Source organism: Panthera pardus, unplaced genomic scaffold (genome assembly GCF_024362965.1).
Source record: "Panthera pardus isolate Hobbes unplaced genomic scaffold, ASM2436296v1 HiC_scaffold_13, whole genome shotgun sequence".
Lineage (NCBI taxonomy): Eukaryota > Metazoa > Chordata > Mammalia > Carnivora > Felidae > Panthera > Panthera pardus.
In genome coordinates, this window is record NW_026526688.1 from 46133754 (window position 1) to 46277932 (window position 144179).

A 144179-nucleotide genomic window follows, 5' to 3' on the forward strand; every position below is an offset into this window, starting at 1 on the left:
GGGTTGTAGAAACCCGATATTGTGGAAGCCTCAGGAAAGGGCAATCAGTGCACTGACCCAAAGCTGCAGGCAGCAGAACAGAAGGAATGAGGCCCCATCTTCTGCCATCTTGTCTTGGAGTATCATGGGAAATATTTGCTAAGGAGACTCAGCTACCCATATTAAAGCTTGCTAGCCTTTCCATGGGTCCTGACCCTCTTCAGTGTCTATTAGGAGAAGTCTGCGTCATCACAACATTGTCCACGAGCTGAGACTTGTGCTATTCACCGAAATGCAAAGCATCACCTCCTTCTTGGGAAAGTTTCCTAATCTGTGAAGGAAGGAAGCTACCAGCGGAATCTCTCTCCTTGATCAGGTTTCATGCCCTAACAAATGGGTATGATGCACATAGTTTTCTGGGGCCAGGGTGGGAAAGGTGATGGGGGTAATGGGTGTGATATCATTTTTAGACTTTACTTAGAAAATCTATAATCTGGTGCAGCCTTTTATTTTTATTTTTATTTTTTTACACAGATGATATGTGCTTATCTTTTAGAAATTTCAAAGCCCAAGTATGACCTGAAAAGCAACTATGAGAAGGTCTTCACTTATTCCCTAAGGTCCCTTCTCCTGTTTTGCTTACCCAAATGGGCATGACCCACAGCACATGGTACCAGCCTATGTGCATGGAGAAGGCATGTGGTTCGCTTTAATGGTGACCAACAAGGCCTTTTCCTGGCTCAAAGCACAATTTTTTCCTCCCTCTGTTCAGAGGGAAGCAAAAATCTCACCAGTGGTCACCAAACTGTTTTGATAATGTGCTCTACCAATAAAATATTTGAACCACATAGCCCTCATAGTTGTATGACTATTTTATTTTAAGTTATATATACTTACTACTATATTATTATGATGTACATTATAAAATCTGAAAACATAACATTTAAGAAGGTGAAATAAAATGAAATAAAAATTTTAAAATAATTTTTTTAGTAATTTAATTCATAAGACAACACCCACAGTGTTCTCATGAATATATTACTGATGATTTTTATAAACTGGAGAAATGTCGGGGTGCCTGGGTGGCTCAGCCGGTTAAGCGTTTGACTTCAGCTCAAGTCATGATCTCACGGTTCATGGGTTTGAGCCCCATGTCCGGCTCTGTGTTGACAGCTCAGAGCCTGGAGCCTGCTTCAGATTCTGTGTCCCTCTCTCTCTGCCCCTCCCCTGCTCGCGCTCTGTCTCTCTCTCTCTCTCTCTCTCTCTCTCTCTCAAAAATAAATAAACATCAAACAAACAAACAAAAAAACACAAAAAAACTGGAGAAATGTGATCAAATGTAGTAGATGTGATTAAATCATCTTTGACTTTAATTTTTCATAGAGGTGATAAAAAGCTCCTTCTAAAGTTAAAAGTACAGAAGCACCTGGGTGCCTTAGTTGGTTAAGCTGATACGGGCTCAGGTCATGACTTCACAGTTCATGAGATCCAGCCCCTGGTCAGGCTCTGTGCTGACAGCATGGAGTCAACTAGACATACTCTGTCTCCCTCTCATGAACTATGAGACCACGACCTGAGTGGAAACCCGAGGCTTAACTGGCTGAGCCACCCAGGCATCCCAACATTAAAACAAGTTGTTGTTTTTTGGTTTTTTTTTTTTTTTTAAGTTCAAATGGTAACTCTTGGCATTTTTGTCTCATGTATTCTCTGTCTCTAGTTTGTAGGAATTTCACTAAGCGACTTAGGATGACCAGTTTAGTTAACTCTGGGAAATACAATTAATAAATCAACTTACCTGCTTGTATGTAAATTGTGCTAACTCCAACAGCTTAAAACAAATGGCCTAGTGTGACTGCCCCCCCCTCAATTTTACAGCATTCTCTTACTCACCCCCAGGACACCGGGTCTCCCTACGTGAGAAACGTGATAGGGGGGCACAGGTAACATCCCATAAGTTAAATATTCTGAAGATTCATTTTGTGCCTACTTTTAGGCGAAAAGAAATATAAATAGAAGTTTTAATATTTTATTTCAGCATCCCGAGCGATCATCGTATACACCTAGCATTTGCAGACCCCACTTTGGAGGCCCTCGTATGAACTTATTTAACAGAGGACATCAAGTCGGTCTGAATCTCAGTTTTTGACTCTGCTGATAAAAGCAGATAAGATGAATGAGTTTGGGTGAGGGGATGGGGCAATGCAGTAAAGGAGAAGGGGAAGCTTCAGCTACCTCCTGGAGGGTAACAGGATAAACCGTTTTCTGAACATCCATGGCATAGCCGCTTCTTCCCCTACAGCCACTGAGCTTAAGATGAAACAACTAAGCCATTTAATGGCTTCTTCTGTTTCCTCCTTGAAAAAAAGAAAAAAAAAAAAAAAAGAAAAAAAGAAAGAAAGAAAGAAAGAAAGAAAGAAACAAACTCTGAATGAGCCTAGTTAGTAAAGAAAGGTCAAGTGAAACCACTCTGGCACGTTGCATTCTAGGGAGTTTTTTCTCCCCCGCTCCATACTGAGTGGGATAAAGGACCCTGTTGTGACTGCCACACAGTGTGGCTTCTTAACGGAGTCTTCCATCTTCACAGGACCAGATGAGAGAATCACTTAAAAGAGAATACGCTCAAAACCATGCGCAGTTGCAGAACAAATTGTCCAGGCCGCCTAGAAGCGGAGCTCTTGAAACTCCTGCGGCGGCTCTTGCCGCACTGCCCCCTTTCGGGCTCTGGCCAAGGAACCGCTGCGTTCAAAGCAGAGATCCCCGCAATGAAGTGACATCTGACTGTTCATGGCGAACTGTGGAGCCTCTCACTTGACAGCAGTATTTGCAAGCGCGTTTTCTCAACCCCGGGTAAGTGAGAAAACAGCCCGTGAAGCGTCCGGAAGCCTCACGTATAGGTGTGGGATTCCCAAGGTCACAGGATGCCGGCGGAGGCCTGATCACTGAAGACGATTTGGGACGAGTGCTGGATAATAAGGGAAATGTGTGGAGAACTTGGACCTGTTGTTAAGTTGGAAGTCGGATGAACACCAAGGGTCGGGGAGACCTGGAGTACCCACAGCTAAGCGAAGATGGTAATATTTTAGGGACAGAAGCTGAAAATCCAGAACAGGATGACCTCTTACGCAGTAAAGCTCTTTATCTGAAGCTAAGGTCATATTAAATTTTCCGAAGCATGAAATAATCAAGCTGAGGCACGATGGATCTACACCTATTAGTTTCACTGAGGGCTTTGGTATAACGGATTTACACTAACAGATTACTGGGCGATACAAATAACTGTAGTAGAAACTTACCTAAGTAGCAAAATGGAAAGTTAAAGTCTAGGTATCCAATGACCACGTGGAGGACCAGGGCTATCTGGCAAGCATAAAAGATCTCCCATACAGCAGTCGTCAGGCAGTCCTGCATTCCTGGCTTTATCTGGAACTAATTGACCTCAGGCAAATTTTGGCCTTGTTTTACTCATCAGTAATATGAGAGAGCTTGTAACCTTGTCTCTTTATTACTGTAAAGGCACTACAGAAATATGGCAAAAGAAGCAACAGTGTAGAAAGATTTAAAAAGGTATTTTTACCTTACTTTTCTCCGTCACCACGAACCCTCAGTCCATTTTCTCAGGGAAAGCCATTATCGATATATTCTTTGAAGTCTGACCCAACACTTATGCAAATACACATATGTAAATGCTTTAAAAGCAAATGAGGGGCCCCTGGGAGGCTCAGTTGGTTCAGTGTCCACTCTTGATTTTAGCTCAGGTCATGATCTCATGGTTTGTGAGATCGAGCCCTGCATCACAGGCTCTGTGCTGACAGTATGGAGCCTGCTTGGAATTCTCTCTCTCCCTCTCTTTTTTTGCTCCTCCTCTGTCCACTCGTTCTCTGCCTCTCAAAATAAATAAATAAACTTAAAAAAATACATAAATAGGGGCCCCTGGGTGGCTCAGTCAGTTAAGCTTCCAACTTTGGCTCGGGTCATGATTCAACAGTTTATGAGTTCGTGCCCCATATCGGGCTCTGTGCTGACAGCTCAGAGCCTGGAGCCTGCTTGGGATTCTGTGTCTCCCTCTCTCTGCACCTCCCCCTCTCACGCTCTCTCTCTCTCTCTCTCTCTCTCAAAACTAAACGTTAAGAAAATAATAAGTAAATAAATGGAAGCAAATGAAATTATATTACACATACTGTTCATACCTTGCCTCTTTTACATTAAAATATATGTTATGGGCTGAATTGTACCTCCTCAGAATTCATGTTGATGTCATAACTCCTAGTACCTCAGAATGTAACTGTATCTGGAGATAGAATCATTTTTTTGACAGAGAGAGCTTGCAAGCATTTGTGCGAGTGCTAGAGGGGCAGAGGGGGAGGGAAGGGGAAAGAGAATCTTAAGCCTTCTCCAGGTCCCGGGGCAGAGCCTAATGCGGCACTCCATCTCAGGACCACGAGATCATGACTGCAGCCAAAATCAAGAGTCAGACACTTTACCACCTGAACCATCCAAATGCCCCTGGAGAGAGAATCTTTAAAAAGATGATTAGAGCAAAATGAAATCTTGTGGGTGGGCCCTCATCCAATCTGACTGCTGTCCTTATAAGGAAAGGAGATTAGGACTCGGATGAGCACAGACAGAAGATCGTATGAGACACTGGAATAAGACAGCTATGTAAGAGCCAAGGACCACAGCCCTCAGAAGAAACCAATCCTACTGACAGCTTGATCTTGAACATCTCGGCTCCACAACTGTGAGAAAATTAATTTCTATAGATTAAGCCACCTAGTCTGAGGTACCTTGTTATGATAGCCCTAAAAACGAATATAATACATCATAGATATCTTTACATATCAGCACCTATAGACCTACCTTACATATAACGTTCTGATATACTAATTCTATTTTATAGACGTGGTACGATGGCTTTTGCAATTAGGGGAACTAGCGGTTGTAATTTGCCTCTTCTTCTGTAGGAAGAAAACACTACCCTGAACTCCCACATTTTCATACACAATGACAAAGGTAGTACAGGCGTACCTCATGTTACTGCACTTTGCTCTATGACACTTCTCAGATGCTGCTTTTACAAATGGATGGTTTGTGGCAAGTTCATCAATGCCATGGTCCCTTCATGGCTCGGTGTTACATTTTGGTAATTCTTGCAACAGACCAAACGTTTTCATGGTGATTATTATTTTTTGTCATGGTGATATGTGTTTCAAAGTCCTCGTCTGCCACTGTAGTCATGAGACTGTGCCTCAGACACCTTTTACTACATGGAGAATAGTCAGTGAAGGGCACAAACGGCTGTACTTTGAAGCCCATCATTGGATTGGCACCAAAGCCATGACTCTCATGGGTTGCTCCCTGTTGATGACCAAGTGTGGCTGAGCTACTAAGGCAGGTTCATTTCTGGGAGACAAAGCATGCTTTCATTAGGTGACCAGCTCAAAGATAGAACAATGTTTTACCACAAGTTTCTTAGACTGCATGACAGTTTAGGAGTATTGCGTTCAGCCTTCTCTTCTTCTGACCTTCCCTTGGGGTCATTCTTGAATTCTGGTCTGATTGCTTTCCCAGCCCTCCTCTGCTCACTCCCTGTTTCCTTTTACAGGTAGAAACTCCGATAAAACCTTTTCACCTTCAATCCCGTCTTGGCATCCTCTTGGAAGACTCAATATTAGCTAATTTCAACTTCTCTTTCATTTCTGAGTTTCTTCTATTTACTAATTTTCTTTTATTAATGGACCAATTTTATCCATTACCTACTTCACTCGATTATTAAATTTTTGTATTTAATGCTAAATATTTTGAATTTTACATTGTTGAGTACTGAATTTTCTTGTATTCTTAAGGAGTGCTAGAATCCAATCAGAAAGCAACTAAATTATTTATAAAACATCTTGATCAGGGCACCTGGGTGGCTCAGTCGGTTGAGCGTCGACTTTGGCTCAGGTCATGATCTCATGGCTCCTGAGCTTGAGCCCCACGTCAGGCTCTGTGCTGACAGCTCAGAGCCTGGAGCCTGCTTCAGATTCTCTGTCTCCCCCTCTCTCTGACCCTATCCTGCTCACACTCTGTCTCTATCTCTCAAAAATAAATAAACATTAAAAAAAGAAAAGAAAAGAAAACAGCTTGATCTTTTTAAGACTTGTTTTTAATATTTTAGGGAAGTTTTAGAGTAACCTTTCCTTAAGAGTTCAATCTTGTCAGGTATATGTTACTCTTCTAAAGTCTTTACGAGTGCCTCATGTTCTCAATAAAGGCTCTTTAATCTGGCTGATAGTAGTTCCAAAAATTCTTAAGTCTGCATAAGCCCGAGGCATTGCTTTTTTCAATATAGAAATATTTTTAAATGTGCTGAATATAAAGGAGATTAACACTGCAGAGGAAAATAAACTTGAGGGCATGGCAATAGAAACTGTCCAAAATAAGCCCAGAGAGGAAAAAAAGAAACAAACAAACAAAAAATTAGCAGAATCTCAGTGAGAGGCCCCTGAGTGGCTCAGTTGGCTAAGCCTCTGACTTCAGCTCAGGTCATGACCTTGCAGTTCGTGACTTCAAGCCCTGCATTGGGCTTTCTGCTATCAGTGCAGAGCCCACTTCAGATCCTCTGTCTCCTTCTCTCTCTCTGCCCCTCTCCCACTCGTGCATGCTCTCTCTCTCTCTCTCCCAAAAATAAATAATCATTAAGAAAAGAATCTCAGTGAACTGTAGGACCACAGAGTAGTGCAACCTATATGGAGTTGAAGTCTCAGAAGTTCAGGGAACCAAAAAAAATATATCAGAAGAAATAATAGCTAATGTTTTTTCAAATTTGATAATATCTGCACAGATCCAAAATCTCAATAAACCCCAAGCATGATAAACAAAAGAAAATCACACTAATCAAATTACTGAAACCAAGACTAGGAAGAAAATGTTAAAATCAGCCAGAGAAAAGTATATATTACCCACAGTGGAATAATGACTGAAGACTTGACAGAATTATGCAAACCAGAAAGCAATGAAAAGAGTTCTTTAAAGTGCTGAAATAAAATACTTTCGATGCAGAATTCTACACCTAGTGAAAATGTATTTCAAAAATGAAGGTGAGGATAAGACTTTCAGACAAACGCTGATGATTCATCACCATCTGACCTATATCACACCACACTACAGATCTATATTTACTGTGGAAACTTGGATTCGCACCAGAGTTTCTCAAAGTTGGGACTATTGACATTAAAACGAGATAATTCCTTGCGGAGGAGGATGGCATACTCACTGTAGCCTGTCCTCAGCATTTCTGGCCTGTACCCACTAAATGCCAGTAGCAACCCTGTCCCCCCACCAGAACAGCTGTAACTACCAAAAATGTCTATAGATATTGTCACACCTCTAGGAAGTCAAAATCATACCCACTTCCCCGCAAAGAACCACTAATCTACACAAATTAATGAAAGGTACCCAAAGTGGCAATTATGAGAAAAAAATACAGTATTTTGCTTTCATTTTAAAATTCCATTAAAAGCTAATTGGCAGTTTAAAATTTTAAATCTTATAGGATTTTAACATGTAAACATAAAATGTTTGACAATAGTACAAAGAACAGGAAGGAATGGAAGTGTGTTCCTATAAGTTTTTTACATTGTATTTGGAGTAGCATAATATTATTTGAAGATAATGTGTTAAAGTGGTATTCCATAAAACCTAGAGCAAATGCACTAGGTTTAACATTGAAATGTGTTAAAGAGGTAAAACCTAGAGCAAATACTAAAATATCTCTGATGTATAAATAATATTATATGCTTATAGTATGTAAATAAGCCACAATTGATACAAATAGACAATAGAAACAAGCCCACAAGTGATCCATATATTTTAGTTATCCAACATAGATTTTAAAATAGCTGTTATACACATGTTCAAGAAAATAGTTTATAAGGTGAAACACAAGAGAACTGGAATATAACCTAAAACTGACGTATAATAGCTGAAATTAAAAATGCATACTGGAAAAGAACAGTGAAATAAAACATGATTCAACATAAATAACCAGAATGAAACATGAAAAGAAAAACAATTATGTAAAATACAGAATTAATATGAAAGACATGTGGGATATACACACATATGTAAGTGAAATTGTACAAGGGAAGGAGAAAGAGGGTAGTACAGATGAAATATGAAAAGAGATAATGATCAGGAACTTTCAAAATCTGACAGACATTACATGATAAATACAAGAAGTTTTATGAATATTAAGAAGATACATTTATAAATTATATTAGAAAATATATATTAGGGGGCACCTGGGTGGCTCAGTCGATTAAGGGTCTGACTTCAGCTCAGGTCATGATCTCGCGGTCCGTGAGTTCGAGCCCCGCATCGGGCTCTGTGCTGACAGCTCAGAGCCTGGAGCCTGTTTCGGATTCTGTGTCTCCCTCTCTCTGACCCTCCCCCGTTCACGCTCTGTCTCTCTCTGTCTCAAAAATAAATAAACATTAAAAAAAAATTTAAAAAAAAGAAAACATATATTAGAAAATATATTCTGTATATTAGAAAATTCCTATGAAATGAAACCTTACCAAATATTGTAGAAGAACAATGTGAAAATCTGAATTATCTGAAACCTATGAAAAACTGCCATTTCCCATGTAGAAAATTCCAGGCCTAGACTGCTTTAGTACTGAAAACTTACAAATGTTTGAAATAGTATATAAAAAAAAATAAACTACTTATACATAAATACAATAAAAAATACGCCAGACTCTTTAACATAAAAATTAAAAATATGCAATTGAAATAAATTTTAAGACATAAATGAATGGAGGAAAATACCATGTTCATGGATAAGAAAACTCAGTATGGTAAAGATCTGAATTCAACCCAATTTGACATATAGATTTAATACAATTATATCAGCATCCTGATGATTTTTAATGTGAATTAATATGCTAATTTTAAAGTGTGTATGATAATACAATGGTCCAAAAATAACCAAAACAATTTTAAAGACCAAAGTTAGAAGACTTCCTTAAATCTTATTAAAACTATTAATTAGGGATGTCTGGGTGGCTCAGTTAAGCGTTTGACTTCAGCTCAGGTCATAATCTCACAGTTCATGAGTTCAAGCCCCGCGTCGGGCTCTGTACTGACAGCTCAGAGCCTGGAGCCTGCTTCAGATTCTGTGTCTCCATCTCTCTCTTCTTTCTCCTACTCCTCTCTGTCTCTCTCAAAAATAAGTAAACATTAAAAAAACCTGTTAATTAAAAAAGCATGTTTGGGGCACCTGGGTGGCTCAGTCGGTTAAGCATCTGACTTCAGCTCAGGTCATGATCTCACAGTCCGTGAGTTCAAGCCCCCCCCCGTCGGGCCCTGTGCTGACAGCTCAGAGCCCGGAGCCTGCTTCAGATTCTGTGTCTCGCTCTCTCTCTCTCTCTGCCCCTCGCCCGCTCATGCTCTGTCTCTCCCTGTCTCAAAAATAAAGTAAAAAAAAACAAAACAAAACAAACAAAAAAACCCCCAACTTTTAAAAAAAGCATGTTTAATTATAAAATACTGGAACTTTTTTATTGAAGCAGCAAATGAAACAATAAGACACGCTGTCACCATTTCTAGTCAATATTATACTGGAAGTCTTTAGCCACAGCAAAAGGATAAGAAAAATATGGTATGATATTGATAAAATTTTAGTTAAACAGATTAAGGGAATAGAATGAAAGCCTAGAACAAACCCACATATACATTGTCACTTAATTTGTGAACAGTTTGACATTGAAGTGTGTCGGACAAAGAATAATATTATCAATAAAAGATATTAGATTAATTAGATAATTATGGGAATAATTTAATCTTGACACTCCACTCCCGTTCAGGTTAGAGGACAGATCTAAGTTTAAAAGCTAAAACAATAAAGCTTCTACAAAATAACAAAGAACATTACCCTCATGGCCTTGGGGTAGGCAAAAGCTTTTCAACAGGACAGAACAGAACCGCACGTAAAGCACAAATTTGAGGACTTAAATTGATTAAACTAGGGAAATCTTGTTCATCAAAAGAAAGACCACGCAGAGAGTAAAAAGACAAGCTTCAAATAAGGGAATGTAATAGAGACATAAACACACACATACATAATAAAACTAGGATTTTTATAATATTTATTAAATTTACTCTTTATGGTGCTTAGGCCTGATTAAGAAGACCTGATTCCCGTGAACATTATCTGCCAAATGACTTATGTTTATGTATCTATCTTTTATATAAAGAATGAATTACATATCTAGCTTTCTTTTTCCTTACTGATAGATTGTTGTTCCAACACTATTTTTTTTTTTAACAATCCCATCTCTTTTTCTTACTATGTTGAAATATCACTGTTACCATATATTCTCTTACCATATACTCCTATGTTTTAAAGACTTTTTATGGACTTTTTTCTTGGTAATTACATGTCTAGTCATTTACTGCTCTACAACCCTACAAGTTCAAGTCACACTGAAGTAAGCAATCCAGTTACATTTCGGGTCTTATTTTTATGTTCTCCATTAGGATATGCCTCTATATTTGCTTTTAAATGGGAGATTTTGTGATCATGGATTTGTAGACAAACTTTCACAAGTAGTAAAACACTTGAGATTTTTCTCAAAACTTAGCTTCCCCAGAAAATGAGTTTTAAAACTTTTCCAAACATATACCCTAATCTCTCCATGAATAATCTGATCTCAGGGAACCCCCCCCCCCCCCCCAGACTTGTTCAGCCATTTTGAGTTCAGGCACATATAAAGATATATGAATAGCTCTTTAGACATAATGATATGTAGCATCCATTCAATCAACGGTTAACTCTTAACAGTAGAAAGGGGGAGTGAGGTCGGGGGTGTAAGATGCTTTTCATTGCACTCGGTAGAAAAATATATAACAAAACATTCCAGTAAAGCTCACCTGACCTTCCTATTGAATCACAGAATGAACAGACATAAATCAGGGCTGACAAGGTTGAGTCTCTCTCCTCAGAGTTTTGGAAATAATAATATATCATCCTATAACAATATAACATTTATCCTCCCCCCACTTCTCTCTCATCTTGTTGGCAAAAGGTCCCTCTATTCAAAAACAAATGTTCATTATACCAGATGAATGTAATTCTTATGCCAGAAAAAGGGTATCAGATTCATATTAAAGGGAAGATTGTTTTATACAAGGACTTGCCAGAAAAAGACTTGGAAATGAATTATGTTGAAGCTCCCTGTGCTCCTTTAATGAAAATTCTAGTATGTAGCCAGATGTTTTATTGGAGAAGGGAATCAAGAGAAACATAGATTGTCCTGCCACTCATCTGAATACTGAAGCTGAAATTAGAGCGATTCACAAATGCACATAATTGCCAGAATATTTATCTTTTCCAAAAAAAAAAAAAAAAGGAGAAAAGAACTTCCCCTCCCCACCCCACACCCCCACCGCCAACATTTTCTTTCTCCCTCTGTAAAATAAAAACCAGATCTTTTTTTGTGAAAATTTGGGAGACATGTCCCTGTGTCGCAAACAACTAATTCTACTATCATATTTGCAGCCTGAGGGAAAGCCTGGGTCTGATCATTGTATGTACTCCTGAATAATGTGAAAGCAAATTTCCTGACCTCTAGGGTTTTCTTGCAGCAAAGAATGAACACAGGAGAAGCTAAGGTAAAGCCACCCAAAAGCCGATTAGAATCTTCCAATAGCCACAGAACGCATGTTCTTTTATTATTTATTTATTTGTTTAGCAGGTATTTATTGACTTTGTCCATTATGTGCTGGGTACTGTTTGGAGTGCTGAGAATACAGCAATAAACAAAATACATAAATTTTCTCTCCTATTGGAGCTTATATTCTGGGGGTTGGAGGAGACAAAAAAATTAACAAATAATTAAATAAACATTTAATATTTTACATGGTAATAAACATTAAGAATCAAATGAAACAGTTAAGGGAAGTGCCTAGGGGAAAGTCTTCCTATTTTATATAATGTGGACAATAAAACTCTTATTAATAAAGTGGCATTGGCGTAAAGATTACACATATGTGAGAGATAAGCCCGGATGATTTTTAAAACATGCCAATAACAACAAAATATGGCAACAAATTCTTGATACTCTTTCCTTAAACAGGTGGAGCTGAATTTCCCTGCTCTTGAGCGTAGGCTGGACTCAGTGATTCATAGAACACAACCTGCTATAAACAGCCTTGCCAAATGGCCTGTGTCGGGAGAGGCCGAAGCCTCCTGTCACCAAGATCTGGAAGCAGACCCTTCGTTCCCAGTCACATCTTCAGAGGCTACATCCTGGCCAACAGCTTGACTACAACCTCACAAGAGACCCTGAGAGAGAACCTACTCCTGGGTTTCTGATCTTCTGAAACTGTGTGAAATAATAAATCCTCAGAAACTGTGTGAGATTGATTGTTCTAAGCCACTAAGTTGTGGGGTAGGAGATAACTAATTCACGAGCCATGGGGGTATCTGGAGTAAGAGCGACCCAGGAAGAAGAGTAACAAGAGCGAAGGTCTCATGGAGGGAGCCCGGGGTGTTTGAGTAGAGCTGACACAAAAGTCAGTTGAGAGAGGGGTGCCTGGGTGGCTCAGTGAATTAAGCATCCGACTTTGGCTCAGGTCGTGGTTTCACGGTTCCTGAGTTCAACTCCCATGTTGGGCTCAGAGCTGACAGCTCAGAGCCTGGATCCTGCTTGGGATCCTGTGTCTCCCTCTCTCTCTGCCCTTCCCCCGCTCGAGCTCTGTCTCTCTCTTTCTCAAAAACAAACACTAAAAAAAAAAAAAAATTAAAAACAGAGTAAATTGAGAGAAAGCACAAGGAGGTGGTGCCTCAAAGGTAACAATGGATTAGAACACTTCAGAGTCTTATGAGATATTGTGAATTAAACTATAAAAGGAAGTGTGCTGGAAAGATTGGAGGCAGCAGTTAGAGAATGGATGATTGAAACTGAAGTTATGGAGGGAGGGCTACAGGTATTGGTCAAGGATGTCATGCGGGAAGACCGGAGACAAAATTATTAGCAAAGAGGTAAAAAGGTTGAAGAAGACAAAATCAAGTGTGAGGGTCTTCTTATCAAGACTGCACTTTGTTTCTCCCCTACATACCTGCTTACATGTGCACAACATTAGCCATGAGGAGAATCAGGCGAAATGCTCAATGGCTCATCTCAATTCTAACACCATCGTTTTTAGCAAAACAACCCCAAATGTATTATTTTGTTGGGAAGCGGAATCTGGATTTCAAAGATGATTGAAATTTAGTAAACTTTCTAATTCGTAGAGAAGTAAATTGCAAAATCACTCCTAAATTAATACCTCCAGCTCCCTATCACTCTCATCTATTTTATTCAGTGTAAATTGATTTTACTATCGTGTCTCTGTTCCAGACAGATTTATCAAATTTAAACTCTCAAAATCTGGTAATTTGTCATTCAAATGTCTTTGTACATATTTCTCATTTAAAGTGTGGCTAATTTTGTTAGGTGTAAATTGGAATTTATTGCTTCAAGGGATATTTGAGAAAAACATTGACTCCCTCAGTCTACAGGAGGGGTCCTCTTCCATTGCCTTTTCCTCCTGGGTTGAATTTAGTACAAACAGAATTAGTGGGATCATAATGACAAAATACTCAAGTTTTTTTTTATGTGTATTTATTTATTTTCAGAGAGATAGAGAACCTGTGCCCACATACAAGCAGGGGAGGGGCAGAGAGAGAGGGAGGAGAGAGAGAATCCTAAGCAGGCCCAGCACTGCCAGCACAGAGCCCAATGCAGGGCTCAAATTCATGAACCGTAAGATCGTGACCTGAGCCTAGATCAAGAGTTGGACACTTAAGACCGACTGAGCTACCCAAGGGGCCTCAACAAAAGACTCAAGTTAATAAACAATGGTCACAAGCTGAAAAAACTGACTTCAGAAAGACTTCGCACATTTAAGATAAGTTGGTAATAAATCTCTTTTTTCTGTCACTTCAATCTTCTCTTCAATGAAGCATGTTTTCTACTTTCTAAGATGGATTTCTAATACGGATTTGACTACCTCACAGCATCAGTATTATTTTATAGAGATATCATGAGCACAGTAATGTCAGGCCGTGAAAAACATTTAATACTATTTAATTTTATTAAGCTGTATATAGCTTGTCAGACATTTGGGAGTTCTTGGGTCGTCATTTTATTTTCAATCTTTTGACGTTTTGAAAACCTTGGTTTAGAATTATTTTCTTCACAGGCAGTTATTTCCTCCTCTTCCTCCTCCAGCACTCAGTGAGGCACAGAATGCAAAGTCATTTAAATCTTTGAGTTTTCGAGACTCTATACTTAAAAATTATGGGTTTAAAGTTTTTCCTAAAAGTAGGACTAATTAAGAGAATGTCAATAATTTTTTGTAAATGTTTTCAGCAGATGGCTAGGAACAATTGCAAAATAAAATTTCACAGTACTTAATTACCTGTGATTATAAAATTGGGCAGAAGACTCACATTTTCCACACTGGTGTGTGTATAGTGTGTATCTTATAGGAAGAAATGTTGGGGGGAACAATAATTGTTTTCTTAAGGATAAGCCTCGCCACAAAAGGAATGTAGTAATGTAGCTGGAAATGTTCAAAGTTCATATTCTACCCAACACCATTCGACCTAAATAAGTCAGTTAAGCAAATGTCGAAGAGTAATTTTCTCTGAACTAGAGGACGATTAACAAACAGAATATGCCATCAGCATTAAATTTCCAGAAACACCGTTCAAAGTAATTTGAAGGTTGGCCAATGATTACATTTTTCTTTCTCATTTGTACTCAAGAGGATAATTTTTAATTAAAATAATATGCAGAGGCCAATTTAGCTTGACACATAGTAGATGAAAATAAAAGTTTGCCAGGTTGTTTATACTTGTTCAGTTTGGTTGGATTGTTTTGCTCCTTCTCACTTTTTCATGAAATCATAGCTACAGATTTACTGTGTTTACAGTGTGAAGTGTGAAAGAGAAAAATGAAAGTTGTTTTTGATTTTTGCTTTGTTTTGTTTACCTGGGTTTTTATACCCCTGAGGAATTTTATTGTATTCACATAAATTGACATAAGAGTTGCAAATCCTTCTGCTTGTGCCTAAAACCAGCTTGGGGGTTTTATCTGGAAAACAAAGCCAAATGCTCCCCTTGTCCCACAAACTGTGAAGTTCTGTTCCCATCAAATGCTTATTTACTCATCAAACGTTTACTGAAACCGGCTGATATTTATCAGCCAATCTTCTAGGCATTAGGGGTTAATTAGTGGATCAAATAGACAAAAATCCCTGCCCTTTCCAGTTCCAGAAAAAACAAACTACAAACAAATTGAATTGTGACTTGAATAGAATGTCAGAAAGTGGTAAGGAGTGTGTGTGGGGGGGGTGGGGACTGAAAAGGAAGGGGGAGAAACCAGAAGGAAAAATGCAATATTAAATAACAGGTTAATAACAGAATAATAACCTGTTAGAATTACATCGGCTCCTATGTTTTAGAAATGTCCTTTCAGTCTAATTTTTGTCAAAATCAATTTGGGCTTATCAAAAGACACAATGTTCACAAACAAATTTTCCACATGGCCAGAAATTTTCTATTCAGTTTTCATGATGGGGCCTTTCTTGGCTCTCGAGGTTGTGTAAGAACTCAGGGCTTTATTCTGGGTTCTCCTGGCTTTTGCTCCCCATTGGTCACCGTGAGCATACTCAATCTCGAACCTGACAGTTGCTGGAAGACACTCAGCTTACGGGCTATTGCCAGCTCTCACTCCTAAATGTTCTATGCAGCCATTCCACTCTGAATAATTGCCTTTCTGTTCTTGGGACCTGCCTCAAACTTGTCCATTTCCTTAAGGATGGTTTTTCTTAGCTTCTAATTTTTGGCCACTCTTCCAAAATCTCTCACCTCTCAGTAGTTCCTATCCAACCTACACTCAGGGAAGCTCTAGATACTTTCCAGAAGAAATGACATGGAAGGAGATGTTGCAACAACAAATATAGTCCTTCTCCTCTCCCCCAACTCACTCTTGACACTCATAAGTAAAAGGACACAGGTGTTTCCTAATGAATTAGCCTTCTGTGGATTAATTCAAAGTGAGGACCCTACACAGCCCTAGGGTGGGACAATGTCTACTCTTCTAAGTCTCTTTTGATTATCAGAGAAACTGAGAGGCAGATGGGGCAAGGAAGTATTAGCTCTTTTTATAGATGTGAAGATGAGGCCAGTAGATAGCGGGTAAGGTGGGAGATGAAGCCAGAATTTCAATCTAGGTTTTGAAGGTTTATAGTCCAAGCTCTTCATCATTGCACAAGGAGATAAAGAAATACTTGATCATGCAAACAGACCCCTTAGTCCACATCGCTTAGACAGTTTTTGTTAATTTGTACATTTGCCTTTTTCTCCCTCAAGACCTAAGTTATTTCTTAACTTTTCCTAGGTCCCCATGACAACACCTATAAATAAGTATCACTAACTTTTCTTAATAGTACGCAATAGTAACCCCTCCCTTGCTCCAAAGAACTTTCACACATACATAACACCTCCTTCTTCCATGACCTTTATTTTTCCACACACACTATGCTTCTTCTTCATGTAAATGAAGTATATTTTGTTCCTGCAAAGAAAAGATAGATTAATGCTTATATTCCTTTGCACCACTGTTCTATGGACTTCAGCAAAAATAGGTTCTTTGATAAAGTATGGTTGGAAAATATTTGGTGAAGCAAATTTCATCAGGTTCTTTTATTATAAGGCTTCTCAGTAGGTTCTCTATGTTAATATACATAAGTGTCTCCAAGAGGGGAAAAGTACATGAAGAATTTTCCGAAGTTTCTTTCAATAGAACACTTTTTCTGGAAGAATACAAATCAACATCATGTAAGACGTTAGCTTTCAAAGAAGACAGTTTGGAAGATGGTATCCTGAACCCAAGATTCCTTGCCATTGCTTAATATTGGACAGCTGCCTTTTACACGGATCATGTAATTATGGACGAACCAAATGTAGGGACCATACATATTTAGAGACATTAAGCTGGGTTTTGGGACCTAACAGTGTGACAGATTAAATTTTCTAAACACACTGTATATTTAAAAGAACTGAATGTATGGATAGATTATCTTTAAAATACATTAAGTTGACACAAAAGAAGAAATTCACAGAACTCTAGGAGGTAAGCCAATGCCAACATGGGGTTTGAGATGAATTATTTCTAGCAACCCTCTAGAGACCTTCAAGCTTCTTTTGATGACTTTATGGCTTCCAATGAAGGTAGGTAATTCAATAGAAAATTCATGAATAAAGCTGGAAAAGCAAAGAATTCTACCCTGAATAAAAGGAAAATAAACCCTCTTGAAGAAAAAGACAGCAAGGTAAGTTGCCCATTTGGATTCTGGCACCAGATAGAGAGATAAAAAAATATGCCCTGAGAATTCATATTTATATGCTAGGCCTCCTGCAGGATTGTAGTTGAAATTATATTAGCATTATGGTTTTAAAAACTTCAAATACAAATTAAAGTGGTCTCCAGTTGGTAGTGATTATAGATGTCCAGCAGAAACAAATGCAAATTCATATTGAAGGAACTCCAAGTCAATTCAGGTTTCAAAAAAGGGCATTTTATCACCAAAAATCATAGAACAGTTCAGGATAAAAGCACCAGGAGTAGGATCCAGCAGAAATAAGGGACTACATACACAGAATGACAGATACTTCAGATGTTGGATTTAGACAGAAAATTGGAAAAACTACATTTAACATCTTAATTAATTAATCTTACATAATAATACATTAAGAAATAAAACTGCTATCATAGAAACATAATTGAATTTTAAACCTCAATGGATGGCTTAAACAGCTGAGGTGATGCAGCTGAAGATAAATGTTCTGGAAAAGAAGTCGGACATCCAGACACATCCAACAGCTTGAACATATAAAGGGAGGATAAAAGACTAGGAGAATAGCATCAGAAGAGCTAAAATAATACTAATTACAGTTTACAGGAAGATAAAAAAATAGAGAAAAAGGAATATCCAAAGACAAAATGGCAGAAAATTTCCAGACATTTTGAAAGACATGAGCATTTACATCTAGGAGTCTGGCATATTCCAAGCCAGACAAAGAAAAAGAAATCAAGACCTTGACATTAATGTTAAAACTGCAAATGCCAAAGAAAAACAGAAAATCTTAAAAAATGGCTAGAGATAAAAGACCAGTTATCAACAAATAAGTGACAATTAGTCCAAAGGCTGAAAGGGAGCTGAAGACAGTTGGAGTATCTTTCATGTGCTGGGAGAAATGAAAGTTAATGTATAATCTTATACCAAGTAACACACCTTTCAAGAGGAAGCATGAAATAATAATTATGAAAAAAAATTACCAAAGTTATATTTTGTAAGGTAAAGTTAAAAAGTTAAGTAGATGAATCCAGATGGAAGTCTGTACTAAATAAATGATGAGCAAAGGTAATGATAAATATTTAAACACACTCAACATGTATGGACTGTATTATAATAATACTGCCTACTTCATGTGTAGTGAGGAAGAGGTTGTAAATAAAAGACCAGAAAATATAATCTTATACATTAAATATGAACATTAAAATAGGGTAACTGGTAAAGAATTGATAAAGAATGCCTAGAAGTAGAGGAAAATTCGGTGAGTTGAAGAGAGGAAATCCGAAGGGAAAGAAAAGAAGGAAAGAAATACAAAAGCAGGAAATAAACACAATTGCTTAATAAGATTAGTAGAAATAAATCCAAATGTATCAGTGGATTATAGTGGTAAAGTCATCTATTAAAGACCATTGGAGACCTACCTGTAGTCAAGAAGGTTGCATAATATTGCCTATCAGAAGGATGAGATAATATACCATGGTGAACCACAAGATATGCCAGGAGGACTTAGAAGAAAGTTATAAGATTTGGTCATGTTGAGTGATAGGAGGAGGATTTAAGGATTTGATTTGCTCTAAACCAAATATTGTTATGAAGTAGACAAATTCTTTGGAAGGGTATCTTAATTTCATCTAAGAGGCAGGAGAAATGAAAAGGGCGCTAAATTTGTAATTAGTACAAAAGCATCAGTTACTAGTATTAATCAGACAAGGTACTTATTTGGTTCTTTTTTTTTATAATATTTTTTATTGCTAAGAAAGTTCTTATTTGTGTTTTCTCCATCATGATCACAGACCTGTGAGACCATCATAACTTAGTTATGAATGCTGGCTGAGCTCCTAGAAATACCAGGAGTTATCTCTTATTGTCAGGCCTGCCTGTGGGTATAAATGACTGCTTTTCTCATTTTTTTCAATAGTAACTGTAAATGGACTAAATTTACCAGGTAAAAGACAAAGATTATTAAACTAGCCTAAAGTAATCCAATTTTAAGTTGTTTATAGGAGAATTAAAACATATTGGCACAAATGATTAAAAGTCAAATGACAAAAAATAAATACCAAGCAAATATAAGCCAAAAAAAAGATTAGAAAGTTACATTAATATTTGTCAAATATACTTCAAGCCCAAAACCATTATACCATTGTTAAAGAAAAGCAACCTATAATACAGTAACACAAGGATCAATTCATCACAAGAACATCATAGTTCTAAGTATTTATTTAGTGAATATCATAGCTTCAAAATATGTAAAAGAAAAATTGACAGGTAAAGAAAAAATATAAAAATCCACAATTTCATGGTGGGAAATTTTAAAATAAATGTTTCATTATGGAAATTTTTAAACATTTACCAAATTGAACAGAATAGTTTTATAAACCACCTTGTGTCCATCTTTTTGTTGAAGTTTACTGCTTATTTGAATCTCCTTTTTGGGGAAATATGTGTTTATATCCTTTGTTAATTATCCATTTTGTTTTTTATGGTGTCCATAATACTAATTTCCCCCATTGCACTGTTTGAATAGAATTAAGTTTATCCAAGGGGATTAGCAGAAGACGATTAGGGTAATCCCATCCCTCTTGAGGCAATAATTGATTTCAGGTAACACAGATTTAAACCAGTCTTACTTTGCAGTCTCTTATGCAGAGATGATTGATTCATGAGTGTTCCAGTCAGTGCAAAGCTCAGTTTATTTTTGAGAGAGAGACAGAGTGCATGCAGGGGAGGAGCAGAGAGAGAGGGAGACACAGAATCCGAAGCAGGCTCCAGGCTCTGAGCTGTCTGCACAGAGCCCGACATGGCGCTCGAACTCATGAACTGAGAGATCATGACCTGAGCTGAAGTCAGACTCCTAACCAACTGAACCACCCAGGTGCCCCAAAAACTGTGTTTTTTAAAAAATTAGTCTGGATACATTAATGCTAATCCAATTATATATGTTATACATGTGAAAATGTGTTTTTAAAGTTTCCCAGTTAGCCTTTCACTAAGTTTATGAAAACTTTCTTTTTTTCTTTACACAAAGAGGATCAAATCCATGATTTATGGGGCACAAAGTTATGCAATTTCCAAAGTCCTCTTTCTTGTTTAAAAATTTTTGAATAATGCTTATATTTGAGAGAGCCAGAGAGCAAGCAGGGAGGGGCAGAGAGAGAGAGAGAGAGGGAGACACAGAATCTGAAGCAGGCTTCAGTCTGAGTCTTGAGTCTGTCAGAGCCTGATGCGGGGCTCGAACTCATAAACTGCAAGATCATAACCTGAGCTGAAGTCAGACACTTAACCAACTGAGCCACCCAGGAGCCCCAGAGGCCTCTTTCAAATTAAAATGCAATTATAAAAACAATTTTAAATACGAAATTAAACATTTTAATGAGAAATGAAATCACAATAAACCACAAATATGAAAGCAATGGTAAATATCATAAGTGTCACAAATCCTTGATGATTTTGTCATGTATCAAAGATTTTGTAGCATTTTCTATAGAGAAGATAGAAAAGTTAATTTCATCTTATCTGTAGCTTGGTTGATAAACATTTTCATTTTATTATTGAAAATTGAGATACATAAAACCTGAGACTTCGCTCACAAACTCACTGTTCGGAGTACAGTTACAAACAGGGCTTTATCAGCACCAGAATTCTGATAAATTTTACTTCACTAAATTCCCAAGGAAGTGTTTTAGAAAGTGTGATGTGTTTGTAATTATCATGCTGCATAATAAGTATATTTCTGACCAAAGAGAACTTCCATTTTGAAAACCAAATCCTCTGTCAATTCTGTGTTTGTTTGGTACGTGGAAAAAATTTCCACAGGCTGGCTCCTGGCTCTTTAATTTCAATAATGTTTTGTTTCCATGCACAGAAGTTATTGCAAATCACCTAAATATAAGCTTCTATATGTATGTTAATGTACATATCCTCCATTCAAGTCTTCTTTAGCCAGACCCCAAAGGTGACCCTGGCTAATCTACTACCTCCCGACATGGAGGCAAATGTAACAGGAAAAGTCCCAGCACCAGGTAGAAGGTGCTATAAATGAGGGGTTGGGAAACTTTTTTCTGGAAAGAATCAGATACTAAATGTTGTAGGGGTTGAGGACCATAAGGCCTGTGTCACAGCTATTCAACCCTGTCATTAGAGCACCAAAGCATCCGCAGCCAATAGGAAACAGGATGAGTGTGGTCATGTTCTGATAAAACTTTATTTATAAAAACAGACAGTGGGCTGGATTTGCCCATCCCTGATCTAAACCAACTGAAGGAACACATCATGCCAGTGTACATTTCACAAAAATATATGACCATTTGAGCGTAGTTAAGCCCCCCTGAGGCCCTCCAGGGAGTGCAAGTCAGTATACTACTAAAGTTTAATAATCATTAGCATCAAAGGAAACCTTCCTTTGATCACAGTATTTGGTTCTTACCCTTTATGATTTTTGCTTCCTATGGCTGTTTAAGGTATTTGCTACACAGAGGCATAAAGAGAGCTTCCTATCTTTTCTTCCAGAAGCTTAGAATTATCTTCTTTTTGTGTTTATGTCCCCAGTCTCCATGGAATTTGTTGTTTTGAATGGTGTGATCTAGGGATCTATCTTTTTTTATAACATCTTGAGTTTTCCCAGAAAAATATATTGAATAATTTATCTCCCCATGATTTGAAGTGCTGCTTCTATTATATTGAATATTGAACTATGTTTTTGTAGGGGCCCTGGGCAAACTGCCATAAGATGGGCCACTTTGGCATAAAGATTATTTTGAGTTAAAAGTAATTAAAACCAAAATAATAATAATAATAATAATAATTTAATTAAAACCCAGTAGATACAGGAGAAACTCTCTGCCTCCCCTGCAACTGTCCAAATTTACATTGTAAAGGAGAGCTTATAACAGAAAGAGAACCCTTAACTAGATTCCCCTTTACCTAAGGAATTTACCTGAATAATAGGACAACCTTGTTTTTCTGAACATCCCTCACCTTCGTGCTAACGAACTTTCTCCCCTTCATATCTTCAGGCTCCTCCCCTCTCCTTAGCTCATAGAAGCTTCATGATGCCTCAGTGTCTTTGGAATTTCCTGCCTGTGTGGATTCCCTATACATATGCTATTAGATTCGATTTTCTCCTGTTAATATGTCTTATGGCAATTTAATTCTAAGTCCAGGCAGATGGACCACAGGGCAGAGGGAGCTCTTCCTCCCTGACAGTTTTTTTTTTCTTCCTTTTATTAAGGTCTCTTAATTCTTTGAGCAAATTTAATATTTTCTCCATAAGGAATAAAAGCCTAATACATTTATGTTAAGGTAATTTCAAGATACTGTAGCTTCAGTGAATAGAATCCTTTGTTTCTTGCAACAATTTTGAATTAGTTGTTGCAGGAGTATACAAAGCTATTGTCTTTTGTATGGTGATTATGTATCAGACCACATCTTAGCACTAATATTTGTCAGTTCATTCTTTTGAAGTTTCAAGGTGGATGATTATGTTGGCTGTAATAAATTTTAACCCACTTCGGCCTACATTTTAATGTTCTTATTTGTTTTAGTATCCAGGTTATGTTAGCTTATAAAATGAGTTGGAGAGCAATCCATCTCTTTGTATTTTCTGGAACAATTGTAAAACTTCTATTATCCATTCCTCTGTTCTTTGAAGTTATTACACAGAATACATCTGTAAATTATGAATGTCTGGTGCCTTTTGAGGGGTAGGTGTTTCAGTACCACTTAAATTTACCTTAAAGATATGATCCAAGAATAAAAAGATTGACTACAGGAATTATTAATAGTATAGTCTCATATTCTTATATATCTGCTGTCTCTGCATGTAGCCACATTTCCATTCTTGTTCCTATTTATTTACATTCTTTTTGTTTCCCTGTTTTCCTTGGGAATACTTGCCAGGAATTTGTTTATTAGTCTTTGTATATATATATTTCTATTGATACACTCACGTTTGTTTAATTTTTGTTTTTTTAATTTTCCTCTGTATTTGTGTTTAATACGTTTTTCAAATGAAAAGATGATTATTTATTCACCCTTTTCATTAAAAAATTGAATGATATCCATTTCCTTCTGAGTATTACTTTGTTTTCATTCTACAAATTTGGTACCCTTTGCCCACTTTTAAGAGTTTGTTAATTTCCATTTTCTACTTACTGTTCAATTCTTGAATTATATAAAATAGGATTCTAAAATATTGGAAAATACGGAATTCTGGAGCTATCCCTTATGGATATTTCTAATTATATTTCATTAGACATCTCTGATGTTTGGTCTATGTGATACCAATATTTGTTGAGACTCCCTTTCTTCCTAATATGTGCTCAGATTTTTCAAGTATTCAAGTATTCAAAACCATCAAAAGGTGGTAGAGACTCTTGTCCTCATTCCCTGAGTAATGAGTATGTAGCACATATTGACTCTCTCCCCCGATGAGCCACTGGTGCATATAACATGAGTGAGAAATAATCTTTCATTTTTTAAATCCTGAGGTTTGGGGATTACTTGTTAGTATAATGCACCATCAATCAGCTTGGGCCAATTTATGCTGTCATAACAAGTAACTCCAAAATTGTGGTGGCTTATAGCAACAATGGCTTGCTGTTTGCTTCTGTGTTATAACCCGGAGATCTGGCTTTGGATTTCCATGGATGAAAGACCAGTTCCTCTGAGACATTGTTCATGGTATGGCAAAGGGAAAAACAGATACAATAGCACATATGATGCCTCTTAAAGCTTGTGCCCAGAAGTAGCACATGTCTTTTACACTAACATTGCTTTGGCCAGAATACATCATATAGCCAAGCTTGGTATCAATGAAATAGAAAGGATTATACTTTCATTAGGATTGGCCTAAAAAGGAAGAGTGAAGGAAGGCAGAGAACATTTTGTCAATAATCAACCCTAACATATGCAGTCACCTAGTCTATCCCATCCGATATACCTCATTTTCTATTTCTGTTTGATATGTCAGTTTTTGAAAGAAGTCTATTAAAGTCTTACAGTTTGATTGTGGGACTATTTCTTCTTGTCATTTTATTACTTTGCCTTTATACATTTCACAGCAATGTTGCAAAAAGCCTACTTGCTTCATGACTATTATCTTTTTCATGGATTGTATTTATAATTAGGAAATATCTTTGTCTCTTTTTAATGTTTTCACCTTAAATTTTATTTTCTTCGATAATATTATTGCACAAGCTTAATTTTTCTTATTTTTACCAGGCTATATTATAAAGAAATTATAGGCAAGATTCTGAAGCTGGAATTTGTCTCTGTTTTGGTTTAAAACCTAGGTCTGCTGCTTAATATCCATGTGAAATTGAGCCAAGCAACTAACCTCTCTGTGCCTCAATTCTCTTGTCTGTAAAATACAAATAAATAGTAGGTCTACTTTCTGGCATTGTTGTGAGGATTGGAATTATGTTTGGCATGAATCTATATGAGTATTTACATAGCTTATCATAATTTTTATTATTTCTTGTTATTTTATTGAAAATAAGTAAACAGTGGAATGATAGGGTTTGCTTTTTTTCATTAGTCTAAAACTTTTAGTAGACTAATTTAGCCTAGTTATAATTATTGTGATTGCTAATATTTTTGGACTAATTCTTGTTTTCTTTTCTTAGCCTTTATTTACCATGCTTTTCTTCCTTTTCCTCCCTCTGTCTTTTGATGAGTGTATTCAATTTATTTTATTCCACTGTTTTTCTACATTGGTTTAAAAGTTATTTTATTTCTAGCCTTCTAAAAATTATTTTTAATATAACACAATTGTTTACGTCGACATTTCTCTAGTAACATTTCTTTCCATCGATATCTCTATTCCACCTCTAGTCCCTGCCACACTTTCAATGTTGATGGAATTTATAATCTTTGTTCTAGATTGTAAGAGTAAAATATTTCTTAGAGTGGCTGGTGGCTCAATCAGTTGAGCTTCTAGACTCCTGATTTCAGCTCAAGTCATGATCCCAGAGTCATGGGATTGGGCTCCATGCTGAGTGTGGAGACTGCTGAGGATTGTATCTCTCTTCCTCTGCCCCTCTTCCCAGCTCATGTTCTCTCTCAAAATAAATAAATAAATAAATAAATAAATAAATAAATAAAAGCAAAACATTTCTTTAAACAAATATCATTTTATTAAGACTGTAAAATTTATGTATCTCTATTCTTACTATTGCTTTTTGCATGCTGTCCTGTCTAGTTTGGAATTATTATTATTATTGTTTTTATTAATTTTTTTAGACTATGCTACTCTCAGATTTTTGAATGAAACTATCCTAAAAACACTCACATGCTTATTAGTTGCTGATTCTTCTCCAATCCAGTTCTACCTCTATCCAATTGCAGTTTTGTTTGCTCTGAAATTCCCTGTCTAGTTTTTGAGAATGAATATGTATTCACTTAAACAATTTTAACCATAATTTAAAAAGTTCGATAACAGAGACAACTTCTGATGTCTTCCATTTGCTCCATTTTCCATTTATGTACTCCATTTTGAAATCACCATTATACCTAAGACTATTTTAAGAGTACATGATGACCAATGATACATGAATTTGAAGGCTACCAATCATTGACTGAGACACATCAATTATAAATATATTTAATTTTATTTAATTCATGAGCTACCAAATCTATTTCAAAACTTTTACTATGGTATTTTCTGAATGCTAGTAGTATCAACAGATTAGGTGCATAGAACTCCCAAATTTTATGAATCTTTAACAATTAATCAAGTCATAGAAATGATGACAAATAAATTTATTTTAAGTTTTTAACTTTCTTCTTACAAATACTTTAATAATATTCATTTATTTTCCTTATCTGTAGCAATCTAAGAAGATGTGAAGCCATTTAGAAATGAAAGAAATATTAGTTATGATAAATTCAAGTGACAGTGGAATGGTATGCAGGCAAAACACCTCTCATCTAAACTCCTGCCTTCCTTGATCTAATAGAAATTTACCCTGGCCAGATTCATCTGTCTCAGGTCCAGATTCTATTATACCAAAACACTTGCTTGTTCCCACATGCAGTCTGGATTTGTCTCACATTACTCAACATGACAATCAATATTATGGCCCCACTTATCTTTCCAGTTGGAATTCAAGCAAATTGATGTGAATGCTTCCCTGATATTGTCCACACAGTCCTGTGTTCACATCTTAGCTAATGCTATTAAGGATTCCAGGCATGGGTTTTTCTAACATTTCTGATAAAGTCTTAGAAATGATTTAGAGTACTATTACAAGAAGACATATTCAGTGACGCTTTTTGGATTTCCCAAACTGTTAAATTTTCCGGTTTTTCAATTCCAAGATGATCTTGTTTCTTTGATGATATGTATTAATTTACATTTAATGATATAATTTTGTGTGATTGTATTTTCTATACTTCACACACACACACACACACACACACTCTCTCTCTCTCACACACACACACACGCACACACACACACACACACACCACTTTCATGTCACACATTCCTTAGAAACCTAAAGAATGCCTAACTCAGCTTTGGTAGCCCCTCATGGGATTAACATAGCATGCTGCTCTTTTATAAAACTCTTAGTACATTTACAACTTGAATTGAATTGGATCATATTTCTTACTTGTACATCTACTAGATACATCTAAAAATTGTCTACTGGATTAAAATAACTGGCAGGCCATTGTTTCTTTTTATTTAAAATGTTTAAAAAGCCTGGATGTTAACAGTTTTAGCCTGTGCTAGGCTACCTTTAGCCAAATCTACAGATGCTTCCATTGGGATTTGAGTCACCATCTTCTAAATAATGACCTCAACATCAACCCCCTGAAATTAACCTCTACCTAAAAATATATAATGAGTATAAAGCATCAGAAGGATCTCATTGCAAGAATTTATCTTTGGTAAAGGGAGAAATGTGTTGGGAGGAAGGTCCCACAGAAATGCTTTAATTTGTTGATGAGTGCTTAATACAATTTATAATCTCTGAACAGTTGGTAAAACCCGTTTATTTCGCTGCTTAGCCATTTCAACGAGTGTTCAGGGAAAAGAAATTCTCCATTCAATTCTAAAGTTGTATTCAAATTCAGGCCTGATTTTTCAAGATGATTCTATGCTAAACTGTTAAGCCTTGCCTTCTTACTGTTTGTGATGTCTCAATCTCCCCGTGGGAGGCCCAAGTGAGAAGATAACCAATTTATACCTGGGCAGGACTACATAGATAGAGATTGTTATATCCAAGAGAAATTTAGACATGGACTAATTCTGTTCTCTGAGTTTTGCTTTTGTCATTTCTAAAATGAGGAATTGAAAGTATAAAAATCATGAAAAGCATGTATTAAGAAACTTTGAGATTCACAGAGAAATTTCTAACAAGTGACCTATCTTGGGTTGATTGCAAAGCAAACAAATATTTCTCAAAAATAATTGTACAAGCTGGATATCCCCCAAGGTCTTACAAGATGTCGCATATTTCAACGGCTCTAGTCCTTGCTTGAAAATGAGGGACATCCAGCCCTCTTTCAAATTTCATTCAGTTATTTCTGGAGGTTCCTTAAAATACCAGACAGGAGTTCTTTTTTAACATTTTATTTATTTTTGAGACAGAGAGAGACAGAGCATGAACAGGGGGAGGGTCAGAGAGAGAGGGAGACACAGAATCTGAAACAGGCTCCAGGCTCTGAGCTGTCAGCACACAGCCTGACGCGGGGCTCAAACTCACAGACTGCGAGATCATGACCTGAGCCGAAGTCAGACGCTTAACCGACTGAGCCACCCAGGTGCCCCAAGACAGTTCTTAAGCTGGCCTTTCTTCAGCGTTGATCCAGCCCTGCACGGGGATCTCTTGTTGATGTGTCCTCCATTGAAGCCTCTTAAAGGGCACCTCCCACTCCCATCACATTCATTGTCCACCAGGACAGAACTATATCAACCCAAAGGATGCTGTCTCCCCAGCTCATAGATCCAAAAATGTTTGAAATGCTACCTCAAATCCTCAAAGCACGGTAGTGATACTCTATTCCAAAAGAAGTATAAAGCATCTCCTCTTCTCCATTCTGTCAACAGGACTCATTAAGAATAAAGCAGTACAGGGATGCCTGGGTGGTTCAGTTGGTGGACCCTCCAACTTTGGCTCAGATCTCACGGTTCAAGAGTTCCAGTCCTGCATCGGACTCTGTGCTGACAGCTCAGAGCCTGGAGCTTGCTTCTAATTCTGTGTGTCCCTCTTTCTCTCTGCCCCTCCTCTGCTTGTGCTCTCTCTCTCAAAAATAAAAACATTTTAAAACAGTTTTTAAAGAATAAAGAAGTACAATGAGATACCACCTCACACCTGTCAGAATGGCTAAAATTAACAATTCGGGAAATAACATATGTTGATGAGGATGCAGAGAAAGGGCAACCCTTTTGCACTGTTGGTGGGAATGCAACTGGTGCAGCCACCCTGGAGAACAATATGGAGGTTCCTAAAGAATTAAAAATAGAGCTATGCACTACTAGAACATATGTATGCACCTACGACCCACTAATTGCACTACTGGGCATTTATCCAAAGGACACAAAAAACTGATTCAAAGGGGCAGGCACATGCACCCCAACGTTTATAGCAGCACTATCAACAATGGCCAAATTATGGAAAGAGCCCAAATGTCCATCGACTTATAAATGGATAAAGAAGACGTGGTGTGTGTGTGTGTGTGTGTGTGTGTGTGTGTGTGTATGGGGCCTCCCACAGGGGGGTTGAGACATCACAAACAGTAAGAAGGCAAGGCTTAACAGTTTAGCTTAGAATCATCTTGAAAAATCAGGCCTGAATTTGAATACAACTTTAGAATTGAATGGAGAATTTCTTTTCCCTGAACACTCGTTGAAATGGCTAAGCAGTGAAATAAACGGGTTTTACCAACTGTTTGGAGATTATAAATTGTATTAAGCACTCATCAACAAATTAAAGCATTTCTGTGGGACCTTCCTCCCAACACATTTCTCCCTTTACCAAAGATAAATTCTTGCAATGAGATCCTTCTGATACTTTATACTATATACATACTATATATACATATATATATATACACATACACACACACACATACTATATATATACATATACATACTATATATATACATACTATATGTACATATATAATATATAATATAATATATATACATATATAATATGTATGTATAATATGTAAAATGTGTATGTATAATATACATACATATATATACTATATATATATAAAGGAATATTACTCAGCAATCATATTACTAAAGGAATCAGCAATAATATATATAAAGGAATATTACTCAGCAATCATGTATATAATATATATATACATATATAATATGTATGTATAATATATATAATATGTATAATATGTATGTATAATATACATACATATATATACTACATATATATAAAGGAATATTACTCAGCAATCAAAAAGAATGAAATCTTGCCATTTGCAACAATGTGGATGGAACTAGAGTGTATTATGCTAAGTGAAGTAAGTCAGAGAAAGACAAATATATGATTTCACTCATATGTGGCATTTAAGGGACAAAACATGATCATAGGAGAAGGGAAGGAAAAATAAGACAAAACAGAGAGGGAGGCAAACCGTAAGAAACTCTTAAATACATAGAACAAACTGAAGGTTGCTGGTGGGGTATTAGGTGGGGGGATGGGCTAAATGGATGATGGGCAGTAAGGAGGGCACTTGTTGGGAGGAGCACTGGGTATTATATGCAAGTGACGAATCATTAAATTCTACTCTGAAACCATTATTACACTACATGTTAACTAACCTGGATCTAAATTTAAAAAAAGAATAAAGCGGGACTATTTATCAGCTGAAGTAGCAGGATAACCAACAAAAAATAAATAATAACTAACACAGACATTTAACACATTCCTCAGCAGGAAGTTGGGTGCTTCCTGTTCTTTAGCTCTTCCTTAGAGGCAGTGTCTCCTCTTTGGGTCCCAAGAGCACAAAGCTTCACATTATCATAGAATATCCACCAGGAAGAATCACAAACGACTTTAAAATGAGCAAAAAAGAGTCCTACATGTCCTGGTTAGTGCACTCTTCTTCATTATACTCTATCTCAGGGAGAAAGAAAGGAGGATGAGGCTGGTCTTTCCTCAGATACATTTCTCTTTTTATGAGGGAAATATTCACCAGAATTAGGTCAAAATGTTATCCCTAACTTTAAGAAAGAGTGCAAAAGTATCTGGTATTTTCTGGGGCATCTGGGTAGCTCAGTTGGTTAAGCATCCAACTTCAAGCTTAGGTCATGATCTCACAGCTCATGAGTTTAAACCCCATGTTGGGCTCTGTGCTGACAGCTCAGAGCCTGGAGCCTGCTTTGAATTCTCTGTCTTTGTCTCTCTCTCTCTGCTTCTACCCCACTCACACTCTGAAAAATAAATTAACATAAAAAAAGTATCTGGTATTTTCTAAATTCCATACTTGGAGGCTAGAAAGCAAGATGGCAGATGAGTGTGGCTTGTGCTTGCCCAGCTCACTGCGTTTTTTTAGAAAACCTGCTTGAGTGTCTGCCTGGGACCCGTCTCTCCAGAAGTCACAGACCATGTCTTTGGAGCTTAATGTCTTAGAAAAAATGTCTCAATTATTTTTTAATGTTTATTTATTTTTGAGAGACAGATAGACAGACAGATCATGAGCGTGGGAAGGGCAGAGAGAGAGGGAAGCACAGAATCTGAACAGGCTCTGAGCTGTCAGCACAGAGCCGACAGAGGGCTTGAACCCATGAACTGTGAAATCAGGACCTGAGCACAAGTCAGTGGTTCAACTGACTGAGCCACCCAGACGTCCCCTTAGAAAAAATGTCTCAGATGGAACTCATGCTGTTCTATAAATACTCTTCCCTGTTAGGTATGTGTGCTTTCCCCTGATTTTCTTCCTGGCTCTAGTCCTGTAAATAGGCTCCTGGTAAATTAGCCACCTTAGTTTATCATGAGCCTTAGCCACCTTAGTTTATCATGGTCTTGCCTGAAAAGTGGTAATGAATACAAATTGAACTCAAGGTTTGAGTCCTGATACCCAATAAGAGCAAAATCTTCTACTTGGACACAGCTCAATTATTTGTCAAAAATAGTAGTTAAAAGGAAATTGATAACCTGGAATTTGCTTCCAATCCTAATAGATTGACAATGGCTAGCACGGAAAGAAAAATTTGGCAGGGGGGGTGGGGGGGTGGGGAAGAACTACAATATAGAACACCTAGTTTCTGGTGTCAAATTTGCTCAACTAGAATTTAACCTCTATGGGTCTCAGTTTTCTCGTCTGTAAAATAAGTGTTGAATTACATAAAAAACTGAATTTACAGCTAGCTCAACATGACATGATTCCGTAAAATTTAATTCTTTCCTGGACCATACATCCTTTAAAACAGAGTGGAATAAAGCTGACCATTAAGCTAAACAAGAAGTGGGGAAAAGCTGCCAAACATAAGGTTATTATATTTTTCTTGGCAAATGTTCCACAATCTACCCAAACTAAAATTATGATATATCAAGGCATAATAGAGAGAACACTGAGAAAGGTCGTTGCCACTAACTAGATATACGACATTGGTAAGTTACTTATCTTGTCTGAGCCTCCAGTCCAGAGGGGTTAGACTTAATGCCTAAGGTTTCTGCTAGCTCTAAAATATTATGATATAGGATATATTTCTTTATTACTCTCATGCCTCCACACGACTCTCAACAAGGACTTAATGTTCAAAATAACTCTTCTCTCCCCTGCAATTTAAAGAGGTAAACAAAGTTTGTGATGATAAAACCAAAGCCAAGAAGATCAAAAGACACAAAATTCAATGTACTGTATTTGCTTTTATCAGAGTGCCTCCTCAAAGATCTAGATGATTGATCAAAAAACTAAATTACCAGTTCGCTGTTTCTTATGTATCATCTTGAGCAATTACAAAAGTATTTTTAAAAATAAATAAAATTTATTTTTCCTAATAATATCAGAGAAAAACTAATATATATATATGTGTGTGTGTATATATATATATATATATATATATATATATGTCTTCCTACATAAAAAATACACATTAAGTAAAGCAATATATAATTGTAATGTTGATAAAATAGAGCCAGACTCCAAAGACTTGTATGCTTTCATTTACATAATGTTCAAAAATAGGCAAAAGTAATTTCTTTTCTTTTTAATTTTTTTAATGTTTATTTATTGTTGAGAGAGAGAGTGAGTCGGGGAGGGGCAAAGAGAGAGAGAGACACACAGAATTCAAAGCAGGCTCCAGGCTCTGGGCTGTCAGCACAGAGCCCAATGCAAGGCTCTAACTCACAAACCATATGATCATGTCCTGAGCCGGAGTCAGATGCTTAACTGACTGAGCCACCCAGGCGCCCCAGTAACTTCTGATGTTGGAAATCAGAAGAGTGGTAACTGAAGGGGCATAAGAACAGAGGTGTCTGTGATGCTACAGATGGTCTACCTTTTTGATCCAGATGCTGGTTACATAATTATCCTCCTTTCATGGAAATAACATAAAGCTACACACCTATGATCAGTGTTCTCTTGTGGGTGCTCATTATAATTCAATAAAAAATATTTAATATGGGTAAGTATTATATTGATCTATTTAAGATTCATAGAGTGAACTAAAGTATTCTTTTTTATCATTTTAATAATGCAATCATAAATTGTTCAATCATTTATCATTAACCCAGAGGGGATAGATGATTCATTTCCCAATAATTTTTTTCTTAAAAAATACTGGGATATAATTGTAACTCTTTTGATGGAAAGACTAATCAATTATTAAACGGCACCTTTGACAAATGACCAGAAATCATAAAAGGCGGTATCTGACTACAAAAAGTCACCATGTATCCAACTGTAGATGCTGGCCCCTAAATCATATCCTAGGGCCAATCAAATATATGCTGTTAGGTTAAAGGGAAAATTATGTTTTAAACATACACACAGAGTAAATTTCATTTTTCCTAATTAAAATTATTTCTTAAAAAAAAAAAGGGGGTGCCTGGGTGGCTCAGTCGGTTACGTGTCCGACTTTGGCTCAGGTCATGAGCTCCCGGTCCGTGAGTTTGAGCCCCGCGTCGGGCTCTGTGCTGACAGCTCAGAGCCTGGAGCCTGTTTCAGATTCTGTGTCTCCCTCTCTCTCTGACCCTCCCCTGTTCATGCTGTGTCTCTCTCTGTCTCAAAAATAAATAAACGTTAAAAAAATTTAAAAAAATAAATAAAATTATTTCTTATGAAACAGACAGGAAAAATATATTTTGTAAGCAATAATAAAAGAAATACTGTGATAAATTACATAAAAATACTTAAGATGGTTGTCTGAGTTATGGGATTGTGGATTTTCTTTATAAGTTTTTTCATTTTCCAACTTCTCTGTCTTAAACATGTACTCTATATTCCTAAAAAATAATGTTATGTCAACTAATTTAAATTAACAAAGAATAATTCTGAAGGAAGAGGTTTCTTTTTATTAGAAAGTCTCCTTATGATAGACAGATGTAGGTAAGCTACTGAGACCAGTTTAGTTTTCAAAGTGAAAATGACATATCATTGATGCTTGTCTTTTCCTTGTGTGGCTGTGGAATATTAACTGAACATGTGGCACCATAATATAAGTAACACCGTGTAGTTTTTTGGTGCTCACTATTTTTGTCCAGTCTCAGAGGGTCACACCAAGAACCTTTGCAGAATCATAGAAACTACTTACCAGTCTGAGGCACTGATGAAGAATCCACACTCTTGGTCTACTTGGTACAACTCACTTATTTTGATGGCACCTGACAATCCTTTCCTCCTCTCTGTAGTGCTGGTTTGCTAGAGAAGTAGAGATGCCTTATCCTCGAGTCAGTTTAGAGGAGTCCCAGATGCTAATAACACTTGGAATTAAACTGACCCACCTGTGATTGCTGTGAAATATTTTACCGTGTAGGGGTGCCTGGGGGGCTCAGTCTGTCAAGCTTCATCTTTCGATTTCGGCTCAGGTCATGATCTCATGTTCATGATCTCACAGTTGTGAGATCCAACTCCATTCCACATTGAGCTCTGTGCTGGGTATGGAGCCTGCTTAAGATTCACTTTCTCCCTCTCTCTCTGTGCCTCCATGCTCATGTTCTCTCTCTCTCTCTCTCTCAAACATAAACAGACAAATACATAAAAACATTTTACCATGTGGTAAAATATTCCAATATCTAAACAGAGATGGATTATTTAAATTATTTATGAAAAACTATGGATTAGGGGCGCCTGGGTGGCTCAGTCGGTTAAGCGGACGACTTCGGCTCAGGTCATGATCTCGCGGTCCGTGAGTTCGAGCCCCGCATCAGGCCCTGTGCTGACAGCTCGGAGCCTGGAGCCTACTTCTGATTCTGTGTCTCCCTCTCTCTGCCCCTCCCCCCCCCCCTTCATGCTCTGTCTCTCTCTGTCTCAAAAATAAATAAACGTTAAAAAAAACACACTATGGATTACTAGTGTTGCCCTTTTGGCATTCCTTCTCCCTCCCCTCCAACTTTTCCATTCCTTCCCTCACCTTTAAGCTCTGCATGTTGCTTGTAGATTACAAGTCTATGATAAGTCAGCCCCTTGGTCAACATGAACAAGAGTCAAGGGTAGTAGCTAATGTTATCCCCAGGAAAGTTTGTGCTGGAAACAAACCACAAATAAAAGTACTAATTCGAATAATTATGGCCATTATGATTATAATGTCACAGCATGGTCTTGTAGTATGCTAAGTATCCAGAGCTGTCACATTTGCAAATAGCATAATTACACATATTAAGATTCAGAATTCTTTTACTCACTATGGAAAATAGGCCATTTCTTTATACTTTGCAAATAAGCACATCCATATACATTCAGAATATTATGGTAGCAAAGAAGCCTAACTAATATACAAAATGAAAGAATGTGGGCAGGAAAAGAAGAGTGAAAGTTTTATTAAAAATAATAAAATTTATTTTATTAAAAATAATAAAAATTCACTGAAGATCTCAAGAAAGTACCCATCTGTATATAAGACTAAGTTACTTCTCTTATGTCAAGGAAATTATAGTCATGAAAATGATATTAATTATGATAATGCAAGTAGGTACTCTTCTGATTACTTGCAATTGCCAAGTTCTTTAACCCCCTTAAAAGCCGTATGCATTAGCTACTATTGTTTCTCTGGTACTGTAGGTGAAAAACTGAAGTACTCAGAGATTCAGTAATCTGCCCAAGGTCACACAGATAGTGGAAGAACTGAGATTCAAATTCAGGCAGTCTGGCTCCCAAGGCTGTGCTCTTAGCTATCAGTCAACAAGCCCTAAACTAGTGACCTTTTATTTGTGCTGTGAACCCATTCAAACTCAGGAAGTAAGAGAACAGGAAGTAAGAGTCCTTTGCATCATATTCAGAGAAAAGAATTTGTCACCATCCATCTATTTTTTCAATCTTGGAAGATTTCCCTGTTTATGTTTATGACACCCAAATAGCTCATACAGAGAGGGTTGACATTACATAACTATGGAGTCGATGTCAATTTGCCAAGAGTAACACTTTCTTCACAAACAAAAGTCCACAAACTACCGTCCAAGGTTAGGCAGCAAGAACTGTCTGAAGACCTAAAGTTTTGAGCTGTGAGTATGAATGAAGAGTTTAAGTTGCTCCGTGCCACATCTCTTGGTGGTTGGCATTCAGTCACCAACAGTTTGTGCAGCAATAGTTCAAATTAAAATTAAACCTTTTTTCCTGATTGATGTTAGATGTTTGAGTAAGTATCTATTCTGAGCCTTGACAACTGGTTATTTAAAACATGACCATGTTTCTCCTGTTCCAGGAGAGAAGAAAAGTGATACGATGAAAATATTTCAGAACCAGTGTTTCTTCGATTTAAATGTGCCTACGAATCATCTAGGGGTCTTGATAATGCTCAGAGATTCTGATTTAGTAGGTATGGATGATTGCAGATAGGATCACATTTCTCCATTCCTCCTTGTGTCTGTATGCTTTACAATGTGACTTTGCAGCCCCTTCAGCAGTGGATAGACTATTTTCCTCCTACCTGAATCTGGATTGGCTTGTGACTTGCTTTCCACCAATAGAATGTAAAGAGATTATATTATGCCAGTTCTATGGCTAGACCATTTCCTTTCTTGGAACCTTGCAACTACCATGGAACAAACCCAAGTTAGCCAGCTGGAGGATACGAGATCACATGGAAGAAAACTCAGGTACCCCAGATGACAGCCAACCAACCTCTAGTAGCCGAGGTGTCTGGCTCACCTGTGGCTTACTGTAGTAGATGCATGAGGGAACCCAGCCACGACCAGAAGAATCTCCCAGTCGACATATATAACCGTGAACAATTATAAATGATTGTGGTTTTGTTTAAGTATTTATTTATTTATTTATTTATTTATTTATTTATTTATTTATTTTGAGAGAGGGAGTGAGGGCGTGCAATTGGGAGAGGGGCAGAGAGAGTGAGGGAAAGAGAGAGAATCCCCAGCAGGCTCCATACCGTCAGCACAGAGTCCTGCATAGGGCACGAACCCAAGAACTGGGAGATCATAACTTGAGCTGAAACCAACAATCTAATGCTTAACCAACTGAGCCACCCAGGAGCCCCTAAATGATTGTTGTTTTAAGCCACTGTGTCTTGTGGTAGTTTGTTACACAGTGATAGTAAACTGGTTGGATAGATCCAAGGTGGAGCCTCATAATCTCCATTTTTAACAATATCCCTTGGGGATGTTGCTGTTGCTAATTTGTGTATCCCACTGGGTAGCACAGATTTGGGATGGAGTGGAAAATTATAGCACATGCACCAAATCTGGCCTATGTAGTCTAAGCTAAGAATGTTCTTTACAGTTTAAAAGGATTGTGGAAAAGAAGATTGAAGGAGGAGGAGAAACAGAAGAGAAGAAGAGGAAGTGATAAGAGTATGTAGCCTTCACATCCTGAAATATTTACTATCTGGCACTTTAGAGAAAATGTTCACCAAACTCTGTTGTAGGATATACTAAGAGTCTTCTACACTACATGATATGTCAACTATTTAATCTTTAGATGAACTCTCGGTTGTGCATGTAACTTTTTTTTTCTTAGTTTTTTTTAATGTTTATTTTTGAGAGGGAGAGAGAGTGTGTGTGTAAGTGGGAGAGGGCAGAGAGAAAGAGGGAGACACAGAATCTGAAGCAGGCTCCAGGCTCTGAGCTGTCAACACAGAGCCCGATGCAGGGCTCAAACCCACGAACTGTGAGATCATGACCTGAGCTGAAGTTGGACATCTAACCGACTAAGCCACACAGGCACCCCTGGGTTGTGCATGTAAGTTTTATGTCCTAAACTTCTAAATATAGCAGATGTTCAATACATATCTGACGTGTTGTTGGATGAATGAATGAATGAATGAATGCAGTCATTTCCCTGGACTGATATTCTGGGCAGTCATCCTTATTATCAACCCTCCTCCCATAATGATAGGAAAATGAAGCAAATGTCTACCTGGAACAATTGTGACATAGGTTCTCCTTCAATGATGCCTCTGTGCTAAGGCTACAATCTCCCTTTATATCCTACATGATAGGAATTGGACGGAATAGTGCCCTAGGTCTTTGTTAAATAGGACTTCCTAATAGATTTTAGCATCTCCTTGAAAGTCTCTGAGCAATCCCACTCTCCTATTACAAAGTGTGGCTAGGCTGTTAGAGTGAGGCCAGAGGTGAAGTCCAGGTCTAAAGTCAAGTCAGGAGTGCGGTGAGGTGGAGGGAGAGTCCCAGTTCTACCTATAGAAACTGATAAAGAGAATGAGGCAAGAGGTGGTCCTGGTGAATTTCATATTTAACTGAAATATATACGATTGTATGTGTGTACACACATACATGCATTGCAGGAATTTCAGTTCCCTAAGCAATCGTACTGCACAATACTCTATGGGAGGTGTGCAAACCTAAATTTAGTATTGGTAAGGGCTTTAAATTCTCTCTCCTTTCAATTTCCTTTGCATAATCACATCTGATAGAAACCATACAATTACATCGGTATGTTAGGTCTGGGAGCCTATAACTCTGACTTGACATTTAGAGAATATTCTCGTAAAAACTAGGGGACTAAAATTACAGCTGCGGAAAGAGGGAAGGTTAGGTTTAGGAAAAGGAGATCTTTCTCTTAGAAGAGCTTCCGACACAGAATATATTCAATAAACACCCGCTGCTGTCACTGTATCACAGCTCCTCTTATCCGCCTTCTCTTAGGCATGACCTATGGGGATACGTGCAAATCTGCGTGAGCCTTGAGAAAATGCACTTTTAATTGCATTATTGGCCTTTTATTTGGCCATCGTTACTGGTTTGAATCCTGACTGTCACTGTCATGGGTGTCGTTAGCCCTGACTGGGAATGCACACAGGGCTGTGCAGGCTGGGCGCTGACACCAGCCATTTAGCGCATCTTCAGCTGTTGGATGTGTAACAACTACCCTCTCTTGCCCCGAGTTCTCCTTATTAAAACAGATGCATCAAAACGCTAGAGGAAATTGTAGCTAAATCCACCTGTTTAATTGGCGTGGGTGATCTGTGACTCGTTAATATCACTAACGTTCGAAACTCCCGTAGTTCTTTTTGTGGAGAAATATTACCTTGTTCAGGAAAAGTACCCAGCGTGAAATTCATTAGCGAGCACGCGTGTCTGGGGAGCAGGAATGAGGGAAAGTGGTCAGGAGGAAGGGCTCACTAGTTCCCATGGAAACAAACCTAACAACCTGCCTGGCTTGTTTGGTTCTATAATTTTAAGGAATTTCATTCTTAAGTGGGCTCCAAAATTCCCTGGGAGGGAGGTCTAGAGCTAATTTATGAACATTATGGGCTTTTCTATTTCTCCAAAGATCAAAGCTAGCTTAGCAGAGCAGAAATTAAGTATTTGGTGAAGCACTGGGGGTAAAATATGAATCCATCATTCCATTGGGAGCAAAAATTTCTTATTGTATGAAAAGATGGAGTGGAGATTGGAATGAGATACTGAACTTTAAAAATCCTGTATCAGCTCACTTTTCCATATTCCCAGTCTGGTGCCTTCACACTATCCACTTTCCTCCCGCTCTTTCAGAGTTAACAGGCATCGTCCACATTGACAGCATATGATTGAGCTGAAAACTGCCACTGGTTATTGTCTCCGGCCATTTTCCTCCAATTGAGCAAATCTTTTGCGTTCTTTTATTTTTTTCTTCAAAATTTTGCCTTATCATCATCATCATATATTTAATACACGAACCTTGTAAAAATATCCAACGACCGCAGAGCTGTAAGTAAATGTTCCATTCTCCTGCCTTCTGTCATTATCCCTCTCCTTAGACTCAGCCATTTTCAGCAGCTTAATGTGTATCCTTTCAAAGCTTTTTTTCATTTGCTCTCACACACATATGCTACACATGCACATATAGATAATTTACACATGCTCACGCACATACATGCGCACACGCAGAATGAAGTGGATATGTTTAAAACACAACTGGAATCCTCTACAATTTACTCCTTTCAACAATACATTGGGGATATATCCCCAGGTCCACACAAACAGAGCCACTGAATTCTTTCCTGGTATTATCAGCAGTCCACTTTGTGCTTTAAAATTAGATTTCTCTTCAATTTTATAAAGGTTGCATACACACTGTAAAATAACTGCAAAAAGTAATTAAAGGCATGAAATGAAAGGTAGATATATCTGTTCATACCTCTTACCTTAATTCCATGCTCCAAATTCTAATGTCAGTCATTATATATTATAAATACACACACATTACATATATATATGTGTGTGTATATACATATATATATATATATATATATATATATATATATGCATTCTTGCCATCTGGCCTACCAGTTTTTGTTCGTTCTGTAGTTATTTCTTCATTTTTGGGGCTTTTTAAAATTTACAATCTGTTCAGTGACTATGATCATGTCTGTAAGTAGAAACATATACTATTAACCAAATAGTGTGATTGAACTAAAAGAAAATTACATGTACTCCGTTGTCATTCAACTTTATGATTCAAAGGAGAATCTTTAAAGTGTGAAAGACCAAATGGATCCTCTTTAAATTTCAGCTGAAGTCCATTCATTTATACTGGCAGAGGCAGGACATAGAGTGGTTAAGGGTATAGCTCTGGAGCTGGGCAGCCCTTGGCTCTGGCATTCACTAGCTTAGAGAACTTGAAGGAGTTACTTAAGGTTTCTGTGCCATACATGGTGAGAACATCAGCACCTATCTTGTTGCTTGATTTTGAGATTGAATGAATTTATGTATTCGATGCATTAGTTTATCCTGATTATCACCGCTTTGGGGCCATCTTACCACTGCTTCTCACATCTGATACCACCTTCCTTCTTGAATTCCTTGGACTTGAGCTTGTTGCCAATATTTTCACTGTTATGAATAACGAATTTTTGTGAATTTCGGGGAGAAAGCAATTTTGCTTTCAGAGTAGGTTAGTATTCTGGCTGGGTAGAGAATTTTAGAATCAAATTTTTCTTTTTCTTTTTTTTTTTTTTTTTACTAAAATTTTTTAAGACTTTATTCCATTTCTTTCCTATCATTGAGTGCTCTGAGAAAAAGTATATGCTGTCCAATTCCCTTTCCTTTGTAAATAATTTATCTTAAATGCATTTTCCCCTGGATAGTCAGTACTTTCAAATAGTTTTAGTTGTAATTAATTTTTTAAATTAGTTTTGTGATGTGCATTTCCAAGCAAATCAGGAATTGTTCTTTCCCACGTTGGCTCATTTAAAAAAATTTTAAATATTTATTTATTTATAAGAGAGAGACGGAGCACGACCAGGGGAGGGGCAGAGAGAGAGGGAGACACAGAATCTGAAGCAGGCTCCAGACTCTGAGCTGTCAGCACAGAGACCAACATAGGGCTCAAACCCACAAACTGCGAGATCATTACCTGAGCCAAAGTCTGAAGCTCAACGGACTGAGCCACCCAGGTGCCCCAGCATTGGCTCATTTTATATTGATGAATATATGGAGAGGAGAATTTTTTGTGAGTTCAATATTCAGAAAGTTTTGTAGTTTTGTACTTAATAAGATGGTTATAATATTTTTCTGGAACAATTTCAGGATTATTCAGAAACTATTGCAAATATAACATTGTAAAAGAATGCCTCCCTTATAAATTATTAAAATCCATTTCAGTTATTAATTCCTGTTTGACCAGAAGTTGGATTCTAGTTTTCATTTCATGAAGTCATCAGCTTCATGGAACCCTGGAAACCTGGCTCAGCTCCTGGTACAGGCTGGGAAGTGTGGGCTCACAGTGGGGGGGCTTGACCCCATGAGTCTATTTCATGCAGTATCATTAGTCAGGAGAACCTGGTACAGTCCTTTTCAGAGGATATGATTTTTCTGATGTTTCTTCCAAGAGATTCAATTTCTGACCTCTAACATATAGCATGGGACTTTGGACAAGTATGAAAGAAAAGCTGGCACCATCTACTGATAAGGTTGAAAAATTCTGGTTAATTTATTACAGTAACTAACAATATGGAACTAAGAGAGAATGAAATTAGTATAGTATATAGTATAACAACGATTTCAACATTACATACTATAATGTTTATCCTGATAGTAAAAACACATGGACAGTAATGGCATTGAGGCACCCTTAGTCCTTCCATCAACCCTGAGGTCCATCAACCTGGAACATTAGTGTGTAATTCCTACAGAAAAAAAAAAAAGGCATTCTCCTGCATAACCACAGTACAACTATCAAATTGGCAGTTAGCATTAATACATTACTACCAACTCATTTAAGTTTTGCCAAAAAAATGGATTAAGTTTAAAATTGTGCATTTGTTCTAGTACGGATGATGTTAACATTGAGCACTTGATAAAGGCATTTTCTGCCAGATTCACTATGTTTTTCAAAGAATATGTATTTTGAAGGGAGGTACGTTGACAATATATAAATACTTTACTCTTCGTAAAATTTTCAAATTATTCATGTAAAAAACATTTATCATGAATTCATGGTTTTCTATTGTAATCAATGTGTTTACCTATTGTAGTTATTATTTATTTTTATGCTTAAACTGTCCTCATTTGACCAATAAGAGCCTCTTCAAGCTGATTTCTCTGGCCTTTTGGCCTGTTCCAATTTTTATGAGCACTCGTACGCTTTCTGGCACAAGATGTTCCAGGCTTACAGGTTCCCTGTACAAACCCTGGAGTCGGCCAATTTTCCAGGGAACACTAGTTCTATTTATAGGAGAAGAGCACTTAAATAACAGCACCCAGGTGCTAGGTGTTCTTGTTGCTACGTGCAGTTACGTGTATATGCATATATGTTAGAAGTGCCGTATGGTGTATACACACCCGTTTTCACCTGTCTTTATTACTACTATACCTATATATACATTGATGCCATGAGTTCATACCCATACTTCTCATTTCTACTTAATATCATAGGTTCGTTCTAGTTTTTTTTTTCCCTTTCCAGATTAGTAACTCCTTTCTTCCACTATGCACAACCTGCCTCCCATTATCCTTAATGTATTTGATGTATCTCCTTACACGTAAACGATCTCCAGTGGCCACAGCCACCTTCCCTGCTTCCCAAGATGGCCGCTTCACTCCTCCTGAGCTCCGGCTACTCTTGTAGGCCACTGTCAAGGTCCCCTCGTCCAGGAATCCTTCTCATGCTGTTTAGGCGTGTTTGGCGCTGCCTCCTCCCCGTGTGAGCTCTCTCCTGCCTCTCTCATCTGACACTCAATCCCTCCAGATCACCTCACCCTCTATGGCCCCACATTCCACCCAGGCTTCGTCACAGAGTCACCATCCCCCTTGGCCATCACCTTCCTCACCTCCTCATTTTCCTTGGGCTCCAGACATCCCGTATTCTCTGTCCCTTCCGTGGGGATATTCTTACCCTGCTAGGGTCCTACACCTTGTTCTGGGCTACCCTTTACGACAGACACCCTCCACTCCACACACAGACTCTGACACCCCCTCTGGCCCACCACACCTACCCGCATGCTGATACCTCCCTGACTCAGAGTAAATGGCTTTGAGATAGAATTGTTCATGGAAAGAAGACATGATAGGTGGAATAACGGCCCCTCAAGGATGTCCAGGTCCTAATCCCTGGAATATGTGAACATGTTTCCACATGTCACAAAAGAGACCTTACAGATACAATTAAGATTAAGATCTCTGAGATGGGAGAGTGGCTCAGATTATCCTGTGGGTCCAATCTAAGCACAAGAGTACTTAAAATCAGGGAGCCTTTCTCAGTGGAGATGATAGCCCTGAAGAGTGGAACTATAGACGAGTCGGTAGAGAGATGAAACACGGCTGGTTTAGGGAAGGTTTGGAAGAGGGAAGAAAGGACCACAAGCCAAGGAATGTGGATGGCCTCTAAAGGTGGAAAAGTCAAGGAAACAGATTCTTCTCTAAAGCCTCCAGAAAGGAATGCAGAAACCTGTGAGAACGATGTTGGACTTCAATCCTTCAGAACCGTAAGATAATCAATTCATGCTGCTTTAAGCCACTAAGTTTCCATTACTTCGTTGCCGTAGCAATCCGAAGCTAATGCACAAGGGGAAGAGAGGAGAGAGGACAGGAAGACTAAATTGACTTTTTTCTTTTATTGTGGTGAAATATACAGAACACAAAATTTAGCATTTTAACTGTTTTTAAGTGTATACTCCAGTGGTATTAGGTATATTGATACTGTTGTGCAATCATAATTACAGCTCTTCTCCAGAATGCTTTCATCATCTCAAACTGAAACTCTGTACCCATTAAACAAAACCTCCCCATTCCTTCATCCCTCCAGCCCCTGGCAACTATTCTATTTTCTGCCTCTGTGAATTTGATTACTTTAGGAAACTCAGATTAGTGGAATCACACAGTATCTGTCCTGTGCTGTCTGGCTTATTGTACTTTACATGATGTTTTCTAGGTCCATCCACATAATAGCATATAATACAATTTTATTCCTTTTGTGGCCGAATAGCATTCTGTTGTACGGAGAGACCACACTTTGTTTTTCCATTCATCTGTTAATGGACATTTGGGTTATTTTCACCTTTTATTCACATTATTGTGGACAGTTCTGCTATGGGCATGGTTCACAAACCTTTTTCTGAGTCTCTGCTTTCAGTTATTTTGGGCATATACCCACGAGTGCAATTACTGGATTATATGGTAATTCTATTTGTTTTTTGAGGAAACACCATACTGTTTTCCACAGCCACTGCACCATAGATTTACTTTCGATTCTATCAAGTAAATTGTAGATGAGTCAATAAAGCAAAGCCTAGAAGGCTTTATAAAAATAGCAACTATGTACCATCGGATCCAAGTTTGCATCACCTTTTGGTAAATTTCTCCCTGGGATTTGATTCTGTATTCCTAAACACTATGCTTATGCTACAATTTCTTGGTGTTTTAAGTTTATATATTATTCATCAAGTTCCTTGCATGGAAAACGTGAAATTTTCCTCTCACAGTTTCCCCATACGGTATACACGCGTAGACACAATGTTCCCATGATCCCGATGTAGAGTTTTCACCAGTTACTCTTAACTCTAAATTCAGTATTTTTATTAATATAGGCTATTTAATTATTATCCACAGCTAAGGCAAACAGTATTATGCAATCATATTTCCCTTACTGTGGAACTTTTTCTCCACCCCATTCAGTACTTGCCTCATCTTTTGGCTTGCTTAGTTATGCACATATCTACCACCATTGGATCTTATAAAGACTTGCAAACTTTCTGGCAATTTTAGCAAACACAACAGAATGCCCACTAGTTTCATTGCGGGGTGGGGGGGGGGGGGGTCTACCCATCTACCTCCTCACCCTCTGAAGGTTAACCCTGTTCATCTGATCTCTTTCCTACATCCTAGGCTTCATCTTTCTTGGCTTACTTTTCTATTATAGCCTAGGAAAATCTCCAGTTGTTCCTATAAAAGAATGCGTGAGAGGTCGATTTTTTTTAACAACTTAAATATTTTTAAATATCTGTATTTTCCCATTACATTTAAATTACTTTTTTGTTTGTTTGTTTGTTTGGTTTTTTACTAGGTGTCATTTCAAAGACACTTCTTCACTGTCTTTCAGCTTGTGATGTTGCTGGTGGGAAGTCAAATGACATACAAATTCTGGCTTTTCTCTTTTTAAATTGGAACTGTTTATTCTCTGTGTGTGTGTGCAGGTTTGTGCCTGTGTGTTTGTACTATTTTTTGTGGGATTTTTAATTCTGAGATACATTACTGGATTTTTTTTTCCTTTGATAACTTCCCCTAATCATTTTCTCTCTTTTCTGTACTGAAACTCTTACTATTTGATTATAGACTTCATAGATTAAAACCCTAATTTTCTTAATGTGTCCTATTTTGTATGTTTGGGAGACTTTAAGAGCTTCATTTTCCAGGGCACCTGGTAGCTCAGTCAGTTAAGCTTCTGACTTTGGCTCATGTCATGATCTCATGGGTCATGTGTTCAAGCCCCTTGTCAGGCTCTGTGCTGACAGCTCAGAGCCTGGAGCCTGCTTTGGATTCTCTCCCTCTCTCTCTGCCCCTCCCACGTTTGAGCTCTGCCTCCTTCTCTCAAAAATAAATAAACATTAAAAAAAGAAAAAGAGCTTCATTTTCCAATGGTTCTAGTGCAGTTGTCATTTCTGCTATTATAACTTTAATTTCAAGAGTTTTAAGAATTTTTTTAAGCACGTGCCATTTTTTGTTCCAAGAATGCATTTTCTTTTCAAAAAATTTTACAAGATATTAATGGTGTCTGTTTGTATTTATTACTATTGCTACTACTAGAAGCAGAAATAATGTCATTTTCTTTTGTTCCCTTCACTACTCCCACTGCGACATGAAGTTTCTGCATTATCCTACTTGTGATATCAGTCACTGCTCATATCCCTGCTTCTGGTGTTTTCTCTTTGGCCTATTCACCCTGTGCTCTTTAACCTTTACTGTCCTTTTAGAGGGTTTTAGGAGGAAGTAGAGATAAGAACATACTTCCAATTCACTCTTTTTAACTTGAAGACAGAAACCATGGTAACTTGTACTCTTATTCCTGAAATTTACAGGACTCATGTAGTCCATTTTGCAGTTATGAAGTTTCACCAGTATGTATCTATTCATAAATAAGTGCCTTTACATCTGGTGGAGGGTTGCCAGGAAGGGACTTTTAATCTGAATTTCTTTTCTTTCTTCAGTTCAAGAAAAAGTTTCCTGCATTCTTGCATTTTCATAATTTTTTCTTCTTTTCACTGTGTCTACCCTCTCCTATAGTTCTCGTTAGATGAACGATTAATGTCTTGGCTATATCTTGTATATTTGTTTACACTTCTGTAATATTTTCTGCTTTTTTTCCCCTAACCCTGAAAGCTTTCCTAAATTTATCTTTCATATCATTAACTTGATCTTTAAGTATGTCCATTTTATTGTGGATAGATATTTGTATTTCTTATTTGAAATTTGGACTTGCCTTAAATTCCTCTGTTAACAAAAGAAATATATTCTCATTGTGAAGAAGTTGGAAAACATACTGAAAATATACACATTAAAATAAATATAATCTGTAACTCACATTTTAGAGTTAGCATTTTGTTAAGAATTTTTGATAAGAATTTTAATTAATGTAAGCACTCATGCATTTTATTTACTTTTACAAAATAGAATTACACAAGCTAGTCTTTTTAACCTTATTTTTCACTTAGCAATGTAACATTGTCATTCTTTCTCATAAGTAAATGCATTGTTGTTTATTTTGCAATTTTTAGTAGCTATATATCATATTTTTGCTTAAGTGCACCATAATGTATTTTTCTTTTCCTATTAATAGGCATTAACATTGCTTTAATTTTTTCTTTATCACTAACATGTGATAATACATATACTCATAAATAATTTTTCAGGGCTTCCCAAATGCTCTCCCTAAAATCTTTTGATAAATATTGCCAGATCACCCTCCAGAAAGGTTAGACCAATTTACATTCTTATCTACAGTGCCTTTTTCTCCATATCCTTTTTGATTTCTTCAATCAGTTGGGGGTGAGGGGTGTGAGCAATTCATTCTTGTTTCAATTTGAATTTTTATAACTGTGAGCATTAGCATTCTTTTCAAATATTTATAAGTCATTTTTATTGCTTCTATTGTGAATTACCTCTTCATGTTCTTCATGTTATTTGCTCATTTTTCATCCAATTTTCTTAATTAAATTCTTCAATTACTAAACCTAGACATTTTCTTTGCAGCTAATGAAACAATGCATATGCAAATATGTATAAATTATAAAGTTCTTCCTCTCTCCTCACATGCTACCCATTCCTCTCCCAAGCCAGGGCGTTACCTTCCACAGCCTCTGTCATACCGCGTGCACGTAAAGCTTGCATAGAGATGTTTGTCCTCACCAAACGTGACTCTTCAACTTGCTTCGTTTTTAGTTAGGAAAAATAAAGCATACAGAGCGGTCCAAAGTAGTAAACTAAACACCATTTAACTACTTCCCATCATTTACAGATACTAACATTTGTGTTTTCCTGTTTTAAAGAAACAATGTTGAAGATCCAGTTGGTAGCTGAGTCAATCCTATGACTAGCCCTACGACCCAGCTGCTGCCATGGCCCTGGTGAGACCCCCTCCTGGTTACCTTCTTACACTTTACATACATGTCAAAAGCTAATTAAAAACACACATAACACCTCTCCTACCAATATACATACCCATGAAAGATGTTGGGTTGTTCTGGGGTTTTTAAATACATTATTTGCCAAATTGTATTTTGACTTAACAGTTTTACTTGTTTTTTATTATTTTATTTTTATTATTTTTTTTTTGAAAGACAGCAAGAGTGCAAGCTGGGGAGACGGGCAGAGGAAGAAAGAATCTTAAGCAGTTTCCATGAACAGCGTGGAGCCCAACACGGAGCTCAGTCTCACATCAGTAGGATCGTGACCTGGACAGGAATCAAGAGCTGGACACAACCGATTGAGCCACCCGGCGCCCCTCAACATTTTTATTTTTGAGATCTGTGTACAGATCCAGACAGACCCGTACTCCCGCTCACTTTAGCCTGTATTAATGGCTCCATATAGTATTTGATTATATGAATGTAACAAATGTATTTATTCACCTACTGATGGAAATTGCTAGCAGATCTCAGTACTATTAAAACAAACTAGCAGTGAGAATCTTTGTACATGTCTTTCTGTACATACATGAAAATATTTTATAGAATATGTTTCTAGAGGTGAAATGCTGGGCCATTGCATGTGGCATCTATTATTTTACTAGTGCCACATAAACCTCAGAAGCAGGTCTTTTCTTTTTTCTAACCAGCTCTGGTTTCCTTGTATTCTTGCCAAATTTGGCATCATCATAGTTAATTTCTATAAGCTGGGCAGAAAGTGATACTGATAATATTTATTTGCTTTGTCTAATTAAAAAGTTGAATAGTTTTTCATGTTTACTGCACCTTGCTTTTATCACCTAGCATTATAAAATAATAATAACTAAGCACATGCTAATTTAAATACCTAGTATAAGATTTATTTAATAGAATTTGGACTGATTGAAACATCCATCCTCAAACATATTTTCTGCTACATCCTTATCAGAACTGGGTATTAAACTTCTTCTTAATAGTTACTAATTTGATGATTAAAACTTTATTCTGCATTTTTTTTAGTGTGTGTATTAGTGACGTGGAACGTATTTTATATATTTACTAGCCATTTTAATTCTATCTTCTGTGAATTGCCTAACATGTTATTTTTCTACCTTTCCATGGGCTGTTTGTCTTCCTCTGGTAAGATTATAGGGATTCCTCTTATTATTAATTCTTAGCCACTTAATGTAGTGAAAATTGTTCATGTTATTTTTCTGTTTATTCTGAATATGTGCCCTTCCCATTCCAAAAATATGATGGATTGGATGTTAAATTTGTCTATATTTTTATTTATACTGGCTGTATCTCCAGTGTGTCATAGAAATGTGTTTTCTACCCCAAATTATTCAAGTAGAATATTTCTTTCACAGATATACCTTATTTAAAATTACAGTAATTGATAGAGCTAGAATTTGTCTTATTATGATATGAGGTAGAGGCTTAGATTTATTTCTTTCCATATGGCTAGATGGTTATTACAATAATATTTATTAAATAGAGAAATAATTTCCATTATTTTAGCATTTCATGGAAATGTCACTTATAACACCTGTTAAGTTCCCACATATGTACACACACACACACACACACACACACACACAAGGATGTATTTCTGGAAAATCTCTCCATTTTGATGCCAATATTCTATTAGAATTTTTTATGGACAATGGCTTTATTGTTGTTGTTTTAAATAAAGTAAGGACTTTTCCTCTTGTTATATTTTGCACTGTGTTGGGCTATTCTCAAATAGTCATTTGAGAATTTATTGCTGAAATATATATTTAATTTTCAAGGACTCTTTTGCATTTTCTAATTACTCCTTTTTTCAAGTAGAAAATGTTATGTCCTTTGTTTCTTGAAAATGTTTCATGCCTTCCTGAGAAAATAAACCAAGACTTGTATATTTTCTTCTGTTGTCTGATTCAGCTTTCCCCTGGAATAAGTCTTGGATTTTCTCTTTCAAATGTCTGGTTAGCTTGTGCTGTGCATTTTTCTTTATAAATGAAGAATTATATCCATTAGTTAGGAATTGGCATGAGTTTCTTTTTCAAATCTATATACATTCTCAGGTTCTCCCTTAATTAGGAAGGCTGAATTGGGATAGGTAGGTTTCTCAATAAGTACACAGTAGACAAAAGGCAGATCTGGTTGGGTCACACAAAATTACCAAATTAAGTTAGTCCTGACTCCAGAGGCAATGAGTATCCTGTACTGCAAGCCTGGACATATATCTGTCTCCTCAGGTAAGGGAAATAAAAGCAAAAATAAACCATTGGCACTACACCAAAATAAAAAGCTTTGCTCAGCAAAGGAAACCGTCAACAAAAAAACACGACAACCTACTGAATGGGAGAAGATATTTGCAAATGATATATCCAATAAGAGGTTGATGCCCCAAAATACATAAAGAACTTCTACACATCAACACCAAAAAACCCAAATACAATAAAACCTTGGATTGTGAGGAACTTGTTCTGTGAGTGTTCCACAAGACAAACAAACATTTCTAACAAATTTTAACTTGATAAACGAGCGATGTCTTGCAATACAAGTAGTAAGTAACATCAAACATCACACCATCACAACTGAGCCAATGGTTCTTGAAATTCTCTACAAGCATGGATTACAAGCTGGATTACAAGCATGTTTCTGGAATGAGTTATGCTCACAAACCAACGTTTTACAGTAATCAATTAAAAATGGGCAGAGGGACCTGAATAGACATTTTTCCAAAGAGTGCGATACAGATGGCCAACAGACACATGAAAAGATGCTCAACATCACTCATCATCAGGCAAATGCGAATCAAAATCACAATAAAATATCATCTTACAACTGTCAGATTAGTTAGAACCAAAAAAAAACAAGAAATAACAAATGTTGGTAGGAATGTGGAGAAAAAGAAACACTCGTGCACTGTTGGTGGGAATGCAAATTGGTGTAGCCACTGTAGAAAACAGTATAGGGGTTCCTTAAAACTTTCAAGATAGAATCACCACATGATCCAATATTTCCATTACTGGGTATTTACACAGAGAAAATGAAAATACTAATTCAAAAAGATGCATGCACCCCTTTTTATTACAGTGTTATTTATACTAGCTAAGATATGGAAACCACCCAGAAGTCCATCCATAGATAAATGGGTAAAGAAGATGTGGTATGTATGTGTATGTGTATACACATACATATACATATATATGTATATATATATATATATATGTGTGTGTGTTATGTAATATGTATAATATAAACATAAATATAATATATAATAATATATAATGGAATATTAGTCATAAAAATGAATGAGATCTTTCCATCTGCAACAACATAAATGGATCTAGAAAGTATAATGACAAGTGGAATAACTCAGAGAAAGACAAATGCCATATGATTTCACTCATGAGTGGAATTTAAGATACAAAATAAGTGAACAAAGAAAACAAGAGACAAACAAAGAAACAGACTCTCAAACATAGAGAGCAAACTGGTGGTTGCTGGAGGGGGTGGGGGGGGGATGGGTGCAACAGGTGAAGAGGATGAAGAGTACATGTATCATGAGCTGAGGAATGTATAGAAAGGTTGAATCACTATATTGTACACCTGAAACTAAAACTCACTAAATTAAGATCATCCTTCCTTGGGGGGCAGTGAGCAGCATCCTGTGCTATAAGACCGGGCATAGCTATCATGTCTTTTTCTGTCTCTACTTTTCCAGTGTGAGAATTGGAAACAGTTCGACCTCTCTCCCATTGCCCTCACCAGGGGCCCATCACAAGGATAACTGACACTTTTTTAGAAAGGAAGATAAAAGCAGCGACTAAAATGACTCTGGGAACAGAGGTGGAGCCTCACTCTTCTAGCAGACTGAATATAACTCTGTAGTGTATTCACCTATTTTTCTCTTGTACTTTGTACGGGATAACTCAAGATGTTGAAGATATGGGTTTTCCCTGTCCTTTTCCCCATCACTGATCTGATATTTCAGAATTAGATTTCCTTTTTCTTTTAAAGTTTGTTGATTCATTTGGAGAGAGTGAGAAAAAGAGAGAGAGTGCATGGAGAGAGGGACAGAAAGAGAAGGAGAGAGAGAATCCCAAGCAGTCTCTATGCTGTCAGTGCAGAGCATGACTTGAGACTCAATCTCATGAACCATAAGATCATGACCTGAGCCAAGATCAAGAGTTGGATGCTTAACTGACTGAGCCACCCAGATGCCCCAGATTTTCAATTCTTTATCAAACCAGTCGAGTCCAAGTTTTTATATATAGCCTTTTTTTTTTTTTTAATTTTCTAAAATAAGCTGGAACCCACAAGCATAAGCTGGAGCCTATAAGAAAGAACTAAAACCTGAGTCAGTTTCTGTTGTCTTTGTGGTGAATATCCTGCGGCAACCAGACCTCCTCCTAAGGGAGCTTCAAACCTCTCAAGAATCTCTCTGTGGCTCACTCTAACAAGAAACATAAAGGGAAGAGAATTTGGGGAAATGTAGTTCAGCTTAGCCAGGCTGACGCATCACCAAGCCACCACAAATAGAGACAGATAGATAGATGAAGTCACTGCCACTGGAATCAGAAGTCCTTTTCGTTCCTATGGAAGGATCCAAGATGTATGTTAGATTGAGGAAAGGATTTTGATGAAATAATATATATGTCTGTTTCTTAGGTGAGGTTCTCTCAAAAGCAGACCCTGGATGAATGAAGCAAAGATTCATTTGCAGGTAATGTGTTGAAGAATTGCCTGCTAGGAGAAAACAAACAGGAATGGAGTGAGGAGTGGGATCAGAAACCCAAAGAGGCCAAGCCAGAGTGCCGTCTGATTGGCCGAGAGGTGGGCGGAACTTTGCAGCATAACATGACACCTCAGAATTATTTGTCCTGTACAGAGGCAAAGGCTTTGTTTGGGCTTTCGTACATACTATGGAACAAAGAGGGGACGGGACACATTCCCACAGCCTCTTCTCCATTCATGAACAGCGCCTAGGTGTCTCAGGTGAGCAATTATCAGCACAGCACGCAGAACCTGGGAGATGGGGTCTAAAGAGCCAGTAAAATGATCCAAGAGTATCTAGCCAGGACACTACTCCAGACATTCAATTTCATGTAAATTAACATTTTCCCATTTGACTCCAAAGCCAGCATCCAGTTTTCTCTCTACAGTTCTTCTGTAGAAGTTTATGTTAATGAATGCAAGAAAATCTAATACCTTTCGCTTCAACAAGACCAGCACTTTATATATATATATAAAAAAAAATACCAACATAGTCACAGACACATGTATAACAGATTTCCTTGAATCTTTTAGCATTTAAAAAATAGTCTGCTTGCTTTCCTATTTTTTTTTAAAAGGTCAGTTTCTTGAAGGCATAAAAATACTTTGAGCAGTTTTGATTAATACTGTACCATGCTTTATGCCTTATAGAGTGCTAGTCCATTTAGTTGTCCATGGCAAATTAATTTACGATGAAGTAGTGAAAAAATGCTGATGCTAAAGATAATAGTATATTTTAGATCATGTAACCAGTGCCGAGTTATAAAAGGAATTTCCTGTAATGTTTCAATAGACTAAGCATACCTAAACTTTGACCAGTTTTTAAAAATTCCAATTATTAAGATGAGACATGAGAGGAAGCTGGAAAATACCTGAAGATTGCAAAAGAGGTAACAAAGCCCCTGCAGTATAGTTTCCAGGAAACCAAAGAAGTCATGAGATCCTTGAAATTAGGTCCTAGAAAATTTACCAAGCTTAGCCCTCAGCAAAATTCATCCAAAAAATTGGTTTGCAAATGAAGAAAGAATTGGGTGTTTATCATATTGACTTCTTAGGAATAAGTTTTTTGATACTAACACCATCTATTCTATAAGAATGATCATCTAGCAGAGTTTGTCCCAGAGCCTGCAAATGTTTTACTTTAAAAACATTAAATCCATGGTGGTGTCGAGTGTTAGGGGATAGACATGGCTTCTGCAGGCAAAGCCATCCTATGTGTAGGAATGGTGGAAGTCGGAGAGGTGTGAGTTTTAACACCATGAGCTTGCTCGGTGCCTAAAATCCCTACCACCAAAGTTACCTATTTGGGCTTACATTAAGCCTTAGCAGATAAATACTGTCTTTTATTAAAATACAAATGTGTGTATTTTGGAATTTCAACACATAGACACATTAAGCCCCCAGAGAAGAATGAAACCCATAGCAGAAAGCACTTTGATGGGAGCAGGGGAGTGAGAAAATCTAGAAGCTAAAGAACCAGCAGAAATGGTTTAGCACTTAACCTGAAGAGAGGGGATCTGAGAGCAAAGGTGGACATGTTGAGGACTACAGGCTTTAGAGGCAGTCAGTCTGGGCTAACATCCTTCCTCTCTCACTGACCTAATTAATTAAATCTCTTTTAGCCTCAGTATTCCGATCTTGACAAGGGTGTAGTAATGCATCCTGTCAAGATCACTGTAAAAATTAAATAAGATACTGTGGAAAATGCTTAACATAGTGTCGTGTTGAGCCCTTACTATGCCGTAATGAGTAATACACAATGTTCGCTGTCAGGGGCCTTCATCCACCCCTTCACAAGCATCACTGGTTTCTACTGCCAAGGGTAACAGTTTTTTCCACTGCGTGTAGGTTTCCTGTGATCTCTGCAGACTGGGCTGGCCTGAGCTCATCTCCAGAGAAGAAAATATGTCATATGTAAGTGACATAATGTCCATATGGACAGACTTGGGGATTAGGAATGGACAGTTGGAAAGACATTTTTAAATATGAATTTCATCAGAGGGAGAGCAGGAAAGATGGAAAGAGAGAATTACTTTCACAACATTTTACTCTGCGTTGGGCACTGCAGTAGGCACTTTACATATGTTATTGCATTAGACTTTTATCACAGCCTTGTAGTCTACGTACTATTACCTTCGTCTTACAGGTCAAAAAATTAAGGCTCTGAGTTGCTAAACTTCTAGACGGCAGACCCAGAAAAATAACTATGAAAATACACACCAGTGAAACAAATGCAAATATGAAGCAGCTTTTCAAAGAAAGCATTCAGAGATGCCCAGCAAATGTTGCTGTGACTTTCTTTGCATAAGCAATTCTGAGTCCTTTGGAGTTTACAGAAAAAGGAACATAAGCTCGTTGCCAGATCCCTGAGTTGCTGGAGTCTGACACTGCAAGATGATAAAGGGAGATTGGCACTTGCTTAGAAAGTTGCATATGTAACTTTCCCCCTGCTGATTCTGATAGGAAGTACCTTCCTGAGAGGGGTGCTTGCTATGGTTACTCTACTGAGCATTCAGCATCGCTGCCGATGATAACAAGTTATATTGCTCACGATGGATGGGAAGAAAAGGTGAGCATACATTAGCTGGGATATAGGACACTTCACTCTGAGCAAGTCTTGTATGGGCCCACAGCAAGAAGAATCATCAGGAAGGAACTAAAATTTCATATACTGAACCTTTTTTAATCGTATCCTAAGAGTGTTTGGATACATTTCCTAAGAAAGCTATGTAGCCCTCAAAAGTCTTATGAGCTCTATTTGAAAAGTCCTTTGAAAATGATACTGAGAGAATAAAATTGAGCTTCCCAACTGCTGAGGGACCTGATCATTTTTTCCTAGCTGTAAGGAGACGGATGCATGAGAAATGAGGTGACCGCATGAGAACAGCCTGTAGGAATTTGGTGATGTTGGATGTCATTGCTTTGGGGAGAGCAATCACTATTGCTGACGGAAAAGCTGATGCTTCTGTTGCCCCTGGGAATTTTGTGCATCAGAAAACCCTCTGAACAACCCACTTCTGGGCACATTAAACATAATTCAGATTCATTTATTTATTCAATTATAATTGATCAAGCAGTTTTTCATTCATTGGACTGTAGTACCTAGAAGCTGGGCTGACCTTCAAATGGCCTGTCATCAAACAAGGGTGAGGGGCTTCTGGGTGGCTCTGGATGTTGGCTCAGGTCATGATCTCATGGCCGGTGAGTTCAAGCTCTGCTTGGGATTTTCTCCCTCCCTTTCTTTCTCTCTCTCTCTCTCAAAATAAACTTTAAAAAAATAAGCAGGTATTATGAGAACAAATAGCAATGTAATGTTAAGAAAAAGTATTGGAAATTAGAAATAAGACAAAAAGGTGGGTGGCGTTACCACTGGGACATTTCGATGTTGCACTGGAATGTCGTTTAACGAAGACTGTATGTAGTTTTCTATAGGAATGTACGTCTGCTTGACTTTGCTATTTACTACTGGGTGGTCAAACTCTACGAGGTTACATGTTAACTTGTAGGTTTCCGTGTGGAAGAGTTTTCTGAAGTGTGATTGCTCCGTAGGGTCCTGACCAATTTTGTCTCCAGCTCAGCAAACTTATTTCAAAACTAGCCTTTCCTGGTGGGCCACAAATATCCTGTTTCTGGAAATGCTCTTTGAACTACCTTTGCAACTTCTCAGTTTCCTCATTACTGAAGGAATTGAATACAATCTTATTTTTTTTATTTATTTTTTATTTTTTTTTACGTTTATTTATTTTTGAGACAGAGAGAGACAGAGCATGAACGGGGGGGGGGGGGGCAGAGAGAGAGGGAGACACAGAATCGGAAGCAGGCTCCGAGCCATCAGCCCAGAGCCCGATGCGGGGCTCGAACTCACGGACCGCGAGATCGTGACCTGAGCTGAAGTCGGAAGCTCAACCAACTGAGCCACCCAGGCGCCCCTGAATACAATCTTTGATTCATGCTCAGTCTTTATTGGTATGAGAGTCATGTTTTTAACTTCTGTACACGAATTATTTGGCAGCAATAGGAAACACTTCTGGGAGGATGGGTGTATTAGTCAGCTCAAGCTGCTATAACAAAACTGGGGCTGAGACAATAAACATTTGTTTATCACAGTTCTGCACACTAGTGAGTCCAAGATCAAGGTGCCAGCATAGTTGCTTTCTAGTGATGGCTCCCCTCCTGGCTTGCAAATGGCTGTCTTCTCATTATAGCCTCACACTGCAGAGACAGACAGCTCAGATTTGTCTTCTCCTCCCTATGGGTACTAATTCCTTCACAGGGAGCCCACCCTCATGACTTTGTGTAAACCTGATTGCCTCCCAAAGGCTGTGCCTTCAAATATCATCACAATGGGGGTTAAGGCTCCAACAGAGAAATTTGGGGAGGCACACAAACATTCAGTGCATAAAAATGGACTGGGATTTATCAGATAAGATTTGCAGGATACAGTTATGCAGGATGTGGCAGCTGATAAAAACTGACACGGTGGGAGGGGAGGGGAGAGGGCGGTGCCTGGGTGGCTCAGTCGGTTGTGTCCAACTCTTGATTTCTACTCAGGTCATGATTTCATGGTTTATGAGATTGAACCCTGCATCAGGCTCAGTAGTGACAGCTCAGAGCCTGCTTGGGATTCTCTCTCTCTCTGTCCCTTTCCTGCTCACATGCTCTCTTTCTCTCCTCTCTCTCTCTCTCTCTCAAAATAAATAAAACAAAACATTAAACACACACACACACACACACACACACACACACACACACACACACAATATAGGGATGGCATAATGCAGTTGAAAGAGTTTTGGAGTCAGGCAGATGTGAATTTGAATCCTGTGTTTGGGACTTACTAGCTGTTAGTGCAACTGCTCAGTGTTTTAATTTCCTTATTAGTGAAATAGAGCCCATAACAGTGACAATATCAGAGGGATCTGTGATCATTATAGAATAACATTGAAACACCTCTGCAGTACCTGGTATGCAATGTTTACTGCTTGCTCCCTTCACAGACATTAATTGCTACTACTCTGGGAATTCCCAAAGAAATCAAAACTGGAAGCTTAGTTCCACATTCTCAGTTCCTGGATCTCTCATCCTTGATATTCTGGATGGTAAGAATTAATAATCTCTTCTTTACAAATGATATAAAATTTTCCATTAAAGCTTGTCATAGATATGGCAGTCCAGAAACTTGGAACTGACAGCTAAAGAGACTCTGAATTTCATCTCTGGTTTCTATGTTCAGGAAAGAAAGGCCTAAGGAAAAGGACTACATGAATAGATTTCCATCTCATTAACTCAAGCTCCATTCAGTATTTGTGACAATTCTGATAAAGATTAGCATTGTGTGGGGTGCCTGAGTGGCTCAGTTGGTCAAGTGTCCAACTCTTGATTTCTATTCAGTTCATGATCTCCTGGTTCATGAGATTGAGCCCTGCATCAGGCTCTGTGCTGATGGCTCAGAGCCTAGAGCCTGCTTCAGATTCTGTGTCTCCCTCTCTCTCTTCCCCTCCCCTGCTTGTACTCTGTCTCTCTCTCTCTCAAAAATAAACATTAAAAACAAAAGAAGATCAGCATTGTGTTTACCTTTGCTCAGCAAAACCTACTTCAAAGATTAACAATGCAGTGGAAATTTTAGGACGAATTCTTAACATATTTAAGAAATTAAACCCTATTTATGCACCTACTTTAATTGCATTTAAAATATACACCAAATTATGTGTAAAAACAAAATTTTTTTATCTAGTCTTTAAAGCTGGTCCCCAAGGGTTATTTACTAAGCTATACTTCATCACTTTCAAGTATATGAAATCAGATAAGTAAACTTGGTATAAATGAATATTGCTAAAAGTAGTCTATAGTTTAGAGTTTTTTACTAATTTAAATCAAACTCCCCTATTAGTCCAAATTGGCTTTCAGTGTAATTACAGTTTTATGCCATCTTATAATACACATTAACACCCATTCCATGGCACAGTCTGAGGATAAATATGTAATTTATTTACAATGACAATACAGAATGGATGTTTTGAGAGTCTTTAAAGGAGTGTGGTAGGGATGTAAGATTATTACAGGTGGCTTCAGTAAATTTGCTTTTGAAAATCCAGTTCTCTTGAGCTCCTTTTACTGTCTGCTTCTCCCACACATCTTTACATCTCCTCTTAGAGGCGATAATCACAGCACTTATTATTACCCTTTACTGCTTAGCCTTATTCCCTCTTAAAATATGCTTCCAGATGCCACCATTAGTGTCGCTGGCTGGGGGGAGGAGGAGGGATTTCTTGGTCCCTAGTTTTTGGTATAAATTAAAAAAAATAACTAAAATTTATCAAGATTTAGAACATCGTCGGCATTGTTTTAAGACCTTGATGTAACTTAACTTATTTAATCCTCTCAACCCCATACAGTTATCATTATCATTACCTACGTTTTATAGATAAAGCAACAGAGCATTTAAAAAAGTCGCTCTGGGTCACATTAATGGTAAAGATGGAGTCAGGCTTTGAACTCAGGAAGTCTGGCTTAACAGGCTGCTCATTTACCTAATACCCTCATTTTTCTGCCTCACATGAAACATCTGTGTTTCCCAGATAGAACTCTGTGGTAACCAATTATGACACTTTTCTTTAGAAAGGGGAGTGTGATGGTTCATGTGATGTGTCGACTTGACTGGGCCACAAGGTACCCAGATATTTTGTTAACCATTATTCTGGGTGTGCCTGTGAGGCTGTTTCTGGATGCAATTAAAATTTGAACTGATAGAGGCACCTGGGTGGCTCGGTGGGTTAAGTGTCTGACTTTGGCTCAGGTTCTTGAGTTCGAGCCCCACATCGGGCTCTCTGCTGTCAGTGCTGAGCAGGCTTCGGATCCTCTGTCCCCCTCTCTCTCTGCCCCTCCCCTGTTCACATGCATTCTCTCTCTCTCTCTCTCTCTCATCTACGTCTTCCATCTGTCTCTACACCTTTATATATCTTTGTATCTATCCTATTGGTTCTGTTTTTTTTTTTTTTTTTTTTTTGAGAACCTCACTAATATAGGGACACAGGACACATGAGATTTCTCCCAACAAGTTTTACATTTTCCCAAATATGCTGCATTAGCATATGAAACATCTTACCAAGATATTGGGTATGTTCATAATTGTAAACAACTTGTGAATTATTCCTAGTCTATAAAATGACCATAAGATATGGTATCTCTGTATACAGGTATTGTAGCAATTTTATACATTTAATGATTTTATTAAAGGCATAATAATGAAGAGAAAGGAACTGATCTTAGGATTAGAAAATTGTTTCTGTGAGAGACCTATCAGTTAAGTCTGCTGACTGACTCAGGGTATATAAATATAATATAAATACCTATTGCATAAGGCCCTACTATTAATGGAGTAATGGGTCACATTTCACTTTTGCAGCTGCTGAGAAATAATTTTCAGGCTTTTATTTTCTATGTTTATATAAAATCAATCCACATTTTTATTTGTCTCCTGTCCACAATTTCATGCATACATATATGAGTATGAATGTATGAGTGTATGTGAACATTTATTACACAGCGCTTAGTGTCTTTTTAAAAAGGTTTTCCAGGCTTAATCATGTCTTGTCATATCTATCACTTAGGTAAATGACAACTAATATAGCAAAGTATAAAAAATGTGAATAGCAGAGCCTGCCAGACATGGGTTTGAATCTTACTTCTACGGATCAGCTACAAGATCTTAGTTTGGCTATTTCAATTTTATTAGTAATCAGGGAAATGAAAATGTCACAACAAGCAACCTTGTTTTATTTGCCAGGCTGACAAGGAATTTTAAATTTGGCAATACCTGTTATTGGCAAAGTTGTAGAACAATGCAAAATAAAAACAGAACTGCTGTGGACTGTTTGTTGGAAAACAATTTGAACCAACAGTTTTACTGCTAGATATATATCTGGGGTAACATCTTGCACTTGTATGCCAGAAGCTGTCTTAGTAGCCTTGTTCATAACAGCAAAAAATTAGAAACAGACCAAATGTTCACAAGCAAGAAGATGGGCGAAGAAATTGTCCTCTATCCATGTGATAAGATATTAGCTAGTATACACGTGAGGATCTATATAAGCATGTATGAATCTCAATACGTAAATCCCAAGAATAAAAGATGAGTGCAAAGAGCAAGTCCCAGAATAATACATGCCTTTTAATATTATTTATATAAATTTTAAAAACTTGAAAAACTAAAAAAACATATCTTTTAAGGGTGTGTTCATGCATAGTTTATATACTTACTATACTTGATAGTATACTATATACTTGATACATATATATATATTTCTATATATATATATTCTATATATATATTCTATATATATATATATTTCTATATATTATGCCCAGTAATTATATATTTTATGCGTAATACATATTTTATGTACATAAAATGTGTATATTATGTATGGTGAAAAACTTTGGGACAGTAGTTATATTCGGGAGTGGGAAGTAAAAGGCTTTAGTGTTGTTGGCAAGGTTTAATTTTTAGTCTGGGTGTTACATTGGTTTTCATTATTTATATCCTAATGTGTTTACATTCTTTTTCGTACATGAACATTTCGATAGTTTTTTGTAAAACTAGCGTTGATAAAATAAAAATTATATCTTTAAGTCAATCAGGTTATTAGTATGAGTTTACTTTCAGCTCCGGCATCCCAAGTGCCATGCACTCAATCTTCAAGACCTTTTGGAGAATCTTGGTCTGTTCTTCAATTTTCAACAATGTGTTTTTTTGTGAAAGAGTTTCAAGCGTTAGGGGAGTTTGCGAGAACTAATATCCAACTTGGAAGGATATCCCAACAACAAAATGTATCTTTGTTTCTGTTCTGCAGTCTATGAAACATTACTTAGCCTCAGTGACCATGAAAGAGATTTTCTTAGCAAGGATAGAATTCTAGATGAGTTCTCTTACATTGTAGAGGTAGGAAACTATTTTATGTAGGGTCAAGGATAAAGAATAAAAAGTCATATGCACTAATCACTTAATTTCTACCACTTAAATGGACTGGACTGTGTATTATGAAATATTAATGTGTTTTTAAAAATGCAAAATAGAGGCTTATTAAATAAATGCTTTAAAATATACCTCTAGACTGTGGCTAATAAAGAGATAAAAGAGGGAGAAAAAGAACGGTAATTGGGAGAAAACGAATTGGGAAGGAGAAGAAAATAGTGTGCACAGGAAGATGTTAAATGTGAAAACAGTGTTGGAAAGACAAAGGAATAAAGAGAATATGTATCTAGGACACATTCACAAACAAACATACAATATATGTAATCATGAAATAATGTATCTATCTCCTGGTTTATTCGGGCCTACTTTGAACATTCTGAAAAGTCATTACAATGCAACCAAACGAATTCTTTGTAAATATCAAGTACCACCCCAGTCAGTATCTCCGTCCACCCCCACCCCTCCTCATGGTTTTGCACCTGATTCTTCAGTTTTTCTTCGGTGCTTCAATTCAGCTTGTTCCCTTCTGGGCTTCTTTTCAAAGGTTATAGAAGTAACCTTGGTTCACATTCCTATTAGTATTTATTCATGTTCATGGAACACTCTTCAAAGTTTGTCTTTTTTTTTCCCCTCTATTTAAATAAAAGACCTCCCCCCACCTTGTGGTCTGCAGGGTTTCATGAATATTAATCTTGGATAGGCTGTTGTTGTGTTCAGCCTTTTGTAGACTTGTAAAGAGAAATAAAACTGTAATTAATCTCTTCGTTGATCTCAAGATTTGAAACTAAACAAGTAAAGCAGGCCAGCTGGCCTTGAAGGAGTGGCCAAGCACAGAGGAACGCTTGGGGGTGGGTACCCACTTCTGCTCTTTAGAACCCCTAGCACGTGACAAATACACTTGTTTTAGCACATTGGAAACGGATCTGCAAATGAGTAAAGTTGAAATAAGTCAGTCGCTTTCTCCACGGAGTTTGCAGCAGGTTAGTTAACGATGTCAGCCACCCATCATTCGAGGCAGGGGAGAGAGATTCCAGTGCACAACTGTAGCGTCCTATTAGGATGTCATCATCAAGCCCAGCAGGAATTTTATTGTTTGGATAAGGCTCAGTGCTATGCTGTGCAGCCTAATAAACCCTAGGGTCCAACTCAATGACTTTTACTCCGAGTTGCTCTTTGTTTAACATAAAAACTCAGTCACCGGAATATGGTTTTGCAGTTTGTGACTTTCCAGACCTTTAAGTTAAACACATTTTACCAACCCCACGCATCCAGCAAAAGGGAGGTCAGGTGTCGGTCTTTGAGATGGTCTGTTCCTGTAGCCTAAAAGAGGGAGCAGTAGGTCTGGAGAGGTATAGTGAGAGGGCTCCAAGCTGTGCTTGAGGGCAGAGCTGGAAAACAGACCCACATCAGCTGGTTCTGGTCCACTGGCCACACTGCAGGCTACCTTGGGAAATGTTTCTCCTCTTTTGTCTGTCAAGTGCCCTTGTTTCAAAGTCAGTAGCTGAGAAAGGCACCGTGGACTCAAAGTGGGGCTGAGAGGGAAAAGCAGGGAAGCTGTGTTTTTGGCTCCATGAGAATAAGCTTCTGGAAGGCACCTCCAGCTTCTCTAAAGGCAAAGAACATTCAGCTGGAGCCCCAGGGGGGCATCTTTACTAATTAGCATGCCGCTTCCTCCTCAAAGTAAAGGTTAAGTGCTTGAACTTCATGTATCACTTCTAAGCCAAACCCATTATGCTGCACTTCAGGGAAAGAGGCAGTATGCCCGACCTCCAATTCAATGGGTGGAGAGGGAACAAAGCATTCAACTTTCCAAAATAAGTTAACAAGACATAATGGAAGGTGTCTTTCAGGGAGATAGTCACCTGAATTGGGGACAGGTGGACTGAATGTCACCCACACAGGTAAACACATTTTGAGCACATGTTTTATGTCCGGTCCTTGTTATCTGCCAGAAACATAGAGGCAAAAAAAAAAAAAAAAAAAAAAATACAACCTCTGCTTTGAAGGGATTTACAGTCCAATGGGAATAAAAGCCTCCTAAAATTACATCACTATATAATAAGGTAAGTCAGAATGATAGAGGTGTGAGAAGGGCATAAAGCAGGTGTACTTAGTGGCATAGGGTTTAGGAAAGGCCTCTTGAAGGAAATGGTGTGTAAGCGGAGTCCGGCAGGACAGTAGGCAGGTAATGAAAGGTCTGGAAGGCATTCCACACAGAGGGAGAGCATCAGCAAAGACACAGGGGTGAACTATGATGGAGAGTAAGACCTTTGAGGAATTTTGCAAGACCCACCTATCAAGTGTGAGGTCTGAGGTCTTTAGAACCAGGCTGGGAAACCTCCCTGGGGCCCAGGGAGGGGTGGAGATTTTATTTTGAAGGACGCAAGGTGGCATCTTTAGGGTCTCAATAGAACAAGGGCCAGCTTAATTTGCAGTGCACGTGGAACATTCTGCCACATGGTTCAGAGCTCTTATCAAAGAGACGACAAAAAGGCGGGGAGGGGCATTTGAAGTCGATTGCAAACTCGAGTGTCAAAGCTGATGTCTCCCTGAGCAAGGGCCATCACGGGCAAGATGGAGCAGGGGAGGGCACAGACACTGAGATTTGGGGACAAATTGGTACGGAGGGGTGAAAGACTTAGAGAAAGTTGAGATGATTTTAATTAGTTCAGGGGCAGATTTTGTGTGTGCCATTTGGGGGAAGAGAGCAAACAAGCCTTCATTTTACACAGGGTGGCTGCATTCAACGAAGCCAGAGGGCAAGTATATGAGTGCTGTGATCCGGAAGTTCAGTGTATAGGGAGGGGACGTGCATGCTCACTCACCAAACAAGTGCACTGCATTGGTTCAAGCCATGGTCTCTCAGCTCTATCTACATCCTCTGTGTTCTGCTTCATGGAGCTGGCCGGCACCTGTGTGCTTCTCCTTTGTCAGCTGGGTCCCTCTAAGGGGGACCAGAGAGAAACAAAGGCAGGCACACGGAGAGAGGAACCACAGCCTGGTCCCTTCCTCATTTCTTGCTGTTTCTGTCAGCAGGAATAGGTTCACTTCAGCAACGGCCCTTCACTCTGGCCGTGGCATTGGCTCCAGCCACCAGCTTTTTTCCTGGCATATCCAAAAGCCTCATTGTACCTCCTGAAAGGCACAAGCACCAGCCAGACGGCACCTTCTCCCCAAAGGGCTGAGTTCCAGCTCTGCCGTGATGCTGCGGCATTTTAATAAATTAGCAGGGGCCCCTCCTCAGTGGCCTGGGCTCCTGTTCTGCGGTGCTACTCCAAGCTTAGAGGTTCCGAGAACCCTAGCTTGTCTTTGGAACTCAGCCCCAAGGTCATCTTCCTCATGCAGGGACAATCTGTTTCTACACAGCGTTCTCCTTTGGCTTTGTCAGTTCAGATTAGCCAATTCCTTATGTTAAGTTCTCTTTACTGTGATCCTCAGAGTACTTTCTACACTCCTGACTGGACCCTGACTCATTCAGGCTTAAGTTGAAGGATTAAATTTTTTTATCGAGTTGTGTTTGAAATGAGTCTTCAGATACAATTAGGTAAATCCAGTAAATTCTTCGTTTTATGTCTAAAACTCAAGGAATAGAACGTAGGAGAACCTGTGATATTCATCTAAAACTCTTAATTCATTCGTGGTAGTTAAAATGCTAGGGAATATATAAGATTATACTCAGAATTCCAAGAAAGGAAATACTCTCTCTCCTGGATTCTATGGTACTACCCAGCATTCCTCAGAATCAAACACCCTCGAGGATCATGTGTGTATGTATGTGTATATGTGTGTGTGTGTGCGCATGTGTGCGTGTGTGCATGTGTGTTCATGTGCGTGTGTGCATGTGTGTGTGTTCCATTAATGCCTTGCACAATGTTTGGCACAAAGTAAGAGCTTAATATTTTTTGGGTGAATGGAAGAAAGAAAAGAGCAAAGAAAGAAGAAAGCTGAATAAGAGAATCTTCAGGTTGACAGGTATAGTAGAGGCTACAATATGTATTCTCCCCATATTATTGAGTAGAAGAATCATGATTTTATTTGAGTTATTAATGAGTCTATTTCCCAGATCCCTGCAGCTAATAGGGTCGTGTGACTAAATTATGACAAATGACAGAAATTTTAATTAAGACCTGTAGGAAAGATTCCTAAAGGAAACTGGTTCCACTAGGGCCACACTTCATTTATTTAGTTAGTTAGCTAGTTAGTTAGTTATTTTAGTTATTTTTGCTTTTTCTCTTTCTTGATTTTCAGGAGTCTGTGTTTCTCTTGGTTGAAGCTGGCATCAGGCCTCCAGCTGGCTACTTGTCTCTCGACTTCTTTAAATGAAAGAAATAAACTCTCTAATTTCACCAATGTTTTTATTTTATACAGTCCAATATAATACAAGGCCATATAAATGGGTCTTAAAGATTACCTAGAAGAGGTGTTCGAAGACCCTGTTTGATCTTTCTTCCCATTGGTCATCCCATGTTTGCTGGCAGGATATCTTCCTGAGGAAATTAGTCCAGTTTTGTATACTTCTATTATAACTTCATAGAATAAGAGAAAATACTTCCACTTGTTGCTCCTGGATCTACGTTATTGAGTATCATCAAAAATACCCATTTCTGAGGTGCCTGGGTGGCTCAGCTGGTTAAGTGTCCAACTCTTGATTTTGGCTAAGGTATGACCTCATGGTTCATGAGATCGAGCCCCACATCAGGCTCCATGCTGACAGCTCAGAGCCTGCTTGGGATTCTCTTGCTCCCTCCTATTCTCTTCTCCCCATCTTTCTCACTCTCTCCCTCTCAAAATAAATAAACATTTAAAAACACATATCCATTTCTTCTTCTCTAGAAAAGTATTTGGACTTCAAAGGACTGTGATAATGCCCTCCCAACTTCTTTCTTCTGTTTTGCAATTAGATGTGGTATAAAATTCCCATCTTAACTTAGTTTCTAAGTGATGGCCAAATGAAGGAACTCCTACGTATTGTTTCCCAATATTTTTTTTCCTCATAAGACTCTTACTGCTAAGGATCCTGTGACTATAGAAGTGTTAGTAAAATGTCATAAATAGTGATGCTGTATGCACATTCTCTTCTGCTCCATTGGAGAGCCAAGGGGGACAGTACCAGGGGAGAAAGAAGGAAGACCCTGGATATTGCATTTTCCTAGCAAACATTGTCATTAAGGATGCTTACATGTAACAATTAAAGGGTTAAATGTTTTAAGCCATGCTGTCCATTGAGAGGCAGTGTAGCGTGATGGCTAAGAGTGGACTCTGAGCCAGACTGCCCAAGTTCAAACCCCAGCCCTGCTTCTGACAAAGCCTTGCCAAAGTCAGCCTCTTCATCTGAAAGGAGAAACCTAATAGTAACTCTTTCATGAAGTAACTGTGAGTGTAGATGTACGTTCCGCGCGTAAATTCCTAGGTTAAGCCTTAGAGGCGCCTCCCCTCTGTCTCATCAAAGTTTCACCAAGACAGCATAGTAGTTACTCCACAAATGTGTTCTATTTTTATTCCCACTTGCTGGTGGAATTTGATACATTGGCCAAGTCCATGTTCTATGTTGCTCTGGGAATCTTGACAGACTGTCAGATTCGCTGCCTAAATCTGAGAATAGAAAATGTTTGTTTCTCTCTTCTTGGGATGGTCTTCCCCTTTCCTTCTCAGTAAAGTCGTACTAATATGTTAAGATTCAGCCTAAGCATCACACACTTAATTGTTGACTGTACCTTCCCCTGAAATAGCAAGATCCCCAAGGGCAAGGATCACTCTTATTCATTTTTAACCACCTTAGCATCCCTCTATTGGCAATTGCTACATGTTTGTCGAATGGTAATGAATCCAGTCATGAAAATAATAGTTGTTTAAAAATAACTACTTTCTGTCTTCTCCTTCTTTGTTTTTCTTAAGGACCAGAATTTTTATTTTTTATTTTTTTGCACTCGCACATTCAATTTCAGACAGGTAACTCTCTTTTCAAAGTAACTAACATTTTCTTATTTCTTACTATGTAGCAGACTCTGTGCTACATGTTTTAGATATATTATTTCATTTAATCCTCGCAAAAATCCAATGAAGTGGATTTGTGCCCCATTTGACAAATGAAGAAACTAACTTCCCTAAGTTTATATGGCTAATAAACTGTGGTTTGAGTTCTTTCTATCCTAGTTCTATACTTTAAGTCAGGACGCTACTCAAGTGCTGTTTGAACCTTAATTTGAATTACACAAATCACTGGGGGGTGTCATTAAATCCAGGTTCCGATTCATTAGGTCTGAGATGGTCCCCAATTCCTGCATTTCTAACACACTCCCGGGCAAGCTGACACGGCACAGAGACCCTCCAGATGTGTCTCAGCTGCTCTGGTTTATGGGCCTGCTTGACTCAGTCTGTGAATTGCCGCACTGCTCAGCGGGAGACCTGAGGGAGATGCCCTTTTCTGCGGTCCCCACATCAATGTTTCATGCCTGATACCCGATCTCATCTTCTCCATCACCCTCTGTCTTTCATCTGCCGTATCTGTGTGTGTCCTGACTCTTGACCCCACTGTCCAGTTTCTCACTCCTCATCCCGCTTCAACATCTAGCACTAACCTTGCCTGTGATTCACAGCTCGCTTTTGCACTTCAGCCGAGAGACCTTCTTTAGCTGTTGGCTTTCTGAATTTAAAGTTGCTAAGAAATATCTTCAGCAACATGGAAGATGTAAGCTCTCCTGGACCCCCTTCTAGCTCCAAACACATAGTAATCCTGGATGAAAGAAAATCAGAAATATATATAGCCAGGTTTGAAAGACGGTAAAATTACTTTCTTTCGCGGTAATCGAGAATTCGTAACCAAAGCAGTTATTGTACAAGCTGACTCAGTGGTAGTCCGGAAGGTAATAGATTTAGATATAGGTGTGCACACTTCAGGGGGCTATGATTTAACATCCATCCAGACACCATAGCTGTAACCTTGGAGACTGCATGAGACAGACAGAGCTAAGAACGATGCACCCAGAGAAGTCTCCGGAAGACTTGCTCTTCCAGGAATAGAGAGTAGAAAAACACCCACTGCCAATGGAAAGCAGCAGGAAAACATATCTTCCAGGGTCTTTCAGAAGGGAGAAAAATCTCTTGCGAGAATCAAAATCCCAAGTCTTCACCATGTTCAGATGTGAAACTTTAATTTATATCACACACGCTACCTGTATCCCATTTTGATGAATTAACATAGAAACTGAATTCAGAACAGCAAATTACCTGAGACCTCCAGGAAAAGCACAGCCAATACTCTTCTATTTATAAATTTCCCAATGACATTGTCCACATATCCCTCAACTCTCACCACACACACATACATACAAACAAACTGAGCTCATAATAAAACATTGCAAATCTCAAGACTCCACCATGGACAGGTGTGACACCCGAATTCCATACCTCACATGCCACGAGCATCCCAGAATGTAAACTAACATATAAACTGAACTGAGAGTAGTCTTTCCCCAGTGCCCAAAGTAGAATAGAGGCCACGGCTCTCTATTCAGAAACCATAACAGCCTATGGTGCAGAGACATGGTGGGTGTACAGGTGCGTGTGCACAAACACGCACACACACCACGAACAAGCAAAAAGACTTCCACTGAAAACGAGTTTGCAGTAAGACATTACAAATCTCAAGACTTACATGAGACTTAAGGTGAATTAATACATGAACTGAACTCAGGGAAGCGATTTCCCCAATGTTCTGCAGTAGAAGCTCATGACACAGCATTCTATTTGGAAATTTCCTAAACTCACAGTGCATAAATCTCTCGAAGAAAAATCAACTCCCACTGAATATAAGCTCATAATAAGAAAGTGTAAATCCTTTAGGAAAAGATCTACGTTGTATGTGACACAATACGCTAAAATGACAAGGTGTAATAGAACAACCTAAGAGAGGCTATACATTTATTTAAAGGTATTAAGGAACAAAAAGGAAAAGAAAAATCACAGGGAGAGAAAGGATACCGTGAAAAATTGGTAGGAAGACTCTTAAAAGAAGTAAATCAAACTAATGAAAGAAAAAGTACAATCACTAAAAGTAATAACTCAATGGATGGATGAAGAAAGGAGATTTGATAGAGAATTAGTGAACCAGAAGGCAAAAAGTGACAAATTGCTGGTAGCTCAGCCTAGAGCAAGAAATTAATGAAAATATAAAAGCATGAGTAAGAGACACAAAAGATAGTATGAAAAGTTTTAACGTATGTATTTTTTATTTTTCAGAATTCTTTTTAAAAAGGAAGAATGAAGGAAGTGCAATATTTAAAAGATTATTGCAATTTTTCTAGAATGGAAGGTACACATGTTTTCTGAGATTGGAGAAGCCCACCAAATTCTAAGCTCCTAACCAAAACTGTCTGTAAAACGACAAGGAAAATGAAAGTGGCCATAAAAACAACCAGAAGGAGAAGACTGATTATTTACTTACAAAAGACAAGTCAATTTGACTGACAGCCAACAGCACAGCAGAGATGAGACAATAATGAAATGGTTCCTTCAATGTGTTGAAAGGCAGGATCCTGCACCTCAAATTCGATATCCAGCTCAATTACCATTTAATAAAGGCAAATTTCAAATCGTTTTTTTCCCAATAAAATGAAGAATTTCCATAAAACAAAGAATTTCAATAAGCCAAAGATTTTCAATAAAACAAAGAATTTTCCTTTGCAGACTTCCACTGAATGATCTTCTAAAGGATGTGCTCAATAAAAAGAAAATTAAGCCCTGAAGGAAAGATTAGCTCTAACCGATAATGGCATGATCGAAATTAAAGTCTTCTTATATCCCTTTGTGGTCCAGGTGGAATATAGAGACCATAGTTAAATTTATACACTGCTAAGTCAAATGTGCATTTTAAGGTTAGGAGGACAGAGAATCATTTTCAATGTGGAGAAAGGAGGTAGAGGTGTGTTACTTTTCTATGGATGCCATAATACATTGCCACAAATGGATAGCTTAAAACAATGGAAATTGATTTCCTCACAGTTCTGGAGGCTGGACGCTTAAGATGTTTCACTGGGGTAAATTAGTTTCACAAGGCCAAAGTCCTCTGGAGGTCCCGGGGGAGAATCTGCTCCTTGCCTCTTCCAGTTTCCAGTGACGGCTGGCATCCCTTGGCTTGTAGCCACATCATTCCAATTTCTGCTTCCATCTTCACATCATCTTTTCCATGTGTGCCTGTCCAATCTCACTTGGTTTCTCTCTTTTGAGGCTACTGGTGATGGAATATAGGACCTACTTAGATCTTCCAGAATGATCTCCTCACCTCAAGATCCTTCACTTGATCACATCTGCAAAGGCCCTTTTTCCAACAAGATAATATTTACAGGTTCCAGGGATTCATATGTGGATATAGATTTGCAGCTACTATTCATCCCACTGCAACAGGAATAGTAAAATCAGTCTATCCAAACATAACAGAGAAAAGAGAGATGATACGAATAATATGGCCCCAAATCATTTTCTATCCACTTCGGCTGTTATTGACCATTTTATTTCCTCAACTTATCCTTTTACTGTGAAGCTAGATTAGAGTAATAGAAAGCATTACAATAAGAGTCATCAAACTGTGGCCAGTGGACCACATCCAGCTCCCCATCTATTTTTGTAATAAAGTTTTATTAAAACCCAGTCATGTAAATTCTTTACATATTATCTCTGGATGACTTTGTCCTATAATAGCAGGGTTGAGTGATTGTAAAAGGGACCATATGGCCTGTAAAGCCAAAAATATATACTATCTGGTCATTTCCAGGAAAGTGTGCCACACCTTGAATTAAATGATCCACTCCAAGTGGAAATAGGAAGGAAGAGAATTAGATGGATTAATTGACTGACTGTGTGCATGTGTGATGCACAGTTTGAATTAAGATTGTCATTGTTACTCTGACACTTTCAATGGAATTAAAGTTCTCTCAGAGAATTGACAAGTGAAGAAAAAAAGTTTTGCTTCCTTGGATTTGGAAATTTGGATTCAGGATTTTCTTCAACTCTGCAGAATATTCTTAGAAGAAAGATTTGCAATTAGATGCTAAGCACATTGGACTAGAGGGATAAGGAGCTGTAAATACTGCCAAAAATTTTATGAAAACTGTATGCAGCCCGTATTTTACTCCTAATGGGATGCACATTTTGGCCTCATTTTTACTTCTATTGTAAGCTGCCTCAAATCACTTTGGTGGAAGTGGATGTGGTATAAATAAATAACCATACATGGACAGCATGAAAGAAAGAAAAAGTGTGGAGCAGAAAAAAAATAAATCTCAAAAGTAGCTGTATTTTAAGCGGAAGGTCAGGCGTTGCATTAGGTAGTATTTATAGGATATTTTGTGGAGTGCCTTAAAATGCCATGAAAATGTCACTGATGGTCGCAGCTCTTGAAAACAATAGTGTCAGAATAGCTAACTTAGTTATTCCACTGCTTGGCTTTCACTTCTTTGTAAGCAACAGGAATACCTCTTCCTCAAGGCTCCATGTCAAACGCAGAGATCACATGCTCTCCCACCCAGGGTTCCGCTGACAGCTTTCCCTGACATGCTATCCTAACAGGAGGAATATACCTGGACTCTGAATTCACAGCGAGCATGGCTAAATATTTAGGAATCTGATGTTTTAGGTTTCTTTTGTCCTTTTCCTGCCAAGCACAGAAAAGGAAAGATAGAAATTTCTGCTTTGTGAAAAAGCCTCCGCATTATTTACACTGATACTTGTCGGAGCCGCCTTGAAAGTAAACTGGAGAAATTATCACCCTCCCTGGTCTGAGACAGACTTCTTCTTAAAGAGAACTGACAAGAATAACAGGATCCTACCACTCTTCCCTCCATCTTTAGTTCATTATGCTTAGTTTTTCAAGTCTCCCAGGATGTAGCAACAGGGGAGAGTTGACTCTAGACTCACCAAAGAACATCAGAAAACACACTAACCAAGCGAACCTAAGTTTATTTGGTCCACTGCGGTAAGTGGGGATACAACCTTGGTAGGAACTTTATGGTGGAGTTCAGGGGAAGATATTTAAAGGGTTTTGCCATTTGGGCAGATCTTTCAAGGCAGAGAGCCAATTGTATTCAAACAAGGTCTTTTTGCATGGTGCCTTAAGATCCGTGGACTCCATGAGGGGATGGTCTTAAAGCCAATCTTGATAAAGAAGTTCTTTGTTTGCTAAGTGAGCTATTTGCCCAAGGGAACAAGGTGTTCATCCTGATAGGAGAACTATTTACCCAGAAGAGCAAACTGTTTGTTCCCATAAATTGATTTGCAGAAATTCCCTGAAGCAAACAGTGGAGTTTCCCCATGCTTTATAGCCTTATCTTCCTAGGCAAGAGTTAAGTCAGGTTGACAAAGGTGGTTTCCTCTTAGGTCTATAGTTATCTGGATTCAGGACAGTTTCCATTCCTAAAGGTTTTACCCTAAAACATAATGTAGATTTGCAGGCTAAGGTCATTCCCCTTTCTTCACTATTGGGAGTTGAAACTTACTTTTTATATCTCCAAATATATTTTCCTGAATACAAGTGTCTGAAGATTACTACTCTTTGGGAAGCTTTGTTAACATCTGCTCATTTGGTCACATTCAGGTATATGCCTAAGTCTGTTTACTGTCTACACTTGTCCAGCCTTCAGTACGACTGAAGTTCTCAGAAAGAATTGATAATTGAAGGAAAAATACTTGACCTCTTTGGGATTGGAAATAGGGACTCGGGATTTTTCACTTCTGTGCTCGGTTGGCTTTCTTTCTTAAACGCAACAATCGGTTAGTTGCCCAGCACATTGGATTAGAAGGAGAAACAGTAGGAAAAGCTGACAAAGGCATGCCTACCAAGCTGCATCTTTCCCCCAACTCCTACACCAGGTGCCCAGTTTCAAGGGATGGGGGAACAGCTGGCGGAAACTTGGACAAATGAGCGTGTTTTTAGAACTTGATTCGGCACATGGAGGCCTGATGTTTTGTGTGGCCTTGTTGTGGTCCTTCTGTACAGACAGGGTCATCTATGCAATGCAAGAGTTGGTCCTAAAATTGAAAGGGCGGGCCTACGCCGGCCGACTCCATCTTGTTCTGTGTCCTTCACCTTGACCACACCTCCTCCCCTTGAGTAACACCCCCCTCACCTGCCTAACAGGACTCGGACCCTTCCCCAGCCAATCGGCTGAGGCCATAGCCATTACCTCACCAACTGCCCCTAGGCCCCAATAAAACCTTTGTCCTTTTGAAACTCGCTCTCTCTCCTGTATCTCACCGCTACGTCGGTGCAGGTAGGGGATTGAGCTCGAGCTAGCTCGAATAACGGCTCTTTTGCTTTTACATCGGACTCGGCTCCCTGGCGGTCTTTGGGGATCACGAATTCTGGGCATAAAAACTGTAAAAACTGTTGTGGAAGCCTTCTTGTCCAAACGCTGCCTCTCAATGTCCTTTCACCCAAGATGCAGCTCATCAGACTTTCCTTGGGACCCTCATTTTTCAGGGGAAGGACAAAAGCTTCAGAGCTTCTTTAGGCTCCTGGGGACATTGTGGGGCTGTCCTGCTTTTAGCCACACCTGGAGCTGCCTTGTTCTCTTCCAAGCTTGATTCTGGCACCTTCTTTCACTCTTACTGTATTCCCCCTGCCTTTTCCTATGGATTCTCATTTAAAAAAAAACAAAACAAAACAAAAAACAGTTAGCCAGAGACTGTTCCTCTCGCCTGCAAGCAAAGTACCTTCTCAACTTACGTTGCCTTCAGGAATGGAGGTTGACCCCTTGATTTCAGCCAGGAATGCCGTGACCTGCACTGGTTAATTGCAACAGAACACACGTATCCTTGGTCAGTTATGGCCAGCTTCCTACACAAAGCTCTATGAAAACAGGCACACTTACAGGAAAAATATTTTCTCCTAAATTGAATACTATATCTGGCTATATCAAGGGCCAATTACTTCTTCCTCTCATATGATAAACCAAGTCTGCAAAGAGACCATTTCAAAGGGCAGTGAGTCACTGTCAATTGTGGCTCAAAGCGAGCCATCCAGAAACCAGCTCCTTTCTGAAGTTTATGTTTCTGTGTGTGTGTGTGTGTGTGTGTGTGAGAGAGAGAGAGAGAGAGACAGAGAGACAGAGAGACAGAGAGACAGAGACACAGACAGAAAGAGAGAGAAACAGAGAGAGGTGTGTGCATACACATACACAGACATACACGGACAGTCGGATGGACAGACAACAACCTGTAATGGAAGCACAGAGGTAAGCTGAACAAACCGGTAGTGCTTGTTTGGTTCATTACATTTTTTCCCCCAAGGAAGTGCTGTTTCCTTTTACTTTTATTTGTATCTGGATTGGTTTTAAAATCTCCTGTCTTTCTTATCTGGTCACTCATTGGTAGCAAGGATCAAATGGCAATCTGAATGGCACCCAGGTTAAGATTTCCCAAGAGCCTCGTATCTTTTGATTACCCATTTAGAGGGCAGTGGTCTTTGTGGCCAGGACAAGTCTATTTGTGTCCAGAGGCCTTATCTACACTCACCTTCCTCCTAGATTTTTAATCAAGTGAAGTCTTGTTAATATGAATAGCAGAAGCTATTTTGAAGAGAAAGAGGAATCCCAAAAGATTAACTGTGGAAAGGGTTCCCATTTTTTCTTTGTCATAATGATGGTTTTGATAAATAGATGTGGACTAGTGATTAATATATATTTATATGCAGCATTACAATATGTTATATACACGTACATATATAGTCAACTAAAAATCCAGCTCCCACTTTGTGCCTCGTGACATCCTCATGAGACAGGTGTTCATATTGTTGACATTAACCCCAATTTAGAAATAAATAAACCCGGGGCACCCGGGTGGCTCTGACGGTTAAGCGTCCGACTTCGGCTCAAGTCACGATCTCACAGTTTGTGGGTTCGAGCTCTGCATCTGGCTCTGTGCTGACAGCTCAGAGCCTGGAGCCTGCTTCAGATTCTGTGTCTCCCTCTCTCTCTGCCCCTCCCCCACCCGCACTCTGTCTCTCTCAAAAATAAACAAAACGTTAAAAAGAAAGAAAGAAAGAAAGAAAGAAAGAAAGAAAGAAAGAAAGAAAGAAAGAAAGAAAGACACCTGATGTCTCCGGAGGAGTTTAAGTGATTTGCTTCGGTCACAAGCTAGCACAGGACTCTTGTTGCCTGAAGGATGTCCGTGAGCCAGCAACATCAGCATTACCTGGGAGGATGTTAGAAATGCAGATTCCCGGGCCCCACCCAGAGCTGCTGAACCAAAGTGTTTATTTTTACAAGACCCCAGATTATTTCTTTTCATGCCAAAATTTAAGGAGTACTGCTCCAGATCAAACCTCTGTTATATGTCATGGAAGCTTTAGTGTTTTTATCACTAGCCCCCTCTTTCTTCCTCAAAGCCTCCCTCCAGGATCACGTCCTAGGAGTCTAGCAATTGAGGTAAAGAATCACGAAGTCTGGGACCTGAGTTGCTCCTCAGCTTTTCTTCAGTCTGAGAAGTTATTGTCACCACTGGAAAACAAAAGTAAGCAGCTACAAGAGAACAGAAAGCGAGAACGAAGAGAGTGTGCTCAGTAGATTATTTCCTATTCCTTCTGATTTAAAGAGCTGCCTCAAAAAGCATAAACCATTAGGACTAAATTTTGAGGAGACCGAGGAGAGCTACAAATGGAGTCATTTTGCTGTCTGTTGTGAATGTAATCTACTAGGTAGATAGACGTGATTTTGTTTCATTTGTCTCAGGTCTACAGTACGCTCTCTCTGTTGTGGAATTTGCACAATGAAAAATGGCATGGTTTAAGAATGTGCAAAATTATATCTCTCACTGGGACATCTAGGCTGGCAGCACCATATATTTAGGCCGGGCCTCCACAAAGATGTAAAGCAGCAAAGACCACTGCCCCTGAACTCTGGAGACTGAATTCCTTCCTGTCCAGGGCCAGTCCAGCCACTTGTTCCTACTGAACATCAGAAGGTCAGAAAGTTCACCTGTTGTCCCAAGGCCAATGGGGGTTGGGGAACAGAATGCTGTGTCAGTTTCTCTTGGTCTGATAACACTTAGGATTGGAAATTCACTCATGTCTGATCCCTGATCTGATTGATGAAACTCAGAGGTCTGTAATGGATTTAAGGTTTGAAAATCTATGTCTCCCTACCTAAGCCAAACAATATCTGCCTGCTAAGTCTTTTGGGTTTCCCAAATTTTACTCTATTTCCAGACATTTCATTCTTCCAATAGCTTTCCCTTGCCTGGCGCATATTTTTTCATTTTACATCAAAGGGTATTTTTTGTGGCTGGCTGTTTTTGTTTTATTCTGAAGAGTTAAAAGGCACAGTGGTCAAATAGGATGTGAATAAGATGAATGGCTTGAAACTGGGTCAAGGCACATGTTTCCTTAGTAGATATCCTAAAATCTACTTCCCATATGGAAATAAGATCTAGTTAACAAATACAGACATTTCCAAAATTCTTCCTATAAGTTTTTCTAGAAGCTTTACCTTATTTGGACATATTAAAATGATGCTGGGGAGGGCACATCTGGTTCTGAGCATTATCTCTAGTGAAAATATAGATGTAACAGGCTAGAGGCCAGCAGAGAAAGACTTTGTCACTGGATGTGATCATTAAGTCAAACACCTGCAAATTGGGGGGCTGGGAAGGAACCTTTTTTTTTTTTTTTTTTTAGCTTTTTATTTGAATGTAGTCAATGTACAATGTTACATTAGTTATAGAGTATGCCACATGGTGACTCCACAGGTCTATGCATTATGTTCTGCTTACCACAAGCGAAGCTACTATCTGTCACCATGTAACACTATTACAATACCATTGACTACATTCCCCATACTGTTCCTTTCACCCTATGGCTTACTCTTTGAGTCACTGGAAGCCTGTACCTCTCACTACCTTTCCCTTATTTTGCCCATCCCCCATCCCCTTCCGTCTGGCAACCACCAATTTATTCTCTGTATTTATAGGTCTGATTCTGCGTTTTGTTTATTCACTTTAAAATTTTTTTTATTTATTTAATCTTTTTGATGCTTATTTTTGAGAGAGAGAGAGAGAGAGAGAGAGAGGCAGAGAGGGAGCAGGGGAGGGGCAGAGAGAGAGCGAGACCTAGAATCCGAAGCAGGCCGCAGGCTCCAAGCTGTTAGCACAGAGCCCAACGCAGGGCTTGAATCCACGAACTGCAAGATCATGACCTGAACCAAAGTCGGATACTTAACCGACTGAGCCACCCAGGCACCCCGTTTTACTTTTTCAGATTCATCTCTGCGGGCTTGCTATCCCCTGTCCATTTGTCGAGTGTCACGTTATTGGCTACAGGGTACTCTTTCAGCTGCCCGATATTTACCGAGCAGCCTAATAGGCAAGAGACTCTGCTGGCCCCCGGGTGAAGAGAAAGCAAGGCAGACAAGAGTCCTATTCTCTCGACCCCCGTCTTCTAGTGTTGTTGGTTATCGTGATGGCAGCCCAGGTAGGTCCCTGGAGGAAGAATCCGAATGATGTTTTCCTATGGAAAGGGATGTGGGCTACACGAATTTCTGTGAATATATTTATGGGAGCTGGTTGAGCCATCTGTTCCCTGATCTCGAAGTTCCCGCCATGCATCATAATGTCAAAGAGTGTCAAGAGATGCTGCAAGCCAGACAGCCTCGGTCTTCCCTTTTCCTCTGGTGATCAAATGGGTGTCACGACTACTGAAGGAGTCCCCGTTCTAGAAGCAGATTTCATCAGGTTATTAAAGCTGAGGTTCATAGAAACAAAACATAAAGGAGTGCTGAATGACCAGCTTCTGGAGCTCATGTTTTGCCCACCAAATTGATTCTCCCCAGGTATCCACTTTAAGTGGAATGGGTTCTCACATTTTCTCTGCCTTCCTTGGCATACGCTCTACGAGCAGGCAACCGCAATGGCTGTCATCTGTCAGCAGTTATTACCTACCATTAAAGCTAAAGGGAACGTTAATGAAAAATATTACGGCATGCTTTGTAAAATTCACAAGCCGTTTTAATATTACCCCCTGCCAAGCTGAATATAGCGGTTTGCCTAACCACAAAATTTTACCTCGCACATCTTCTCCCCTGCCTTCCTTTCCGGATCCTCAGCATCCATCCAACTTGCAATAAGAAAGGCTACATTTAATTACTTAATGCAGAATTCAGTCACATTTTACCAGAGGTTATTCTGCAAGAGTCTTTTGTGTTTTGTCTTTCTGGGTTCTCAAAAGAGTGTGCGTTGAAGGTTGCAGACCATTCTCCCAGAGTCGATAGCTTTATGCGGACTCGGAAGCCTCGCTGCACTGTCTCACGAAGCGGTAGAAAAGCCGAAACAATGCTCTTCAATAAATAGGCTTTGTCTGTCCATGCTGGCAGCTGCTGCTTCAGAAAGAGTGCACGGGCAATACGCTACTGTGTATTCCCCACAGGCACGCAACACTCCTGCACACAGCTTCCAAATCTGTCATCTTTCTATTCTGCTCTGGCCAAATTCCTAGTCTCCTTGGCTGGGGACGTAAGACATAAGCTTCTTTTCCAGTCTCTGGGGCCCATGTTCATTCTAGCCTTGAAGAATGTTCACTTTCAATGGGGGGAGGCTGTGGGATTAATTTCCCATGGCGTGAGAAGTGAATTGCATCTCAATGCCCATGAGGTATGTGCCAGTCAGCAGTTCTAAATGCAAAAAAATATAGGTTGAGCCACGATGTTTTAATCAATAAGTTGTAGGCTCAGATCTTTCTGAGATCTTGGTCATCTTGCTGTCTCCCCACTGTGACTATCTTCAAAATGATCCCAACAATCATGATACTGACAAGAGCAAGAGACCCAGTGGTGTTCAGTGGCCTTTGTGGTTACACACACTTAGTGTCTGAGCTGGGGTTAGAGGGCATGCTTTCTGCTCTCCATTTAGCCAACCTCATTGGAGTTGTTCAGAAGACTTTGGAGAGAACGGAAACTTTGAGCTAGATCTTGAGGGTAAATATCTATGTGATAGGAGAAGGAAAATCTGAGAAAGATACAACCACACGCATGAAAGCAGACATGTGCTAAAAGATGGCTTTCCAAGAATCTCAAGGAATCCAGGAGGGTAAATAAAGCAGGAAGTGCATGACAGAGGGGGGCCATGAAAAAATCCACAGAAGTTCTTGATGCCAGAGATGGAGGAGGGCCCGATAGTCAGAGGCCACTAAGGAGTTTCTGTACATCTCATGAGTGATAGGGAGTTGTTGACTGGCGTGATTAGACGGAAGTTTAGATAGATCATCTGCAGTTCTGCTCACACAAAAACAAATGTCCTGGATATTGGAAGTTAAAAAAAAATCAAACACAGGGAGCCGCTCTGACCACACACTGAGTTGATTTCAGCTCAGGTCATGATCTCACGGTTCGTGGGATTGAGCTCTGTTGTCAGGCTCTCCACTGACAGCATGGAGCCTCCTGGGATTCACTCTCTCCCTCTCTCTCTGCCTCTCTCTCAAAATAAATGAATAAATTAAAAAAAAAAGAATAATTCTTTAGAAATGTAAATTCAGACTGTGCCATGTGATTCGGCATTTGTAATAAGCATTGAGATAAAGTCTAGGAGGGAGCAGGTTTAAAGAGTAGTTGAATAGACTCTTCATGGGATATATAGAACAAAACTACTTGGTTAAAAGGACCACGGGGAAAACTCTGGATGGAGGGGGGAAATAACTGACTGGCACACTAGATACTGAATCAATGGAATCACAGCTTTGGGGAGTTACCCCCCATCAAGGTTCAAGGAACCCACTTAGTCTTATCAGATGGCTTGAGCAAATATTTTTTTTGTTCCAGCCAGAGTTATATGTCACAAGCAACTGAAACTGATACCAGCTGATCTAAGCAAGAAACGAGTATTTTGAACAGATATCAAGTATCTCACAGGTTTGATTGGAATTCCACAGCAGTGGGCCCTGAAAAATGAATAGGAGTGAAGTGAGAGTATTTGGCCACACCACAGCCAAGGTAACTGCAGATACAGTCCCCTGGGGAGATGCCGCCTCAGTGGCTGAACACAAGACTGTGGCTCACATCCCTGATGACATCATTGCTGCCTCGGCAGGAGGGTTATTTCCAGCCCTGGATCCAGATTCAAAACCAGACCCAGTGGGACTGACATGCTGAGATCAGGCCACAGGCTCAAACATGGAAAGGGGTTCATATACGAGGTAACCCCCAAAGAAGTTATACCCACTAGAATCTTTTGTTATTATTTTCATTGCTGTTGGTGCACACGTTCTTACGTTTTTATTACTGATAAAGTCTCTGGATGTGTTCTAAGCTCCTGAAGTCGTCTTCTAAATAAATAACCTAGTTACAGTCTGTATGGCAGCATTGGACACACCACTTGCCCCTCCAAGATTCTTGTCTCTCCTTGACCGGAGCGTTTACTCATAGGGCGTCAGAGTTCTTTCAAGTGTGCTTTCTGTTTGTTTGTTTTTTGTCACTGAGATACAATGTACATAACATAACATTTTATATTCGTCCTTTGAACTCTACAGTTCAGTGGTTTTTGGCATACTCACAGTGCTGTAGAACCATCACCACTATCTCCTTCTAGAATATTTTCATGACACCGGAAAGAAACTTCCTATTCTCAGTCACTCTCTATTCTCCTTCCACATGAGCCCTGACAACCACTGATCTACTTTGTCTCTGTGGACTGCCTAGTGAATATTTCATATGAACGCTATAATTAAGTATTTGTTAGTCAAGGGCCAGTCCCAAAGACAGACCTTTCTTGGAAAGGTGAATTGTTTGAACAAACACGGGCAGGAAAATTGAACCTTTTTCTTACGTGCCCCACCCGCCTCTGCAAGCCCTTGGCATAGGCTATCTTACAGCAGAGCTATCATTTTTTTTTTTGCATCTATATTTGATATGGTATTTATATATGTCTATTCTGACATATATACAGATACAGATACAGATATACAGATACAGATACAGCAATAGTGTCAGCATGAATATGCCTACCATTTGGAGGAGTCACCATGGAGTAGTGATAGACTTAACAAAACAAATAATCCATCCTCTAAAACCATTACATACATTTTTATATTTTTATACTAATTTGATTACCCACTTCTTTCATTTACCGTTATTTGTACCTCTTGGTAAAACTTGTGCGGAGCTACTCAGAATAACAATTAAGTTGATGGCTCCTTAGATCCCACTCTTTCTCAGGCCATCCATTTTTCGTTGGCATTACATCCTGAGGAAGCTTTACTGCAATCTCTCAATACATTTGATCATCAATATCAGTACTGTCATGTGACTCATGTACACAGGTCATTGCATCTTTTTTTTTAAGTTTATTTATTTTGAGAAAAAGAGAGAGAGAAAACAAGGAAGGGGCAGAGAGAGAAGGAGGGACAGAATCCCAAGCAGGGTCCCCACTGTCAGAATTGGACAGTAGAATTGGAGAAGAAGAGCCCAGAGGAGTCAGAGAAGAGCCCAATGTGGGGCTCAGATTCACAAACCATAAGATCATGAGCTGAGCTGAAGTCAAGAGTTGAACGCTAAACTGATCGAGCCACCCAGGCACCCCTGAGGTCATTGCATCTTACCAAAATTGCCAGTGTGACACCATTACCACAATAGGGTCATGATACAATTCTGGCTTAATACAGAACAAATCAGTAGGAATTACGGAGGTAGCTGACCTCTCTTCCCAAGAGTCAGCCTTTGCCCAATGTACCAGATATTACTATGTGTAAACATTGCTGTAATTGGCACTCAATTCAGTTATTTCTGGGTTCCAGGTCAGTTGGGGACAAATCCAGTCACTCTGTGTCAGTTAACAGGCTTGTGCTGAGACTGGTATCAATTGTGTGCTATTACAGAACAGGGCTCACTTCCCTCCTAGGAGCAGGACACAAGCGCCCCTCAGAATTGTTTCTATTCCTGCTAATCATAGCACAGAACGTGTCTTATTCTGATTTCAGCTTGGAGTGAATGTAGTCATAGTGTATCTGTGCAAACTGCAAATGCTCTCAGAGATTTTCCATAGGTATGAAGGTCCACGGGGGTCCTATAGGTATGTCCTCTGGGCCTCAGCAGCCAAGTAGAGGAGTCATTGTCTCAAGGCTCCCTTGCCCTCCATCTTTATCAACACAATCAAGAGGTGCTGTTGAGTCAGGATACAATCCCTTTCCTTACACTGGGGCCTAACAGTATCCAGCATCATGCTTTGAGTCTGCCTGACCCACTTCACTAAAGCTTCATCAGATTTCCAGGCTTATCCCCATCCTTTGCTTCCTCCTAGAAGAGAATTTACTCCAAGCAGTTAATAATTCTTTTCCTCTGAATGCCACTCTTCATTAAAAGCAAATTCAGCTTGCCCCATGATGCGTAGATTGGCAACTAACTCTCATTTTTGAATTTTTTACAATTTTTATTTACTTTGAGAGAGAGAGAGACAGCGTGCATTCACAAACAGGGGAAGGGCAGAGAGAGAGGAGAGATAGAATCCCAAGGAGGCTCTGTGCTGCCAGCTCAGAGCCCGTTGCAGTGCTCGAACTCAAAGACCGTGAGATCGCAACCCGGGCCGAAGTCAAGAATCGGACGCTTGGGGCGCCTGGGTGGCTCAGTCGGTTGAGCGGTTGACTTCGGCTCAGGTCACGATCTCGCGTTCCGTGAGTTCGAGCCCCGCATCCGGCTCTGTGCTGACAGCTCAGAGCCTGGAGCCTGTTTCAGATTCTGTGTCTCCCTCTCTCTCTGCGCCTCCCCTGTTCATGCTCTATCTCTCGCTGTCTCAAAAATAAATAAACGTTAAAAAAAAAAAAAAATTAAAAAAAAAAAAAAGAATTGGACGCTTAACCAACTGAGTCACCCAGGAGCCGCATGGCACTTAACTCTCTTAAAGCTATTCTCGGTCTTGTGGTCCAGTGTCATTTAATCTTTCATGGTTGTTGTCACCGTGACATATTAATGGTCTGAGCAGTTAGGATATATGTTCTAAACCCAAAAATGCTGAGTTTCCCACCTTGGGGGTAGATGGGGGGTAGTCACAACTTGACGAAATTTCATCTGAGTATGCCAGTAGACCGCCTATAGGCTTTCTCATCCCAGTTTGGGGAGTCTTACCTCGGGAATTCATATCTACTATGTGAAGCCCGCTGTTTCATTCCCAGCAGCAACCCATTATTCCTTTCTCTTCTGGCTAATAGCTTTTCATTTACAAAAACAAGCATGCTATGTATTTGTTGACAGCATAGTCATGCGTGCAGCTGCTGTTTCCGTTATAAGGAGGGACCTTCCTAAGCATTTGATCCCCAAGGTTTACACGTACAGTTATCTGATGGCCAATGGGGAGTAGTTCCTGGAAATTCCCTCCCAAGTGATGTCCTTTGTAGTATATGCAACCTGAAAAATGAGACAAAGATACTGGCACATTACTAGCGTTCCATTCATTCATTAATAATTGGGCCAACGCATCACCGTGTCAAACAACCAAAATGTCTCCCAAAGCAATGCCACTCGGGTCTGCAGGCTTCTGTTCAATGTTGTCAGCTGCCAGAAGCAGGAGTATCCTGGAAAACGTACGGCTTCACCCTTCTGAGCATCGTAAATAATTGTGCTGAGAGACAGCCTCACTAACTCTGAGCCTCTCTTTAGGCCCCAAAGTAATACTGGATTTCCCTCTTTGTGTAACCCATATATTCATTTCTTTACCTTCAGCTACTACTTCTCCTTCTCATTCTCCATTTGTCATTTATTTTAACACAAACTTCCCCACATTTGAAAGGAATATATATTCAGTCACTGTGCTAGTCCACATTGCTGACAGCAACACGAGCCTAATAGTATCTCCTCACCCACTCCTATTATAAGGCAGGGTTACGTAGGTACAGAACCAGCGAGCTCTCTCAATCACTAGAATAAATTTACATTCATGGTCAACCCCAGTGTTGCCAGATGGCACAGTTAATACCACCAGGCCCTTGGAAATCTTGGCATAAGGGTTTAAATGGATGCTTCAAGTTTCTTGCTTAGGACTCATCCCCGTTTTGGTCTCCAGTGGTTGCAGCCCTGAGCCTAGGACCGCCATAAGAGAAAGGTAAAAAATGAGAGGGAATGTGGGGAAAAACTCTACAGTTGCACACAGCCTCTTCTCCCTAACCTCTTCCCTACATCAACCAGAAAATGAGAGGAATCTGTTGAGTAGGAACATTTCCTCAGCACCCCTCATGTTGAGTGTGAGCCCACACTGAGGAAAGCATGTAAGCTGGACCCTCGTACTTTTATCTCCTCTCATTTTGGCAAGAAATGTTTCAATTACCCATTCTGATCCTCTGTAAAACCACTTATTCTGAGAATGGTGTGCAACATAATATGTAAATTTGATATGTTACCCCATTTGTCCATTTTTGGACACTGTGGGCTATAAAGCCTGTTTCCTGGTTTGAAGAAATGTAACCCGGCAGTCCAAATTGATACAGTACCCTTAGTTCCAGTCTCTTTTTATTGTTATTTTTTTTTAGCATTTTGAGCATTTGTGTGATGGACTGAATTATATACACCCCCCAAATTCATATATTGAATCCCTAATGCCCTAACTATATTTTGTGAAAGGACCTTTGAGGAAATAATGAAAGCACAATGAGGTCATATGGCATCTAATCTGATAGGACTGGTATCCTTATGAGACAAAACAAAAGATCTCGCTCTCTCTCTCTCTGCATGCACAAAGAGAAAAGGCCATGTGAGGGGACAATAAGAAGGCAGCTTTCTGAAAGCAAAAATTAAAGTTTCACCAGAAACTAGGCCCGCTGGCACCTTCTTCTTATACTTCCAGCATCCAGAACTGAGAAAACTGCATGTGGTTAAAGCTAGTTAGTCTGAGGCATTTTGTTAGGTCAGCCGGAGCTCACTAAGAACATTTGCATCTATGCAAATCTGTGCAAAGTCTAGTCCAGAGCAAATGTCTATTTACTGTGGGAACCTGTTTATGGACTCCTAGTGTTATTGGTAGTGGTCCGGTGACAGCTATGTGCCAACTATGTGGAGGGCTTTTGCCCTGGGGAATCTGCCCCACAGTCATCTTCCGTTTCTGTCTCTCTTGATGGTATTTAGGCCTTAGAAGGTGCAGGAGGCATATATCAGTGATCAGCCCATCTCAATATTGCTGAAGCTCCCCCATTTCCACGCACTTCATGGCCCCATGTGGCCACCTGAAGTGAGCGCAGCAGGATGCCCACTTACTGGTCCCAATATCCTTGGGAAGAAGGGGGTTCTTCTGATGACCATCCATATGTTCTACTTTAGGGTGTCTTTCATATTCCCAAAGTGGTTTACATCAGGACTGCGCCTGTATAGGTATAGCTTAATAATTAGTTTCCCATTGCCTATCTGGTGGATGATATGGCCCGACATGGGCCATCACCATAAATCTGCACACACACAAGCATTAGGACTTTGATTGTTCAATTCTCCCATCACTGCAAAGAAAAAAAACATACAATTTAGACCATTAAGTTGGTTTATTCTTGCCTTCTTCAATCAGAATTTTGCCACCAGCCTGTTGTAGTGTGGCAGCCTTTCGAACAGGGTGCTGTCTGGGCACATTGGAACTGCCATCTACAAACCAAGTCGTTTTTTATTGGTCAATTAAGAGTTGTTGCTAGGGCACAGCCCATGTGATAATGGGATCTGGAAGTTCCAGATGCCAGTCAATCCTAGAGGGAAAAAAACTGCCTACCCATGAATACTCTTGAGTACCATCTTGAATTCCTTCAGTAGCATATTCCTCTATAAGCCATTTACATTTTATTATGCTGCCCTTCTTGGAGCTGCCTCCCTTATTGGAGTGTTTTTTGGACATTACCCAAAGAATTATGCGTATTTTGGGTTTCAAGATTATTTTATGGCCTTCAGTCATATGGGCAGTTTTAATTGCTGCTCAGTAACGAACCATTGTCTCTCAAATGGCACATACCCTGCTGCCACATGTGAAAATTTCCAGGTCCAAGATCCCAGTGGTCACTGCTGGGCAGAACGCACTTCTGCCATAAGCCCTGACCCACAAAAGGGCAAGTTGCAGATTCTTCCAAAAGCATCTGAGTGTGGACAACAAGGGCCCACAGGAATTAGCTGAGCCACCACTTCTTGCGATGCTGATTCAGCCTGCTGTTGTCTAGTCCCCCGTTCAAATAACGATCTCCTTTCAGGTAATTTAACGGACAAGAAGTTGCAACATTCCCACATAGCCTCCCAAATCCAAACAACCTGCCCAAGGGCTGTGCTTCTTGCTGAGTTCCAGGGGTTGGCAATGACAACAGTTCATTTCTAGTTGCCTGCAGAGCTCTTGTCATGGATGGCTCCTGACCAGGTTGTTCTAATGGTTTCACCGCTTCAGCCGGCCCTTCTACCTTTGCTAAGGTTTTCAACCAGCCTCTGTTTGTCTTGTGGCCTTCACTTCATTTGAGTCTGTTCTCACCTTTTTTTTTTTTTTTCAGTCTTTGATATTAGGATGCCATCAAAACGTAGTGTTTCATCACAGCGGGGACCTGCATGAAGTTTAAATTCCTTCGAAACCAAATGATGAAAGAAACTGGTGAATTCCAACAGCCCTCTCGCAATATAAGATAATAAAATGTAAATCAGGATCCTTTCCCCCTGGAGGAAAACGATGGCTGATCTTTTCTGAGGTGAGGATTGAAAAAATAGCATTTGTAAGACCAGTCACTGAGTCCCAGTCTCTTGGATTTGGGTAGTTTTTGCTCCTGATGCTCCAGACAGACTTCATTCAAGCGTTGATAATGTGCTTCTAGTTTCCATGAGCCACCTGCCGTTTTCATGGGCCACATAGTGCAATTGTACTGAAACTTTGTTGGTACTGGCACATCAGTTCCTAACACGCCCTTAATTAAAGTGGTAATCCCTTCTGCCCACAAGTTATGCAATACCGTTTCAAATTAGCAACCTGTGTAGACTCCGGAAATTCTATAGCTTCCCATTTAGCGTGTCTAATTAATACTGACAAAGGTATTGTAATATCAGGTAGAGAAAGTGTTCACCACGCAGACATAGTATCCATCCAGTAATACGTTCAGGTAAGTCAGACGCATCCACTTTGTAGAAATTCTGTTCTAAGATTCCAGTTTTCAGCCAAACGTTTACCTAAATCCCACCGACCTTTACCTTCCTATAACCTCATGGTCTAATTATAGTCCACGGTAAGATGTCACCAATGGTTTTGGAATCACACTTACCAGAGTTTTGTGTCAAGGAGCTCCAAAAAGGTTTCTTCTCTACCCCTTGGCCACTTTATCCATATATGTGCATATGACTTTGGCTCCCTAGCCAGGAGTTGTGCCAATAGACTTTGGTCTCTTCATCAATCTCCATATTGATTAATTTACCAGACCACTGACACTGGCAATCAGAGGTTAGGTTTGTCATTGTCATTTTGTCATCCAGCTTTGTACATTCCCCCAGAATAGGATAAATAGAGTAGATTTCATCAGGGATCAGTTTGGGGAGACCATCAGGGGTTCCCATAAGTCCATGCAACCTCTGACAGTATTACATTAAGACTTTTGTGGAGCATCTGGGTGGCTCAGTCAGTTAAGCGTCCAACTTCGGCTCTGGTCATGATCTCATGGTTCGTGTGTTTGAGCCCCATGCCGGGCTCTGTGGTGACAGCTCAGAGACTGGAGCCTGCTTCAGTTTCTGTGTCTCCCTCTTTCTCTGCCCCACCCCCACTCACACTCTGTCTCTCTCTCTCTCTCAAAAATAAACACTAAAAAAAAAAAGACCTTTGCATTGACTCCACTGATATTCACATTATATATAACATTCCTTAATTACAAGTTAAAATCTTTTCACTGCCCTGACCAAATCCCTTGATACCTCTTTGTTTTTCCCCATTCTCTTGTGAATTACTCTAATTTTCAAAGCATCTGTAATACCCAGAAGGAAAAGCTGAGATACGGCTTCAAGGATCACTGACTGGTTTTTCAGCAGAAAGGTATAATGAGATACCCATGTGAAAGGGGTGCCTTAATGATACCATTTACAATGACCTTAGTAAGAGGCATATTAGGTGGATGAGCATTACAATCCAGCATGGCTTATATATGAAAAATATCAGCCACTTGATTTGGGGAGTTCCTCGTGACATTAAAAGAACAGAAGGATATGTCCCTTTACAGGGTAAATAAATTGCATTAGCTTGGATTCAGTCCACCAAAGTAGCTGTCACTTAAGGAAAATCAGTTGTATGTTTGGATCATGAACAGTCATCTGTGATGATCAATAGTAAGCTGTCTTACCTGTATTAATCAGTCCAAAACTGCTCTTCAATTCTGCTGCACTGAAAACACTGAAGACTGCTCCCAAGTTAGTCACTCTCACCATCCATTTTGGTAACCTTCAGGAGCTGGTGATATGAATTCACAAAATAAGACAACTCCACCACACTCTACCCTTTGGTTTTGTGCTCCCACCACCTAGACTTCCTTTTTCAGTGATCAGATTATGGAAGTGTGGTCTGTCATTCCAGAATAATTTTTCTGTTTGGTAGTGGCCCTGAGGCTGGTGGTTATAGCTTAGACAGGCTACAATCTGAGCCTGAAACTGTGCCAGGATTCACCCAAACACTCTTCCTTACTTTAATTTTAACTATTACAGATGAAAATAAGCAAGGCGTTGTATACTGAGCATCGTTTTCATTATTTTCCCTTCCCTTATGTATGTGGTGAAAAGTTCTTGGAAGTCGGATCTATCATTTTAAATTCCACTGGTAACTTTTACTCATGTAACTGATTACCATGCAGCAGCTGTCTCGTACCATGGGTAACTCAGTAGTCATTAGACCTAAGGGTGTGTCACCTGTCATACCATTGTTTCTCATTTTCCCCAGTAGTACTTTCCCCGTGGTTTAGTAAGTCAGTCATGCTACTGAATCCCACCTGTGATACCAGTGGTGCTAGAGTCCCCAAGACCACCCTCATGCTCAGTAATTTTCTAGAAGGACTCACAAGATTCAGAGCTGTTGTACTCGCAGTTAGAATTTATTACAGTATTCAATACAGAATCAAATCCTCCAAGGAAAAAAGTCTAGGAGAAACCTGGCAAAAGCTCCTAGGTGTCTTTTTGCAGTGGTCACACAGACATGAGTAATCTTCCCGGCAATAATGTGAAGTGTTACCCATGTGTGAGAAGTATTGCCACCCAGTAAAGCTCACTGGAGCTGTGATGCCCACTGTTTGTATTGGCGGTCATGGCGGTCATTTATGTTTGCACACATCCACCTGCATGACTGACCTCAGCTACTCAGATTCCAGATCCCTAAGCCAAAATAGGCGTTCATCATAAATCACATTTGTTAGTATAAACTATCTCATCACACTGATACAACATGGCCCAAAGCTTCAGACATAGAAATACATTCTTATCAGGCAGAATATTCCAAGAGCCAAAGCTTGCCTCCTAGGAGTTGACAAAGGACTAGTCCTGAAGACAGACTTCTTTGGGGAACATGCAGGGTATGGCAATCTAAGCCCATGTTGATAGCCCTGTACTATACACCTTCAATTCCTAGTTTTTAGACATTTTTTTAAATAATGAAATGGTGTTGGGTTTTGTGAAATGTTTTTTTCTTTGCATCAAATGAGAGGATAATGTACTTTTCCTCCCTCTATTATATTAATATGGTGGATTATATTCATTAATTTTCATATGTTGAGACATGTTGCATTCTTCAGATAAATCCCATTTGTCATGGTGTATTTCTTTAATATGATGGTGGATTTGTTTTTAGTATTTTGTTGAAGTTTTGGGATGTATATTGATCAGGCATATAGGTTTGTAGCTTTTTTTTTTAATGTTTATTTGTTTTTGAGAGAGAGAAAGAAAGAAAGAAAGAAAGAAAGAAAGAAAGAAAGAAGAGAGAATCTGAAATAGGCTCCAGCCTCTGAGCTATCAGCACAGAGCCCAACGCAGGGCTTAAACTCAGGAATGGTGAGATCATGACCTAGGCCAAAGCTGGATGCTTAACCATCTGAGCCACCCAGGCACCCCTAGGACTGTAGCTTTCTTATAATGTTTGTGTATGGCTTCAGTATCAGGTTAATATTGGTCTCATAGAAAGAGTTAGGAAGTATTCCCTCCTCTTTAATTTTTTGGAAGAATTTGAGAAGTACTAGTGTTAATTCTTTTTAAAGATTTGTTAGTACCAGTAAGCCATCTGGCCCTGGGATGTTCTTTGTTTGACATTTTTTTGATCATTGAATAAATCTTTTTCCTTCTTATAAGTTTCCTTGTTATATTTTCTATTTCTTCTTGAGTCAGTTTTGGTTATTTGTGCTTTTCTAAGAATTTAACACTTTCTTTCTTTTTTTTTTTAATACCATTGTTTAAGTATACTATTAAAATTATTTTTATTTGTGTAATATCCTTACTTTTATTCCCAATTTTAGTAATTTGAGTCTTTTCTCTTTTTCTTTGGTCATTGTATTTAGAGGTTTGTCAATTCTGTTGATCTCAAAAACAATAACAAAAACAAAAACATCCACAACTTTTGTTTTATTTATTCTTCGTAATTCTTCTACTCTCTATTTCAGTTATTTCCATTCTAATCTTTCTTATTTCTTTGCTTTGGTAAATTTCAGTTTTGTAATTTTTGTAATTTCTTCTTCTCGTAATTTTTTTTCTTCTTCTTCTTGTAATTTCTTTTTCTTTTTGTAATTTCTTTTTGTAATTTTCTTTTTGTAATTTCAGTAAGTTAAAATTTAGATTATTAATTTGTGGCCTTTTTCTTTTTTAATATAGTTGTTTATAGCTATAAATTTCCCCCCAAGCATTAATTTTTCTACATTCTCAAAGTTTCGGTATGTTCTATTTTTGTTTTCCTTTATTTCAAAGTATTTTCTAATTTTTCTTGTCGTTTCTTCTTTGATTCATTGGTTATTTAAAATTGAATTGCTTAATTTCCACATACTTGTGAATTTTAGATTTCCTTCAGCTATGGATTTATAATTTCATTCCATTGGGGTCAGAGAGAATATTTTGCATGATTTTAAACTTTTAAACTTATTGAGACCTATTTTGTGAGTAATATAAAATCTATACACTGAAAACTATGGAAAGCTTATGAAAGAAATTGAATAAGACACCAAAAAAAAAAAAATGGAAAAAGATTCCATGCTCCTGGATAGGAAGAACAAATATTGTTAAAATGTCAATACTACCCAAAGAAATCTACATATTCAATGCAATACCTATCAAAATAACACTAGCATTCTTCACAGAGCTAGAACAAATAATCCTAAAATTTGTATGGAACCAGAAAAGACCCCAAATAGCCAAAGCAATCTTGAAAAAGAAAGCCAAAGCAGGAGGCATCACAATCCAGAACTTCAAGCTATACTACAAAGCTGTAATCATGAAGACAGTATGGTTATGGCACAAGAACAGACACTCAACTCAATGGAACAGAATAGAGAACCCAGAAATGGACCCACAAATGTATGGCCAACTAATATTTGACAAAACAGGAAAGAATATCCAATGGAATAAAGACAGTCTCTTTAGCAAGTGGTGCCGGGAAAACTGGACAGTGACATGCAGAAGAATGAACCTGGACCACTTTCTTACACCATACATAAAAATAAACTCAAAATGGATGAAAGAACTCAATGTAAGACAGGAAGCCATCAAAATCCTCCAGGAGAAAGCAAGCAAAAACCTCTTTGATCTTGGCCACAGCAACTTCTTAGTCAACATGTCTCTAGGGGCAAGGGAAACAAAAACAAAAATGAATTACTGGGACCTCATCAAAATAAAAAGCTTCTGCACAGCAAAGGAAACAATCAGCAAAACTAAAAGTCAAGTGACAGAATGGGAGAAGATATTTGCAAATGATATATCAGATAAAGGGTTAGTATTCAAGATCTATAAAGAACTTATCAAACTCAACACCCATGAAACAAATAATCCAGTGAAGAAATGAGCAAAAGACATGAATAGACACTTCTCCAAAGAAGACATCCAGATGGCCAACCAACACATAAGAAAATGCTCAACATCACTCATCATCAGGGAAATCCAAATCAAAACCACAATGATTTGTCACACCTGTCAGAATGGCTAACATTAACAACTCAGGCAACAACAGATGTTGGCGAGGATGCGGAGAAAGAGGATCTCTTTTGCATTGTTGGTGGGAATGCAAACTGGTGCCGCCACTCTGGAAAACAGTATGGAGGTTCCTCAAAAAACTAAAAATATAACTACTCTACGACCCAGCAATTGCACTACTAGACTTTTATCCACAGGATACAGGTGTGCTGTTTTGAAGGGACACATGCACCCCCATGTTTATAGCAGCAATATCAACAATAGCCAAAGTATGGAAAGAGCCCAAATGTCCATCGATGGATGAATGGATAAAGAAGATGTGGTATACACACACACACACACACACACACACACACACACACACACACAATGGAGTATTACGTGACAATCAAAAAGAATGAAATCTTGCTATTTGCAACTACGTGTATGGAACTGTAAGATATTATGCTAAGTGAAATTAGTCAGAGAAAGACAAAAATCATATGACTTCACTCATATGAGGACTTTAAGAGACACAATGAACATAAGGGAAGGGAAACAAAAATAATATAAAAACAGGGAGGGGACAAAACAGAAGAGACTCATAAATATGGAGAACAAACTGAGGGTTACTGGAGGGGTTTGGGAGGGGAGATGGGCTAAATAGGTAAGGGGCATTAATGAATCTACTCCTGAAATCATTGTTGCACTATATGCTAGCTAATTTGGATGTAAATTTTAAAAACTAAAATTAAAAAAATAAATAAATAAAATTGAATTGCTTAATTTCCACATGTGAATTTTAGATTTCCTTCAGCTATGGATTTCTAATTTCATTCCATTGGGGTCAGAGAGACTATTTTGCATGATTTTAAACTTTTAAACTTATTGAGACTTATTTTGTGGAGTAATATATAGTTTATGATGGGGAATGCTCCATATGCACTCAAGAAAAATATGTATCTTTTATTGTTAAGGTAAGTATTATACATATATCTGTTGGCTCTAAATGGTTAAGAGTGTTATTCTAGTCTTCAATTTCCCTGCTTATCTCCTGTGTAGTTGCTCTGTTCATTAATGAAAGTGGGGTATTGAAGTTTCCACCTGCTGTTGTTGGACTACCTATTTCTCCCTCAATTGTGTCATTAATCAAATCACAGATTTTGGGGCTTTGTTGTTAGGTACATACACATTTATAATTGTTATATCTTCATAGTTGATTGTCCTTTTAATCAATATATATGTAAAGACAAAAAATATAGATGAATATTTATTGTTTATGAGGGTGTCTTTTAAATAATATAAGCAAAAAGAGGGGTTACATCCCCAAAACATTAATTCTAACATTTATTTTTATATATACTATTACTTTCCTGTTGCTCTTCATTTCTTTGTGTAGATTAAAGTCACTGTCATGTGTTCTTTCATTTCAGCCTAAAATGTTTTTTTTTTTAAGTATCTCATGTAGAACAAGTCAACCAACAACAAATTGTTAGTTTTTGTTCATCTGCAAGTACTTTAATTTTCGTTCATTTTTGCAGGATTTCTTTACCAGATACAGAATTCTAGGAGAGGGGACCAGGGTAAATTAAATGCCACAAAGTTCTCTAACAGAGACTCAGCTGTTTTTTTTTCTTGATGAAAGATTTCTCTGGTTGTTTCAAACTTCTGGCTAGTTTACAGAGTTTTTAAAAAGTTGATTATGACAGTTTTGCCAATATATTTGTTGCTTTTGTGGAAGGAGAGACTCTTAGAGTTTCCTACTCCACCATTTTTGCTAATGTCACCTTTTTTTCTTTTTTCTGCTGTGAGAGACATTTCTCGAAAGGGTAAATGATTCTTTGAATTTCATTTAAAAGTTACCTTCCACCTGTGTTATCATGGAAGCTAATCAAGACTGAGCTAAGTGGAGTTTGGGCAACATGGGACTTGTAGGATACAGAAGGGTGCTGAAACGTAATATGCGGTTGGCAGATCTGATCTGTTGACAGAACCCACGCCAGGTAAAGGTAGTGAATCCAGCAGCCCACACAGAACAGTGTCAGAGATCATACTGAACTTGGATATCGTTCATCCAAACATGGGTTCCAGTAATTGCAATATAAATGGCACTCCAAGGCAGTGAAAAATTCCAGATGGTGGATAATAAGATTGATCTGGTTTACTTGGAAGTCATATACAGGCAACTAAATAATGATGTCAGAAGCTGGCAGGATATGAAGCAAAATAAAATTTAGAGTGAAAAATAGGTCCACTTAAGTTTAAGACTAGGCCATGAAAAATATAAGAATAATATTGCTTTAGTTTATTCGTTTACTTTTCAATCATCTTATTTATCAATCATCAATTAATTGAATAAAAACTATTTACCAAGCCTGTGTTAAGTCCTGCTCTAGGTATTATGGATATTATAATAAATACAATAACTATAACCATATATTAACAAAGCTTTCCATCTGATTAGGAAAGAATATTTGAAACAAATACACATAATAATATAAAATTATAAATTGTAAAAAATATAAAAGAACAAGATATTATAAGAAAGAATTATGGGTGGACCAAATTTGTCTAAGGAATGGAAAATGCTTAGGGAAGAAGAAACTAGTATTTTAAAAATGAGGGAAGTTTAGCCAGGTAAAAAGTAGAAGAAGATTCCAATCGGAAGGAATAGTATGCACTATTCTTATGTAGTTGGTGCTTCGTGGTGTGGAGATATACTTAATGGCTTATAAGACTGGGAAGAAATTGTAGCTGATGGTAAATGCTCTTGTCTTAGCTAAGTAAATCATGTCAGTAAATAAATAGAAGCCAAATTTGGGTAACTAATTAATATTGTGTATTAGGAAAGATATGCCATGACCCAAAGTCTTAAGGAACACTTAGGGATTGTTCTTTTATTTATTTATTTATTTATTTATTTATTTATATTTTAATTTTTTAATAATTTATTGTCAAGTTAGCTAACATACAGTGTATACAGTATAGTCTTGGCTTTGGGGGAAGATTCCCGTGATTCATCACTTACATACAACACCCACTGCTCATCCCAACAAGTGCCCTCCTCCATGCTTATCACCCATTTTTCCCACCCCCACCATCTCCACACCCATCAACCCTCAGTTTGTTCTCTGTATTTAAGAGTCTCTTATGGTTTGCCTCCCTCTCTGTTTGTAACTTATTTTTCCTTGCCTTCCTCTATGGTCTTTTGTTTAGTTCCCCAAATTCCACATATGAGCGAAAACATATGATATCTGTCTTTTTCTGACTGACTTACTTCACTAAGCATAATACCTTCCTGTTCCATCCATGTTGTTGCAAATGGCAAGATTTCATTCTTTTTCATCACTGGGTAATATATATATATATATATATATATATATATATATATACCACACCTTATTTATCCATTCATCGGTTGGGATCATTTTTAATACCTATGCTATGAAATCTCCTTGTTGGCAAAGCCTTAGTGTCCTTAGCATCACTTAGTAACCCTTTGGTTCATTCCTGCAAATTATTCTTAGAAACCATGATCACTCTTCTCACTGTCTCCATTGATTCTCATTTCCTTCATGACTCTTAACAAATGTGTCCTGTATTTTCACTAAGAAAACTTGATCCATCTGGCATGAACCATCTCAAACACACATAAGCTCCTTTTACAAACTTACATCACATTTCAACATTTTTCCTCTTTATTCAAAATTCAAAGTGTAAATTCGTTCTCTTTCAATTCAGGACTACCTCTTCCACCATCACTTTTAATGACATCCCCTCTTTTTATCTAGGAACTATGATAGATCAGTTAATCCCTCATCTTATACATGCTATACTCTCATTTTCCTCTGACTCTTTCTTTTCAGCCTGAGAAATTATCACCAAACCCTTCTATTTAAAAAATGTCTACATTGGTCCTGTCTCATCATCTGCCCTGTCTCTCTCCTCCCTTTCCTAGTCAAATTTCATTGACTTATTCTGATTATGAAAATATATAAATCTATGTTCAATGTGTAGCATAAAAACACAAAAAAGGTCACAAAGAACAATATTAAATTACCTACAAATTCTTTCTTCACTTACACTTTTATCCAAGGTTTACAAAATAGTAGACATTTGCAGTCGTATCTGTGTTTCCAAAACAGTATCTTATTCACCATCTGGTAAATATCTACTAGGTGCTCAGTCTATAAAGAGTCAAGGTAAAATATTGTTGCTGTTTTCTAATCTTTTTCTGGTCTTTCTGCATCTTGAAATTGAAATGGCTAACGTCAACCTCAATGTCCATTCTAAAGGGGCCCATCATGGTTCAAGGGAAGGAAAATAATGTTGAGGAGATCTAGTTAGTGGCACAGGCAGCAATAAAGTTCTAAGGACTACTCATGAAAGTCTTTTACCTAAATTGTGAAGTCTATAGGGGTTGTCCTTTGACTACCTTCCTTTACCTTTTGATGTGTTTCCACCAATATAGCTCCAGTCCCTCCCCAGAATCTGGACTTTTATGCAGTGCCGACTTTATCTCCCTAAGCTGAGAGTATGACACTGCTAACATGTATGTTCCATGATCCAGTCCCTCAGCACTCTTTAAATGAACTTAGAAGCATTTACCAAAGATAAAGAGCAATACAGTGAATGTTTCTTACAGTGTTTAATGTGATGTCTTCATCAGATACCATAACAATCTAGCTCAATAATTAGTTCATGTCTTTGGAAGCTCCCTACACACACACGCTTTCTCTCTCTCTCTCTCTCTCACACACACACACACACATTCACACCACACAAATTCTAATGAGGGAAAATTTTATCTGGAAATTTCTTGTCGATGACATTCTTATAAGATGGATTTCTGTCATATGTCTTGAGGCAACTAGTTAATAATTAAAAAGAAATGGAGCATTTTAAAATCTGCTCTTAAATATCACTCTATTGCCAAAAGCAGCATTTAATGTGGACTGAGAAAATTTGGACCATCTCAGTAAGGGTTTGCGAGTAGGTACAATCAATCCCAGATCCCTCCCGTCACCTGAATATAGCTCCAATTGCCATATTCACTAAACTTCTGCCGTCTCCTCACTTAACTAGGGCAGCAGTGGGTGTACAGGGATGTAGGCACTACAGGAATGCCCACTCTTGTAAAGATGTTTATCCTACCTCTTTTCCAAGAGCCAGTGGAAAAGTCATTTCTGAACTGGCTACGGAATAAGTCAAGTCCAGGTAGCCAGTCCAAAGGGAGGAATGTCTTTCAGATGAACGATGGATCCATAAAGTGAAGGAAAAAAAATTCAGGGCAAGTGCCTCTTAGAGTTGGGATCATTGCCAGCAAATTCTGTAGTAGGCAGCAGGAGCTCAGCCAGTACATTGGGGTCTGGACCAGACTCTAGTTGTAAAGGGGTGACTGATAAGAATATGGCAGGTCCTCAGACCGAAGGCAGCTGAGGCAATAGGAAAATCAGGAGTGTGTGCCATGGACAGAAAAAGCTACTGAACAGATAGATGTGTCCCAAATGCCCCATACAATAAAACCCCATTAAACCAGCAAATATTTATTGACCCTATAGAGTAGACTGGGGGTAAAAGAAGGGTCATATGGAATCCTCACCCTTTGGATGATATTAGCCAATTGGGAAGGGCAAGATATAAAGAGCCAAAAAGGTTAAATAAAAATGCAAATTCTCATTTACTAAGGCAAAGTGCTAAGCTATATTAAAAACTAGGACATTATTAAATGGTTTGGTTTGGAAGCAAAATGAAATGTTTGAACCTTTAATGTCTTTGTTACAATTATTACTAACATTAACTAGGAGAAACGATCAATTGATTATGAAAGTGCTTTCGGTTTATGTTCCTGGGTAACATGCCGTGTACTCTGTAGCATTTTTTTAAAAAATCAGGTATCTTGGAATGCCTGTGACAACACTTCCTACTTCCTCCTGCTTCGCATGATTACTTGTTTTCAGAGCATTTCTGACGTAGGTCACAGAGAGAACATCTTATCTACCTGCCCGTTTCCCCAGGGCTGGCAGCACACACGTGGCACCCGAGCTTTGGCAGCTTGGCTTAGGGAGGACGTTCCCCGCCAAGTTTATTTCAAGGCCCACTCTGGTTGTGTCTCCGTGACAACACCCCAGTCTGGGGGCCACTCCATCACGTATGCAGTTGGTATATTTCCAGAATGCTCAGCGACTTATGTGAATGGCTCCCTCACTTGTTTGACCGCAACGACCTCGTGTAAGCTTAGATACAGTCCTTCTTTCTGAGGTAAGTGGGTTTGTACCATATCATGTCAATAGCTTAGTTTTGTTCCACAGTGGACTAGTTCTATCAGTTGGGCACACACCCCTTATGTGGGAATTAAATAGCCACTATCCTAACGGACAGCTTAGGAAATAAGGTTTTGCTTCTTCTTTACTTTCATTCTTCTTCCTTTCCTCAAGTTTCTAGAAAGAAATGGAGCTAAGAGCCACGTAACTACTTATTAATGTGTCAGGTTCTCAGTTATACAAGTAAACTGTACTGAACACACAAGGGCAATGCATATGGAGGAAGCACCTAATTTCCTTCCCATTTTCTTCTCTTATATACTTATGATAAAATATCCTGTTTTGTGAATATTGCATTTTAATGAATTTTAATATGCAGAATCTTTTTAGAGTTTTTTTAAATCATTCTTTTAATTACTGAGATCAGCTTGAAGCGAAGGACTTGAAAAGCTTTGCCAAAAAGGAAAAAATAGTATTCTAGAAAAAGTCAAAGTAAAGTGTTTCGACTTTATTTTTCTTCTGTTAAACTCATGGTAGTATTATGCTAGCAATTATCATCTTTCAAGTCAAAACTTTAAGAATCACTAAATATCAGCTAATCAACGGCATTGTGCCATTAAGAAAGATTCAAAACCCAAGTGTAGGAGGAAAAACATTTCAAGTGGTTCTGATAAGCTTCCAAAGATCAGTTCTTATTTGAAAACTTGGATGGAATCAGAGTAGAACAGAATGTCATCATTAACCACGGCCATTTCTTCACCTAAATCATTTTTCTAGTATTGAACTTGAATAAAACTAATTCAGTTTGAAGAGGTCACTTTCTGATCTCTTCAATAAGATATTCACAGGTCTGTATGAAACTCTCTTAAGATCAAACTTGGGAGTTTAAATTCCCAAATACTAAACTCAGGGTCAGGAAACATATTTTTTTAAGGTTTATTTATTTTTGAGAGAGAGAGCAAGAGCAGGGGAGGGGCGGGGGAGGGGGGTTGCAGAGGATCCAAAGCAGGCTCCGTGCTGACAGCAGTGAGCCTCATGCGGGGCTCGAACTCACGAACCATGAGATCATGACCTGAGCTGAAGTCGGATGCTCAACCACTCAGGTGCCCCAGAAAGCATATTTTTTAAAACGGTATTTGTCATCTAGTTAAAATGGCTAGGCAATGGGGCTCCTGTATCAGTAGAGTGCTGTCTTCATTGACATACATTCCATTATGTAAGAACATGTTTACGTTGGGACCAGTTAACTCATCGGCAAATTTTTGTCAATCACTCCTAATAGAGAACAGTTCCCTGAAGATGTACTATTCACTTTGTCCTTGAAGTGGGAAAACAAATGAGAATCCAGAGATGCATAATTGATTGTTTTATTATTAAGTTTAAGGAAAAATACTTTGAGTCATACTCTCATAACATTTATGTAATTTTCTGACTTCATGACAGGTTCCCTGAAAGGGAAATGCTCAGGATAATAGATCATCAGCCCTCTCTTGTTTTACATCATTGTGAGTGACTTTCTTTTGTTAATGTTTATTTATTTTGAAAGAGAGAGAGAGAGAGAGAGAGAGAGCCAGAGGGAGGAGAGGTACAGAGCGAGGGGAGAGAGAATCCCAAGGAGGCCCTGCACTGTTAGCACAGAGCCCGATGCGGGGTTTGACCTCACGGTCGAACGCATAACCGACTGACCCACCCAGGCACTCCTCATTGTCACTAACTTGTACCCCCTTCTCCTCCACTGCCCTAAGTTGTGTATTTGGAAGTTATTTTGAGTATTGCTTCAATCAAAATTATCAGTACGTGCTTTCAGTGGTTTTTATAATTTAACAATAATTTCCTTTTAAAAAAAAAATAACATTTAGCATTAAAAGACGTATTCAAACTCTGCCACAAACTAGCCATGTGACCTTATAAAAGTCACTCAACTTCCATGGGCTTCATCATCCTCAGGTGGGTAACCATGACAACAATGGAGGAAATCTGTGCCTCAGAGAAGTGACACCCAGGAGGAGATTTGGAAGTGCAAATGGTGGTAATGTAGGACAGAGCTGTGGGAAAACCTGGATGAGGGGAAATCCAGAGGCTTTTGGAACAGACAGAAGGGTTAGGACTTTGCAGATCCCTTCATGTGTAACTTCCATCCCTGGGAGTTCCAAGTGTGGAGTTCCAAGTATGTAGCAGCTGTGTAAACAAAATCCTAAAGAAACACACTGAGTCAGGATTCAGGCAGTTTTGAAAAGTCCAGGAAAAGCCAGGGACTAAGAGGTCCCAGCAAGGACATTGCTGCTTTAGATGTCACTCTGGTCTTTACCTACAGGATAGAAAGCAGGGGAAATTTGGAAGGAGAATGGGAAACCACCATAGCAGCCTGACCTGGGGGTGATGGGGAGGCACAAAACTCAGTTCTAGGACTCAGCACACAAAACATCACAGGGAGGGGGCCCGTCTTTGATTCTCACCGAGTAACCCTGATATCGAGAGCACTGGGGTTGGTAGCGGTGGATAGAATCATTATTTAGGAGATCAGGAAGCAGAAACCGGGTTGTCAGGTGAGATTTAATAAATGGGAGAGGTGTCTGTGAGTGACAGGGGTTTCGTCCTCCAGATGAGGATGGCCTAGGAAACGGGAATTAAATACAAACATCAAAGTCTGGATGTCCAGTGTAGCGAGGCAGTCACCTCCATTTTATAAACATTTGCTGCTTGATGATCTGTTTGGGGCCAGGCACTGTGAACATAGAAATGAAGACAGGGACGGTAGATTTAGGCTCAAATTGCAGTCCATTTGAGAATTAGCCAACAAGTACACAGAAGAATTCAGAGTGAAAGTCACTGGAGGTACTGCCCTCTCTACGTGATCCTGAGCTCACAGCGAGGAATCATAATAACCGTCTTATCCAGGACTGTATGCAAACAGGAGAAAAAGATAGAGAGACAGTGTTATTATGGTCACCAAAGCTTGTGTTTCTGGAACTTAACTAGTTTATAAATCAATTGTACCGTGAAGCAATTTCTTGTGGCTTCTCTGGCATTCATTGCTTCTTCCCTCTTCCTCAAAGCTCTTTCTTTGTTGTTGTTGTTGTTGTTGTTGTTGTTGTTGTTGTTATTGTTGTTGTTGTTGGTGGTGGTGATGCACAAGGTCATAAGGAATCCGGCTCTCCTGCCAGTTCCATGGATAAGGACGAAACAGTAACCTAGGCTAAGCCATTCACAGCTCCACCCACTTGGCTACTGTGACTGGTTCATGGTGGCAGGTGATCTAAGCTGGTCGAGTTAGTATGAACTAAAGGATTTCACCGAGAAGATGGAGAGGAACGTACTCTTTTCCTCCTGAATGTAAATGTGGAGGCATGCAACTCCAGAGGTGCTAGCAGCCATCCTGTGAGCACAAGAAGAATGCCAATGTGAAAACGGAAGGGACTCTGGGGAGAAACGCTGAAAATTGGAAACAGGAAAACCATGTGGTGTCCAGACCCTCCCTGGGAATGGCCAGCTAGATGAGCCTCTGCTGGCTCCCCCCCACCCCCCACATACACACTTCTCTTTCTCTTTCCTTAAGCAAATTTGGATTGAGCTTCCTTTTGTTTGAAACCAAAGACACTTTTAATGATGAAACAGCTCTTCTCTTTAACCTGAGCCCCAGGATCCCTGGTCTGCCATTAACTAGCCGTGGCACTTGAGATTTCTCTGTAGAATATGGTTTCCTTATACCTAATGCATGGAGATTGGATCTACTTACGATCATGTTCAGATCTAAATATCGGTGATATCCACGAACACGACCTCAAACTCATATCAAAGTGTAACTAATTCTAGATCGTACTCTGAGAGTGAGATTTGGTGGGAGAAAGAAGTGACCCCTGAAAGCCAAGGGAGAATGAAGTGGAACACAGAGTGTCCAGAATACACTTTGCTGGCTTTATTTAGAGTTTCAGTCAGTTCGTGACGACCTTTGGGTGTTTCTTTCACCTTTGGTTAGGAAATTCCTCAATAATGAATAAAAAATATGTCCACGGGGATGTGAAATTGCTTATCTAAAGGTGAGAGCACAGAAATCGTGGAGAAAATCTGACTGAGCTATAAAACAAAGAGAAAATCTCTGCTAGAAGAGTGAAGGCAAATTTGGAAATTAAGGAACACCAAAATGAAGGCAGACCTCTTCAAACCTGGGGTGGTATCTTCGACGTATCCACAGCGTTCTACGGAACTAGCACAGCATTGTGTCTGTGCACATTAATATCAATTCCCTGAGAATTATTTTCAGAAAGTATTGCATTTGCTTTCTCATCTTCTTCCCCAAACCATTCCATCCAGAAGAATCCCTGGAAATTCCTAAAATTCAGGACTGATAATCTAACTGTATTGTTATCTCAATGGAAATTTGTAACATGACAAAATAGCATGTAATAAAGTTACATTTGCAGAGAAACTGGGTGGCTCCAGCATCCTACTCTTGGTTTTAGCTCAAGTCATGATTTCATGGTCCGTGGCTTCGAGTCCCATATGGCGTGCTGAACTGGCATTGTGGAGCCTGCTTGGGATTCTCTCTCTCTCTCTCTCTCTCTCTCTCTCTCCCTCCTTCCCTCTCTGCCCCTTTCCTGCTCTCTCTCGCTCTCTCTCTCAAATTAAATAAATATGGAAAGTAATTACATTTGCATTTTACATAAGACCAAAATGTGTCATCATCTAAAATCGAATCTTTGGTTGGCACCTCACCCCCATGAATAAAGTTTTCGTATTTGTTCTGGGGTCATCATCCTCCATAATCTGAGTGAACCCTAATAACTGTAGCCCTTCCCAAAACCAGAGGGGAGTGCCCTCTGTGCTACCATCTTTCCTGTCCCCTGGTTATCTTGGTCTTCAAGACACCCGTATACCCCTCTACAGTGTAGGGAACGATAATTGCTTCTCTTTTGCAATGTCACCTCTCCTTTCTTCCACCCATGATGATTGGAGTCATCACAGTTTTTTCTTCCTATAGCTCTTCCTGGACTTGCCAGAGAATTATTACTAAGTCTCGTTAGGCATCCTTTTCCTTCGTGGCTTTTTAGTTCCCATAGACCTAGACCATTCCCCTATATTTAACGACCCCCCTCCCCCAGATGGTTAAAACATGGCACTGTTATTCTCTGATGTCAATTAAAAAGACACCTGTTTGTTATATAATCAGGGGAATCTTACCCCACAAACTGCTAACCTCAATGTGTCTCTTGGAGGCTGAGTTAGTTTAATGTATTATTGCGCTACAATTGTAACTAAAATCATAACCATAAGTTGCTTTACCTTTAATTTTTATGAGCCAGATAAATTCAGTTTAAGCTTATCACGGCCTTAGCCCCTAAATCTATATTTGGAATATAAATACCTTGATAACATGGCAAGTATTTAGACACACAGCTTTATGAACTATAGTGGAAGCTTGGTAGATGACCAATTCTATTATAATGATGATTAAACTTCAGACTTCAAATAGCAATCACCATTCAATTCACTTGGACACACGTTTATTGAGCACCTCCTGTGTGCTAAGCACAGGGCTGAGTCCTATGAGAGAAACAATGACTAATAAGCTCTAGTCCTTGCCTTCCAGAAGTTTATACAATAGATCTGACAGTCTGCTATCAGTTTACCATCTGAAAAAAAAAAACAAAAAAACTAACAAGATGCTGGCTGAATAGAATAAAGACCACGACAGAGACATAAGCAGTGTGCTTTGGGTACATGGAGAAAGGGGTGGTTAATTCTTTGAGGGGAAATTGGCACTGGCTTCCCAAGGGCATTGGAGAATAATTTGTAAGGAAGAAAGGACAGAGCAGGCCAACCAACCGAACACGAGCAGAAGCTGTCTGTTGGAAATCCTTACTTCCCATTGTTGTTTTTGCCGATGCTAATGGCAATAACAATCTATCAGGACAATAAACTCTAAGTACACACAATTTTATTTCCTCTCGGGACCTACTCCATCATGAGATGGCACAGATCATGGCGAGAGAATGAAATCACTAAAATAAATTTATGGCATCTCATCAGTCTTTAAGTTTCAACGTGTCAAAGATATTTTGTTTACTGTATATGAATGGGGATTTTGTGGAGCTATGAATCGTATTGCCCAACCACCGCCCTCAAGTCAAGCCAACGCCGTGTGTCAATAGAGCTTAACATCGTACACAGCCTGCCTACCTCAACAATGACCTTCGGCCACTTCCCCATACAAATTTATAAACCTCCATGCTCTTCACCTTCATGCCGTGGTTTTTCATGACTGTCTTTGTCTGTGTTGTCCCTCTTACAGGAATACATGCTTCTTTTCCTCTACCCTCTGCATGGCTAGCTACTATTCATCAGAGCTGAAGAATCACCCCTTTGGGACACTTTCAATGATACCCCCTTCTGGAATAAGCACACTAAGAGACATCTGCCCAGATTATTAGGGTACCGTAGAGTAGAGTGGCTTTTGTAACAAGTAATATATTGGTATTTATCTCCCACTAGGCCACGTGATTCTCGAAGATTAGACACATGTGTTATTTTTATTTATTTTTATTTGTCATTTAGTCCTTACCCAGAAATAGTAAGCGCATGGCATATTTGGCCTGCTTCTCTCTTTCCTCACGCACCACAGAGCTCAAAAGCCCACCACCACACAATTTTCTACTGTGCCTTTTGTCAAAAACATTCTCATCCCAATTCCCCAGGGCAGATACTGCCAGTCACTCTAGAGTTGGCACACAAATCCATGTGGCACTCTTGCCTTTAGTAGGCTCTAAATCCTCCTCTTAATAATGAACACATCCAAGACTGCCTCCTATTTTCCTAATATCATACCTGGAGCTTGCGAAATAGGTGCTTACTTTGCCCAAGCCATTCGGCTAGGTTATTTATGGACGTCGCCTGATGTAATTCTCACGACAATATATTTGCACTAATAACCAATTTCTTTATTTTCCACATATGTGAGAACAGACACGCAGGAGTTCAGACACTAGTCTAAGGCCACGCTAGTAAGCCTGGATTAGAAATCACAGCTACAAAGTTTCTATTATGCAAGACGAATTGATTCTAGAGATCTACTGTACTGCGTAGCACCTATAGCTGCTAATACTACCTTGTACACTTAAAATTTGAAAAGAGGGCAGATTTTATGTTAAGTGTTCTTATCACACATGCACAGACACTAATAAAGGGAAGAAGAAATAAAGGGTTTCAGGAGACAACTTTTGAAGGTGATGACTATGTTATGGCCTTAGACTCTGGTGATGGTTTCAAGGATATACTCTACCTCCAAACGCATCAAGCTACATACATCGAACAGAGACAGCTTTTTCTATGGCAAGCCTACCTCAATAAAGTGGATTAAAGACTGAACAAACCACAGCTATTTGACTTCCAGGTCTAGGTTTTTTTCCACTGCCTGCAAGAAACTTGCATTTGTTTTGCTGTTTTCTACAAAACTATCCCTTGTAGCCACTCATACTCAGAGAACTCCAACTCAGGCTTCTGCAGTGGCCACCTCCTTTCTCTTAACTGACTGATTCTCTGCCCCCAAGCTACAGTAAAGAGATGGGTAGATGTGTTCTGTGTCAGTGAAGTGAGGAGGATAGTGGAGCTGGCCACAAAGAGAACGTGGATGCAAGTTGACTGAATACAAATTCCAGGGTCGTCATAACTCTATGTGGAATTGGTGTTTTCGTAACCTTTTTCCAATCATGTTTTCTGCACTGTTCCTTATCGTTGCCCTGTGGAAGTCTGAAATGATAGCTGCTTTTCTTTCTCCTGCCACACACACAGACTGATTTGTTATTGCTGGGTTGTTCTTGAGTTCTGGACTGTTGTTGATTTGTTTATATTTTTTCTCTATCTTGGAAAAAGGAGCTGCAAAGCACTGCCTTTCAAAGACAAAAGGTGCTAGGCAGAGGGGAAAATCACACATATCTGGAGGATTCCATGGACTTTGTAAACAGATCGGTATCCAAAACTTTATTTTTAATCCAATCAAATTTGGATTCGATTTAATCCAATCCAATCCAAATTAATCCAACCACCCTGAATGGTGCCTCTGCCTTCAAAGGAATTTAGTTGCATTTTTCCATCAGAAGCACACCATTTTGAAGCATAACATGGGCATGTCTTTAGAATTTAGTCCCTAGGAGTAGAAAAGTATCATGGCAAGTGACAAAACGTGTCACTTTCTAGTTGCTGTTTCCTCTTTTATTCTCAGTGCATGATCTCCTCTGCGGGGCTTGGGCTTTGAACAGACTTCAGTTCTGAATCATCTTCGTTGCTTCTTTCATTTTTTCAAATCTGAGATTATATTAATATCCACAACTCTCCCAGTAAAAACTCTGCTGAAATAACCTCTGGAGAATTAACCGCGAAGTTAGGAACTGGAGTTCAGAGTGAAGATCTGCGAAACTCTGTTCCCTCCCTTCCTTTCCCCATTGGAATAGCCAAGATTGTCATCTGGGAGAGTCTAACTTCTTTATAAAGCTGATCCTGATTAACCCGAGTCACTTATGAACTTATGCCTTGCTGCGGAAAATCAGGAAAACTCATTCTAGTCCCCTGAATTAATCCAGATGACTAAAACCCACGGAAATCGCCTAACTTGCTTTTTTAAGAAATATCGTTCATGCCCTGGAGTTGAAGAAGCTTGAACGTGAAAGTAACATATTACTTTTTATCTTAAATAATGCTGAGTCCTATGCTATTTACCCTCAGGAGTCAATAATTTTTGAATGGATTAATAAGTCTTAACATGCATGTGGCTAACTCTGAACATGTCCAAAAGGTTAACTCACTTTTAACTAGAGCATAATGCTGGAAAGATGAAGATTCTATATCAGTCCTAGTTTGCATCCTTCTGTTTGTCCCTCCTGAAACCCAGGCCACTCACTGTCTTATCCACTCATGCTAAAGGAGAAGTGACGAGGGTGTGTGGAAAGGGCAGTGTAAGAACACTGGCATTCCAGGGAAAGAGGTCTCATGAGGACTTTTCTGATGGATAGTGTATCTCCCGCATTGTCTGAAAATTTTTGAAGAAAACAAGAGCAACACGTAAGTTTTGTTTTTCCAATTATTCCTCTGTATATTTTCAAGGCCACTGTGGAAATTTTCATCTTACCGTTCTTCTGGAAGGACATTCTACATCGAGTCTTATGCTAGAGGTTACGGGATGGCATTGGAGTTAAAATAATTTGACATTTTTTGTCTAAAGGAGAGAATACCAACGGGTGCAAAATAATTACTCCTTACTTGGCATTATGCTGTTCTGCTGAGTAAAAGCTTAACCATACATTAATTGTATTTATCTTCATAACTTTTGAGGTGAAGGGACAGACATTATCACTCTGTTTTGGAAATGAAGATGACATAGCTGGGACTTTACAGGAATTGCTGTGGCAAATTGCATCAGTGGCTAAATCCCCCACCCCTCCCTGCATCAATCCCCTTTGCCAATCGACTATAAGTTCCTCCCACAAAAGGAGTGGAGAATGTTTGCCAACCCTCGACTCTGGCGTTGCCTTTATCCCTTGCGTTGGCCAACAGAACAAGGGGGAAGAGGTGGTGTGCCAATTGTTGAGTGTCAGCCCAAGATACCTTGTATGTCTACATTTACTCACTGACCCTCCACCAACACCAACCATGAGAAGAACCTGCCCAGGAGAGCGTGTGGAGTGTGGAGCAGAGCCCAAGCTAGATCATCTGGCCAACAGACTCATGGGGGATAATAAATGATTGGTTATTTTAAGCCACTGAGTTTGGGCTGGGTTTAGTAGTAATAGCTGGCACATTCCCAAAACTGCATGGCTAGTTTGGAGAGAAGTCAGGGATCAGTCATTACTTTTGACTCCAAAACCACTGACCCTTCCCTGATTCCAGATGCATACTGAACATCTGAGTCTAGTCAGCTTCTCAGTTTTGAGGCTAAGATACTTCTAGTGAACTGTATCCTCCAAACTAGTCCATACCTATCATTATCCCCTAACATATTTCTCCTTGTAAATACTCTTGTGTCCGTCTACCAGGTATTCTTTTTTTTTTAAGTTTATTTATTTATTTCGAGGGAAAGAGTGTGCGTGAGTGGGAGAGGGGCAGAGAGAGAAAGAGAAAGAGAGAGATAGAGAATCTCAAGCAGGCTCTGGGCTGACTGGCTCTGAGCCCCGATGCAGGGCTCGAACTCACAAACCGTGAGATCATGACCTGAGCCGAAACCAAGTCAGACGCTTAACCGACGGAGCCACCTACGTGCCCCTTTCCACAAGCTACTCTCACACGTTCTTTCTTTCTTTCTCTGTATACTCAGTCCTAGCGGTCACTACCCCTTCTTCCCTGCAGCCACATCTTTTACTTATTTAACACTTTGCTTCCAGTCCGTTCATGTATGAGCTCTCCCCCACTCACCTATTCTCTGCTTACCTGGCACTTAGCATTCATTTGTGGTCTCAACCTCATTCAATTATACCTCTAATCCCTGCTCTTGATGACTGTATGTCCTGCCTCCACAGCTCAACATAAGCTCCCCACAGGGACCAAGACCTCTGCTCCCCAGGTGCATCCTTAATAAATAGATGAGTGAATAAATAAATAATAATTACACTCACAGTGTATAAACTGTACTATAAGGAGGCTAAATTAGTGCAGCATCTTTTTTACTGCTTGTATAATCGCTCCACATCGCTAGGCTGCTAAAAAGCAAATACAAGGATTCTGTGACATTACCTTGATCTCTTAGCAGAGGAAATATTATTGGAAGGGAAGAAATAAGCATGCCTTACCCAGAGAGACAAATGCTTCCATTCTCCACCAGGTGTCTCCTCACGTTCAGCCATTTTCAGCAGCATTCCGGTAAAAGATGGGAATGTGGCGAGGTCTAAGCACAGAGTAAGCACAATGCAAGGGAAGGCCACCTACTGTAAAGGCCTGCAGGGCGGGTTACGTAGCAGAACAAAGCAGGCAGAGAGGCAACTTCAAAAAGTCGCCTTCAAAAAGTGTGTGCAGTGTGGGCACAACAGCCATTTCAAAGAACATACCTTCTGAAAACATAGCTCATGGATCATTACTTATAAAAGATTACCAGCTCTTCTTTTAAAATGCAATTTCCACCTCAGGGAAAAACTTAATTTCCATGCATATCACACTCATTACCTTTGGTACGGAGGTGGCTAATTGATTAGCAGACTTTGGTATCCTTAAAGATTCTTCTGTTGGAACTTTTGCATTTGAAAGAACACCAAACCAGCAATAATAACTCTGCATTTGCTCTGCTATTATTCTCAGCTTTCTAATTGCTGCACTCGGAAAATAGGCGTACATGAGCCTCCCGCCAAACTGGCAGCCTGAAGAAGGGACTGTCATAACGGCAGGTCGTTACCTTGTGGGTCCAATTAACTAAAGGGTTTCCCAAAATGCGTCCAGGGCTAGATCATTGGAGATATGTAGTCAGCGAAATAGGAGGTGAATTTGCCAGCTTGTATACAAAAAGAGACAGGCTTTCAGCTATGAAACTTGTATAACAAGTAGGCCCTCCTGACAAGAAGTTTTTCTTTTGTATATAGAATGTGTGTCATGTCACTATTTCTTTTCCGGGTTTGCCTTGGCTATTTATTTTAACACAGATTCCTTAGATGTGTATGTGGGTGTGTTGTAGGCGTTGTATATGCCCCCGTGCACAAGCTTTCTCTACGGGAGAAATCAAGTGCTGCTTTGTCCTACATCTTCTAGGGATGTTCTTACCCGGCGAGAGGGAAGGAGAAAGAACTGTTCCTCCAATGATTAGCTAATTCCTTTTCCCACAGGAACCCATGAGATCAAATCATCTCACATTAATAGTCTGCCTATGATGGAACATGAAGTAGATCAGGTCAGAATGAGGACAGAAACTGGACATGGTGGATGTCATGGATGAATTTTGCTCCCCACAAGGAAAGAAACAAACAAACGTATGTTGAAGCCATAAGCCCAGTATCTCAGATCGTGACCTTGTTTAGATACAGGGTTTTTACAGAGGCACTAAAGTTAAAATAAAGTCCGTAGGGTGGTCCTAACCCAATATGACTGGTACCCTTATATATAGGGGAAATGGAGGCCCACACATATACACACAGAGAACGCCATATGAAGATGAAGCTAGAGAAAACTGCGATGTGTCTACGAACCAAGGAATCCCAAAGACTGCCAACAGAGCACCAGAAGCTAGGAGAGAGGCATGGAGAAGGTTTCCCCTCAGAGCCCCCAGAAAGAGCCAACTCCACCGACACCTTATCTCAGACTTCTGGCCTCCAGGGCTAGGAGGGGATACATTTCTGTTGTTTCAGCCACGAAGTTTGTGGTCTCTTTTTCTAGCACTCTTAGGAAACTAATACAGATAGAGAGAGAAAAGGGATTCCACGCTTCTGACCTCATTGAGAGAAGTGGCTTAAACCTTGCTGAGAACTTTTACTTAACTTGTGGGGGGTGGAAGGAAATGAGCCAGGAAGGGCATTCCTGGTTAAGAACTGTACTGCCCTATTAATATGGATTCATTAAGTGGGTGTTCTGAGTCCACCGAAATCAGGACAACCTCCATTTTCTAGAAGAGTACGTTTAATAGAATTTTCAGTAACTTACCCGTTATGTGTTGAGTCAGCTTCCTGTGAGACATCTAGTTCTCAACGTAAATGCTTGACGTTTCCTAATTTTGTTGGATAATCGTCAAATCCATCATGATCCTGGCATACAATGTGTTTTCACCCTTGGTCACTAGATGCTCTACCCATCCTCACTTAGCCCCATCTAGCCGTTAATTCCCAAGGAAAGGCTTTACTTAGGGCTGTCATTGTTATGTCAAGCAAAAATTCCACAGAAGCTCATGGGAAAATACTAGCCTCTAGAGTCCATTTTTGCCCTGCCTTTCGTCTTGTCTGATATTTAGATTTGAGGATGTTATTAAAGAGCTGTGGAGAATTAGAATCCGATAGACATCATTGCAAAGTTCTATTTCACTCAGGACATTTCCCTCAACTCTGAAGCAGGCTCGGCATGTGATCCTGGGTTATAATAAGGACCTGGATACCAGCGTTTGTATCTTTTATTACCGAGTTGTAGCCCTACTGCCAAGACTGATCTTGAATACACCCACATTTTTATTCTGGTAAGAGATGGAGTGCAATATCAGTAGAGACATACAGCAATGGTACAGACTACTCATGGATCTGGTCTTAAAGCTGGATCATCTGGCCAGAGAGCTTTCGATGTTGAAGCATATGCGAGTAAACAACTCAATATGTTCAAGAACATCTAGAAAGAAATCCTCATTATCAATTAACCAGCTCGCCTTACTAGGTGGGAATACTTCACTATGCACACAGCACCACTCAGGTTTTCATTCTTAATGAAATTAATTTAATTCAACATCTGTTATATACCTGCCATGCACAGAATGCTGCATTGGGGTTTATGTAATGTTACTCATATTTTCGTTATTTCCTTGCCATACTTTCAAGAAAAAAGAGTACTGTCAGATTGCCTCCCCAGTCAGACTTCTTTCTTGTTACAAATAAAATGGGGGCACCTGGCTGACTCAGTCGGTTGAGCATCAGACTCTTGATTTCAGCTCAGGTCATGATCGCAGGGTCATGGGATTGAGCCTCGCATTGGGCTCGGTGCTGAAAATGGAGTCTGCTTGGGATTCTCTCCCTCTGCCCCTCTGCCCTTCTTCCCTGCGTGCAAGCTCGCTCTCTCTCTCTCTCTCTCTCTCTCTCTCTCAAATTAAAAAAAGTGGCTTTGGGGCCCCTGGGTGGCTCAGTTGGTTAAGCATCTGACTTTGGCTCAGGTCACGATCTCACTGTTTGTTGTGAGTTTGAGCCCCGTGTCGGAGTCTGTGCCCTTCGGATTCTGTGTCTCCTTCTCTCTCTGTTCCTCCCTTGCTTGTACTCTGTCTCTTTCTCTCTCAAAAATAAGGATTAAAAAAATTTTTGTTCAATAAAAAAAATAAAAAAGTGGCTTTAAAACTAATAGAGGAAATCAAATCTCCCTTTGATGAATGTACTGGTAAATGTTTTTTTTGTTGTTTTTTTTTTTGTTGTTGTTGTTTTTTCTGGAACCTGGGACCCAGGAATCCAGAGCTGGTAACTACTTTTAACATACGGGAGTTTTACACAGCCAAGGGAGGCACCCTTGATTATGACACTCTCTGAAGAAGAGAGTTCTGTCTGACTACTTAAGGAGGCACACTGCTGGAAAGGGAGCTGTGATCAAAATAGAAGGTAGGCCCCCTAAGCGAGACCCCCTGGAGGCAGAGAGACTTGGCACTTTATTTCCCAGCAACTGAAAGATGCCTGGCCCCAAATGTCTCCTGAATGAGTAACAGCAGAGATGCTCCTGGCTGGACTTTTAAACACTGGGCTGCATACTCAACATCCGGATACTGACATTTTCCATCCTTAGAATCTATTGCCTGTGCTACTCTCTGTCACGCAGCGTCAGAAGGAAATGAATAGATCAACAAACCCCAAATCCTGAGTTGCTTTTTACCTGATGCTGTTGGTATGCCACTTGCTGGCTTGGAGGAGCAGGGTTGGTGGTGTTATATTTGGGGCACTATAGTGTTACCATGGTCAGCAGCGGAATCTTTCTGGAAAAAAAAAAAAAAATCCTACAGAGAATGGCAATTCCCTGTTCTTTTACCCCTGCCCACACATCTCCCCCGGAGAGAGATGTAAAAGGGTTCTCACATCATTGTGGTCCAGCTCAGGGCAGGATGGGGTTCAAGTGAGTGATGGACCAAGCCCTGAGGACTACAGCACAAGCTATGGGGAGAAAGAAGTCATTCCGGGATAGACTGTGCACATAGAGGGAAAAAAAAGAATCAGACTGTAGCTTTCCGTATTGCCTGGATCTATGTCATAGGCATTAGAAGTGGCAGTAGCTGGGGGCATGTGGGTGCCTCAGTTGGTTGAGCGTCCAACTCTTGATAGGCTCATGATTCCACAGTTCGTGGGATCGAGACCCATGCCAGGGTCTATGCTGACCATGGAGTCTGCTGAGATTCTCTCTCTCTGTGTCTCTCTGCCCCTTCTCTCTCTCTCTTTCTCTCAAAATAAATAAATAAGCTTTACGAATAAAGAACGGGCAGAAGCTGTAGATTCAGAAATGTTGATGTAGTGTGATTTACAAGCAATTGCAGAGACAGAATTCCCTAAAAACGGCCGAGAAGCCTCAACACAAGGAAACAAGCGTAGGGGCACAGGGGAGGATGAGCAGAAAGGTCGAGACCAGAGCTGTGAAAGCAACACAGGGTCCAAATAATCCCAGAACATAAATAATAGCGTTTCTCTCTCTTAGTGAGGCCGGATTTGATACTAACACTGGAGCCACAAACACACCATTTGCAGTTGTAAACACGTATTTATTCTGCAGTGTACTTTATAGTCAACCTCCCGGTTCTCTCCACAGTATGGACCTGTTCACGAGCAATCCTGTGTGCTTGTTATGCTAGCCCAAATAAAAGATCCTCCCCAATTATTTTACCTTTTTTCCCACTCTTCTTGATGGCCTCCAATTGACAATTGCTGTTAGGACCCCAGGTTAAAAAAACAAATGACCCCCCTGCACACCCCCTCAAAAAAAAAAAACAAAAACACCTCTTGGAGAATACTGGCTCACCACAGGTATGTTTCTTGCTGTCTCCCCTCACAAAATCTGAAGCTGGCTGTGCTTTAATTGCTATTTGTGGGGGCTACCCGTGCAAAATGCTGGGAAAAACAGCATCTGCTTATGAAAACAAATTCTGGCTTTTGAAGCTTTGGGTTACAGAAGTAGCCACCTAGTTAGTGGTAAAAGCAAGTTATTTTCTTTTCAGTTCTAACAGATACTAAATGTATACTTTTTAGTCATTCTTCCCTTGGGAAGACACTGCCACCGGCTTCCTGCTGACAAAGCTCATCACTCATTCATTTGCCTCCTTGAACAATAAAAAACACTTTCCATAAACGAAAGTGAATTTGCTACATTATAACTCAATCACCAACGAGAAGCATTTTCCTTCTGCGTCAGGTGGAAAACATTTACATTTTTCTCTATTCTTTGCTATGTAAGGATCTGCGTGCTTTCCTAGTCCCATTTTTCACCCTGAAAAGGTGGTTTCCTTCTGGAAATCCAGTGTCGTTTAGATGTGTCACTTAATCAAGGCTTTTTTTTATCTCTATAAAGTTGGCATAAGTTACATACATATTGGAAGTTGCTGACGCTGAAGTTAAGTTTGTCCAAGTAAATAATATCAGAGAGAATTAGGAACCAGTTGGTAATCAAACTGACTTCCAGGTTTTCTGGAAAGTCCTTTCTTTTTTCTTTCTTTCTTTCTTTCTTTCTTTCTTTCTTTCTTTCTTTCTTTCTTTCTTTCTTTCTTTCCCATTTGTAAGTATTCACAACCCAGATTGGATGCAGTGGGGTGAGGATATATTAGAAAATAATATGCTTTGTTTGTAATAGCTAAACACCAATGGGGCAACATTAGAAAAAAACACGCTGCCTTCAGAACAATTATTTAATTTAGAGGACAAAAATCCGTCGTCATGTAATGAAATACCAGTTGATTGTTGAACGGTTATTTTGAGGCTACGGGTAATACATAGTTGTTACACTATACTAGTTGTTATATTGCTTTGTCTGAATTACATGACTAGCAAATATATAATTAGGGTGGAAAATTTAAGGTCTTTGTGCAGCGGTGATATAAAATGGTGATTTGACTCTAGTACCAAAGAAAGCCCGCATGCGAAAGAACAAAACAAAACCTACCACACAACAAAACATTATTATGGGGCTGTAACACGAGAGCAGGGTCTACGCAGTCAAATTGAATTCAAGTATCTTAGAGCATTCCTCAAGATGTCCAGGCTCAGCTCCACTGACATTCATGTTCCCAGAAAGAACTATGTGATAGGGGAAAACGGTCTCCAAACTTTGCTCCACACTAGAATCCCCCAAGCAGCTTCAATGTTGACCCCCTCTTAATTAAGTCATGATATTTGAGGGTGGGAGTCAGACTTAAGTACATTCTAGACTTCTCCAAGTGATTCCAATGTGCTGTAAGTTTTGAAAATCAGGAAGTTGCAGAAAACAAAGGTTAAGAGATCAAAATGTCACTAAACATTCAAGCAAATAGCACTCACATTTTAACAAGATGAACATAGGTACAGACTCTCCATTCCTTATCCGAAATCTTCAGAGACGGACGAATTTTACAATTCAGAATTGTTCATATGTTAGAAGTTATACAGTGATATACTTACAACACGAAAGTCCTTGATTAAGTATGGGGATAGAGAACCCTGTAGCCACAAAACTAATATGTCTGTAGGAAATCACTCACACTAAGAGAGGAAATTGACACCGTAGATAAAATCACATCTGCTGAAGTTACGTTTTGTCACCAAATGAATACACCCATACTTCTGGGATCTCATAATAGTTAATAATGCCATGGTGGGTCTATACTGACTCAAACTTTCAGCAAACCAAATCAAGACCTTAAGCAACAGACTCCACTTAGAGTAATCGATAGCAGTGGCCCCAGTGATTACACCACCCTCTCATCTCAGCCTAAATCTGGTCCCCTTACCTCTAAGAACAATTCTCATACATGAGCTGATAACTTTCCTAAAAGCTGAATTCCTTGTTGTATGTGTTTTACATACATACATACATATGTCGCACACATATATCTGCACATGTATTTGAAATGCCAACCCATTGGAACCTATACTTTAAAGAATCAAGCAGGCACATTCCATAGGAGTAGTCAATAACCATACATTCCCTGGCGTGCACATGTCAAGGCTGGCGAACAAACTTCACAACCATTGGCACTGCCCTGTCATTTCATATAGGTAAACCTCAGCTGTGGTTCAACAACTCATGGGGTCTAGCAACCAATCTCTTCACATCCAGAAGAGAGCATGCTGAGTTATTTATTGGAAACAGCCTATTGGCTTTCTGTCCTGGGGTGGAATTGCTCACTGATATTAATCAGATAAAGAAGAAACTCATGGATTTTTACCGGGGAAAGATGTGCATGGTCAATGAGAACAGGACCAACCCAAAGATTAAAGCTTTTCATCTGAAGGCACCTACGGAAAATATAGCTTCGTAGGATAGTGGAAAAGTCGAAGCTGGTTATATTGGATGCTTGGATGCTATTGAGCCAGTGGAGGATACCACATACTTAGGCTCTAGAGGAATCTGGTAGGATAATTAGAGGAGATCTAAGAACTACATAAAGCTAGAAGAATCATCATCGTGGATTAAGTCCTCAAGTCGTCCTTCAGGGATTCACTGAGAAATAACGAGCCTCACCTGATGCCCTGAGCGTCCTCCCCCGACACCCATCTCCCTGCTCCCAGTGGCATCAAACTCAAGAATCAGGGGGTAGAGTAGGCCTCTCTTGCTAGCACTGTTTTCTTAATTTTCTTTTTTTTTAAATTTTTTTAACGTTTATTCATTTTTGAGAGACAGAGAGAGACAGAGCATGAGTGGGGAAGGGGCAGAGAGAGAGGGAGACACGGGATCTGAAGCAGGCTCCAGGCTCTGAGCTGTCTGCACAGAGCCTGACATGGGGCTCGAACTCACAAACTGCGAGATCATGACCTGAGCCGAAGTCAGACATTCAACCGACTGAGCCACCCAGGCACCCCAACTAGCACTGTTTTCATTGTAGCTAAGTACAGATTTTATCACACGGAGTGAACTGCTGAGGGTAAGAACTACCAGCTCCCTGTGAAAACCACCACTCAGTCTTCAGAAATGCTCACATGACCTTCTACTTACTGCTAGTCGCCAATTCCCCACAGCATTCAGTACAAACATCGAATACAAAAGAATATTCAGCACCAAATAACTTCTGAAATCCTCTGCCCCACATTTGTCTCAGAAAATGAACACAGTCGACCCAACAAAACGAGTCTGGGATACTTGACTTCCTTCAGCTACCTACACGTTGACCTGCACCTGCTCCCACTTTCCTTTCCCTTCCTTTATCTCCAAGATCATCCTTCTTCTCCTCCAGTTCAGGCACCTCTCACCTGTCACTTCCACATCCCCCTCCCAAACAGATCTCTCCTTTCTCTACGAACATGCTCGAATGTCTCCCGCTCAAAAATGCAGCAAAAAGGAGACATGACCTTAAGTTTGCCATAGCCTTTCTTTGCTTTTAAAGTGTAGCTCCTGGAAAGGGGTGAATGGGAGGCGAGAAAATAAAAACAATTAACTTGGCTTCCCCTCCCCTGCTTGGATGCCGAAATCGTCCTTTCAGGGTCAGTTATCCTAACAGCTACCTTCACTGGACATCATTCAGTCCTATCATGCCTCACACTTTGCAGCATTTTTCATTCTTCCTGAGTTGGAATCGGCCTTTGGTGACACCCACTCTTTCTGAGTTTTTCTCAGGCATGTAGGTAAGCCCTTCACTCTCCGTTTTTTTAATGAGCCCTTCTTCTTTCACCTGCCAATTAAATGATTGTGATCCCATGGTTCTGTCGGTGACTTCAGCAGCATCCCTAATATCACCCCAAACCCTTCCTCTTCTCTCCTGTACCACTGAAGTTAACTTAATTTAAAACTTCATCATTGCTTTTTTGGATTGCAGCAACAGTCTCCTAACTGCCTCCCCCATCGTTCTCCTGGTTTTGCTTCACCTGCCATCAATTTGATGGCAGATATATGCCACATCATCTGCATTTCTCCATACTGTGCCCTTGACAACCACAGTCATTTTTAACAGTGGAGAAAAATATTTCTTTTGGAAGCTGAATCTTCCCCTGACTTATATTTATATTAAATCCACAATGCACCTTGCATTTCCTCCATACTGAGTGGTGAAGTCAGATACAGTTTTTTGGAAGTGATGCAGTGACAGGAGCCATGTCTTTGGAAGCTGTACCTGGAATAACAATCACACCCGAGTACATAATTATGGCCTCTCCCCAGCTTAGCCTGAATATAGCCTCCAAATCCTTCTCAACGCAGTGCCCACTAATGGGGGTCGAATACTGGTTGAAACTATTTTTCCTTCTTTCTTTGAATATTCCCCACTACGCTACAGTGTGGTCCTTCTAAAACAAACAAACAAAAATATGAAATGCTGTCATCACCCTGCTGATAATGTTTTAATTGTTCTCTTTTGCCTGCGGGCTACAGTCAAAGGTTTTCTTCTGACCTAGACATTCTCACAGGGTCTGGTCCTGCCTATCTGATCCATATTCCATCCGGTGCTCTCAGTCTTTCACAAAGTGCGTATTATTAACCAAGAGCCCCACTGCTCTTCTGTTTCTGTAAGATGCTTAGTAGTTGTCTCCTATGACTATGGTTAACAGTATTGTATTGTGTACTTGTGTATTGTGTACTTGAAAGTTGCTGACATATTGGATCTGAAATGTTCTCACCACCAAAAACAACCACCAAAAAATGGCAATTATGTGAGGTGAGGGATGTGTTAACTAACCTTGTTGTGGTAATCGTTTTTGCAATATATTCGAGGATCAGATCATTACCTTGTATACCTTAAATGTACACAATGTTGCATGTCAATTCTATCTCAGTAAAGCTGAGAGGAAAAAAGACATTCATCGGCGAGGGTAGATGATGTCAACAAAGAAATGAGCATTTAAATAGGAGGCAAAAGGACTCAGAGTAAAACCCTGGTAGAAACCTACATTATAGGGGCGCATGGGTGGCTCGGTCGGTTAAGTGTCCAACTTCGGCTCAGGTCATGATCTCACGGTCCGTGAGTTCGAGCCCCGCGTCGGGCTCTGTGCTGACCGCTCAGAGCCTGGAGCCTGTTTCAGATTCTGTGTCTCCCTCTCTCTGACCCTCCCCCATTCATGCTCTGTCTCTCTGTGTCTCAAAAATAAATAAACGTTAAAAAAAAATTAAAAAAAAAAAGAAACCTACATTATAGGAGTTAAAGAGAGGAGGAAGGCCAGAGAAAGAACAGGAAAGGAAAGGAGAGTTATAAGAAAAATTAGTAGAGAAAAATGTCCCAGAGATCAATGGGAGAGCAAAAGAAAACAGCATGTGTATGTGTTTGTTTTGTCTTCTTGCCCTGAAAGTGCAGGGGAGCAGTGGTGAGGGAGGGAGAAAGTAGATCTGAGGCCAGGAAAATGATCAGTAATTGCAAATATCACAGACAGAGGGAAGGAAATGAGAATCGAGTAGAAGCTGTTCAATGTGGTGACTATATTGACATAACTTGAAATGGGCGTTTCAGCTGAATAGCGGGGAGAAACTCGTGTTCAAAGGATTACAGACTAGGTGGGCAGTGAGGAAGTGAAATAAAGTGAAGTGAAGATGGTTTCTTTCCCCATTGGTTGGTGAGCTTTCGGAAGGCAGAGACTAGCATCTAGTACAGGTTTTGTGCATAGAGTTATTGGATAAATATGATTTATAATACCCAGCTTTGTAAAGCCTGTAAGCCATAAACTGAGCATTGCAATGAAGCTGAAAGCACAAGAGTGCCTTTGATTGACCTTTATTAAAGCTCACCATGGGGACCAGGTGGACATCCTTTGCTCCAATGGATGGTCAGATTTCATATTGAAGCAATCAGGCTTCAGAGTCAATGGTCTTTCACTTGAACGCAATTTAATACATTTGAATGATCTAAGAACAGACCATGTAACCTCTATTGGAGGATTATGTGAATGAGAGAGCATTGAATCTAATTTTCCTCCACATTTTTCTGTTTTTTTTTCCTTTGTTCTACTCTATAAACAATATGGAGCTTACCTCCTGACCTTCATCCCTGTAAAAGCTGAGCTATGCTGTCCTCACTATTTCAATTATACCATGTCTTAATTTGCTCCTTCCTTTTTGCTTCCACTGTATTACCTCATTCAGAACCTCTTTATTTTCACCTCAATTGATTAAAATTCTTTTTGTGGCTAACAGTGTCTTAATGTTTCTTAATCTCCATATAGATTCTTTTCTTGCTAAAAATCAAATAAAAGAAATAATTTCACAAGTTCTTTTAAATTGTTCTCTATTACCTTCCCCCCAAAACTCAGCCTGATTTTTAAGACTCATTAATCTATTACTTATTTGACATTTTTTCTATTACTGCTTTTGTTTTTAAAATTTTTTTAACGTTTATTTATTTTTGAGACAGACAGAGACAGAGCATGAACAGGGGAGGCTCAGAGTGAGAGGGAGACACAGAATCCAAAGCAGTCTCCAGGCCCTGAGCTGTCAGCACAGAGCCTGATGCAGGGCTCGAGCTCACGGACCGTGAGATCATGACCTGAGCCGAAGTCAGACGCTTAACCAACTGAGCCACCCAGGCGCCCGTCTCCTATTACTTCTTTATATACTTTCCCCCCACCAAACCAATCAGCCCAATTCCTACCAGGGTCTTCTGCCCTCTGGCTTATTCCCATAGTTTTCTCTCCTTTCCCTCTTCTTGGGGTCTGTCCAAGATCTTTTTGTTTATATAATGAGTAAAACAATCCATTCCATGGAGTTATCCACCCAGTTCACAGCCTAGTGTCATCCACATTGTAATTACTCACAGAATATGGAATGGATGAAAGCAGAGGTGAAAATAGAGATGTACGAGGAAACTGGAATTAAAAACCAATCTTTGGAGATTTGCAAAGCAGTCCATTTCTTTAAAACATGTGGACTTCTAAATTGGCTAAATGAGATAAACAAAATAGAATAGCGTGTCTTAAATTTTGCGTTTAGTATTAGAGCCATCTGGATAGCCAAACCGCCTCTTCCTATTTAACTAAATTGATACAGCAAGCAACTGTACGAACTAACAAGGATAAAGAATTGGAAAGTCTGTTTGGGGCCAAGCTAGTCTTTACTACACAGATTTATGTTTTAAATGTTTGTTTCTATATGGAGACCAGAGAATTAACAACCCTAGGTTAGCAGTGTCTCGACAGGCATTTGTAATGCAAATCTTTTAAAAGCAGGTTCTATAATTAGCTGCATTTATTCTTAAAATATTTTTCCATAAAAGACCTAAATATATTCATCCACCAAGCCCTTAAAAATATATTAGAAGTGAGGCTGGGAGTCGAATGCAGGATGGAGCCAGCCTGGATTATGACCAGGTCAATCAATTTGTTGGAACATGATGTTAATGAGGTTGGGATTACATATTCAATCCCCACATTGACCAGTTAGCTGGACTCCATTCAAGTTCCGAAGTCTAAACTTCAGTCCCCAATCAAGCCAGAGAATGAAGCTGGATCAGCCCAACTATATCCTTATTCTTAGAAAAGAAAGCAAAATACTTCCCTTATATGAAAAGGGTCAGAATGGCCATCAGGTTATAAAAGATACAGCTTGTTAAACTGGGGGCACGCTTGGAAATGAGTGGGGAAATCTCAGGGAGCAGGAAAGGACTTTTCTACAGGTGAACAGGAGCTGCAGAGCTATGTCCCCAGAGGAAGTTCAGAAGTTGAAGAATTGGGATGGGATGATTCTAACTAGCGTTAGAAGAAGTAGAAAAGTATTTTGAGGAAGAACTATGGAAGACTGAATGGTACAGACAAGCAGAGGAGAATTTTGTAAATCCTGCTCGGGCCCCTTTCTCAAGGCTATATATCACCGCCTTCTTGTCATCCTAGCTTATCGCATGTTTGAAGGGGTGATAGGAGTGGAAACATTATCAAAGGGCTCACTGTCAGGACAGTTCTGCTAACGAACACCAGTTGCGTGCCAAACACCATTACCTGTAGCATGCATTGAAGCACACATTTCCCTCCCCGCCTGCCTTTTTTAAAATTTATCAGGGGTTTTCTCTCCAAGGCCAATGAGGGAGGTTGTAGTTCAAAGTAAACAATTAGAGCTTGGGAGCTGGACAGGAAGTCAGAAATTGATACTGGAATTTGAACTTTCTCCAAGCAAGTAACCTTGCTTGTCTATAAAACCACTTCTAGTGAGAAAAAGAAAGGACATTGATTGAGGCAGAGAAATCCACTGTGAAATGTTCATGTCTCCTTGGTGTGCAGCACATATCAAAGTAACTAATGTTTCCAAATTACTTTATCCTGGGTGGGTATCCACTTCCTGTCTCTCCCTGCACCATATTTGTTTATAATGACATATTGATTTCAAGTCCAGCTTGAAATGGAATGGAGGCCGCGCCTCCACCAGCGAAGGGGTTATTTCTCCTGAGTCAGCTCGCCTTGCGCACATTCTCAATGTACCATCTGTCTCCTGGGCGATTGGTCCTTGGACCACGTGAAGAAATGAGGTTGAGGAAGAAGGAATGGGGAGGGACGAGAAAGGAAACGGGACCTTTCTCATTTCGGAGGTGAATTGAGTTCCAGGTCTGGGTCAGGAGTTGTCTATCAAATTCTGTCCAAATCCTTCCCAAAGTCAAACACATTAAATCTAACAACCTTGACAACTCGGGATAACACATTTTAAACTGCAGAGCTCAGCTCAGCATTCTGTCAGAACTGGCAGCCCCTGCCAGAATTATTATCCTGCCCGGATTCACACAGCAACTCAAGAATACGATTCTGACCAAGCAAACAGAAGACCTCAGAGAGTTTCCATTCTAATATCAGAAAACCTCGTCGATTCGGAGTCATTGGTAGGAGATGAAGTACTCCGCAAAATACGGCAGGAGCAAATCACCTGAAATGACTCAGAGAATATGAGGCCAAAATAAAACGCATACAAAAAAAGTAAGCCAAAATTATGGATGTCTTTCAAGCAAACACGGTTTTATAACCTTCAGCTGCATACAGTAACTTTGATGGAAGGGTGTTTTCAGTAAGAGGAATGACTGGCTCTGCTATAATGAACTGAGGAATCTGTCCTGATAGCTTTCAGTTTTTGTAGGAATACAATGGCAGGTCTTTCAAAATGCGTTTTGATCCGAAGGGAAGGAGCTAGTATTCATGGGGTTACTACTAAATGTTGAGACCTATGTTTGGTAATTTACATATGTTACCTCTTTTAATTGAACTTCATCTAACTTAATGTAATTACGTTTAAATTTAATTCAATTCTAAAACATACTTAATATCTCCTTTTTTACAGATGAGAAGACTGAGGTTTGGGAAGGTTCCATAAAATGCTCAAGTTTATACAACTAGTGAGAAAGAGAACTCACATGGATATTCAGTTGTGAGCCATTGAGTCCCACGGAGACGATTACATGTGCCAGAGAACACATTTGTTTTGTTAAATAACAAAAATCCAACGGAGCTCTTTTGAAAGATCTAATTGGCTTTATTGAATCATTCATGAATCGAGCAGCATCCCATCCAAGTAGAAGGAGCTCTCCTGAGCTGCAGAGGAGGAGGTTTTAAAGGTGGAGAGGAGCAGAGAAAGGAAGTCGATGGCCAAGAATGCGTTGTTTCAGGCACAGCGGCCCTCCTAAAGGGCACAGGAGGGTCTATGGAGCAGATGAGCTCTCTGGTGCTGACCAGGTGATTCCAGGTTGACTGGTTAAAGGTTCCCGTCCTGGGGAGTTGAAAACCATGCTTAGGTTAGGCATGAAGCCTTGATTTGCTGAGGTTGGGTTTAGCACCAGTGACTGCATAGAGGGCTCGCTGTTTCCTTTTTAACAGTTTCTGTTATGGAAATAAATCACAGGAGATGTGGCTAAAAACTAGGCTTGCTTATTTATTAGCAGGTAAGCAAAATCATATGGTTCATTGTCTGTGCACAGATAACACATACAAATGTTTTACAGAAGTGGCTTTGGAAAGTCTGCAGCTTATTCTATTCATGCCACCCATCCTTAAAAATCTTAAAAGTATTTTTAGAATTCCTCTTTGGAATTTATAGCTGGTATGTAGTTATATTTATGACCTTTATTGAGCAACTTCTAAGTCCCCATCACTAAGCTGGGAGAAAATAAAAATAGACCAAAACTCCATAAGGCAAGTCGTGCTCTCTGGTAATTTGAAATGCAGTTGGGTGAATGGGGTATTTACACATCTACCTCAATACAAGACAGTAGACTTATGCACAAGACCCGTGAGTGACAATTTTCTACAAATTGTGTGTAAGAGAATCGACAGCTACTTTGTAATTAAATGTGGCCACCTGAAGAATTTCGGCTTTAATTTACTTTAAATTTATTCCCTTGAAAACATATTCCGATAATGTGCAGAATGAATCTCTTACCTGTATCTGGAAGAATGGATACCAACGTACAAATGGAAGAAGTCAAGGAAAGCTGATCTTTTCTTTCACTCCAACAATGAATAGACGTTTGTGTGTGTGTGTGTGTGTGTGTGTTATACAAACAGAAAAATAAACTCCACATTAACTGATCATGATGACACAGGATGAGCAAAATCATCCAGAGCTATCATAATTGAGAATTTTCTAAACTATCCTGTCGGAAGCCCTGATGACAGTTTTTAAGAAAGGAGTACAAAACATGTGGCTATCCAATAACACATTTTGAATGAATGAGCCGGTGGCTTCCTAGATGGTCCCGGGAAAGAACCATGGTTTTGTCAGTGTGTTAGACATGACACGTAGTCCAGTCCTCACTCTGAAACAGCAACATCTCCCAGTCATTGCAGGCTAAAGTAATGAGATTTTATTGTCGCCATTAAGTAAAATCTTCTGTCAGGGTTTTCCTTACTTTGTGATGAGCCTAAGAGGGAAAATTTCTTTAGTTCAGAGACCTTTAATATTGCCTTTGGATTATCCACTGTGCCCTTTGAGCAATCATTTACTAAACATTTCCCTTTGCTTTAGTTAATCCAATTCCACAAATGTATGTATGCTTGTGGCCAAGAAAATAGGGACATTTAGTAATTATGTGGTTACTGGTTGATGCAGAAATCCATTGCAAATAATTCAATAATTCAGGAATGGAAATGGAGTTCTGGGCCTGAACTGTTCAACTGGACTACCATAAGCTATGTAGAACCATGAGATTTTCTCCTTGTTTTACACTGTAAATCAGGGGCAAAATGAAAAGCATTCCTAGGTATAGTGTAGATAAAAAGAAGGACACGAAAAGCAATTTTGCTTCTGCATTTTCCCTCTTAAGGCTTTAAAAATGCTGATTATTAGTCTGCTGTGTGAAGTTTCTATCTGTGCTTCTTTCCAGTTATCTTCCAAGCAGGTATTCCAGGAGACTTGCTCTTTCTGAATCTACCCTTTCAATAGATAAATAAATATTCTTGAGGCTGAGAAATCAACAAAGCCAAAAAACAAAGAAAACAAAACCAAAAAAACCCACATGTTTTTCCCCTCTAGTCACCAGAAAACAAATATCGATAGCATATTATAGGATGGAAATGGTTCAGTCACTGCTCTCAATGTTGTTGAGCTGCCAGCATACATTCTGCCCATGGCCAAGAGAAAAAAAAAAAAAAAAAAAAAAAAAACATCTTACTGCTGATTTCCATAGGGCATTGTTGTAAAGATTTGCAGATATGGCTCAAGAAAGCCAAGTTCATTGCTGGGCCCAGAAATGAAGAAAAGGTAACCTGTGGTGGGGTGAGAGGAATAGTTGGAAAAATAACACAGTGTTCTATCTCTCAGGCCATGAACTCAGGCAAGAGCTAAACCAGATATGAACTGAAGCCCTTCTCTGAGTCTTTCCTTACATTTCCATATCCATCCCTCCTTTATCATTAAGCTCCTAACAGCATGCTCCCCCCTTCTTCCTCCTCTCCTTTACCCGAATCTTTCATCCTCACAGTCTTCTTGTGGATGTAGAGGCCACAGTTGTGGACACTAAGCAGGCTAGGCTCTCTCTCACCTCTCCTTTCTCTGGGCAGCCTGTTGGCAGAAGGAGGTGATGCTACTCTTATAGGTCTAACTGGTGAGGAGGAGAGGAATTCCTCTGGCAGAGGAGAGACAATGAGAGGCACTTTGCTAAGCTCCACATTAAAACTTATTTTGTAGAGCCATGGCTTCTCTGTAATTTGACAATTTTTTACACTATTGCTGTAATTATTTTAATAAAAAATTTAAAAAATTAGTCATGATTTCCACTTGATTACCCCTTATGATATGAATTCATTCACACGTGCATGCACACACACACACACACACACACACACACACACACCAGAATAAGGCAAAGAATTGGGTCTCTTAATTCTGGTTAGTAGATCTAAACATTGTTCAAGTAGCAACTGCTATTCAGGTGAATCAAAAAAGTAGGCCATTTTCTTAAGAAAAGAATCATATAACCAAAGGATCATCTTGACCAACCACCTATCCAATGTGTTTTCCTTCACAATACCTTCCAGCTTCTGGTTGAAGGATGCAAAGGGATGTGGAAGTTACTGCCTTTCACTGCATCTTGTTCATTTTAAATAGTTTTAATGGCTCTGGAAGTATTCATGAATTCTTGCTTCACTCTCCTAATCATGTTGTCGGCTTAAAATTCACTTAACAATCTGTTTCCTTCTAGGGACCCAAAATCTCTCTCCTGTAAGTTCCATACTTTGGTCCCATATTACTCTTTATCACCATGTAGTTTGATTCTTCCACAGGGGAAAATGTTGATAAATGTTACAAGTGGAAAGTTAGCACTTATTTGTATAATTCAGAAGAAGGAGATATTTAAAAACTACCCATGTGCAGCTTTATTTGTGTCTGTCATGCTATTATATTCTGAAGCAACTTTCTGTTAAGGACATACAGCAAGGCCACACATTTGGGTATAGAACAGGTTTTCCCCAGAAGAAAGTGGATATTCAGACTGTAAATGTTCTTAAAATGAATCAGAATCTGGAAAAAAAAAACATGAACGACATAGAAGAGAAGGAGAAAATCTTATTTTCTCTAACTCCGACTCCATTGAGACTAATCTGCTAGAAATACAGAGAAGCTTAAGCATGCTTCTGGAAAGCAGTGAGCTTTGCAAAAAAACACCCCTCTAGTTTGGCAACAAGGTTTCTCTGTAGCTACCTAATGAGACCCCTGTTACAGACTCAAAGGGATGGGCTTTTGAGTCCTGAGAGTAGCTATATCCAGTAGATAGTTGAAACTTTTTTCTGCATTAGAATCTTCTTTAATCTTTAGATGCCTTTACTCTCTTGTAAGTATACAAACTAACTACAAGGCCAAAACTTGGACTCCCAAGACCAGTACATTAAAGGTATAAACCTTTTTTTTTTTTTAATTTTTTTTAACGTTTATTTATTTTTGAGATAGAGAGAGACAGAGCATGAACGGGGGAGGGGCAGAGAGAGAGGGAGACACAGAACTGGAAGCAGGCTCCAGGCTCTGAGCCATCAGCCCAGAGCCTGATGCGGGGCTCAAACTCACGGTCTGTGAGATCGTGACCTGAGCTGAAGTCGGACGCTCAACCAACTGAGCCACCCAGGCGCCCCAAAGGTATACCTTTAAAGCAGTGGTTCTCAGCCAGCTCAAGCCATTCTCACGCCTCCAGGGGGCATTTGGTAATGTGTGAAGATGTTAGTATTGTATAATTGGGGGTGCTATTAGATCTAGTGATGATGCTAAACATACTGGAATACACAGGGGAGCCCCTCAAAGCAAAGAATTCGCTGGCCCCAAATGTCATCATAGCCAAGACTCAGAAACCCTGCCCTGAAATTATGCCTGCTGTCTCAGACCTTAGCACATGCAGATCATGGCCCATGTGTGAAAGCAAGACTGGCCACGTGGAGCCAAGTAAAGTGTGTTGCAGAGACAGTGATGAGGACCGGACCAGAAGCATCTGTGTGACCCTCACTCGGGGCACAGTGGGGTCTCCTGGAGTGGAGGGGAAAATTTGAAAGGGAGACTGAGGTATTTCTATTGTTCTGGTGACCCTGAGAAACATTAGATGTCACCGGTTAGCCTCTCCCAACAGTAGATCCACTGGGATTCTGTGAGTCCTACACCACTCTGAGGCAGGCAGCCTTGACCTGGATGTCCATTATTGCCCTAGACCTTGATCTGCTGCAGCTCTTAAGGCAACAAGTCAGTACCTCATCATTCAGAGCCCCGCTGTTGTCTCTGAGCTGCACATGTGGAACACGGGACCTTTCTCCATGCTTTAGTCTATGGCCTCATGGTCTCTAGCAGGAAAATGTTTCAACCTTCTCTTCCTCGGCCTTATCTAGCTCTGAGTTTAGTGTTTGTCAGGGCTTTTCATCCTTGCAACTGAAACATCGGATTCCTAGGCTGATTTTTAACGTCCATTTTGCTGAGTCTTTGATTCCAACTTGGTATACATGTCCATCTATTTTCTGTTATCTTGGCACAATAGATATTTGCTTGGATGGAATCCCGACGACAATAGCATTTCTTTAGTGTTCTAAGATTGATTCTGAAGTGTTACTGCACCTTTTAGCCACGTTGCATCGTTTCTGCATATTGCATCATAGTTACCGAGCTATTTGTGAACAGGGCCCTGCCCGTTGCAAACTAAAATGCAATAAACATTATTACATTTATGATGGTGAGGATCTATTTTTGCTACAGCACCAAGTATCAAAAATCATTTGCTTTGTTTCTAAAATAGATGTCTTTTCTATAGTCATAGAAGTATTTAATTTCTAAGCATAGCGTCCTTTGAAATTTTCCATTTTCTTGAATAACTACCCCGCTTAATTTGAACAGTTTGCCTGCATTCTTTATGACAATGGTTATGTTTATGTAATCGTTGTTATTTATTTTTTGAAATCCCCTAGAGTTGTAGAACTCGATTTATCATTCACCAAAACTGATAGTCCACTACATGCCTGGGGTTTAAAGGAGGGAGGTTTCAGATATAAATGGTGTTATAAAATTCACAATTGTTTTAATTTGGGGGAATTATAATCTCGGTTGAAACCAAACCCAGATTACTCATTATCTCAGATCATTGATTGCTGTGTAATGATTTTTCTGCAAGTTTTTGGGATAAGATCCCCCCATGATTCAGTTTTTCAAACCATGACCTCCAAAAGGTCTTCCTGAAAAGCAAGCAGAATGAAATGTTGAGTGTGTGTATCCTTCTCAAGCTTTACAAAGTCATCCTAAGGACTCTTTAATTAAGGATCTATAACATATGAATCCCCCCTTTTTCCACTCTGGTCTGTTGATTTGGTCAGCTCAGAGCTCTATGTCACAATCTGAAACACAAGAAACAGAGACAATAGGGAAGACAATAGATTTATTAGGGATGTGTTCTATTCCATGCTAATGTCAATATAAATGCAAAATAAAATGCCTTGGAAAGAGTCCGTTGTTCTTCAGAATTTCATTAATCCAGGCACAAATAACAGAGGGTTGGTCCATCTCCCCACCCTACCTCCTTTCCACCACCTTCAGTCATTGTTCATTTTAAATAGTTTTAATGGCTCTGGAAGTATTCATGAATTCCGCTTGCTTCACTCTCCTAATCATGTTGTCGGCTTAAAATTCACATTTAATTAACCTCTTCACCCAAGGCATAAATCAATAATAAAGCTCCAAATGCTTACCATACCAATAGTGATTTCCATTTGGAGGGAAACTGTTGAAAATTAGACATTAAAACGCCTCAAGAAAAGCAGAGAACTAGTGGTGTGGAGCTAAAAAGAGCTAACGTGTAAAGTGTCATAATGAAAGCCCAGGATTTGAGAGGGAATATCCATTTATTTCTATTTTAGAGACAAATATGTGTTTAGGCTGGGTTCAGAAAATAATGTTTTCCTGAGAAAAACTAGAGGCATTTTAACATACTGATATGGGAGTGAGGCAGCACTAAAATTTTTAGGACAGGAAATGATAAGAGAAGAGGTGTTGTTTAAGGCAAAGCTTTGACAAACACAATTTAAAATCTGGCACCAACATTTTAGCTGTGTGAACTCCATAGTATGTTTTAACATCTCTATGTGTCAATTTCCTTGTAAAATGGAAATACTGGCATCTACCTCATAGAATTATCTTAAGGATTAAAATTAAATATATTAAATAGATGGAGGAGGGATTCCATATGTGTGTATAATGGTGAGCACACATACAACACACACACATGCACACACACACACACACACACACACACACACACACAGGATACCAGAGAGAACCTGACCCTCTAATCACTATGGATTATTGATTGACACAAAGGAGCATTGGAACCCAAACCAAGACAACCAGTTTTCTGTGCTGGAATTTTTAACTGAGAAGAGAGTTTCAGCCCCTCTCCACTAAGGAGGCTATTAAATGCAAGGCGAGGAGCCATGTTCCCCAACAGGAAGAGAAAGTGGTATATAGGACATATAAATCACACACAGGCACAGACTACTGTTGCAGAGGGGGACATGGAGAATAGATGGTGTGAAGTGGTAAAACTTTGTTTTCTGGATCATTCTGTGGTAGTTGGAAAAATATATTAGCCTATTATCGTAGACCATGATTTTCTTCATGCAGAAACATTTAGTATCAATGGCCCACTTAGGAGTGATAGGGCATATTTATAAAATTGGGTTGGACAATATAAAATTACATAGTGATGATCACAATTCCCTTGATCTGGACACGTATCTATGAAGGTCTTTTTTTGAACAACACATTAAAAAATAATCTTGATAAATCACCCTGCACAGAACATTTCTGAAATTATTAAAAGCTCTGGGATAGTTTTACATAAACTACTATGAAACCAGAGTTCTGTGTCTCACTTCCTCTTCTATTTGCACGAAATAATTGATTTAATTGAACCTAAATGCTGGAGTTGATATTAACCAGTAAAATTTTGATTTCCCATTTTTATTGTAATAGGATATCCTTGAATACTTCTTCTGTTGTTAAATTTCTTAGATATTCCCCTCAAATTTATGTGATTTTCACATTAAGTGACCATCTTTTGTGACTTTCAATTCATTTAAAAAGTTATCAAGAGGGGCGCCTGGGTGGCTCAGTTGGTTAAGCACTAGACTTCAGCTCAGGTCATGATCTCACTGTTTGTGAGTTTGAACCCCTCATCAGGCTCTGTGTTGACAGCTCAGAGCCTGGAGCCTGCTTCAGATTCTGTATGTCTCCCTCTCTCTCTGCCCCTCCCCTACTCACACTCTGTCTCTGTCTCTGTCTCTCTCTCAAAAATAAATAAACATCTAAAAAAAGGTATTTTTAAGTTATCAAGAGCAAGAATAATTTCAGGCATCAGTAACTAATGGGGACCAGATATATCCTCACATCCTCATACCTTAAGCAACGAGAAAACTAGGGGAGAACATGCAAAACAATGGTTGTCAGGCCTTGAACTACATGCGGTTCGGAAATGTGGTTTCTGAAAGAAGGGAAACAAATGGGGTAAGCTCAAACAGCACCCAAAGTATTGCCTAGATTAGCTTTGAGGGCGCAACATAAGGAGAGGATACCTGGTTGCAACCCAATGACCCTCTTAAATTAAAGAGATTGAGATCAGAATTGAAAGGCAAAATAAAAACTCTGGAATGGGTGAAACACATCTGCAGAGAAGGAGGAACTGCAAAGAGAAGTCCAAAGATGTGCATAGGTAGGAAGTTCCCTCCAATCTTTGGCACGTATGGGGAGTAACTCTACAAGGTCATGGGAAGAACCATAGAAAGCAGTAAGACAAATAATTCTCAAGTTCACATAAGACTGGGAATCTTTTGCAATCCCACCAGACAGATGGAATGATCTCTTAATACACAGGGCTACATTTAATGTCCTGAGAGGATATCACCTTTGGCATGGAATTAAATAAGCCTAAGACTAAAGGCTAAACTGGACCCTCTCTAACAAACCTTAAGAAGAAGCCTTGAAATGATCAAACTGACACCAATACCTTAACCTCATGCCTGGATAAAGTTCATTACTATTTAAAGGAATAAAAGGAGGGGCTCCTGGGTAGCTCAGTGGGTTAAATGTCAGACTCCAGCTCAGGTCATGATCTCTCAGGGTCAGTGAGTTCGAGCCCCGCATCAGGCTCTGTGCTGACAGCTCAGAGCCTGGAGCCTGCTTCGGATTCTGTGTCTCCCTCTCTCTCTGCCCCTCCCCTGCTCATGCTTTGTCTCTCTCTGTCTCAAAATAAATAAAAACATTTTAAAAAATAAAGGGGTAAAATGAAATCCAGAACCCCAAAATATACAACTCACAATGACTGACTGTTTAGGTTCTGTACCCAATTCCACCTTGAGGGTGTTGGGGGGAGATGGAGGGTTCCCACACCAACAAATGAGTGTCCAGATAGCACCTGAATGTCCTAGGATTCAGCTCAATTCTGACTCCATCTGCCCTGAGATACCATCAGATTCCACAGGGTAAGGGCTCAGTCCCAAGAAACTGCCTTCCACTTCAGATGCCAATCACAAGTCCAGGTTGTTACCTGTGCTTCTGACAAACTTGTTATAAATCAGAAGTCCCCATAACACCCTTATTGGGCTCAACTGATTTGCTAGGGTAGCTCACAAAATTCAGGAAACCCGTTTACTCCCCAGGTTATGAGTATATTAAAAAATAATATTAAAGGACACAAATCAATAGCCTGATAAAGAGACACATAGGGCGAGGTTCTGAACAAAGGAGCTTCTGTCCTTGTGGAGCTTGGGGCCAAGCCTGGCAGCACAGGAAAGTATTCTGGTTCCCCAGCCTGGAAGCTCTCTGAATGCCTTCCCGCCACCCGATCCCACCCCCCGCCACTTTTTTAAATGGAGACTTCATTACATAGGCATGATTGATTAAATCATTAACCATTGGTGATTGATTTAACCTCAGGGGGTGGGGCTAAAATCCAACCCTCAATTCTTGGTTGATTTCCCAGGCAACCAGCCCCTAAACTTAGGTGATTTTAAAGTCACCTCACTAACATAAACCTGGTTGTAGTGGAAAGGATCTTGTTACAAATAACAAGACACCTATTTCAACTTTATGGCTCTGAATGATTTTAGGAACTGAAGACAAAAGACTAAATTTATAACAAAAGATGTTCCCATTGCTTTTATTGCTCAAGAAATTCCAAGAGTTTGGAAGCTGTGAGCCAGAAACTGTGAATGGAGACCAAATATATAGATCTCATATTTGGTCATCTGAATAACCTCATATATATTTCTTATAAATCATAATATTGCACTGATATCCAACAGAAAATTACTAGGTGTTCCAACAAGTAGGAAAATAAGATACAGTGGAAACATCAATCAATATAAACTGAGTCAGAAATGGTAGTGGTGATAAATTTAGTAGATACAAATATTAAAACAGCTATCATAAATATGCTCAATATTCTCAAGAGTGGAACATGTGGCTATGACTGGGAGAGACACAAATGATACAAAAAAGATTGAAACAAAACTTCTGGAGATGAGAAATACAATATTTGAAATGGCAAACACACTGGGTAGGATTAATCGTGGATCATATACTTGATGTATTTAAGACCAGATTAGATAATACCAAAGAAAAGATGGGTAAATCTGAAGACATAACAGTAAAAGTTGTTCAAAATGGAGTATGGAGAAAAAAGAAAAGAAAAAACAAAGAAAAGGCATCGATGACTTGTAGGATGATACCATGAAATCTAACATATGGGTAATGTGATCTCCAGAAAGGGAAGAATAAAAAGATTTGCACACATGAATGTTGAAAATACTCCAAATTTCATTTAAAAAAAAAAAAAAAACCCTGCAAACTCATAGATTCAAAAAGCTCTACAAATTTCCTGAGGAATAAACATAAAAAAAAAAAAACCACCCACCAAGGAATATTATAATGAAATTGTGGAAAACCAGTGATAAAGAGATAAATATTAAAAACAGACGAGAAAAGACATATAACCTACAAAGTTTAAAAAGCAAGAGTGATCAGCAATCAAAAAGAATGAAATCTTGTCATTTGCAACAATGTGGATGGAACTGGAATGTATTATGCTAAGCGAAATAAGTCAGTCTGAGAAAGACAAATATATGATTTCACTAGTATGTAGAATTTAAGATAAACATAGGGGAAGGGAAGGAAAAATAAGATAAAAACAGAGAGGGAGGCAAACCATTAAGAGACAAATACAGAGAACAAACTGAGGGTTGCTGGAGGGGAGGTAGGTGGGGGGGATGAGGTAAATGGGTGATGGGCAAAATAAGTCAGAGAAAGATAAATATCACATGGTTTCACTCATGTGAAATTTAAGAGTCACAACAGATGAACATAGATGAAGGAAAGGAAAAATATGTAAATACACAGAGGGAAGCAAACCTTAAGAGACTCTTAAACACAGAGAACAAATTGAAGGTTGATGGGGGTGGGGAAAATGGGTGATGGGTATTAAGGAGGGCACTTGTTGGGATGAGCACTGGGTGTTACATGTAAGTGATGAATCACTGGGTTCTACTCCTGAAACCAACACTACACTGTATGTTAACTAACTTGAACTTAAACAAATACATTTTTTAAAAAGCAAGATTGATGACATATTGCTCATAAGAAACCATGCAAGCTAGAGACAATACAGGAACATTTTTAAATATTTAAAGAAAAAAAAAAACCTGTCAACCTAGAGGTTTTTTTTAATCCAGTGAAAATATTTTTTAAAAATGAAAGTGAAATACTTTCAGACAAATAAAAGCTGGGAAAAGCCATTCCCAGCAGACTTGCTCTACATGAAATGTTAAAGAAAGTTTTTCAGGCAGAATCACATACACAAAGCAATGGATAATGCTGGTAACAAAAATGAGCTGAGTAAATATATATTTTTCTCCTTGCAAAATCTCTTTAAAAAATAATTGTCTGCTTAGAGCCAATATAATAAAAATAGGCCAGGTTTATAACATGCAAAAATAAAATACTTGACAATAGGACAAAGTATAGAAGAAGGAAAAATATATACTTCTCAAAGGTTCTTATATTATTTGCAAAATGATACAATATTATTTGAAAGGCTGTGTTTGGAAGAAAGACCTTTCCTCTACCAACTTAGGTGCAGTGGTTGGGGGCCTACAAGTTAACTGGCAATAGATTAACAGGAGAAAAGACAAAGTTCACTTACATATATGTGTGGGAGTATCAGGCTGAAGGTGGGGTTTATATGCAAACCTAATAGGGAAAAGGAAAGAGGGAGGAAGGAATTCTATGGGGAAAAAAGGGGATTTCAGTAAGAACAAATAGCAGGTATGAAAGTTTGTGATGACATTTGTTTATGCAACATTGCAGTGTAACCCATGAATCACCCACCTGGCTGTGAAGCTTCCTTAACTCAACTCTCTGAAGGGAAGTCAGAAAAGACTACTTTTGCCTTTGCTATCCTTCAGGTATGATAAGTTAAAAAATGTAAATTTTGAATCAAAGCAACAATGAAAAAGTAAAACAGTATATCTAGTAAGTCAACAGTGGAAATAAAACCACACAAATCACTCAATTGTTCCAACAGAAGACAGCACAGAGGAAAAAAAAAAAGAAAGGCCAATGGACAAATAGAAAACCAGGGCAGTATGGTAGCTGTGAAAAAGCGTGAATTACAGAAAATTATAAATTAGACACATCAAAATTAAAAAAAATAATTTGAAAGCCATTGTCAAAGAATTTTCTTTTTTGAGAGAGAGAATGTGCACACATGCGAATCAGGGAGGGGTAGGGGGAGAAGGAGAGAGAATCTTTTTTTTTAAAATGTTTATTATAGTTTATTTTGCCAGAGAGAGAGAGAGCACAAGCAAGGGAGGTGTGCAGAGAGAGGGAGAGAGAGAATCTTAAGCAGGCTCTACTCTCAGCATGGAGCCAGATGCAGGGCTCAATCCCATGACCCTGGGATCATGACGTGAGCTGAAATCAGGAGTCAGTTGCTTAAACGAAGGAGCCACTCAGGCGACCCCATTGTTAAAAGAATTAAAAGGCAAACCACAGACTAGAAGAGAATATTTATAAAACATATCTGATAAAAGATTTATATCCAAAATGCCCAAAGAACTTTTACAACTCAATAATAATGCCAACAACCCAAATTTTAAAATAGGCTAAAGATTTGAATAGATCTATTACCAGTAAAGATACACAAATGACAAAAAGCACACAGAAAGTTCATCATTACTCTTCATTAAGAAAATAAAAGTTAACTCAAATGCGTAAAGCAATAGGGACATTTGGGTGGCTCAGAGAGTTGAGCGTCTGACTCGTGATTTCGACAGGGGTCATGATCCCAGGGTCATGGGCTTGACTGAACTTTGACCCTGTTTAATATTTTCTCTCTCTCTCTCTCTCTCTCTCTCTCTCCCTGTCCTCCCACTCATGCTTTCTCACTTTCTCTCTCTCTCTCTCAAATTAAAAAAAAAATATATATATATATATATATATATATATATATATATATATTTAAAAAATAAAGCAATAGAAGTGAAACCAAAATGAGGTACTACTACACACTGCTTAGAATGGCTAAATACCAGTAAGGTATAAGGAGCAATTGGTGTTCTCACATGTGGTTGATGGGAATGCAAACTAGCAAAGCCATTTTGGAAAACGGTTTGGTGGTTTTGTACAGATGTAAGCATACCCATACCCATTCAACACAGCAACCACACCCCCATGAAATTAACCCAGAGAAATGAAGACATATATCCACATAGATCTGTGTGTTCAAAGTAGATTTGTTCAAGTTTATCTACTTTGTGAGAGAGCATGAGCAGGGGAGGGACAGAGAGAGAGGGAAAGAGAGAGAGTGTCAAGCAGGCTCCCACTGTCAGCACAGAGCCAACTCCAGGGCTCATACTCACAAACGGTGAGATCATGACCTGAGCCAAAAATCAAGAGTCAGATGCTTAACGGTCTGAGCCACCCAGGGGCCCTGATTCAAAGTAGATTTCAAAAAGCCACAAAAGCTGGAAACAATCTAAACAATGCAAATCCCCTTCAAGTGTTGAATGGATAAACTGATTGTGGTATAACCATACAATAGACTAAAAATTCAGTAATAAGAAATAATGAACTACTGATACATTCAACAACATGGATGAATCACAAAAGCATTATTCTAAATGAGAGAAGATAGGGAGAGAATTTACATGCATCACGATTCCATTTACATAAAATGCTGGAAAGTTAAAACCTAGTAGCAGAAGGTAGACTCGTGGTTGCCAGGGTGATGACCTGGGAGGAAGCCATTGACTGCACAGGACACTAGGGGACATTTTTAGACAGAAGGAACTTTTCTGTATCTAGATGGTGGTGATGCTTACATGCCTGAAGCAGTTCTCAAACTCATCGTTTTTATGGCATGTAAATTTTATCCCCATAAAACTATTTATTTCAATGATCAAAATCAAGAATTTCTTATGTTTCAGACCTTGTGCTAGATAGCGGAAATAAATAAATAAATAAATAACAAATCAACCACCAACTACAGTCGCTTCGTTTATTATCTAGTCAAAGAGATAGACAATAAATTTGGTAACTGCCACATAATATGGTATGTAATATAACAGCTATATCACAGGGTTCTAAAGAAACAGAATACTAGAGAGTTGGGAAAAATTACCAGATGAGTGGTTAAGAATGGCAAAACATGTATCCATACTTCAGCAACCTACTAAATTCCTATCTTCCACTAATACATACCATATAAAGTCAAATAAATCTGTGTACCAGAATTTTGAAAATTTTGGAAACAAGATGGACATATTTAAATTGAAATTCTTAAAAGAATACTCTATTTTTTTTGCATGCATCTCTTCTACTCTTACACTTATTTTGACTTCATTTTTGTGAATTTAACATAGATACAGTAGACCACACATACCTTATTTGTACCACATGACACAGTTTTACATATATGTATTTCCTCATGACTACCTAGATCAAGATTTAGTACATTCTTCAATATTTATTCTTTTTTAAGGGTCCTCCATTGCTGGTTGATTATTTATTGGCATTTTGGAATTTGAGATAGAGGGCAATGCTGTCACTCCATGGAAAAACTGTAGGGGGATCAAAATTGTCATTGCCACTTACAGGAATTGCTCAGTATGACCAATTTTGACTCCATCAGCTTCGTTATAAAGATAGCTAATTTAGGCAACATTTGTAAGCACTCCCAGGGTGAAGCATGTCTTTCCAAAGAGAGGTAAATATCAATATTCTGCCCTTGGGAAAGCTATTGGAATTTTAAAGTCATTTCACTACAGATAGAAAATCATAATTTCCAATAGAAGCATGTTGAACCCTGAATAAGATAGGTGCCTACTAGCAAGTTCTCTGTGCTTGTGTGTTAAAAAAAAGAAAAAAGAAAAAAAAAAAAAAACCTTTGTGAATTGACCTTAAAATGCACTTTAATCTATGGCAATAATCTATGGTTATCCACTTGAAATAATAATTAATGCTAATGAAATTGATAATTAGGAGCCATTCTCAATTTTAATTAGACATACAAGTATTCTAATTAACCAGTTTTGGACTTTGTCTTAAAGTTGAAGGTCTTCTATTCCTTGACAGATGATGAGGACAGCTCAGGGGAAAAAACCAACTATATCCTCCTTGAATTAGACTACAGATCTGATGGCTCCCAACTATTGTGTCCTGTCTGTGTAGTGATTGGAGAGAAAAGTCCCTCCCTGGGAAAATGGAATCCATTTTTGGAAAGAGGGATACAGAGTCCTAGGCAGATCCACATAGCGTTATCTGGCACCTTCTCTTAACAGTTCCAAATGTTCTACTGTGAGACCTTTTTTAGGACTTTTCTGGTACTAGCTCTTACCTGGAAGTATTTCTGCCCTCAATCCCAAGCTCACAGTGAATGAGAACAGGGTATGTATGAAGGTCTGAGCAAGTGATGAAATATGACCCTAGAAAGGCAGACGGAGAAGTGAGTCATAAATGTCCTCAGCTTCAGGTTGTCCCCTTTCCTACCCTCCATGAATCAAAAACTGTTTTGAGATTCTCGATCTTTCTTAATCTTGCCCTATTAGTGGAACATCAATGGTTTGTTTGCAGACACATTGTTCCAGTGAAGCAACATTTTACAAGATGCTTTCTAGGAGTGAGTGATGAGAATTACAAGGCCTTTCTAGCTTTAGCAGAACAGTGTTTCTGGACCACCTGGCCTTTTGCCCTCCTTCAGATCATCTATCTGGGTAATCGTCCATTCTATCACCATACAATACAGAGCTTACTAAGGAAGGTGGAATGTCTCAGTATCTGGAGGGCAAGCAGGTGACATTGAGGAGGGCACATCTATCACAGGGAGAACAGCTTGTTTAACTGGGCTCATTCTGAAAGCGTCTACCGACAACATACTCTGCTCTTTAATGGCTAGGGAAACTGAAGTACAGTATAGGCTACTGTTTCCCTTAGAATCTCAGCAGATTTCTCTGAGTTCACTTGGACTCTGTCAGGACATGAAGGCTACTTTGCCGCTGGGACTCTATACTGCTATCATTCCAGTATCTCTGCCTTGTTGACTGGAAGATTATAGTCTCAGTGTCCATCTCCAAAGACACAAGCCTGTGGTTGCAAACATTCCAGGCTCTGACCATCCCTACTGCATTTGTCACTCTTATGATGCACACCATTAGAATGAGACAGGTTTGTTTGTTTCATTTTCAAACAAAATAGAAGGCTATGGCTTGTTGCCCAGTCTACTCATTTAAGGATCCAACAGATCACTGAACATTATTTTTGCAAGACAGAATTTCAAAGTGCCCCAGAGCACTGGCACTGTAGGAGATTGGGTAATGGTCTCTGAAAGCTTTTGCTTTCTGTTAAATGGAATATTTATTTGCAATAATTCAGAATAAACATTTTGTTTGCAATCATTTTTGACTTACAGAAAAGTTGCAAAGATAGGGCTGAGTCCCTGTATACGCACCCAATTGCAATTTCTCCGGATGTGATCTTACATTACTGCAGTACATTTGTCCAAACTAAGGAACTAATGCAGATACATTAACTCAACGCCAGATTTTATTTTAATACTAGCAGTTTTTCCATCGATATCATTTTTTGTTTCCCAATTCCAGGATCCATTTGCGGATCAGCCCCCTTCCTATCTCATGTGAGGTCTTTTCTAGAATTTGCCTTCTGGTATCAGTATTTTCTTCCCAATAATTCTTTTGGTCTGCCTTTTGGTACTAAATTCTTTTGGTACTAAATCCCTGAGTTCCATGTCTTGTGTTGTTTTGTTCCTCTCGACAGCGACCGCACCTCACACTTACTGCTCTGGATCAAACCAAAAAAGAGTAGGAGGGTGATGGGTTTACAGAGAGGTCCTTCATTGGTTTTACCAAGGACTCACTAGAGGTAAACTCAATCTTCTTTCATTCTCTCTTCCTTTCTTTACTTTTTCTGAGTAAAAACATTTAGGTCAAATTTATCTGAACTAAGAAACAGCTGAATATCTCCTGGAATCAACAGAATGTTTCCACCGCATCCACAGTGAAACAGACAAAAGTTTCATCAACGCCTCATCTGACAGGCCAAAGATTCTCTCCTTTGTGCATTTGTAGGGTCATTCTTAGGCTTCAGCCTTTAAGAAAAAGGCCCTTGAGACCTCAAAGAATAACAGAAAGGGCATTATTCCTTGGTCTGGGAAGTTGTAATGCATCATAATAGATTCTGTTTGCAAAATCATTCTTGCTAGCACAAGCTCACCAAATATACTGCTCAGGTGTTGTGTCATTATTATTTTTTTAATGTTTATTTTTGAGAGAGAGAGAGAGAGTGAGAGAGAAAGAAAGAGAGAGAGTGCATTCTTGTGCACACATGCTCCAGAGGGGATGGGGCAAAGAAGAGAGGGAGACAGAGTACCAGAAGTGGGCTATGTGCTCTTAGTGGAGAGCCCAGTGAGGGGCTCAAACTCATGAACCACGTGATCATGACCTTAGCCAAATCGGATGCTTAACACACTGAGCCATGCAGGTGCCCCAAGTGTTGTCTCTTTAAAGATTAGTAAGCAGAGACATTTGGTTGCTCTTTAAAAAAAAAAAATGCCTTTGAACCTGAAGTTTTCCTCCTCTCCAACCAATGTCAGTTCACAGTAGCTCTGTGTATCAATGCATGTAAAAAGAAGGAAGGCAACGATTTCTGAGAATAGCCACACCTGAGCTCATGGGGTGGGGAGGAAATTGTGATGTATATTTTAGCATATTTAATTCACTTAGTCCCTGAGTGAAAGAAAGGGCAAAAGGCAGAAGGAAATTACAGAAGGTGTTTTTTTATTTTTTTTTAATTTTTAATATCCACTGCCTAGAGAATTATTACAAGTCTGCACTGTTAGACAATTACATGGACAAAACACTCAGTTAAAACTATTACTTTGAATATGATAATGGACTCTTTTAGTTTGGATTGAGTTTGGGTTTTATACTGCTTCACAGTAAATCTTCATAATTTTGGATTCCACTAACAGGATTCCAAAATTTTATGTATGGGTTGGGTTGAAGTTTCATTGATACTATTGTGAAAAGATGCTTTTTTCTTAGTACATTAACATTGTGAACAAAAAACTCAAGTGCAAAGGCTGAATCCTATCAAGAACAGCTGCTTTCCAATAGTGAGGGTGTTCAATTGATAGGGGTACAATCATGAAAATGTTTTGTTTATCCACTGTTATCAATTCTGCTCTGCTGACTTCCCACTCCAATTTCTTGATGAATAGAAGGTTTATGAACATGAAGTCTTATTTCATAATCTTCAATTATGTTTGTTTCTTAAAACAGTAGTTCTAGGGGTTCCCAGGTGGCTCTGTAGGTTAAGCGTCCAACTCTTTATCTTTTAATGTTTATTTATTTATTTTGGGGGGGGGGGGAGAATGAACCGGGGAGGGACAGAAAGAGGGAGAGGGAGAATCCTAAGCAGGCTGTGCATTGTCACCACAGAGCCCATCATGGAGTTTGAGCACATGAACCAAACCATGAGATCATGACTGGAGCCAAAGTCAAGAGTTGACGATTAATCTACTGAGCCACCCAGGCATCCCAAGCTTCCAACTCTTGATTATGGCTCCGGTCATGATCTCATGACCATGAGATCTAGTCCTTCATTTGGAGTGTGGAGCCTACTTGGATTCTCTCTCTCACTTTCTCTCTCTCTCTGTCTCCCTACCTCCCTCTGCCCCTCCTTTGTTCACATGCATGCACTTTGTTGAAATAAAAAGAAAAAGAAAACAGTAGTTCTATTCATTTAAGACAGCACTATTATCATAACTGATTCAAAAAAACACACCCCTTCAGACTCCTGTAGCAAGAGGATGAACTGGTGTGGCCAGTGACCTCCTGGAAGAAGTTTGCGCTCTCCAGTGCTGTCTGTCTGATGCATGCATCACACGTACCCAACCACAACCCCCTTCTCTTGCTTCCTTTCTCGCTCAAGCACTCCCTGGATTCCTGGTTATCCCGTCCCCAGTGTATGATAGCACCAAGCTAGCCAGTGGATGAACAGATGTCAAAGCATGAACAAAATGTCAGACCCCCTTTTGGCAGAGCCTCAGGTTATAAAGAGATTCTCTTGTGGATTCTCTGCTTTGGCTGCTTTCCATAATAGGTGCATTAAATGAAAAGTGCTTATATGTACACTTAGCTCTCAATCCATGTTGCCATTTAACTTATTAATTTGTACAGCACATCAATTGTTTCTGAGAAGAAAAGTAGATATAGAATTTTATTTTTATGTATATTTTTAAATGTTTGTTTATTTACTTTTGGAGACAGAGAGAGAGAGAGAGAGAGAGCAGTGGAGGGGCAGAGAGAGAGGAAGACAGAATCCCAAGCAGGCTCTTCATTGTCAGTGCAGGGCCCAACACGGGGCTCGAACCCATGAACCACGAGGTGATGACCTGAACCTAAATCAAGAGTTGGCCATTGACTGAGCCACTCAGGTGCCCCAGATATATATTTTTAAATTGTTCATGGAGTAAACCAAAAAAGTCACTGTTAATATCCACATGAGGTATTAGCCTAAAACCATCAGCTATGTTGTTTGCTTTGTCTTATCTATTGCAGGAATGTAGCAAGTTGAAATGAATGGCGTTCCACTCATGAAAATAGCGATGACAGTGGTGAGGATGAAACTATGTTCTAGGGCTGATTTAATCTTCCTCTCAATCCCATATGCCCCAAGAAGTGAGAAGTAAGATCATCCACTGGAACTTTCTCAGGAAAACCTAGATATTCTATTCCTTTTATTCTAAAGGTGTTTGATCTCAAGACAAAAGCAGA